The sequence below is a fragment of the Achroia grisella genome, unplaced genomic scaffold, assembly GCF_030625045.1.
Source record: "Achroia grisella isolate CSIRO2021 unplaced genomic scaffold, CSIRO_AGI_Agris_v1 utg241, whole genome shotgun sequence".
Taxonomy (NCBI): Eukaryota; Metazoa; Arthropoda; class Insecta; order Lepidoptera; family Pyralidae; genus Achroia; species Achroia grisella.
Window position 1 is genome coordinate 452,463 of NW_026712734.1, and position 118,844 is coordinate 571,306.

At 31.4% G+C, this 118,844-nt stretch overlaps 8 protein-coding genes and 1 pseudogene across 15 annotated transcripts; 3 read left to right on the forward strand and 6 right to left on the reverse strand.

Moving 5' to 3' along the window:
- Positions 1-6,693: 6,693 nt before the first annotated feature.
- LOC131842483 (sodium-dependent nutrient amino acid transporter 1-like) lies at positions 6,694-15,645 on the reverse strand. Its single transcript, XM_059191019.1, has 12 exons — positions 15,393-15,645; positions 14,631-14,853; positions 13,345-13,388; positions 12,864-13,011; positions 12,103-12,181; positions 11,214-11,317; positions 10,435-10,627; positions 9,573-9,749; positions 9,224-9,323; positions 8,396-8,575; positions 7,540-7,634; positions 6,694-6,875 (listed from the first exon to the last, which is right to left on the reverse strand). Exons 1-12 carry the CDS (start codon positions 15,610-15,612, stop codon positions 6,702-6,704), a joined length of 1,737 nt encoding a protein of 578 aa, XP_059047002.1. The 5' UTR covers positions 15,613-15,645; the 3' UTR covers positions 6,694-6,701.
- Positions 15,646-18,438: 2,793 nt separating this feature from the next.
- On the reverse strand, positions 18,439-35,308 carry LOC131842622 (sodium-dependent nutrient amino acid transporter 1-like). Its single transcript, XM_059191200.1, has 13 exons — positions 35,056-35,308; positions 33,631-33,847; positions 31,309-31,352; positions 30,780-30,927; positions 29,782-29,860; positions 29,539-29,642; positions 29,105-29,291; positions 28,511-28,687; positions 27,771-27,870; positions 26,966-27,142; positions 26,163-26,257; positions 22,066-22,251; positions 18,439-18,546 (listed from the first exon to the last, which is right to left on the reverse strand). Exons 1-13 carry the CDS (start codon positions 35,303-35,305, stop codon positions 18,439-18,441), a joined length of 1,872 nt encoding a protein of 623 aa, XP_059047183.1. The 5' UTR covers positions 35,306-35,308.
- Positions 35,309-49,847: 14,539 nt separating this feature from the next.
- LOC131842553 (uncharacterized) lies at positions 49,848-62,660 on the reverse strand. 2 transcript variants are annotated; one of them, XM_059191124.1, is made up of 12 exons: positions 62,538-62,660; positions 61,839-62,177; positions 61,230-61,402; positions 60,151-60,852; positions 59,041-59,209; positions 58,137-58,300; positions 57,197-57,350; positions 54,293-54,444; positions 53,309-53,365; positions 52,389-52,473; positions 51,577-51,692; positions 49,848-50,519 (listed from the first exon to the last, which is right to left on the reverse strand). In XM_059191124.1, exons 1-12 carry the CDS (start codon positions 62,647-62,649, stop codon positions 50,346-50,348), a joined length of 2,397 nt encoding a protein of 798 aa, XP_059047107.1. In that variant the 5' UTR covers positions 62,650-62,660; the 3' UTR covers positions 49,848-50,345. The 2 variants fall into 2 exon arrangements, with proteins under 2 accessions (XP_059047107.1, XP_059047108.1); XM_059191125.1 differs by lacking the exons at positions 49,848-50,519; positions 51,577-51,692; positions 52,389-52,473 and adding an exon at positions 52,480-52,595.
- A 1,863-nt stretch (positions 62,661-64,523) lies between these two features.
- LOC131842624 (uncharacterized) lies at positions 64,524-66,562 on the reverse strand (annotated as a pseudogene).
- A 9,280-nt stretch (positions 66,563-75,842) lies between these two features.
- LOC131842537 (carboxypeptidase B-like) lies at positions 75,843-83,698 on the forward strand. 4 transcript variants are annotated; one of them, XR_009357495.1, is made up of 9 exons: positions 75,843-76,017; positions 76,185-76,414; positions 77,512-77,617; positions 78,000-78,211; positions 80,117-80,274; positions 82,080-82,199; positions 83,036-83,174; positions 83,404-83,502; positions 83,586-83,668. XR_009357495.1 is itself a non-coding variant. In XM_059191106.1 (8 exons), the coding sequence occupies exons 1-8, from the start codon at positions 75,926-75,928 to the stop codon at positions 83,693-83,695; spliced, it is 1,167 nt and encodes a 388-aa protein (XP_059047089.1). In that variant the 5' UTR covers positions 75,843-75,925; the 3' UTR covers positions 83,696-83,698. The 4 variants fall into 4 exon arrangements, 3 of the variants coding, with proteins under 3 accessions (XP_059047089.1, XP_059047091.1, XP_059047090.1); XM_059191106.1 differs by lacking the exon at positions 83,404-83,502 and having other exon boundaries at positions 83,586-83,698; XM_059191108.1 differs by lacking the exon at positions 83,586-83,668 and having other exon boundaries at positions 83,392-83,477.
- A 171-nt stretch (positions 83,699-83,869) lies between these two features.
- LOC131842536 (thioredoxin domain-containing protein 11) lies at positions 83,870-94,344 on the reverse strand. The gene is made up of 12 exons (XM_059191104.1): positions 93,891-94,344; positions 93,120-93,330; positions 92,599-92,722; positions 92,273-92,379; positions 91,160-91,357; positions 90,573-90,779; positions 89,807-90,276; positions 89,196-89,508; positions 88,420-88,659; positions 87,780-87,970; positions 84,546-84,681; positions 83,870-84,160 (listed from the first exon to the last, which is right to left on the reverse strand). The coding sequence occupies exons 1-12, from the start codon at positions 94,094-94,096 to the stop codon at positions 83,870-83,872; spliced, it is 2,694 nt and encodes an 897-aa protein (XP_059047087.1). The 5' UTR covers positions 94,097-94,344.
- An 865-nt stretch (positions 94,345-95,209) lies between these two features.
- LOC131842500 (nuclear distribution protein nudE homolog 1) lies at positions 95,210-102,895 on the forward strand. 2 transcript variants are annotated; one of them, XM_059191037.1, is made up of 7 exons: positions 95,210-95,527; positions 95,611-95,764; positions 95,842-95,978; positions 96,371-96,507; positions 96,977-97,132; positions 97,260-97,342; positions 99,217-101,026. In XM_059191037.1, exons 1-7 carry the CDS (start codon positions 95,454-95,456, stop codon positions 99,598-99,600), a joined length of 1,125 nt encoding a protein of 374 aa, XP_059047020.1. In that variant the 5' UTR covers positions 95,210-95,453; the 3' UTR covers positions 99,601-101,026. The 2 variants fall into 2 exon arrangements, with proteins under 2 accessions (XP_059047020.1, XP_059047021.1); XM_059191038.1 differs by lacking the exon at positions 99,217-101,026 and adding an exon at positions 101,033-102,895 and having other exon boundaries at positions 95,213-95,527.
- Positions 102,896-103,045: 150 nt separating this feature from the next.
- On the reverse strand, positions 103,046-107,710 carry LOC131842498 (phosphatidylinositol N-acetylglucosaminyltransferase subunit Q). The gene is made up of 7 exons (XM_059191036.1): positions 107,031-107,710; positions 106,413-106,538; positions 105,979-106,114; positions 105,359-105,503; positions 104,555-104,747; positions 104,310-104,424; positions 103,046-103,704 (listed from the first exon to the last, which is right to left on the reverse strand). Exons 1-7 carry the CDS (start codon positions 107,586-107,588, stop codon positions 103,520-103,522), a joined length of 1,458 nt encoding a protein of 485 aa, XP_059047019.1. The 5' UTR covers positions 107,589-107,710; the 3' UTR covers positions 103,046-103,519.
- A 649-nt stretch (positions 107,711-108,359) lies between these two features.
- Positions 108,360-117,353, forward strand: LOC131842518 (putative RNA-binding protein Luc7-like 1). 3 transcript variants are annotated; one of them, XM_059191074.1, is made up of 7 exons: positions 108,360-108,654; positions 108,761-108,855; positions 110,571-110,669; positions 111,181-111,399; positions 111,478-111,690; positions 115,641-115,861; positions 116,555-117,353. In XM_059191074.1, exons 1-7 carry the CDS (start codon positions 108,594-108,596, stop codon positions 116,688-116,690), a joined length of 1,044 nt encoding a protein of 347 aa, XP_059047057.1. In that variant the 5' UTR covers positions 108,360-108,593; the 3' UTR covers positions 116,691-117,353. The 3 variants fall into 3 exon arrangements, with proteins under 3 accessions (XP_059047057.1, XP_059047058.1, XP_059047059.1); XM_059191075.1 differs by lacking the exon at positions 108,360-108,654 and adding an exon at positions 109,289-109,367 and having other exon boundaries at positions 108,764-108,855; XM_059191076.1 differs by lacking the exons at positions 108,360-108,654; positions 108,761-108,855 and adding an exon at positions 109,289-109,381.
- Positions 117,354-118,844: the final 1,491 nt, after the last annotated feature.

Sequence of the window (118,844 nt, forward strand, 5' to 3'; positions counted from 1 at the left end):
CTGATTTAAATGAAATTTGGTACACAGATAGTCTAGACCCCGAGATCTAGACTTGATTAAATATAAATAAATAAGATAATAGAAATTTTACCCTTTAGAGCTTAAAATAAAATAGGGGATGAAAGTTTTTATGGAAGTTTGTCATTTTTGAAACTAGAACGATGAAACCTTTTTCTTTGGCTTTTTTGAGTTAGTTTATTTGATATCTCAAAAAAGCTAAATAAAAAAGTCTCATTTCATTCGTTTCATTTATTTATATTTAATTAACAGTCTAAAAAAATCTTCGATTTTTTAATATTAAAATTAAAATTTTGTTAAATCTGTTATATTCGAAATTGCAAACTCTACTTGCGCGAACTAATAATATAAATGTGAAAGCAATTTTATTGAAATTTGGTACTGATACTTTTTAAATTGTAAAAGGGTTGTAAGGTGTTTGAGAAGGAGATGAAAGAATGTATGTACTGGAATATCGTCATTTTCAAAGCTTATTTTTTTATGGCTGTTGATTGAGTTGTATGGAAATTCATTTTTGAAGCTAGAGCGATGAATTTTTTTTATATTGCTATTACTGGGTCAGATTACTAAATATTTCTTCATTATTTCACGCGGACGAAGTCGCGGGTACAGCTAATGTATATCAATGTGACCAAATCATAAGAGGAATTTAGTAGGTACGTACTAAGTACTTTTACACTGTAGTGAATATATTAATAACTGTATTAGTAAGTTTATATAGTAAGAATATTTATTTAAGTATCTTGAGAGAGATTATAATGTACCTAGAGGAGTTCTTGAAAAAGAAAACATTCTATCAGTTTGAATTTTTATTCATATTAAAAATATATTGAATTAGAAGTAAGACATAAATCAATAGCTATATATTATATATTTTTTTATAGAAGTTCAACTTACCTAATGAAGAAATTCGCTCTCCTCGGCACTGCTCTTTACTACAATTAAATCAGCGTCTTAAAAACAAATTATTTATTTGTTCAAACACTGACGCTTTGGCAATTTAATAAATTGTCAATTTTGCTTGTATTATGTAGAAGTTTCAAATTCAAAATTCAAAATATCTTTATTCATGTAGGTCTTTTACAGACTCTTATGATATGTCAAATCTACCGTCAGTTCGTGATGATATCGAGATTAGAAGAACTGACAAGAAACTCAGCTCGTATTTTTTCAAATAATAGTGGAACATGTTTATGATAAATACAGTTATTAAAATTCAAATTTGGGAGAATAGAGTGACCACCAGCATATGCTATCGCAAAGAACAAAAAATTTAATCAGTGTTCACAACCTGAACAGACCAGTCCCCACAAGCAGCACCCGTTCACGAGTATGACGTATGAGCCAGCCATCATTGTACTCAACCATATTTGAGGGAGCACATCGACCCGGCCCACCACGCCGCCACAAGTTTGAACTTTATAGCGAGCATGACTGTTTCAGGTTACTCCACTACGTCAATTATTCATATTATTTACAGCATAGGCTGTACCGATCACAGTTTTCACCCATTACAATATTAAATTTACATTATTTAATTTACAATATGTCATTACAAAATTTATAATAAGTTTCTTTATTGTTATTACATTATCCATGTCAATGGGAAAAAGTCATATGCCTCATAACAAACGTTAAAATTGTAATTAAGTCCACACATTGTAGTCATTTAAGTAGTCGTTTATTTTATAATAAGCTTTAGAGCAAAGTGTTTTTTTTAAATGTATCTTAAATTTGGCTTCACTTAAATTTAAAACACTATATGGCAATTTATTATAAAAACGTATACAATGTCCCATGAAAGATGTACCTACTTACTTTTTTGAGACGATAACTAGGCATATTTAAATTTTTTTATTCCTTGTATTAAAAGCGTGTAAGTGACTATTTTTTGGAAATAAATTTTAAGTTTTTGCGTACATACATAATATTTTCATATATATATTGAGAGGGAACAGTAAGGATACCTGTTTCTTTAAAGCGTTCTCTAAGAGATTCGCGACACGGTAAATTATATATTGAACGAATTGCTCTTTTTTGTAATATAAAAATTGATTCTACATCAGCCGCTCTTCCCCACAATATAATACCATACGACATTATACTATGGAAGTAACTAAAATACACTAGTTTCGCTGTTGCAGTATCAGTCAACTGTCTAATTTTTCTGATAGCAAATGCAGCCGAGCTTAGTCTTTTGGCTAGTGTGAATATATGTGGACCCCACTGCAATTTATTATCTATTACAATACCAAGAAACGAAGTCTCATCAACAAAGTCCAAAACATGATGATTCATACTAACAGTTGTCGTTACTTGTTTTACATTTGGTAAAGAGAATTTAACACATTTTGTTTTCATTGAATTAAGCGCTAGATTATTTGATGTAAACCAGTTTAGAACATCCTAAGAGCAATATTTATATTATTAAAATTCTTTGTATTTCTTTTCACTTTGAAAATAAGTGATGTGTCATCAGCAAACAATACTAGGTCAAGTATGTTTTGAAACTGGTATGGTAAGTCATTTATATAAACAAGAAAAAGAAATGGGCCAAGTATGACCCCTTGGACTTGCTTCCTTTAATGTCTACCACTTGAATTCTATAGCTCAAATATGATCCAATGGGTTCTGAGGATTTTTCTCTAATTCCATAATGCTCTAGTTTGCGTAATAATATCCTATGGTCAACGCAATCAAACGCTTTAGAGAGATCACAGAAGACACCAATGGCATCCTTGAATCTTATACCGAAAATACTTTGTATTAAGTTAATGCCTGCATCAGTAGTAGACCGTCCACTCATAAATCCAAATTGCTGTTTATGAAATAAATCATGTGTATGAAAATGAGCAAACATTTGTGTAAGTAGTATCTTTTCAAAAATCTTACTAAATACTGGTAAAATTGAGATAGGGCTAAAATTTGATATATTGTCTTTGTCACCAGATTTAAATAGCGGTATTATTTTACTCACTTTCATTAGATCTGGAAAAATACCTTGATCAATGCTCATATTAAATATTTCAGTTAAATGTGAAGCAACTTCACTTATTACAGTTTTCATGACTCTAACTGACATACCCCAGATATCCTCAGTTCCTTTTAGATTGAGAGCGTTGAACGTTTTTATCACACAGGAGCAACTGATATGATGAAAAGTAAAGTCATGAACGCAAGGATTTATGGTATTTTTTAATAATGTTTCAGCTAAACTAGGTGATGAGTTTAAATTTTCCGTAGCTTTGAGAGGTATTGTTGAAAAGAAATTATCAAAAGTTTGAGCAACTAGTTCATTATTATCAATAATAACGCCATTTTCTGCTTTTAACTCATATTCTGACTGGCGCGACTTAATGTTACCTGTTTCTGTATTTATTATATTCCAGGTAGTTTTTATTTTATTTTTAGAAAACTTAATTTTATTCTTTAAATGAAGTGCCTTGGCGGCCTTACATACTTTTTTGAATAACTTTGAATAATTTTTGACATATTCATAGAATATAGGATCACGCAAATATGATCTAATATCATATAATTGATACATATTTTCCCTACTTATATTGATACCTAATGTTGACCATTCAGCGTACTTAGAATTATTGACTTTAAGTTTCTTTACTGTAAAATTTTTATCAAAATGATTTTTTATTATATTGAAAAAACGATTATATGATATATTTGGATCAATATTATCAAATATTCAAAAACGGTAAACTTCCATTTAATCTGTTTTTAAAATTCTGTAATTTAAATGCTGTTGTTGGTCTGTAGAACTTATACATAATCTCGTTTTTTTCATTACATGCGAATGTTGCTATTTGTCCACAATGGTCTGACGGCAATCTATTTATAATCGATTTATTTAAAATACTAAAATTACAATATATATTATCAATACATGTTGCCGTAGTGGATGTAATCCTAGTAGGTTCAAAGAAAATATGATCCAGATCAAAACTTTTAAAAAGGTTTCTAATTTTATTACTTATAGGACTATCAACAAGAAGATTTATATGGAAATCCCCACATACCAAAATAAATTTGTTACTTTTGAATGTTAACTTCAGTACATCTTCCATGGTAGACTCAAATTTTTCATAGTTTGAGTTAGGAGGCCTATACACACATATAATTATGTGTTTCTCTAGTTCTGCAAATGATAATTCTATAATGCATTCATTTGAAAGTGCTACAATATCTTTACGTTCTTTCCCTTTAATGTTATTTTCTAATAAAATAATTGAACCACCTCTAATTGAAATTTGCCGAGTAAATGTACTCAGTATTTCATAATTTGGTAACTGAAATACCATGTTGGACTGTTTTAACCAATGTTCTGAGGCATACAATGCCAATATTAAATTTACTTATAAATAATTCTATCTCTAATTCTTTGCCAAGAAAGCCTTGAATATTTTGATGTACTAAATTTAGTTGTGATGGCTTTCTCTTTGTCTGTAACTTAAGTTTAAAGATTCTTGCACAGAAACATTAGTAAAACTACTAAAAACTGTGCAGTCAGGATAAGTAGCTATATGTCTTTTATCAAAATATGACAAATACAAAGTATTTTTAGTCAATGTAAATTTTTTTACAAATTTATTTGATCAAAACAATGAATGTTGTCATTATAACAGCTCATGTTATATATATGAGTGTTAAGTTTAAAGATATAATTATTTCTATTCTTTGATAATGATTTTGAGTATGGAAATGTACATATTACAAATTTTTTAATTCTCATATTTGAGACAGATTCAAATAAGTTCATCAAATCATTTTGAGTAGATACCTAAACTATTTAATGAATAACACAATAGTTGTGTATTCAGTATAACTATTTTGATTTTTTAACATTCTATCAACTATATAATTAAATGGGGCATTCGGCTTACAATTGTTTTGGATATGTTCACTCAAACAGTTATTCATGAGTGATCCTAGATTTATTCATATACTATCTGAATATATTACAGTGTTATTCTTACATGTGTGGTGACTACTAACAACATTGGGTAGTATATTTGTTTGTTCCGGAGTGACAATGGATGTTGATGAAGGTGATGTGTAATTGCCCGACATAGTGTTGCAGTCTGCATGTTGCTGTGACAGTTGTTCTGATGTTCCACTTTCACTTTTTGAGTTAAATTCAAGCAATTCCTTCATCACAACATTATGTTTTGATATTTGAAACTGAGCATGTGAGTACTTGTCACTAATAGCATCATGATGTTTCCAGTTCTTTTATATGCAATAATAACCTTGTAGTATTTGTATCAAACTGTAATTTATGGGTCCAGAACTGATTTTCATAATATTCTAATTGTTTTTCAAAATTAAATTCTTTTTCTTTTACTAATTTTGATAAGGCAATTTGATTAATTTTGAAAGATTTTCTTTTAATTTGTCTGCTTATTTTTCTATAGTTCTTACTATTGTAATTAGTTAGAGGGTACTTTACTCGCTTCTGTTGTACAAAAGGCTTTTGTGTGTCGGAGATGGAGTGGACAGGGTCAGGCTCATCACATACACTTTGTTCGATCAACTCGGCATATAATGCCGATTTAAAACCATGCCGATTCAATTACTGTATTTGGTCTTGAGTTTTAAATACAGGATGTTCGGTAGATCGTTGAACATAAGAAAATGAGGGATAGATGAGATATTAATGCTGCATTTGAAACTATGTAGCAGAAGATGATATTGAGAACCACAACAGTGGAAATAAGACGGCGTTGCAGAACTTGAAGAACGGCAATTTGCAGCAGATCGGAGGTCGGTAAGTGGATGGAGACAAGGTTGAAAGGGTAAAAAACGGTTCATTTCTATTTCCGGCAAAACTACAAGTCCTGTAGGAAAAAAGATAAATGGCAAAGTTGTAGGTAATAAAAAATCTACTTTTGCATTTATACTTTTTTTCACATAACCTCAACATTTATGTCAATCAATCAATCAAGTATTGGGAAGTTTCAGAAATGATATGTCGATGCAGCTGTACTTTTATTTAATCCTTTTTCAAATTACACTCCACGTAAATTGCGTCGCTGTATATTTACGTCTGGTCGTCTCCGTCGCCTCGAACAAAGAGAGAGCAGCCCGCTCCCTCCTTACTCCTTGCCTCTTTATCTCTATTACTATTGGTGGCGGCATAATCGTAACGCCACCAACATCACGTGACTCGCTATGGTTTTAAATTTGAAATGTAAGTACCAAATTAGTCAACTGAGTGTTCTTTATGTATTGAAGCTAACACAAGTAACCAAGTTTTTATATATTACGTAATAACGAAGTCTATAAAATATATTAGTCTTGCTGGAAATCGAGATAAATCGTTTTTTACCTTGTATCTACAATACTTACAATATTTAGTTATACTGTATCAACGTTATGTACCTACTTTGAGCGATGAGCTTCTCGTCTTCAGAATGAACATTAGTATATTTGGTGTGTTAAGTCACTATAAACATTTTAAGCCCAAATTAACCATAACCGTAACATATAAATATTCTGCGGTTGTTTAAAAATGAAGGTCTTTAACGACCTTTCGAATTAGATTCGCATGCATTTCTTTGCGACTTAGGTTAGACTTATTATTAGGTAAATAAAAGAACATAAATGAATATTAGTTTATTGTTTTGAGATAAGTAGGTAGGTACACAGTTAATTGAAAGTAATATATCTCATGCGTTCCTTCGATACCCGCCAATTAAACTTAGTCCAATGTGGTGTAGCCAATTTTTACGTTTCAATTCGCGATCATATTTCACTTCCTCACGGAATTCACGCCATTGATCTCGGGTTTCGGTTTCTATTGGACCATAAGTGGGTTTCTTTCTAAAGGAAGTTTTTACGGTCTGGAAGGAATTGAAATGTTTCATTTAAATATATATTGCAATGATGTACTTCTTTATGGATGATGTGATTGTATTTTACTTTCAAGGTTTGTTATTATACGAGTAGATCATATACTAGATATACATATACTAGCTCATTACAGTTATCCGTTTCTATATTTTTTGGATTGTTGTTGTTATATTTAGTGAAATTATCTATATTATAATTAGGTGTTTCCACAACTACACAATTTATCCCATATATTTCAACCTTCCAGATTATTTTATATCTTTCGACGGCCTCGGTGGTCTAGCGGTTTAGCACACCGCTTACTTTGCGGGTTCGGTTCCTCGCATGGTGCAAACATTTGTATTCATGAGTATGATTGTGTCGGTCTGGGTGTATTCTATTTACATAATGAATGTATTTCCAAAAAAATCTAAGTATTTATATCAGTTGTCTAGTTCCCATAACACAAGATCTGCTTACCGTAGGATTAGATAATGCTGTGTAAATTGTTCAGGGTTATTTATTTCTTTATTATATTATTGGAGATATATTGGCGGCTTAGTCATGAAAAATTAACAACCAGATAGGCAGATATAGAGAAATAGAGAGGACAATAAAGAGACAAATAGACACAATTTTACATTTATCATATTAGTGTACTATGTGTGAACTTACCTCGGCGCAGTTGTCAGATCTGTATTTCCAAAATGCTATAAAAATAAATAGAGGAATCAAAGCCATCCCCACATATTGCATACTGTTACCGGCAACTGAAAAATACAATATATTTGTAACTTAACAATGGGAATATGAAGTACTAGCTACTATATGTATAAAGCTTCCTCTTGAATCACTCTGTTAAAAAACCGCTTTAAAATCCATTGCGTAGTTTTAAAGATTTAAGCATACATATTCGGTTATTTTTGTTAAAATTGTTTTTAGATCTAGAAGATCAAATTTCAGGGACTCTCAGAAGCGGGGGTCGTTCTTTAGAGTTTCATCGTCGTTATCATTATCAGGCAACTGCAGTCCACTGCTGGACTTAGTCCTATACCAAGGTATACCACTGGGCACGATCCTGATCCCCGATCAGTTGTAATCCGATTTTTGGATTATAACTGATCGGGCAAAAGTACATAAGCGCCGACTAACCATCTGTACATATGTTAAGTACATATGTACAGATGGTTAAGTTTGGAAATATAAAGGTTGATTCGAAAGGAGCAATCATTGAAGCAATCACAGACTATATATAGGTCTAATTGTAAGAATAAGAACAATGGCTAGTATAATATCCGACAAGTAGGTATATCTAACAATATCTAATGCATATATAGGTATTGTTAATATTATTTAAAAATATATTGTATTAGATACATTATTCTAACAGCACAAGGACAATATCTGATCATGATACGTAGGTATCTTCTGTTCTAAACAGGACACAATTGTTGAATTAATAAAAATAATTACATTTTGGAATTTTTGATTTTATATTTATTATTATAGTAGTGTATGAAGTAATACGTACTGTACGCTGCCCTTGGATATATATATTCACCACCAAACTTCAAAGCTTCCGTGGTGTACATGGCGTACGAAAACACAGCGATCATCATCAGTGGTGTCATGATGGCCCAACAAATTCGCCAATAAAAGGACGTTTTGATGCCAAGCATAAATTCTATATCTATACACAGATTCTCCAGACCTGTAAAAACGAATGGTTACATATAACATTTAGATTAGGTAGGCAATATAGTATTTTTCATATAACATAGAAACACATCATCTTGACTTAGAACATAACTGTTAAGTGACCAAAATAAATCGTAATGAATACAATATCTACATTTCATCACTCCTCCCTAATAATATAATTTACTTTTCTAATTAGTAACGTTTTATATGTAAAAAAATATCGATATAGGAATTGTTAAATAGTTGTTATTAGAATTTGCTTTAGTAACGGTAGATAAAGTTAAGTTTAATTTTTTTGTCACGGATAATTATTGTGGAGAAACATTCTGAATTACTTTACGGCCTTTAGTCATATAGAATTGAGGTGGTCCTCAACAGATAAGGTAACTCAAGATGTTTTACCATAGGCCATACCAACTTATGGTTTATTGTACCGAGAAATAGTATTGATAATAATGTCATTATGATAAAGTTTGCGTACATTAAATAGTTGCAATAGTTATCACTTTCTTTTGATGTCACATCAAATGGCGCATTTGGCAAATATAGAGTTAAATTATCCTATTATAATCATTATATAAGTAGTATAATTTTATACTAATTAAAATAATATTAAAAATATTCAATAGATACCTAATTATGAAACAATCGTACTAACCATAAATCCAGAAAACGCCAATAGTTTCCGCTATGGCTGCAAACAACCTCATAAACGTTCCTCCATAATAATCTACTAACTCTAATATGTACTGTCCACCCTGAAATGAACGTTACCTTTTCAAATTCAAATTCAAATTCAAAATATCTTTATTCATGTAGGTCTATTACAGACTCTTATGATATGTCAAATCTACCGTCAGTTCGGAATGATTTCGAGATGAGAAGAACTGACAATAAACTTAGCTCGTATTCTTTTCAAAATAATATTATACATGTTTACAATAATACATATTAATTAATATATCTGTTAGAAAGTAAAACTGAGAAAATTATAAAATATACTTTACCGGCGTTACATAAATTAGTCCCACTAAGAAGCCTACAGTGCATGTCATTGTAGACATATAAATTGTAGGAATTCTTGGAAAAGCATCCAGTAATATAGTATTAATAGTGGACAGTAACGCTACTCCTGACCCAACACCCAACACACCCATCATCAAGAAGAAGAGAACGGAGAAAAGCTGAAACAATTATTAGCAAATTAATTGCAAACTTGAGTGTAGTTCATTTGGATGAAAGGGCATAGACTGGTCGTGGAAATTCCCAAAAATCATCCATCCTCATTCGTGCATGTAATGTTATATGCAACCGCGGGAAATACGATATGGTGAGATTCCAGGATATCGCAGCATGGGATTTCTTCGAATAAATTGAGAAAAACTGGAATGTACAATTAGGGAAAAGAATAAAATAAATAAATATAAATTCTGAACTGTATTAAATCTCCTTTAGTTTACATTTATAGTTCTGTTATAGAATGATTATTTTCTTTTCGGTCGCCAGTAGTGTGTTACAAGTGATATTTCCCGGTTTGAGCGGCACGTACGTGCTGCATAACATGTGTTTGACAAAACAGCGTGTTCTACTACTTCATAATCATTCTAATATTTATTGAAATTATGTATTCAAAAATGCTATATATATATAGCGCAGAAACTGAAACGTTTCATAAAAACAACGCAATTATTATGAAGCAAGAGGCTTACGGCATAAGTTGTTAATGGGAGTAATTTATTTGGCTATTACTGTACTGCTAAACTATTATAGTCTCATTCTAATTATATAATGAAATCGCTAGGTTTTGGGATTAAAGTTACGAACCAATATGATGTAGGTATGCTCAGAGTGGTTTTTTATGTTTCTCACCTGCGGAACAAACGGAGATTTGGCTATCGCATCTGGGTAGGAAACAAAAGCTAAACTTGTCCCTCCGGAACCGACTACCTTACCAATATCAGGCTCCCCAAGCTGATGAGCCAAGTTGCCTAGTACGCCGAATATTGTAATACCAGATATTAAACTAGTAAAAGTATCCAGTGTGGTGACAATCATGGAGTCTCTGTAAGTAATGGATAGTAACGTTGACTTCGTAAGAATTACAATTTTTATCATCGATTTTAATGTGAGTGTTCTCTATGTATACTATATTTACATAAAAATGTATTTATTAAGTATGTCTATGTACTCATAGTCTAAGCTCTGTTTATTTTAGGACTAGTCGGTGCTGAGTAACTTGTCTAGGGAAAGCGAGAGAAATAACTTAAAACTTTAGTAGGTTATTTTAATTAAAAGTAAAGCTCATAGTCAAAATTTTTCATGTACTAGAACTAGTAACTACTAATATTTACTACTTACTAACTACTAATTTTACTAAAATTTACTACTAATAGTACTAATATTTTGATAATATACATTTATGTATAACTGATATGACACTATTTTCTGATTATTAGTAGTTTTAAAATTGGGTGCTCTACAGTCGTTAGAGGGCTTATACGTAATCTGCACCGCTCAATTTATATGTTTCGATCTACATATCTAGGTATTTGAATTATAGATTTGTGGGTATTGTACAAAATAAACATGTATCTACTAAATATAAATGTGTCTGAGATAAATAAATAAACCAATTATTTGATTATTACCTGTATACATTTTGTTTAAATCCATTATAGGAAGCAAACATGATAAGAGCGCCTGAGCATACGGAAAGAGAAAAGAATACTTGCGTCACCGCTGCGTACCATACCTGAAAAGAAATAAAGAAGTATAAATTATTTGTAAAATTTGAAAAAATCTGGCCTAGAGACATTCATTGGCTGCTATAATTATGGATATTTAACTATAATAAAATTACTAAAACTAATCTATGGTTTGTTATAAGTTAGGTACATAAATATTGAACCATATAAAGCAACTAACTGTTAAAACTATGTGTGTGTGTGTGTGCGTGTTGAAAGAGGACCATTATTTGATCTTGTTTTAAGCGACTAATATTTGTCACTATGTACAAGTACTGCAAGAGTTTAATGAGGAAGAATAACTTTTTTAAATTTCGGCTCTGTTATCTAAAAGGAAGCTACAGTTAATGATTTAGATTGCTTTTAGAATGCCCTCAGATTATTGTGTAACAACAATTTACTTAATGATTATTTTTCATTTGTCGTGTCTTCCACACGACAAATGAAAAAGAAAACATTCTACAAAACAGAGCTATATTGTTTTTAGTATTCCAAAATACGGAACGCACTTGGAGCCACTCCACTCGCCCGTCTCTCTGCTAAATATCAATTGCAAAATATATATCTATTTGCTTTCTTTGCACTGAGCTTCGAAGTTTAGGTTCGAATTTCTAAATGATTCCATAAAATAAATAAAAGAAAAAACAAGGATTCTTCTGTATCTATTTAGTCCTCATTGAATCAGTACAGTGAATGATAGTAATGAGAAAATTGGTTTTGCATAGCTAATTCATAACAAACGGGCTCATTATTATCATCAGAAACTTACATTTTAAAAAGAAAATCCACGAACCTTGATTTTTAAGATTTCATCCCAGTCAGGTGTTATAAAGAACAAAATGCCTTTTCCAGCCCCTTCAAGTGTGACGGCTCTGCAAAAAAATCATTACATTGTTTTCCTTCAATATTATAATATTACTGTTATTATTTATTAAGAGCACAAGGAAAAGTAACCAAAGCAAGCCTAAAGGCTTACTTTTGGTTATTAGCCTATTTAGAAACATTTTAGTTCCAGATTTAGTCTAATTAGTTCAGAGTTATTTTTTTATGTGCAAAATAAGTAATAAAATGTAAAGCAATAATCAGAAACTAAGTTAGTCCTATATTATTCTCACAGACTAGTATGTGAGAATAGCACATAGGCTATTTTTTAATATTTTTTTTTAACAATAATAGCCACATTAGTAAGTAATACTGTGTCGTGGCCGTCAACTAGTAAACATAGTGATAGGCCCACCTCCTTAAGACAGAGGCGTTAGCGTTCCGGAAATAGCAAATACAATAAGTTTATATAATAAAAAGCAAAGCAAAGGCATGCATGATTACGTTTATTAAAAATGTATTATGTAAATTGGGCGATATATAATAATATATGTAAGTGTGATGCAGACGAAGTTGCGAAGATGCGAACCTGCCGGCGTCTCTTGGATTAATTTTTGATTTAGGCAATATCGGTGTTGCCTGCACCGGAGAGTCGGTCATAACTATAAATCGACACGCAGAGTATTTTTTAATATTTGATTTTAATTGAATTTATGTTATTATAATACTAACCTTATTAATAATATGAAGAGGACAATGTACGGAAATATAGCAAGAAAATAAGCGGCTTTTCCAGAGCTTTTAACGCCGCGAGCTACTATGAAAAATATTATGAGCCAGGAAGCTAGTAAACATAGTGATAGGTCCCATAATGGCGCCCCTGAAAAGAAAAAAATACATTTAAGCTATGAAATGAGATTTACTTTCAGATTGTGGTCAATTTCATTGCCAAGCAGTTTAACTGCAGTCTTCAGAAATAGCAAGCACAGAGTTATATGAGATAAGCTTGTTGATTATTACAAGTCATAGAAAGTATCTAATACATGTATTTGAACAAAAAATAATCATAATTAACTATGTTGAATTCAATTTTGATAGTATAACCATATATTATGTATACTAATTACCAATCGACCGCTATATATGTTCTGATATGATATCACGATATGACGATTACAACGTGAATTAAATGAATTCCGGAGTAAATACATACCAATACCATCATGAATGCCATCCGACTGCCGTAGTACAACATGTCTGTAATAAAAACAGTTACAAAATGAGCATCACAAAAGTAGTAGGTAGAGGTACACTTTCTACAAAGGTTTGTGTGTGAATACCAGGGTATCTCACCCATTAGAGCCACTTGCAATTATAGGGTACGAATGTATAAAACATCAGCAGGTATTCAAGTCTAGTAAGAGTCAGAGTTATTGAATCTACTATTAAAACGGATTTAAAAATTTCATGCCCCACCACCTCCGGGTTAACAATATTTGTAATGAATATAATAAATGACTATATTGATTCTTGACACATAGAACAATATTGAAATAATAAAAAAAACAAAATTTATAAGACATTACTCAGAGTCAATGTGGTTTACAACTCATAGCATAATGCTGGAAATGGTTTAAATATAATAAAATATAATGATAATGCAATGGTACATACATGTGAAAAACACATTATGAAAGAATTTTAAAATGTATTAGTATATCGTAATTAAATAATAATCCAATAATCAGCCATTTCTATTAGATAGTATCATAGAATTAATAATAATTTACTTATGAATTTGCCTATTAACAGCAGTTTAAATAGAGATTACGGGTAGGTGTTATCTTATTAAAATAGATTACAGCGGCCATGTCTACGGCCTATCAATCAATATTCACTAGGTATTGGTTCTACATATGCCCATTACGTACTTAGGTACATATTTAAAAAAAATCATAAATTTAAAATAGGTACAGATAAGTAAAATGATGGTGAAACATGTTATGATAACCTCATTAATTTTCCTTATTGTTTTCAACATTAGCAAAATATACTCATTATTTTATATGTAGGTATGTATTTTTTGTGTTACAATAATTGTATTAAGAAATAATAACCGAAAAATATTTTCTTTTACAATTATATAGTAATTATAAAGTTTTCTGGGTGTTATTTTATATCCTATTCCCACCTACATTTATTTGTTAACCTTTTGAACCGACATCTATTAGTAGAAGAATTACATGAGGTATCACTATTAATTGCGAACTAATTGTAGTAATTAGTATGATTGGATTGATTTTAGTCATTATTTAATTACAAAGAAATTTTACATTATCGCTACTTCAAAGTCAATCGACGACAATCTGATCAACCACCTAATATTATTAGATTAAACATATTATTATTAACGAAAAATCTAAGCCTACTGAATACTGTAACTCTTGCTATTGCTCAATAACTGGATATTACAAAATGTTACTTGCTCTAAGTACTTACGTGAAATATAATTCGGCGCTGCTGGTTGCAGTTTCGTTTGAATCCGGATCTACCACATTGTCTACATCAATGCAATTGTACTCTGTTATCCACTCCTCCTGACATACAGACCATGGCAGTGTGGCTTGAAAGCTCATAGCCAGATAGAAGAGACACAGAGCAATAATGGAGACGTAATAAGACAACACGTAACCAGCACCTAAAGCCTGGGCGTATCCAGTACCTAAAAGTTTTTGAGAAAATTTTGTCATACATGTATGTATCCGAAACTTTATTATTATTATATAATACATATAAATAAAATTGTAGTGACTGTTCGTAATATTGAAATAACCGTTTTTTACTACATGCATATGAATATAAATATGGTACATACCCCAAAAATGTTTTTTACAATTTTTGTCTGTCTGTCTGTCAGTTTGTTCCGGCTAATATCTGAAAAGGCTGGACCGATTTTGACGGGACTTTATTTGGCAATGTAATAAGGAGTAACTTAGGCTACTTTTATTTTAGAAAAATAAAGTTAAATTCCACGCTGACAAAGTCGCGGTACAGCTAGTGTGAAATATATTTGTTTACATGTTCTTTACATTACCACGTTTAAATAATTGGATGGAATTACATGACATGGCATATAATTTATCTAGACTATACTACTGTACAGTATAGTAGATAAAATATAAATGATTGTATTAATGTTATATGTACAATGTTGCACTTATGTATATTTACGTTATAAGTTGTAATTTTTTTTGTAAGTACCTTTCATAGCTGGTGAAAGGCCCCAAATTTTCACACAATTACTGCTACTAAATTGACCCAGCACTGTTTCCAAGTAATACATAGGTTTGCCAATTAAAATCAGGACTATAATGTAGGGTATAAGGAAAGCGCCACCGCCATTCTGGTAAGCAACGAATGGAAACCGCCAAACGTTACCGAGGCCAACAGACGTGGCGATACAGGACATCAGGAATTCCATTTGATTGTCCCATTTTGGACGATCTTTCGAACGGTCTTCCACCTAAAAATATATATATATATATATAAGAAAGGAAATCTGTAACATAAGAAATAAAAAAATATTTTTGAAATGTACTGAACCAATGCTTATGATATCGTGTTTAAGTATACATTCTTTTGCAAAGAAAATAAACATTAATAACCACAAATAATTATAATCATAATCGTCTATCGGCTGGTTTAGTTATAAATACTTTTTTTTATTGGTAGGCAGGTTTTATAGTGATGCAAATAACTGGCATCATCAAGGGCAGTAAAACAATAATCGATATATTTATATTAGTGCACCTTCATTTATTATGTAGAATTTCTATATATAATAATAACAAAAAAGATGTGCATTTTATCTATTATCAAAAATTATGAAAGCCCGCAATAAAAATAGTAAAGATATAAAATAGGTGTAATAAACATGTAAAGATGTTTACATAACTTTAATTTAATTCAACACTTCCTATATGCGGAAATAAAATCACGATATTTTGTTTAGACAATAATTATTAAAAAGTATTTAGATAATCTGGACGTGGAAGAGAATGGAGAAAATAAGAATGTACTATGTAATAATCATATCATAAAAAGAACTCTAAAATATGGATTGACTGGAAGAGATCTCTTTTAGAGATAAGTCCTCCTTTGTTAACTTTGTATTACGAGTATATCAGGTTAATGTTAAGTAGGTGCACTTTATGGAAACCATAGTGATTAATTCCTGTGAATTTGTTACATCCTGCCGTTATCCTCATATTATCACCTTCCTCTGTTGCTCTTCCAGCGTATACCGTTAGTGCAGGTTTTTTTTTTTAAAAAATAGTGCAGGTTGGTGTACCATTTGATGTTCTCCCACCAAAACAAAATGCTCTGCCCCTCATCCATACGGCAAACTATGTAAACGATGTTGTAATTTGAATTAAATTATTATGATTATCTTTATGTGATAACCTCAATCTGATTCTTAGATAAGATTCGGTCGCTCAAACACCGTATTTGTGTGACTTGAATACCTAATGACCTTTAAATAATTAGCAAATTGTACACACTTTCTATATACTGATATGTATAATTGACTAATAGAAAAAAATATTATGTTATGATGTGCTTAGTTAAAATTTCATGTTTCAGCATAAAAATGATTCTGAATATAATATGGGTTACAATGACAACAATTGTGTACTTATTTGGTTGTTTACATTTCGTTGATGAAATTGTTAGCCCTTTAACTACGGGACTCGAAAAATATTTGTGATAAACAATGATTAAATTGTACTTAGTATTATCTTTGTTTGTGGCAATTACCTAATTCAATTAAATTTTTAATATAAGTAGGCGTAATCGAAGTGAATAATTTTGTTTTATTAAAAATATTAACGTAGATTTTAGTGTCAATATGATCAAATAGCTAATAGGGAACTTCGTGTACATTTTTTAAGATAATATGCCTACCTCTTTGGCAGGCTCAGCACTTGTCTCGTTGGATTCAAATATAACTACTCATCAAAATGTGGGCTGATCGAGTGTTGCGTTTTAGCATGACATGGACAATCGTCAATGCCTCTGACTATCCCATGCGGGATAAAAGCTATTGTTTAATTTAAACGGTAATATACCATTAAAATTGATAAATTTAAATACCTAGCTGTGACTAGCAACTTTGTCGGATTTTTGAAGATTAAAAAGAGGTGGTATAGATCCTCCTGCGAATTTATATAAGAATTACAGCTAATGCGGCCGAAATTTGTTTCTTGCTTATACTTTTATTGTCTTATTTATCAACGTGATTGTAATGAAATGAACACTAAAACTTTATTACTAAGTTATTACTAAACTTAATAACTAATTAGTATTATCTATGACTTAGGTTGTTTTTAAATTAGAAATTTTATTTATCTTAATCATCTGCGGATGATGTCGCTGGTAACAGCTAGTTATTTATATAGCAAGATTCTAGAACCGCCAGATTTACTTAACCATATTTTCTTTTGACTAAACTTGCTTGATTAAGTAGTGTTATTGTGTTATATTTATATTTCGAAAGCTAGTGCATCATAGAATGTTATTTGTGATCATAGTAATAGTACTATGATGTATGTCTACCTACTAGCTTTCGGAATATAGCTATGTACTTAGCTATAGTTTATATTCTTTTGGTGAAAATCTGTTAAATTTATTTAATTCTATAGATGATTGCATGTACGATGAAGTAAGTCAATATATGATGTTGAAAGGAACACAAAAAGTAAAAGGAAATAGGTACTATTGCTGCGGGAGTGGAAAAGTGTCACCGCAACACAAGTCCGTTCATGACCACGTGTAAGATAGCAATATGTAAATTATGAAATTATTACATTTCACTTACATTGGCAATCGTTCATTCTTAATCCATTTACAGTTATAGTAATTATTATGGTGTAGGTTCAATGTTACAACAGAAAATTATTGAGTAGTACATAGATTGTAGGTCGATTTCCAGAAGATGGAATTACGACATCAAAAATAGTACATCGAGATATACAGTAGATGGGTATTAGCACAGATTTAATGTATCTAGTAAAAACTCAGACCGTATTTTGAAGTGGATTAAGGAGAGATTTATCTTAGTTCCACTGTAGGCAATGGATAATTTGTAGTAATATTATATATCTATATATACACATAAAATACTTACCTAGATCCTTTACGTATTATTTTCTTAATGTCATAAGAGTTACAAATGAATAAAGACATTCAGAAAAATATCTTGATTTTCACATAAGAATAGTTAATTAATTTTGGAAATTATCGTATATCAACTTACTTGTGGTGTACCGAGTGTTTCCAAGTTTAACTTTTCTGGCGATTTATCAAATCCTTCATTGGTGTTCGGACCTGACTCCGCTTTCCCCGTATTTGTAGACTGTTAAAAAACATTGGATTTTCTATAAAATTATTCAAATAATTAAATAATCTAGCTTTTGTTATTTGGTTGCATAACTGTTATTTATTTACTTACCATATTATTTGTTTATCTACAAAGTAACTATATACACCTACATTCACTACGCTTTTACCCGGCCTACCACTTCGTGGCAAGTATCACAAGTAAAGGTTATTTTATTTCTTTTCTACCTATTTATTTCATATAATTGTATTGTCATCATAAAACATATATCTAGCGATAAATAATTTGATATGAACTTTTATCTCATTAATGCGCTTAGGTAATTATTATGCTTATATTATGAGTATTTCAACTGTGATAGATACCTAAAACTGGTGTGCGGGTTTAGGCTATTAAAGAAATATTGGTATTAATGAAATAATTATATTAATCTAGATTGCCTTTTTCTAAATATGTATCTATATTTAATTTATCGATTTTAAATTAGTGCCAATAACTACCTACTATGATTTGTATTAACTAACGCTGAAAATGTGTAATCATACTGAATGGACAATTAACAATATTGCAATCTTCAGTAATTAAAGAGAGTACAAATACTCTTGACTCCGGAACTACTACTACACTTATAAGAGATAATCCTCTTGACACCTTAATGATTCATTATTCTAAATGAGTACATACGAGTGGGGAAAAGGAGATTGTTTGTAATATTATGTTATCTGTGGTAATATGGACTAATAAACACATTACAGGCCATGTACCTCCACGCGGTTCCCCCAGGAAACCATTGTGATAAATTCATGTGAATTTACATACTACGATGGGATAACTGGCCTGATTTCATATTCATCTTATCATCCTCCACTAGTATCTTGCCAGTGTAAACCGTTAGCACAGGTGGATGCACCATTCAATTATCATCCATAAGAATAAAAGTACCTACATACGAGTAATACGTTCCCATAGGCCGTAGCGTGATTAGTACTTCGAGTTGCCTATTTTCTTTTCATAAGTCCCATCTACGTTTCTACCAAAATTCATCAAAATTTGTCTTGTGGTATAGTCGCGATGGCATAACACAGATTTACTTTGAGAGACCCTTTTTCTATATTGTGTAATGGACTCGTGTGTAAATTAAAACTAAGTATTTTTGATCATGTTCCCACTAATAGATATTATGAATGCTATAGTTTGTGAGGATAGATGTTCGGATGTACTTATATGATGATTGATGGTAATACAAAACTTTAGCTTTAGCTACTGAAATAATATACTGTATATAAACTATGTGAAACGATTTTTTTCATTCAGCAAGACTATTCAGGCTTTAAGATAGATATAGGAACGCGTAAGCAAGCTACGTAGAGCTGGTCGTGGGAAGAACATGGCCTACCCAAATGTATGTATACCTGCTACCTAAGGTTTGACTCTGCGACTTGTTGATAGCCATTGAAAATACAAATTTTTATGACAACTGCAGGCGTTTGAATTGACATTTACTGTTATATAACAATATATATTTCCAACTTCCTTAATAACATTATAACTTATATGTTATTCAGATGTGTGTGTTATTTGAAGGTTTGATTAAAATCTCTTAAGCAGTTTTTTATTCAAGAGTCACAAGCTCACAAACTTTGGCGTTTATAATATTAGCAAGCATATAATTGTAAGAATATTATAGAGAATTTGCTATAATTTTTTTATCAGGATTATTGGTGGTAGGAAATAATGCAATAAGTAAAAAAATATTTAATACAAATGTTTAATCAGTACTTTATATTAGGTAATAAATAAATTACATATTCATACTCTTAACTAGTAAAATACTAATTCTTTGATAGGAACTGGATAAAAAAATCCTTCTACCTGCTTTACATCGTTCTTAGCATAAATACCTACCTATAATCTGTTTTTTAATCCCAGAAATAAATTTGACGTTTCCAACGTTGCCACGTTTTTGTATTTTTTAAATACGGTTATGGCACTATCGGCAATTAATATTAATTACCCAGTGTTATGGAAAATAATGTGTGTGTGTTTAATTAAAACGCATTATTACAAAATTAATAAAGTATAGGTATTAATAAATATATGGTATTTGTATTAAACCATTTTTTGTTATTTTTCACTGAAATAAAGACTGACTGCTTTTTTTTATAAAACTAATGACCTTTTTATAGTGTCATATATCATAAAACAAACCTATTAAAATATTTTGCTGTTTGAAAGATAAAAATGTTGGGTTGTAGCTTAATACTGTAAAAAAAAACTATTTGTACGGAAACGACAAAAATGTATTTTTATGCTGTATAATATGACGACAGTAATGAAAACACTAGTATATGTACGTAAATTTTAAAATTCTGTTGTGAAAAGTCATTTACAGCTTTAAAACTAATCAAAATCAGTTAATGTAGTTTTAAACAAATCGGTATCGCAGGTACATCACTATTCCGCTATGGGTGGTAACATTATTTGAAAATTTGACATTTACACCTGTCAATTTAGTCTCCGGGATTAAAAAACAGACTATAAAAGAAATATTAATATGTCGATCACATTGATGTTCAGAATGGCAATATTTGATAGATATATAGAAATAGCTCTAGGATAAAGAATGAGTAAAATTTAGTTCTGTTTAGTTGCCCCAAAAGGAATAAAATTTAATTATGATAGAGCTCTAGAAACTAACGTACTTAAAAAATTACAATAAAATATATGCACTATTATCTGCTGTAACAAAATAAGTACTTGTTTAATGTCAAGCATAAAATTATTATTATATAAAAACTATTTTGGTAGAGTAAATTTTGCATACGGATTACCAACTTCGCTGTCAAGCTGTCATCGTAAACAAAGTATTATGTTAAATATGTTGTCTATGTTGAAAATACCAATTAACTAAAACTAAAAGAACTAAATAAATTGAAAAGAATACTGTTATATATTTCATTCACTCTATCTGTTATATATGGTACCTACTATGGTGGACGCAACGGACATACAAATCTATAGAACGCAATTTATGTACGACTGAAGACAGGGTTCACGAAAATAGTTCGTAGGGTAAAGTACACTTATGACTTATATTGTCTTCAGAGATTTTCCTAAAAATAATCTTTATAATTTAAAGTCATAATATTTAAGAAATTGAATGTCATTTTTTATATGTTGATTGCACGGTTTTATTCAGAGTTTTGGATAACTTTTTGTTGTATTTTGTAAGTACTCTAATTAACAGAATAACTATTTTTCATAAGATGAACTTCACTGTTTTATGTCGTTGTTTGTGAAAAGTATTCAGTTTTTAATAAATATTTGCAAATAAAACACGAAGTTTACATTTCATTTTCTATCAATAAATTCATTCGCACGTATAGGTAATGAAGTAAATGTGATTCCTAAAGTTATGTATGTTTTATGATTTAAATCTTTGGCCAACTCAAAGTTCGATAGCAATAAATTATTGATCTCTCTAATTACTATTATGTACTAACACTAAATAAGCTAGTTATTTACAAAGTTTACATTATTATTAATATTAATTATACTACTATATCCACCAGTGAGGCTGTACAATATGTGTTTGGCTCGAGAGAAGCTCAGTTGCTGACGCGCAATCAGTGCATTCAGTTTGAAGTCTTCCCATTTAGCCTTCAACTCCGGTATACGCGGGCCCCATGATTTTTTCGCTGTGAAAGATTTCTTTGCAGTCTGTGGAGAAAATAAAGACATTTAACAATTATTACAAGACTATAATCTATATCTTAATTACTATCTAATTTTAATATTAATTTTGAACAAGAGCACAGAAATTTAATATTTAATATTGTATTAAATTGTTTGTGTTAAATTTAATATCGTATAAACAAATAAATATATTTCACTTAAATGCTTATATTTATTTAAAAAGGGCTATGCTTGGAGATTCAGATTAATATAGCCTGAACGATCTACTTATGTACCTACTATCAGTAGATCTTTCAGGCTACATAGCAAGCTGAAATATTCGAGTGTTTGCTACATGGCTTGAGGAAGAGATACTGATAAGAAAGAAAGGTGAATTGACTACATCAAAAATGTTAAGGTTTATTTAACGGACGCTAGTTGTTCAGGACAGTATTTATGATTTAGCAGTTAGTTATTGTTGTTGTTTGTTGTTAATTATAATAACAAAAATGTTGTTAATTATACATTTCTCAAAGCACAAAAATGTCACTGTTATGACTGGCCTGTTCATTCATTCAGACTACCTTCCACGATCTTCTATCAGTCCCTTTAGCTGTTGATACGTACGACTCTAGCTTTTTCTTTAACTTGCTTGATATAGCTGTGTCTTGGTCTTCCCCTTCCTCTCTTTCCATCTATTTTTCCTTCTATAATGTTGTTAATTAGTTCGTCGTGTCGTATCAAGTGCCCCAACATTTTTCCCCGCCTATTCTCAATAATATCTATGATCTGTCTCTTTTCTTTAAACCTCTCAAGCACTTCTTCATTCCTTATTTTATCTTTCCAGCTAATTCTGTCCATTCTTCTCCAACACAACATTTCAAAGGCTTCTAGTTTGTCTCTTTCCTTTTGTGTCAATGTTCACGTCTCACAGGCATACAAGGCTATACTCCAGATGTAGGTCTTGATAAGTTGTTTCCGAGAGGACTTTGATATATTAGCTCTCAAAAGATGTTTTTTATCATTAAATGCTCTTTTCGCTATAGCTATTCTGATATTAATGTCCTTAGTACATCTGGAGTCACTGGTAATCAATACTAACTGGAGTCACTGGTAATCAAATACCTAAATATTTAAATGTATCTACATTTTCAAATTGTATTTCTTTTATTCTTGTAGTATTTCTGTTATGGGGTTTATGTTTTGCTACTGTCATTATTTTAGTTTTCTTGGTATTAATATTTAGTCCATATGTTTTAAAATTTTTATTCATTATGTCCAAAAGTGTATAAAGCTGTGTGTAGTCTTCTGCTAGGGCAGCTATGTCGTCAGCAAATCTTGTAAAATGTATCCTTTGTCCGTTTATTTGAATACCTCCCTGGTGTGATTCTATTATTTCTTTTACTGCAGCTTCTATAAAGATATTGAAAATAAGAGGTGAAAGTGGACATCCCTGTCGTACTCCCTGTTTAATTTTAGCTCTTTCCGTTACATTTCCTATCTCTATTGTAGTTTCTTGGTTTTTATAAAGTTGGTAAATTATTCTCCTATCTCTGTAATCTGTACCTACGTCTTTTAAAATTTGCATCATTTTTCTCCAATTTACTTTATCAAAGGCTTTCTCTAAGTCTACGAATGCAATACAAGTCTCCCTACCGAGTTCCATTCTTCTGTCCATTATTAAACGTAGTGCTAATATTGCTTCACGCGTTCCTTTATTTACTCTAAAACCGTATTGATCTGGTCCTATGAATCTCTCTGTGTGTGGTCTTATTCTGTTCTGGATTATTTTTAAGAGTATTTTGGATATATGTGACAGTAAACTTAATGTTCTATATTCTTCACATTTTAATGTATTTGCCTTCTTTGGGAGTGTTACTGTCTTACTTAATGAAAAATCATTTGGTATATTACCTGTTTCATATATTTCACAAATTATTTCGTATATTTTATCCTTTATTGTACTATTATCTATGTATTTAATCATTTCTATATAAATGTCATCGTTACCAACTGCTTTTCCACTTTGAATACTACTTACTGCTTTGTCAAATTCTTCTCTTAATATTGGAGGCCCAAGATTGTCTTTATCTATTATGTTTTCATCTTCTATATCCTTATCACTTAAGCCTTGACCATAGTAAAGATTTTCTATGTATCTTTTCCACCCATTTATTATGTCTTTATTGTTAAATAATATTCTGCTATTTTCGTCTAATATTGCAGTACTTTTTATTTTAGGCTTCTTGTGTATTTCCCTAATCATATTATATGCTCTACTCATTTTTCCTTTTTTCATATGGTCATCAATTTCATTACAAATCTTTTCTATGTCCTTCTCTTTACTTTCCCTACATTTTAGAGTAATTCTGTTAGTAATTCTTTTATATTCCTTTATACTATTTTCATCTCTTTTGTTTCTTAGTTTTCTTCTTTCTAACATAAGGTCTATTATTTCAGTAGTAAGCCATTTCTTTCTTGGTATTATTTTTTGTTTTTCTATGCTCTCCTCCGCCGATGTTTTAATAATATATTTTACTGTATTCCACCTATCCTCTATATCTATATTCTTATTATTTAATATACCCTTGTGGGTTTCTATTTTATCTTTTAACTTATTACTATATTGCACCCTATTATTGCTTTCTAACTTAAGTTTAGTGAGATCGATTTGCTTACGTCTATTTATTCTTTTGATTTTTTTGACTAGAAAATTATGTGTGCTAGTTAAAAGGTTGTGGTCAGTATTAAGGTCAGCCCCTGGAAGTGTTTTGCATGATGTTATTTGATTACGATGACTATTTCTTATTATTATAAAGTCAATTTGGTATCTTCCAATGTCTCCTGGCATTTTCCACGTATATAGACGTCTTTTATGGTGTTTAAAAAAGGTGTTTCCAATGAACATGTCATTTTCTTTACAGAATTGTATTAGTCTATCTCCTCTACCATTTTTTACTCCATGCCCAAATTTCCCTACCACATTTTCGACTTCTCCTTCCCCGACCACTGCGTTAAAATCACCCATTACTATTAAATTATCTTTTTTATTTACTGTATCTAGTATTTCATCAATGTGATTATACATCTCTTCTATTTCTTCATCTGGATATTTACTAGTAGGCATATAGACTTGTATGATTACTAAGTTAGTTGGTTCTGCTTCTATTTTAATTGCGGTTATTCTGTCACTATAATGTATCGTATTTTCTACCAGTCTACCCCATTTTTTATTTAGTATTATAGCTGTTCCATTTGCACCTTGCTTTTCTCCACCTGTATATATTATTCTATAATTCTCCTTCCAGTAATCTCCGCTGCCTTCCCATCTAACCTCACATAGTCCTAAAATGTCTATTTTTAATCTATTCATTTCATGAAGTACTTCATCTAGTTTCCCTGTAGTCAGCAACGTCTTTACGTTCCATGTGCTAATCTGGCAAGGATTTCGCATGATTGCCGGACTCAGACCGCCACGGCATGTTACATCGTGGAAGCCCGTTGTCAAGAACTTTACTTTTATCTTTATTCGTTCCATGCTCCATTTAATAGGGAATTCAGTGTGGTGGTTTCCCCATTTGCCTTCTACACCGTGGTTCAGCGGCCAGTGGGATCTGCCCGCTGATACCTGGTCAAAGGCCCTTCCAGAACTATTTCTTCGGCCCCTTGCCAGTACTAGCCCCGCCACTGCCCGACACTAGGGGAAGACCTTTTTGATGGCGGTCTTTTGTCGCCATGTCACAACGTCGTCATTAGACTTCTGTGGGTTTTCATAGAAAGGTTCACCCCCATGAACCTCCCACCACGTCCTGATAACGCTGCCGCTGTTTGGTCGGGGACTGCTTATCGACATATTCGCAGCTAACCATCATATCTGCCTTTCACTATCCGCCACCTGTGACCCCGTTGGTAGCCTACAGCTTAACTGGCCTGTATTATATGTAAATAGTACTTACTTTTGATAATACTCCAGTCCTATTCTTCCACATTGTCAGGAATATGAAGATAGGCACGAAGACAACACCGACCAGTAACATTAAGTATCCAGAGACTGTAACAGAAATAAAACATGAGTACCTATTTAGGTTGTCTAGAGTTACTATTTGAGAAATTCCTTCAAAGGATACGTCAACTAATGTAGGTTGGTGTAGTTGTTATGAGCCATTCCATTACCTCACAAATGATTCCTATGCTACCTACATAAAACGTGCAAAAGTTTTTCTGTAGTAATTTCAAATTGGTTTGGTCCCGGACTGGTCACTAGAATAGGAATTCTAGTGACCAGTCCGGCCCTACAATAAAGGTACATAACCTCGGCCTCTCAAGCTGCTGCAGTAGTTATCAGTATCCTCCCTAAAACAGTTTTTTATCTTTCTACAGCTTCTTAAATAGAGTATTTCCAAGGCGTGTTGATGTTAAGCAGGCTATTGGTGGACACTACAAGCTAAAACATTTTTGATACCGCTCATGGCAACACATGATTAGACGGACTAAGATGTTAAATGAACTGCCTTTTTAAATTTACATATGAACTGATTTTGTTTGTATTTTTATTTCAGCCGCCAACGTAGATAATTATTTAAAAATTTTACCTTACTGGTTAAATGAATAAATTAATATGAAGATTTGTTTGTATTTACTAAGTCGATAATATGGAAAAGAACGCATAAAGAAACTCAAAATTTCTTTGCATGAATGCATGCAAAATTTGCATGAATTTCTAACAACGTTTTCTATAAATTGTAATGAATAAAATTACCATATCCCATAGTAGGATACACGTAGTCGCCGAATGTGATTGCTTCGAATGATGTTAGGGCGTATATAAACACCACTAACATCATGCCTGGAGTGATGATTCCCCAGCAGAAACGCCAATAAACTGACGTAGTCACTCCCAGCATGAACTGAATATCAAGGCAGAAGCTCTCCAAACCTGAAATGATGATTTAGATATAATTAAAAAACTATATAATTACTTAAATGATAAACGGGCATGATGTTATTTTATTGACATATGAAATTTTCATTACATTGTAAGACAAACATATATACTCTTTTTTTTTCGAATTAATGCAAAAGCTTTAGACAAGCTTTTCACTTTACCACTAGGGGTTCAAACCCAAGCCGTCGTATTTCCGATCTCCATTACAATGGAACAGGGGATCGATTGGAGAGGATATACAGACCCCAATAAGTACATGTTAACAATTTGACTTTAAAAAGCACAACAGTTTCATTTCTTGCTAGTTCTCAACAGAATTGGATGGTAAGAATAAAATAATGATTGAAGTTGAAAATAATTTGAAATGAATAAGTATATCAAACGGGGAGTGAGATTCATCCAGAGAACAAAGAACGTTCAGTGGATATTTGTATGTTATATCACCTATATTTTGGGGAATATGTTAGGGATACTACTATATAAGGAAAAGCAATTAACTAGCATGATAGATACAAACTCATGAACTTATAAAATAGACCAAAGTGAATAAATATAATTATAAATAATAGTGAATAAATATAATCAATGAAACAGACTAAATAAAAAATCAATAACGTACCATAAATCCAGAACACGCCAATAATTTCGCAAATGGCAGAGAATAGTACAAGGAACGTTCCACCATAATAGTCGACTAGTTCCAGTATATATTGACCACCCTACAAAAGAAAAACCAAATGTTTTATATCACATTAAATGAGATGATTAATATGGGAACGAATGAAGGAATGATCTTTGACGATAGATTGATTTACGTTCTTTTATAATTTATTTATTAAAGCATTTTAGATATAGCAGTTTAAATATTTTGAACATATTAATAGTGGCGACAACATGTATACGTTAAATATATACGACTATGTTTCTACCATTATTTCCTTATATGGATTCTATATATAGATCTTCTTAGAAGTGTATATTCTTCTCTATACTAGCTAGCTCTGAGATTAGTGCACTCAAACTAATTCATACTCAATTATTAAAACTTAATTTCCTTTACACTTTTATAGCATTACTGTAGATTTAGTGGGGTTTATGAATATTTAAAGACAACAAATGCACATAATATTATTAGTATACCTATGTAGGTATGGATAGTTATAATTTTATCGTCCTTAGTTAAATAAATTTGTAAATTCACAATAGATAAAATTTCCTTATTAATTAATTTATAATATGAGTTCGTAATTTCACAAGTAAATGTGAATTTATTGTACCCACTGTCATTACGTTTTCAGCAAACGAATAGATATTTATTATAGCTAGATCAAGCATCTATAATATAATTATAATATTTACCGGGGTGACATAGATGAGACCGACACAAAATCCAACAGTGCAGGAGAACGCCGACATATATATAGTGGGAACTCTGGGAAAGGCATCCAACAAAACAGTATTGATGGTTGAGAGCAATGCCACTCCTGAGCCCACTCCCAGCACAGACATCATCAAAAAGAACAGAATTGAGAATAGCTGCAAGGTAAGCGTAGTTATTTTATATACTTATTTGAAAATAGGTACTTATTTACTACTAAAAGTCATGTTTTATCTAAACAGCTTAATAACATTTCATTTCGAAATTATTAATTTAAAATTAGATTTCTCTTCTATTTTATATTTTTATAATGTCATTCGACATTTCATTTCATTTTCTTAGACAAACACACATTATTTTTGAGAACATAATTGTACGTACTAAGTTTTCGTTAGATAAATACAGATATTTCTCTAACAATGACAATTTCTGCAAACATAACAAAAGACTAGTCTAGTTAGTATGTTGGTGTACAGTATCCTACAGGAAAATATAGTGGTTAAGAAACTAAATCAAATACTGTCTTATGCTGAATACATAATTGTTGTTAGCTACAGGTACTTTTTTGTACTTACTTGGGGCTGGAAAGTTTTGGCGATTGCGTCTGGATATGAAACGAAAGCTAACCCAGTACCACCAGTTCCAAGTACTTCCCCTACTCCTACACCCAACTCGTGTGCCAAGTTGCCTAAAATACCAAATATGGTAATGCCAGATAATAAACTTGTGAACGTATCCAATGTAGTTACAATCATGGCATCTCTGAAATAACAAGTATATGTATTTCACTTTAATGTCATAAAATAAGTTATATAACAATAAAACTTAATTTAACTGACATCAACCAAATTTCATTAACGTTATTTACTTTTATAATTTAAGTACAATTTTCTCCATCATTGACTAAATTGATTGACAAGAATAGAATTCTTATTATATTTGGTCGTAAAAATTATTTAATCTCACACTTAGGTCTACATATACTAATACTATATTATGATTGTCTAACCTGTAGATATTCTGATCGAATTTGTTGTAAGAGGAGAACATAATAATAGCTCCGGTACATACTGAGAGAGAGAAAAATACTTGTGTTACAGCCGCGTACCACACCTGAAATACACATTAAGATTTTTAACAAATTATCTACCAGATGCACTGATAACTGACAGATAGCTATAAAGAGAGAACAGAGAGTACTACGGTAATACTGATTTATTTCAATATGAATTGCGTTTTCAGTGTGACTTACATCAAGTTCGGCAAGTTTCTTCCACTCCGGTCTCAAAAAGAACTTAATGCCATTTCCAGCTCCATCCAGCAGACAAGTACTAAATCAGAATAGAAATTAGTCAGTTTGGATTTTAAAAAAAATAAAGCAAAAATAAAAATGAACAAATCTTTTTTTAATTTGCGTAGCTTATTAATTAGTAAATTGTATGGAAATATTATATACCTAGTAATAGAAATAGAATACTAGTATTGACTTTTGAATAGTCATATTTTTTATTCTATAACTCTTTTGGAACGCAGATTAATCACAAGAAGAATGAGGAAGAAACTTGTGTATTGCTCTTTGTATAGATGTTTTTTTATATTAATAATTACACAATAACAAGTAAGATGTATGCGTTAATTTATATAGAAACCGATACGCACGCCTTAGTGCAATGAGATAATATTATCAGCACTATGAATTTTAAGTTTTTCTACAAAAAACATTATTATCGTTAACGACCTCTTAAATTTTATGCTTAAATAATATGCTTTCTTTATAAAGGAAGGGTTTTATACGACATTTAAATATTTTTTCAGGCAGATTTAGAACAGACTCTGGTAGTTTGTTGTAAAATCTTATGCAATTACCATAAAAAGAACTAACTAAAAAAAAAGTAAAAGGACTAACTTTAGTTAAACAACATTTAAGTAAAATCAGTTTGTTATTGTTACGTAAGCTTTTATTAGACTAATTATAATTAATGTAAATATAAATATTACTAGGAAGGAATGGGCGGTGACCAAGTATTAATCGACCCCTATTTTAACTGATAGGTCGTGTGATAAATTTGGGGTGACACTAAAAAAATCTAGTCTAATGACAATATACCTGATATCACGGTTGTCACATACGTTCGTCATTCGTACGGTAAGCTTCACCGCTTACCGCTTTCCATCGGGTTGGCATTCACCTTGTCCGCGATTTATTTTATAAAATAAATATTATAATTTTCAGAGTTAATAAATACCAACCTAATCAGCAGCATTATCATGACGACGTAAGGGAACAGAGCAAGGAAATATGCAGCTTTGCCGGAACTTCTTACTCCTTGTGACACAATAATGAAGATGATTAGCCATGACACCAGCAGACTCAAGGTCAAATACCATATTGGAGCTCCTGTAAACATATAAAATATTGGATTTTAAACTCTATCCCCTGCACACTACAATGTTTAAATTGTCAGATTCTGTAATATGTTTAGCCTAGCTTAATATCTAAAAAATGTGTAAACTAAGATAATGTTGCTTTTATGATGTAGATTGAATAGAAATAATTAGAAAATTAAAGATGTTTTCAAAATTCAACAATTTTTGATAAAGCTTACACTAAGGCGACTTAATTTTATAGTTTTACCTCTATATAATACAAATATAATGATAAAAACTCTGCCATGAATATTAAAATCATTCATTAAGCATTTCGATGTTAGGATGTACCATTGGAAATAGCTATATAAATCCACGTTTGAAAACAATAATGTTATATTAAAATACTAACCTAGTCCACCTTCAATGCCATCACTCATCTGAAGGACTGTTTTCCTGTGAATAATCAAAATTTAAATTGTATGAACAATCAATCCTTACTAATATTATAAATGCAAAAGTAACTCTGTCTGTCTGGTTGTCTGTCTCGCTTTCACGCCAAAACTACTGAACCGATTTAAATGAAATTTGGTATATATTTAACACTCACACATGTTAATTGTAGCGGAATTAAACAAAATAATATAAATCCATCGAGAAGTGAAATTTGGTACACAGATAGTCTAGACCCTGAGAAAGCACATAGGATACTTTTGGATGCGAAAAAATGGTTGTAAGGGGGTTGAAATGGTAGATGCATGGTTCTACATAAGAATCATCATTTTTAAAGGTGGAAGCTTGAAACTTATATTTTAGGCTGGTAACTGAATGTGAATAAATACGATATAAAAGTTTTTAAAAATTTTATCCTTAAGGGGGTAAAATAAAATAGGGGATGAAAGATTTTAGGTAAATTCGTGATTATGAGGTTAGATCTATGAAACTTTTTCCATTGGCTTTTTTGGGTTAGTTTATATTTTATAACTAATATTCTAACTGTGAAAGTAACTCTGTCTGTCTGTCTGTCTGTCTCGCTTTCACGCCAAAACCACTGAACCTGAACTGATTTAAATGAAATTTGCTACACAGTTAGTCTAGACCCTGAGAAAGGACATAGGCTACTTTTGAATGCGATAGAAGGGTTATAAGGGGTTGAAAGAGTTATGTGTGGAAGTGTCGTCAATTTTGAAGATGAAACGATGAAACTTTTTCATTTGGCTTTTATTAGGTTAGGTCATGAATTTTTTTTTTCATTATTTGGTCAAGGTCACTATTTTCGCGGACGAAGTCACAGGTACAGCTAGTGTTTCATATTTGAATTGGGAAAATGATTTATAGTATCATGCATTATGAGAGTACCTACTCTTCGAAAGAACCCACCGAACAGTATTGATTGTTCTGTTTCCTATGAAAGATTAAGAAAGTAAGAAACAGAGGGTGCCTTAACATTTCAGTTAAAGCAAAATATATATAGGTACAGAAACCAATCCACGGGGTTCCCCTAAAAAACATCCCAATTAAGTGCTGCTTAATTTGTCACGATGGCCAAACTGATCTGTCCAACTTCATCGTGATTTGATCGTTTTACACTACACTTTTGCAGTACACTTTCGATATATTATATTGTTCGGTATTATATTGTAGACCTAGTATAAAAGACAGAAAGAAAGAGAAAGAGAAAATTTAGACAGTTTTGTTTTTAAACTGATATTGATAGGTATGCGTATGATCATTTGATAGGTATGCGCTTATTGGAATGTATCATCGCTTGTTCTGTTATATACTATATACAGGATTAGTAGAAAAGGTAAGTACATATTATAAGTATACATATATACTAATACGACTCATTCGGAAGGCAATACTCATCGCAAGCAGAATGACCAAGAAACTTGCTAAATAAATGTTATTTAAAATTATTTTTTTAAGAATGTTTAACTAAATAAAGTACTCATGAAAATCAACCACTTTCATCAAGAAACAGATTTTCATACTTAATTGTTTACGTGACCTCGCAATTTGTGTATGAAGGTTTTAAAAATTCTTTTCATATTTGGCCTTTACTCTTTATATTGAGAAATAATTGTACTGTTATCCATTTGGCAATTTTGTCGTTTTAATAACTGTGATGATTAAATGTGCGAGACTGATTTTTTAAGCTATCCTACACAATAGTACCATATTAATAGCAACCAATAAAATAATTTCATTTTATCATAGTGTAATTTTTCAGTTTATTTCATATTATCACTGGCCTTAGTCTTAGTATGTAATATTATCTTATCTGTACTCTTAGTACACCCTATAAGACTAATCCTGGTGATTAATTGGCCAATGTCCTTTCTTCTGGCGAACGTGAGAAATACATTATTAGGTACTTAGCATCATCAGTAATGAACTATATTATTAATTAGCAAGTAATTATTACAAATAGATACAAGGAACGAAGTAGTCTGTTAAAATTCATCTGCGTGGGTACCTGTCTCACTTATTCCACTTGCTTAGCACCTGGCTTCGTAAGCTGTGTTTCAATTGAAAGGTGACAAATAGTTATAAGTTAAGAATTATTATAAGATAAGATGTATGAGTTAGTCCTCCAGAGTGGCAATGCATGAGCGATATCACGGGTGGCTCATGTTAACTTGAATAAGCGAGAGTTACCACATACTATCAGGTGGGCCGTCAGCTTGTTGGTCATTCGAATTACCTAAGAAAAAACTATGTAATTACTTACGTAAAATATAGTTCAGCGCTGCTAGAGGCATTGGGGGGCCGTACGGAGCCGTCCGGCATCGATGGCACACATGATACATTGCCCCATGCCTCATCGCATACGGACCACGGTAGCGTTGATTGAAAACTCATCGACAGGTAAAACAGGCACAATGCTATTATAGACACGTAGTATGATAGAATGTAACCGCAACTCATAGCTTGCGCATATCCTGTACCTGCAAATTGTATAATAATTACAGGCAATTTTCATTACGATTTTTTTATTTTTATTACGAAATAGTGATGATAATGATAGAGTCACTTTTGTGTAGGTTTGGTGTATAAAATTATATATAAAAGTGAAAAGAGAGCGTCGTGACATAATGGTTTAATACCCGAAATTATACATAAGGGACCGTGAGTGCAAATCTCACCGACAGAAATAAAACTTTTTGCGTTAATTTATATTTCTAATTAGCTCTTGGATGAAGGAAACAGCGACATCAAACCAAAAATTAATATGACAAATATAGCCAGCAAAATGTGGGCTTATGTAGTGTTTGGCGTTCACTAATGCATCACCAATAACAATGTCTATGACTAAGGGATTATAGTTGTGACGGTTTGATTTGTCATAAAAATTATTATTATCACTTAAGAGGAGTGTGTCCACACAATAAAATTATAATGTACAAGTACATATATAGGTATTCTTCAATATTCGTTCTATCTCTATTCATAGATATTGCGTGTCCCCTCACCGAAGCGCGATAGCAATACTTCCAAACGAAATATTGCCGTAAATACGTAATACGTTCCGCTCTAGTCGGATTGCTTTATTATTACCCCTTTCTTTGTAATTCTGACTGTACTGTGTTAGATTGTCATAGGAAAGAGCTAAAGGTACATATTTTGATGAAATCGAGTTTTTCAATTACGTGTAATTTTAAAACAAACTTGTTTAAAGAGAATCTGACAGTTTTGATATTGTTTCATATTCCTATGGATAAAAGTTCATACATTTTATTTCATTATAGTAGACTATTTTCATAGTAGCACGTTTTGTATGGGAGAGGGATCGGGGATATGTAGCCTTAATAAATATATGTATGTCAGCCGAAATATCCAAATTACAGTTGCAGCAAATTTACAGAAAATGCGTCATACTTTATAATTTAAGTAAATTATATTATTGAGTCAAATAATGAAGACATCATTATTTACTTAATTAGAGCTACTTTAAATAATAAAAAAAACATAATTGATATTTATAAGATTATATAGAAAAATCTTCTAAATTTCTCTATCTAAAATAAGGTTCATCGTGTTTTAAATAGTAGGAATTATTATAACTGAGGCTCACAAATAAAAAAGGCGAAACCTTTGTGTTTGGCGAAGTTTGCTAGTTTCTAATATTACAACACGGGTACAAGATTATAAGTACCTTTCATTGCAGGTGACAATGACCAGACCTTCACCGAATTTCTTGAACTGAATTGTCCTAGTATACACTCCAAGTAGTACATAGGTTTTCCAATAAGAAACAAAACAATGAGGTAGGGTATAAGGAACGCTCCGCCTCCATTTGTATAAGCAATGAACGGAAACCGCCACACGTTGCCCAAGCCTACAGACGTTGCAATGCAGGACATCAAGAATTCGATTTGGTTGTCCCATGTTGCCCGTCCGTCCATGTTGTCATTTTCCTGAAAGTACAGAGTAATTGTTTTTAGATACATAAATTTCTGAATCTAAAAAAAGTCCAATGACAATAGTGACAATAAAGTCAGATGCAATCCAAAGACTTTTGAACACATTGATTTTATGGCAATAGCTTGGCCACACAATTCAAAGAAACTATAACCGATAAGTAAGAAAGGCTGGTGAAATAGTTAAATTTATTATTATTTATTGAATGGAATTGCAAAATTCAAAATTCCCGCGCCACCTGATAGTAAGTGGTAACCGTCGTCTATATAGATAAACAGCAACACTGCACCACGGACATCAAGTTACCGTCCATAGGCTACGGTGACCAATAACCGTCAGATGCTTCATTACCACCTTCGTAGTGTAAAAAAAGTTTTTATGTGACCCCCGTGATAATATTCATGGCACGCTATTCCATAGGACAAATCAAATATACTTGGCGGTTGAATAGGTGAGACAAAGAAGATTTTTTGTACAAGATTTATGTCCTACCTCAAAGGATATATAAATGTAAATTATGATGACCTGTAAATTTCAATTCTCTTTGTCTTTTAGATAAACATCAATAAAATTATAATGGAAGGAATTTAATGTTTATCACAGATATTTGAATAATCTAAAGGTAATATATCTGAACTTATTTACCATTGTCATCTGTCCGTATCTTATCCTTATCTAATTATTTAAATGTAAGAATAATATGATTGATAATTTACGTAGATCATATTGCTTCGCCATTATCTGTAACGTCCTGATAATGGCGACGCAATATTTAAATTCGTATCTTCCTGTATGTTACAGATGTGCGAGATAAGTGATTGATGATCGGTTGTACCCGCAAACCGGTTCTATACTCTAAGTAACTCGGAAGTTATGAGAGTTCATTTTCCGTCTTCTCCTTGTCCAAGTTTAAGAGGAGCAGGCACTCAGTCATCACTAAACCCTATAAAGTGGAGTAGCAGCACTGGTTCCTTGTTGATTTTGGTTGGAAATTATATATAGTTATATAATAATTGACATTTCCTTTAATCCACAGTGCGAATACGTAATTTTTAACTTTTCCTTACAAGATAGTTACGAGGGATAGTAGGATAAGGATTTTCTTATGAGAAACTTGGACATATGACTATTTCTGGGGTGTTTGACGGAGACACTATCGGTATCGTCAACATATTAGAAGTATCGTGAGCAGAGTGCCGATAATTATTTATTGGTGTAGTGTATCTCCCCATAACATGTTTTGCATTTCTATAAATATGGGTGTTTTATTACTAAACCGTCCAGTTCCATTTTCAGTTAATTTTATGCAATATATTTACATTATTTAAAATGTTGGTCGTATAGAATGTTAAGGAGGCTATATCATTTGGCTATAATCTCAAAGCACATCTTAAAGGTCTCTGCATAAAATTCAGGGTCCCAATTTCTTATCATACATGATATCTGGATTTTGTGGGAAAAAGGTTCCCAACTCTTGATTGACGTAAAGCTGTTCAAAGAGTTTAGTTGTGCTATAGCGACAATATTACAGTACCCGCTATACTCTTATGCGTGATCATTCCAGACGTTTGTATTTTGTTTTGGTGTATAAATTATTGTGGGTGTTTTAAATGATAGTTGATAGTAACTAATAAATCTCGGCATATTTATGACCTAAATAATAATTAAAACCACCATAACATACCGCTTTAACGTCTACTGACGCATCATCATTCATGAAATCTTTCCTTTTTCCCTGGGATGATCCTGGAACTTGGCCAGCACCATCATAATCATTTAAACTCTGAAAATTAAGAAATAGTTTATGTATTATTAAAAGGATCTGATTTTGGAATGTTTAGATTTTGTTATATCGACTTATTAATTAATTTAGTTAATAATAATGTTAATAACTAATTAATGCCCTTATGCTGTTATGTTATTTCTTTTAATTATTACATACTAACTGCAGTTTTATGTAATTACTAGCAGTACCCACTTCGTCCTCATATTATAGTAACCTTGATCAAATAAAAAAAATCAATAATGTAACCAAAAGAACTCAAAGAATAAACTTTCAAAAATTAGGAATTCAAACAAACTTTATTTTATCCCTTTAAGGGTAACATATTCACAAACTTTAAATGTCCCATTTATTTATATTTAAAAATGATGATATTTTCATCTTTTATCTCCCCTTTCAACCCTTTACAACCCTTTTGCTTTATTTATATTTAATCAACGGCCTAACAAATAAGTTTCAAACTGCTAGCTTAAAAAATTACGATACTTCAATAAAATCTTTCAATCCTTTTTTCTTTATTTATATTTAAATATCAGGTTAAAAAATAAATTTTATGTTTCTAGATTTAAAAATGCCAATACTTCCATACGGACTTACATCTTCTCTATCAACCCGTAACACCCCTTTTTATGACTATCTATGTACCAAATTTCATTTAAGGCGGTTTATTACTTTTGTCGTGAAAGCGCGACAGACAGACGGAATTACTTTCGCATTTAGAATATTAGTAAGGGCTATTTACTACTCTTTAGAGTAGTAATTACCTACGGTAGTACTCTATTAACGAAAAATATTTAATTTTCAACTGCTTTAACTTGATTACTAAGTAATAACGTAAAACTTTACCATTGCATAATAAATTAGGCATATGTCTATCTTAATCTTAATTAATTTTCACAAACCTCAACAAATTATTCACCTAAACCTTCAAAAATCAATCTGTTGATTATTTTTAATAGTGTGTTGTTTTATAATTAATGTGTCTGTAGATATCTTCTGTAACCTAGTTTAATTATTACATTGTTCTGTTAAGATTTCGCATTAGATAAAGATATTTATATGACTGAGTCAATGATCGTGTTCAAAAAAGATATCATTGAAAATACTGTCACCGTAATCCAAAACGCGATAACAGAATTTGTAGATGAGGTATTTAGGTAGGCACTGATATTGAACAATCAAATACCTAAAGGAGACAATAAAATAGGACACATAGCAAGGCAAACGTTATCTATGTGGGTTTTTTTAGTAATATCGCGTTTATATTTATTTTATATATACCAAATGTACCCGCGACTTTGGATACGTCGTTTCTGATGTAGCAAGTACCTTTTAAATTTAATAAACTTATTATTCGGTTCGTGTACCAATTGCACAGGAAAGAAACACTGAATATTATGGAAACCTTGTTAGTTGGTTATTACATCAGTGAAAACCGCATTTAAATCAATTAAGTGGTTTCTCAGATTAGCATGAACAGACATACCTACAGATAATATTTCTAACAACTGTTTTATGACCTTGGTAATGCAATACTATACAACATAATTTTTTTTTTTAAAATACTGTACTGACGTTATTCATTTACGATTTTATTATATGAAATGTGACAACAAAATAATACGAAACTTATAATTACGTATATAATACTATTTATGTTAGGATTTTGTAACATAGGGTTTTTAGATTATGACAGTAGGTACTATCAATATTATGTTATCTGTGGTACTACAAAAACCCATTTAATTTCTATATTTTGGTTACTTATTTTTTTTTTTTTGTTTAAGGTTTTATTGTTTAAGGACTTTAGTCTTTCAATTTTATACAAAACGTCTACAAAATTTGAGAGGTGACCAGTGTTGATACACAAACAACTTACACTAAAAAAGTAAACTATTGTATCAAAATACACATAAACGTATTGATAAAAATACCTGTATAGGCAATTAATATAAAACTGCTGTATTTCATTATGACGTAGGCGGCTAAGTTGATACTATTTTCTTTACTATACAGAAAGGAACAGATAATCAAGAAATATCTTATAGTAAGTTGGAACTATATATTCGTACATCAACAGCACCAATATAACATTATTATATCATAGCATATTTATATATAGCAGTGGTACTGCATTTGTGTTATCATTTCGAAGCACTAATTCTACTACTAGTAATAAACATCTAAACAGAGCTCACATAGCAAGCTGCTTGGCGGGTGAAATAGGTTAGAAGTATTTACAGGAACTCAGACGACTTTGTATGTATTTATAAAGTATTGCAGTGCAATTTCATAATTGCGTTTCGATGTATTTGGTGGACTGAAGTTTTTTTATTGTTGATATGTGGAACCCAAAAAATTATAATTTTGTACAATATTACAAAATTGAAATATCCGGAAGATACGAATGGCAAATTAACCATACATCGACTCACTCAGAACAGGACCTAGTTTGGTTCACAGTTCACATTCAAAATAGGAGATTGTAGATGTAAGACGTGGAATATGCGGGGTAAAACTATATAGGCTTAGGAAAATACGCCTCAATCTTTCAGGCTGAAACAATCGCCTTAATAAGATGCCTGGAAGTATTCCTAAACCAAAACTACATCAACCAGAACATATACGTTTATTTTGACAATCAAGCTGCTCTTCTAGCACTTCACTCGTACGAAATCCGATCTAAACTCATTAGAAGTTTCATTTACTCATTTAGTAGCAAGGCACAGTGTCTTGCTACTAAATGAAGTAGAAAGCAGAAACAATATTATACTAGGATGGGTGCCCCGGGAGCACTCAAACATTGAAGGCATCGAACGAAAGGCCCCCACTGGACACTGTGCTGAATAAGCACATGGCGAAATTATGCCTTAGCTTAACATCAATCTGCAGATTTTGCTAAGCAGAAGAGGAAACGCCACTGCACATCCTATGTAGCTGTAGCCCTCTTATGCATAAACGAAATATGTCCTTCGGAAAGTATACACTATATCCTGAGGAGATAAAAACCATCGCTCCTAAGAATATCCTACAATTCTTGTCCCTTACTAGGTAGCGAACTTTGAAAAAGGGCGAGCACAATAGATCTATACAGTCGCAGTGTTACAGGTGCATCTGGTAATAGCCCAAACCGGCCAATAAAAAAAAATAAAAACCCCAAAATTCCAAATCGCATATATAGGCAGTGATTTGTATTTTAGCTTGTTAGTAGTAGGTACATCTAATCGGGCTACGTATCCATATTAATCATTATTAATATTCACTACATATCCAATGCATATCATACAGTCCCGATAACAGTTAAGTACAATAACATAGCGACGCAAGATATACTAGTATATTATTGCTATTGTGTCGAGACTAGTACAAAAATTATACCTATAGATTATTCAAGTCTAAGTTTATTAGCTCACTAAGTAGATACAATTGTACATACAAACTGAATTAAATTTACACTTTTACACTTTTTTACACTTTTTTATGTAGTCTAGTATCTAATATCTTTAATCCTATATATCCTGAATATCCGTAGTGAATTCGCCATAAACAAAACGCAAAAGATAAATCCAAGAGCTTATAATAAAATATACAATAGAATTGTAATGCTTTAAAAGTCTGTAGATACCACTTAATGTTTTGAACCTAAATTAGACACAGAGTCTAGTTTACTTTCACTAAATTTAGTTTCGGAGTTTCTAGTCGAAACTTATATTAAAAAATGTAAAGGGGTTAATAAAAATAGTATTCTTATATTAACTCCAGAGGGACAAAAATTCAGTATGTCATGAGCTTGAATTTGCTTGAATCCACCAAAATTATTTTTTTATACATGATACTTGAAACTAGTTTCATAGACCATACATTTCTACATTTATTATTATAAGAACAATTTATCAATGTGTATACTTCGAAATTATACTAGTATTTATAGTTTAGTTTAGTTATAGTTTATAGCCTAATAATAATAATAAATTTATTTCATTAACCAAATAGTTTTACATTTCAACATTAGTATTAAATTCTTATTTATATATTTTCTAATCTAATTTATTATTGAGTAAAGCAGCTAATATCCAGAGTGTATTTATATTACAAAAACGTGCTGTTGGTGCAATTTACCTTATCGGAAGTCGAGAGTCAATTTAAAGAAGCTAATCTTCTCTATTTTGCTTCACAGTATATATTATGTACATATGCTTGATTTATTTTCCTTGATTTATTATGATTTATTTACTAAGTAATCTTAATAACCTTAACAATAGATACAAATATAAACTTGCAGTTTAAGTATTTTTTTTACGGGAATGGGCAGTAAATTATACAATATTACACCAAAGGATATTTTGGACCCACCCACCGCTTAAAGAATTAAAAAAAATATTAAGAAATATTTATTGAATAAACGTTTATATAGCAGACTTTATATTTTAAATATAAAAGACTATTTAAATATAATGTAATATTTAAAGATTGAAACTCTGTACAAAAATAACAATTGCATAAATACTAGTTGCCAGTTCTTCTCAACTGGAGTAACTAATCGAACAGTACTGTAGAAATAGTGATAAAAATTATAATGTGCACAAGAGGCCGAAAGGTCCAATGTGATTTTTTTTGTTGAAATTTTCAGTTTTATTTTGAACCTTACAATGTGGCTATAAATGCCAGCAATGCTACAATGTGCTAAAGCACGTTGTTGCTGACAATTATAGTTAAGTATCTATAATCGTCTATCACTAAAGTGTTTATAATAATCTTGGACATGACCGTAGTACAGTTGTCCTTTATCTTACTGTAACGATCCCCACCAAGATGGTTAGGGTTAGGACACATCAATCATTTGAATCACTGTGATCGGATTCCATACCTTCCGTTATATGTATACATAGTGTGATAGTATCATAATTATTAGGTATGTACTTAACACTATCTAAACATAGTTTCCATACTGGTTGACTCATATTCTGCAATGTAATGTTGATAGAGTACCTATCTAATTAGATAATAGTATTCCGAAAAAAATGTTTCATCCAAATAGTCTTATGTCAGCTTTTATAAGTATATAAACATTTCTTTTGTTTTTATATATTTATAATGGCGATGCCAGCCTATCTTTTTTATGCAATTTAAAAAAAGATCAGTGTTTTTTCTGAAGGTGGTCTAAAAACATGAACAGCTCTACGGATATCACGTCACCGTGTGATAGATAAAGATCAACATGCCCCTAAGACGCCATGTCCCATATCCTGGTATTTTCTCACCCTACAACTAAAACATTTATTACAAGCCACATAGCAATTTCCGTGTAAGCTATGCTTCTGTTACTGATTAATATCGGCATAATACAGGCAACTGTTGCTACTAGCTATCAGGTGGGCCACGAGTGTGATTGCCATTACACTTAAATAAAAATTAGTCTTTATGGGTGTGGACGCACACTATTTGACATGTCATTGTACATGTATATTGTAAAATTTTGAGGAAATAGCTAAAACTACAAAGAAAGCAATTCTTCGCAAGAGTGGTTAGAGCTATTATATACATTCCACATTGGGAGTCATGTTAAGGACATTTTAAAAGACTAAAATTCATTAATGGCACATTAATGAATGGCCTTTATATTCAAGTTCTATTGACTTGAACTTTTGAAAATAAAAAAATGGATTATATGTAATAATTCCTACACTTCTTCCTGTAGTTACAAACTGTCCAAGAAATCCAGCTGTAATGCTTTACAAGTTACCGAAAGAACAAGATTAATTATATAAATTAAGTTGTTTTTACAAGAAATTTAAGTCACTACTAATAGAAAAATTTCTGTACTCAATTGACGAATTTTAAATTATTATAATATTATTGACACCTAAACGATGCCGTAACTTTATGAAGGAAAACATGTACTTAATTTTAATAATTCAAACACAATAAAAATTGTTTATGAATAAATAAATAAAATGTCTAATTTACCATTAGTAGTATGCATTTAGTACAAGCTAGGTACTTATATGTATATCCAATAAAATTCATATCGGTCAAAGAATGATTGATTATGATTCACTATATGAAAGTGCGTATTAATAGTAATGTAGACACAGATAAAAAATAATTATTTCTTGTTCATCATAATGTACCTTTTCCTAAGTACAATAATATTAGTTTGTTAGGTGACATACCTATATTAAATTGTCTTATCATAAATTAGGTTATAACATTATTATTTTTACGTAGCTACCCTCTATTGAAAAGCTGTAATAAATTGTAGCTAGGAATCAAATCGATGACGTTAGCCGACGTCATCGATTTGACAAATTATATATTTGAAATTTCTATGCCATGTATATTTTCAGTTATATATTTTTCGTATTATATCCGTTTTATATTCTTGGAGTTGGAGAAAGCGGAGTTTTTCCGTACTGACAAATATTTTCTATTTATCAATATAACTTATAAATAGTTTAAAATTTGAACATAACACTGTATATTTATAATTAAACACAAAAATCTAAAAGCTTCCTCACCATTTTTGTCACTAATCACACATAAAATAATTAAAGAGACAGATCCATTTAACAATCACTACTCTTAGTTGGTACGAAACAAGCTACGCTTGCTACACGCGAGTGAGTATGCATGCGGAGCCTTCGCCAGTTTTATATAAAATATCTATCGCGTCGACCACAGCGCGCTTTCAAGGAAGATTTTTAATATCTAAAATACGTAAACACCTCTAATATCATTAAGTCTAATCATCCGCGATATGAAAGATACGTAGGTAGCCGGCTATGGTTACATTAATTGGCATGAAATATTGGACGCTACGAATATTTAGGCAACTATATAAGTAATTACGATTGGCAAACTATGAGTAACTTATATCTGTATTTGCTTTTTTGTTGAGATAGCAACTTTTTTGAACGATTCGAAAGTATAATTGTTGTTGTAGGTATATATTCTTAATACACTTTTAAATACGGTAATAAAAGAAATTAGATACAACTTGAGTAAAGGAGGACTTATCTCTAAAAGTCCTCCTCTAAAAGTATCCTCCAGTCCAACCAACACAGCGTGGCATATCTAATTGTGAGTGGACATCAATAGCACAACTGACAATTATGCAAACATATTAACTAGCTTAATAGTTAGTTAGTTACAATTAATTAAACGAATATTTATCATCTTAAGTTTATATATTGAAATTTATATGATTTCAGTCTTTATTTAGCTGAAAGAATGGAAACTTCTGATGTGAAATGAAGATTGTCCGTGTTGTTCATAAAGATCGAAAAAATATGAAACCTCATATCCCTTTAAAATATTCAGAGAATTGGGCGGGAAATATAATCAATATGTAGAATAAAAAGAGTGTCGCACACGAGTTTGTCCACCCATATCCAATGGAATATAAAGATCTTTAAAAATTCAATGAATTTACATATTTATAAGCACTATTATCTACCTCGTAAATTATTGTCGGTCAGAACATGTATATAATCCCGTTAGACAGTTTTATTGATAGGAATCACACTGTACTTACATAATGTCGTTTTTGACTGATATATTATAAAAACATCATTTAAAAACGACGTCGTAATATGAGATAAATTCAAGCCATTTTATACGTATATGTATAAATTCGAAATAATAAATAATACACAATTGTTTGAAAAATTTCTAGGAAGGGTTATAACCGCTGCGCCGACGTCTACAGGCTTTCTACAACATATTTGTTGCATTTTAGACAAACAATTGACACGATTACTATATAAAAACTTTTCTTATTTCTTATGGGTCACTTTTCACGTGGTATTGTAAGTGTGATGCCCTAAAATTAGAAAAGTGTGGCGGATTGATTACCATTTAAAGGTAAGTACTATCTTTGTCTATATCATATTATAATAAAACTTCAATAACATTATGACATCTATCATGTAACGGTATATAATACAGGCTCTACTTAGTAGTCAGTCCTAGACACCATATACTAGCTTTACCTCTAACTCAATAGAAAGAAAATTGGATTACCTCAAAATAATCATATTAAATATTATAATATGTGCAATTCATATTTAGGTATACCCTAACATTAGACAGACAAAGACATTATTTATTTTATATTTAATATCCTTTTCTTTGTTACTCAGTTATCGACAAAAATATAAATAAATGAATTTCCAATTTTTATCATTGACCATTACTCTATTATAAATATAAATCAATTATTATAATTATTTTATATAGTTCTTTAGAAAACAATTAGTATTCATTCAACAGAAATTATCTATAATTTCTTGCACTTTAAAATTTTACCTAAAAACGTATCGTCTTCTGTTGTTTCCTGAGGTTTGTAAAATATCATTTTTATCGCCACACACGGTAGCCCCGTAGTGCATAATACATGCAAAATGGTGTAAACAATTCTAATACGTTTGTTATGTGTATCATATATATGCTAAGAACATATGTATAATTGTGAATCAAGTATATAAGACACCTATTTAAAATATATATACAATATTAACATATTTTATAATTTATTAATAGATTACATATTATATTCTCTTCATATCTCTTGCTGAACAAGTAGGAAGACATAATTATTTTCATATTTAACACGAATTTATTTTTTATCTTGCACCCGAGCTGTAGAATCTTCCGCAATTTGAAGGTTTTTCCGTTTATAAAGCACATCCTTACAGAAATTTGGAAGGTCCATAAAAAAACATTCAGAATTACTCATTCATGTACGTTTGTATTAATTAGTTGTGATGATTGTTGAAATTATAATTTAGTTTACTACATAGTTTGTGTTGCATGTAATGTGTTGTGATAAATACTTAAATGAATTCAGTGAATATTAGTCTTGATGGTTCGACATTTTAATGTTACAACTTGTTTAGTTTAGTTCTGTATTGTTCTGTATTATTCTGTATTAAATCTGAATTTCTCTATATAATACCTAACTAACTTGACTGATTGGTTCCGTAATCTGATGTGTCATTATATATGATTTCATCCATATAAGTAAGTACTTATTCAGTGTAAGGAGGTAATAAGTCAGCTATTCTATGCGATTGGTTCTGCATTCGCTTAACAATACTATTTTGTAGTTTTGAATAGTTAATGAGAATTCAGCCTGTACCTATATCAACAATGTTGTTATGAATTACAGTTTTATCGCGGTTGCTATTTATTTTACATACAATGTTATAATGTATGATGATACTAGTTGAAACTATGAAATGCTTCCATATAAATAGTTCCAACTAATTTAATTTTGTAAATTACTAATAATATTAGTAGACAAAAACACCCAGCCTACTTTACTTTAAAGATTTTTCATATTAATTATTTCGAAGCTGGTTTGCTATGCAAGCTGTATTCTGATTTTAAAGGTCAGATATGAATCAGTAATGAAATTACATGTACTTAGAAATGTAACTTACCTCATTATTCATAGTAGCCATTATCTAATTTGCATTTTAATTACTTAAAAGACTACTTATCCACCTGTTGAACAGAGTTACTATTATTAAATAATAACAATTCAGTCATATCATACACAACATAACATTACATAGTCATATTATTCTATACCTACTATTATTAAAATTGTAGTTGTATTTATTAAAAGTGTACATATAAATCGTTTAACTTAATTAGTTTTTTAAAAAACACAGAAGTAAAATACTAAATATACCAGTGTCCACTTTTTTTAAAAAGATACAACATTATATTATAATCATAAAATTAAGCTCTACATCAATGTGACGAATAAAGACTCTACGTATCTATGTAAATATTTACGACTTATTGTTTTGTTATCATCAGTTGTAAAAGTAAAATATCAGTGAAATGAATGTAATAAAGAATAAAAATGTTAATTGATATGACTTATAATAAATAAATAAAGCGAAAGATACAAGAGATTATATATATATGTGTGTAGATATTAATAAGAAATACATACTAATATATTTCTTATACATACATAAATTTTTCCGAGGTGAAATCGGTATAAAGCAAAATGCTTAATCGTCATTCGAGGTGATTTACATCTCTTCTCACGAGACTACAGCATGGAGTTTTTCAATAAGGGTAAGGTTTCAGGCGTCCATAGGCCACGGTAACCATTTACCATCAGATGGACCGTATGCTTGTTTGCCATCATAGTAGTATAAAAAAAAAGGTGAACTGTGCAAATCGATAAAGTCAGATGAGTAAGTTGCTTCTTTAAGTTTTAAGTAACTTACTTCTTTTATGATTACGACCAGTATGTGTATTAGAATACAAACTCATTAATATAATTTTCATAGCCATAATTATGTTAAAATAATAACTGGTAGGAGTAACTATTTTCAAAAAAATATAATGATATTAATTATTATAGAATATACCTTAGATACAGTTTTCGATAGATTAATGTTACACTTATCTGTGTTATATTTAATTAAAATATATTATAATTCAAAAGTTATAAATAATAATAATTACAATCTTATTATTTTGTAATTAGTTACTACTATTACTAGACGTGTACTAAACATCCCTACACTTGTATCTACAAACTGACTGTGTTTGAAGGTCTCAACAACATATTTTGTAATGTGTATTTATTGCTGAAGCATTATATATTTGTATAATATAATGTGGTGCAATAAAATAGTGACTTTTGTATTATTATACCGACAGCGTACTCGAATCGCGCTCACTCTATTAAAGTTTATTTATTTATTTATTATATAAAAATTAAACTTTCCTATCTACCCACAAGGATAACAGTACTAGTTCTTCTCGACTGAAGTTAGGATAAAATAAAAAATATGACGTGCTCAAGAGGCCAATTCAGGCCAAAAGGTCCTGTATTTCTGTATTGTAAGTTTCAGTTTAAGTAGGAGCTTGATAATTTAAATCTGATGCTGACAAATATAGTTTAAAGTGTATTATAATTGACAGAATTATTTCAGATACAATTTGCATATGTGTATATTTGTATCTATAGATGTAGTTAAAATGTATATTAGTGTTAATTTAAATTAAAATTTATTATTTTAATTAAAGTTAATTAAAATGTACTATAGTGATATCAAGATGCATAATTTGAAAAGTAGTAATGCTTCATTTATATTTTAAAACAGCAGAAATATTAACGAGAAATATTAATTAGTAATAACTTAATGGCTATTAACAATATATTAATTATGTTGAAACACGAATGTTTATAGATAGTATAGGGTTTCCTACACTGTAATGATACGTTGATAAAATAAACGATATCGGGCTGATGGATGGTATTTCGAATGGGCAACGTGCATTGATTTATTTCTTTCATTCATAATTTAAGAGCTGTGCTCTTGTTAGTGGAGCTCCTGCTACCACGCTGCTACCACGATATGTTATCAGTCTTTTTAGCTATTAATACGACACCACTCCAATTTTTTTTTAACTTGCTTTATATAGCTATTGTACTTATAACAATGTCCATCGAACAGAGTTTAATAAAAAAGAGTTTCAGGTCTTAGAAACTGTCTGTTATTAAAAATAAATAAATATAAAACCATTATATATTGGTCTAGACATGTAGTTAATATAATAATATATAAATTTTAAATGAAAAATATTTCCGTAATATTAATATTTCGTAAATAAAAAATTAAATTAATGTTAAGCAAAGTTTTTTTAACTTAAATTTTCCGGTTAATTTAGACTATTGTTTTGTTATTACATTATTATGTACATGTGATAATGTCTTGATTCATAATGTCAACCTTCGTAAACTAAAAGACTAAATATTTCAAGTATATTTTATAGATTGATTAAAATCTATGTGGCGGCATAGATATCCTAATTGATATAACATTATTGAGATTACAAGTGCGTGTAATCATCATACTCAAATATCTACATTATGTATAGTTGCCAAGGTAATAGATATTAATATTGTCAGATTTAATACGTTATTCAAATATAATTTATATTTTAAATAAAAATTACACATAAAAATGTATTTTAGTAAGATTAGATTGGATTCAATATTGAATACGAGTATATGAGAGACTCATGGTGCATCATTGGTATAAATGTAAAATGCATAGAAAATAATAATCAAACTGAGTCAATTTGAAAAAGTTTTCCTTAAAGTAGTTTTGAGGGGAAGCTTAATATTTAGGCAAGAATTGTATAGTTGTCATGTTAACTAATTCTGTTATGAGCTATTTCATTAGCTGCTGTGTTTTTTTATTTTTAACAATGATTGATAATTACGACCATACCCTGTTTTGTCACCTCGGAGGTATTATACCCCAATGCTCAAGAATGTCCACGTTTTCACCAAATTTTGCACTCTTGAGTGCAAAATATGGTGAAAACGTGGAGGAACACTATACAGTATTGTATTTTATTAGATATTTAGTACTGTTATGATCGTTCACGATATAAAAAAATATTTTTTTTGTAATTATCGTAGGTGTAATATTTTTTTAAAGAAGACGAACTTGTAATGTTTAACTTAATAGAGACGAAAGCTGCGAACGCTTCGTTTCGTTCAAAATAAGGAATAAAAATATATGACTTAATTTAAAAATATGTTAAAAATTATAATAAAAATATAAGTAGATATTTGTAGGTATGATAACATACGCCGGTATGATAACATATGAATCAAAATACGAAGTGTGTTTTATAAATATTAACTCGGCCCAATTTTATATTCTTTATTTGATAGCTGTATAATTTAGTAGAAAATACATAATACATAATTTGATTCATGAAAGAAATGGGGATTTTAATTTGAATTGCATTTTAAGTACTTTAGTACTAAAGTAGTTAAAATACAAATAACAATCGTATTGTCATTCATAAATATAAAGATCTCATTTCTTTCATGAATCAAATGATGGTTTTTCCATTTCCATACAATTATTTTCCCAGGTACACATTTTTGATTAGATATAAATTGTTACATTATTCTAGTGATCTAAAAACCTATAGGAAATAGATTTTTTTTATTAATATTCACACACTGTCAGTTTTGTATTTTTTAGCTATATATAGGATAACATTATAAATTGTTAAATATATAGATAAAGAAATAAAATACATTTCTTTTCTAAGCTTATAATAAATGCCTATATAGCATTAATACACAGCTACATACGAATATTCATATACAGAATATACAAAATTATATTCACTTGCAAATGCATTTGATATGCATTTGCAGGAGAAGAAAACTGAACGAAATGTTAGGAAAGTGTTAAAACATATTCGATTATTATGATGAACAGTAGAAGCATGAAAGACGGAACTGCTGCTGCACTAGAGGCTGACCTCTTCATTGTGACCATAGGTGGACTGAATGACTCTACACTCTGGAGGAGCAGCGTATCCATTGCAGCGTAAGCCTCGTGAACAACACGCTGAAAATATAAATATAGTACATAACATTTATAGCAGCATGCTATGAATAGCGCCTTACTGGATTTAGAGTGCCGTCAATTTTTTATTTTATTTAGTAATCGTTTGATGCCAATATTTCGAAAGAACATAAATAATAATTAGTAAGTAATTAAAAATTCTTTCGCGGTCTACCGTATTAGGTTTATTATTGAAAATTGATGGATATAATTAAAGCAAACATGGAAGTGGTTAATCTTTTATGCACAATCATCAGTCAGAAGTATAAACTATTACATACAAAAATCTTTAATGTTGGGCTTAAATTAGATTCGAACTCCCAATCAACATCTTTTCGCTCTATGTTCGGGTAGTAAAGTTCACGATGCTCCCAATTATAGATATATTAAAATTCAATTGCAAAATTTAACTCAGGTTTGTTAAATAAAAGTTTATACCTAAAAAATAGTATTCATTAAAATTATTTACGTGGAATTATTTGTAGTCCTCGGTATAGTAGTCTTAAATTATCTCATAAATTAAACAGCCAAATACTACTCTATGAAGATATTTTATCTTTATGAAATATTTGTGGTGATGGCATTATTTTCATAATATGATAAGTGTAATATTAAGAATATATTTATTCATTTCTAATAGTCTATATATCAATTTGTCTTCTTATTCATATTAGCAGGGTAAGTTTTTCTTGGAATATAATATATATTATCAAGTTAAGTCAAGCGCAGGTAGATAATAGAATTACAAATGTCAGTCATCTGTCACAGTGCGTTCTATATATATATATATATATATATATATATATATATATCAATGTTGGCAGTGTACGGGATGACTAACTATAATCTTAACCTTAGAAGGTTGAGAAGAAAAGGAGTCGTGCTATTTGTCATTTATATTTTCTCAACTATAATTTTTAATATTGGTGCACAATTACCCACTCCCCCATATCAAAATACACGGCAGTAAATGATATATTTTATAGAAAGTAAAAAGTAAACTTCAAATTCCAAATTTATTTATGTATAAAAGAATGAGCAAAACCAGTTACATACTGACCTCTGTAATAAGTTTTGAATTATATGAATCTATTGGTCGAAACATCCTGATTGTGTATGTGTTGTCAATACCTAAATGTCCATCTACCCAGTCTTCTATACCACCAGCATATAACGCTGAAATTATACGAATACCCTTTTAATTAATACATTTTTTACTCTTTGATATACCTAATACAAAACTACTGATACTACTAAAACATTTAAGCATTCTAATTAATCATTTATAGCAAGCCTACCTAGCTATTATTTTATATATAAAAATATGTAGTTAATTAAATTAGCTAGAGCAGTCATGACAAAGATACAGCATGCGGGCCTCATCCGGCATCGCATATATATTTAAAAACCGTATATTATATACTATGTAATTAAATAAATAAAATGTTATAATAAATCAGTACATTTTTTATTTGAATATGGCCCTATTAAATTCTAAATTAATATATGGCACTCTGCAAAATTGAGTTTGTCACCTCTAATCTAGAGGATTTATTATCCTAAATTGTATATATCCGATTCTCATTTAACAGAAAAACCAACTTTCCTTTGAAAAAAATACGAAATGAGTCTTCGAAGTCAATAATATACAGGCTGGCAATGTATCAGCTCAGAATATATAAGAATCAGGCATAACTTAGCAGATTTATTATCAAAGATTGATTGGGGTAAGATACTATTAGATATGTGCTTTTAAGGTATATATAATAGTGTGTGACAATTTAGTGTGGTTTAGACATTCAAATGATATGTGAAGCAATTAAATTTTTAATTTAAAGTAAAGCTACTATATACTGTACTACTATATCTCACGTAAAAATTCTGATGTTTGCCCAGCTACATACGGTCGACCACTAATGCTGTATGCAGCGGCAGCTGCACGAGATGCTCGCTGTCTCTATCACATAGACAACGAAAAAGGAAATACTATTACAATTCCCGTCATTGTCGAACACCGGCTTGCAGAATAATTCTTAAGCATTAGAATTAAAACAAAACACGAAGGATTTAATACAAAGTCTGGGAAGTAAATGTACATTTTTAGACATATTCAATTCAATTCAATTCAATTTAATTTATTTACTGGAACATGTGTACATAATGGTCTTAAGATTATAATAGTTTCAAACATGCCCTGCCGTTTCCGGCGTGTAAAATCAAAAATCATATGCATACATATTAGACGCACAGACAACAAAGTGTATCCTATATGCCTATAAACATGAAATAAATGATAAGATAATTTAAGTATAGAAACTATCTTATATTCTATGATATGCTTACAATATAAATGAGTTTTATTAAAACTGATAAGAAAACATATTAACTATAAAACTACTTCGTTTATCTAATATAATTGGTTAATATATATTGTTATGTATTATATGTTACATCCTGTAAAATATAGACATTCCTTTTTTAGAACCAATGCCCCTGAAATTAATTCAGTACTTATACTTATTTTAATTCAATACTCAGTTAGTTGCATTAAAGACGTTTTTCCTATTATTATACAACAGCCTCGGTGGTTTAGTGGTTTAGCATATCGCTTTACTATCCGATAGTTGCGGGCTCGATTCCTCGCACAGTACAAATATTTCTTCATGAGTATAATTGTTTGTATCGGTGTGGGTGCTTTTTAACAAATAACAACTAATTCATCATTATTTTACTTTAATAATAGGCAGCAGACTAATTTCTAGATATTTTATACAACATCAATAAATACTTACATAAACGTGATCGAAAGCACGTTTTTTTCTTGTGTGTGAGTATGGATACATTACACCCTGTTTATGATAAAAAAAATAATTATTACTATCAAGTAAAGTATAATCGAACGAAACAAATTAAAATGGATTAACTATGAAAATTGGCATACGTCAACTAAACATTTCATAGAAATATGTAGATACGATCTTTTTGAGCAAGTACACAGAGGTAATAGGTTGATTACAAAGTGAGCCCCGCCTGCAGTTAATTAAAGTGTGTTAAACACATAACTCAAGAGATTAATCCACGCTACTGACACGATAATATTTTTTTATCTGGCAAAACAATAGATAATTTTAAAATAACATTCTTAACCCTTGAATATCAGATTAGAGAACTATGCAATAATGTGATATTATTACGAACGACTCCATAGTTATTTAGATTAGCTTTAGTAATTAATCATAGATATAATAGGTTTATAAAAAATATCAGTCAGTGTTATCCAGTTCCAAACTAAACAGATTTTGTACTACGAGTACTAGACAACGTTAAAAGACACAGTTAAATATTTTTATTACATAATGTATATATATGTAAAATTATTCAAATCAGTAACTACAAAATAAAGTCACATTCATAAATACTAACATTTGTAAATATTGAGCAAGAATGAAACCCGTGAATAAATGCAGCGGTATGTAATACCGCCAATAAATGTAGCACCAACTTCATATTTTTATATGAAGACTATATTTCTAATAAAAAATATTTTACTCTCAAAAATCATACTGTAAGCCTTCCATACTTTAAAAATAGAGTTATTAATAATACTACGATAACTATAAGATAGCTTTGGAATAAAATATCAAACATTCATCTATTCCTACAAAGCTTGTTAGAGTGTTTGTTGGTGTTCGATTGAATTTACTTCTTCCTCTGTGCTTTTTATTTTCTAGTCTAAATCTAGTTTCATAAATGTCTTAAATAGAATGCTAACTAACAAGAACTTCGCCTTCTTTGAATGCTAGGAAAGTGTAAAGTGGCGTTCGTTGCGTGTGAAGGAAATGCGTCAGTGCACGTGTTTCAGCTTCACTCAGCTGACGTGCGCCGGCATACAGTGCCCCGCAAGGATGCTCTGCTCGAAGTTCCTCAGCTGAATTATAAGTATAACATATATATAATAATAGTTAACATTATGTAAATATCCACTATTTATTTAGATATTAAAAATATTCATAATGACAAAATTTATCGTCATATATTTGGTTACAAAATTCATGTAAATACACTGTACTATTCAATGATGTATGTTGTTCGTATATTTAAAAAAAACACTGTTTATTTCTGAACGATAACTACAACATCTATTTATCCTCGGTTGAGTAATATCACAGATAACATAATATTACCTACATATTAATATCTTAACGAACAGGCAGGATTGTTTCTGAGGGAATATTACGTAATATTATGGACAAAAATAATGTTAATATTAGCAGTTATCCTTTCACAGTCTGTAAAAAATATTATATATCCTAGTTGCAGTCTAATGCAGCTATATAATATATTTATTATTTTATCTTTCTACCATAATCTAATCTTATATATACGCATACACATACGCATACTTAGTCAGCCATCAGTATTAGTCTTAATACTGATGGCTGACTAGGTATGCGTCAAGTAAAGACAAACTGTCTATCCGTAATCGGCTGTTAAATACCTCTAAATCCACTACACAAAGCTCTGCTGATAGTTGGCTTATATTTTTGCTAACATTTCCGATTTAGTATAAACATAGATATGGACATTAAACGTTTGTGAATATAAGGATATTTAATCAATATAATAAATGCTATAGTTGTAATATTTTTATGACCTTTATTTATATATTGCTCAGTTTGATTAGGTATATTTTTAAAAATAATTAATATTTCAGATAAGAAATTACCTGACGTAAGGGGCCAACAGCAGATAAACTCTAGCAAGTATTAGCTTATTGAATAAAAATTAATAAATACATATGGAATAAGAATAATATACCTTCACGGCTGTAATCCATATGGGGTAGTATCTTTAATTGAGTAATAAACACAAAGGTAATTTGTAGTTACGTTTGATATCTCTTGATGCCACATTGTCAAAGCAACCTATTGTTTGTGCCAATATTCTATATTTGAAATACCAAGAGATATAGAAGAGATATTTTCAATATTCTCAACGTCGTGGTGCACATAATAGCTAAGATGGTTCCTAAGAGAAATATACCCTTAGCTGTTATTTGATAATGACAACGGTTAAATCTTTTAATTACTCAAGTAATTTGCACATCACTATCGCTTACACACACATAATTAATTGTGTAAAAAATCATTAAACTTGATAGAAATGCGATATCAACTAAAAATTATTAATAGTCGAACAGACAAATATATTATATTAAGAATGCAGTAAAGCGAATTATTCCGTTTCAAAATTGTGACTTACTTAGGGATGTTAATGTAGATTCACAGACCAAGGTTACCTATATGATAAATATTTCGAATTGCGAATATATTTTTTTCAGAAATTAATAGTCAAAATATTTTTCGTTAAGCATTTTACATGCATTTAGTGCAAAGCTGGTAATTTGAAAATACAAACAGATATTTAAAACAGACAGTCAAATTTTATTTATTTGTATGTATAGATACTAATCATATACATTGTTGCGTTCAAGACATCTTTAATGCTTTTCTTTTTTAGAGATATAATCAGTAAATATTTATTAACCTATATTTCTCGATAAATAGGTACTTATATTATTATAATTATAATAAAATTGCGTCGCAAAATATGCATAAATGACTCACTATAATGACGTACTCTAGGTAATTTTTATAATCAAATATACTGATTAAGTATGTACAGTTTCCATTGTGCCGAAATAATGCAATCATTGATAACAACTTCAATTCATCAGGGAGACGACGGTACTCAACGAAATATAATAATCTAGCCAACCACCCCGGCTTCGCACGTGTGTACATGTGTTATACACACTCTTGAATCACTATCTATTAAAACCGCTTCAAAATTGGTTGCGTAGTTTTAGAGATTTAAGCATACATAGGGAAAGACAGCGACAGCGACTTTGTTTTATACTATGTAAAGATAAATAACCCTGGACAATAAACACAGCGCCATCTAGTCCCACGGTAAGCAGAAGCTGTGCTTGGGTACTACACAACGGATATAAATACTTACTTATAAATTAATTGCAAATAATTATTTTTTGTAAATACACATATAATATACTAATAAAACATCCAGACCAATACAAACAATCATACTCATTAATACAAAGATTGTACTGTGCTAGGAATCGAATTCGCGACCATCGGAAGTAAATCGGTGTGCTAAACAGCTTAGAAAGCAGTTGACAATGCCTCCGATATAGATATTTCATTAATAATAAATTTTATTTGTTTATTTAACAAAAGTTACATAGTTTTTGAACATGTACACTTATCAACAAACTGCTTGTCCGTTGGAGAGTACCTCATTTTTTAAAATTACTTTATCAGTCTAATACGTTTTACGAAAATTATACGGACGGAGGAGTAACTAAGGAGTAACGAAATATCGCACACTTATAGTTAATGTAGAGTAGTGCAACATGCTAACTAATACTTTACTAACGTTATATATAAAAAATTACAATATTCTTACTGATTGTTAAATTAATTATGGTCGAATTTCGACCACGGGGTAACCACTAGTAATTGTACATAGGCTATCTTTCATATAAAAACCGTAAACGCATTCGCAGGTAATGTCGACTTTGTCTGTCGTATATGAAATCTTGCTACTGTCGCTTCAAAACATTAGCTTACAGAACAAAAAAGGTTATAGTAGCAACTTACTAGGTATCCATTGGTACTCAAAATTCCTGTCGAGGTTAACCCCGTAACATGGCTGCGTAGTGCATCTTAGTCCGTAAGATTCACAAGCCCTACAGGACTCGCGGCCCGTGCATGTCTCCCAAGATTGACGTAAATTCTTCGACCACTCACGCCTCTGAAGTATATTTACAAAACATACTAAACAAATCTACCTAATAGCGAAGATAGCAAACATGACACAAATAAATCAATAATTGAATTTACAGGAAAAGGTAATTTTGCAGATTTTATTTAAATAAACAATCTAATTCCAACAAAAAATTGATTAGTGTGGATTTTTAATTTATCAATGAAAATACCTAATAATTTTATTAATACGAAAATGTGTCTGTCTGACTGTCTGTTATCTTTTCATGTCTAAACGGATGCACAGATCTCAATAAAATGTGGCATGCAGATAGAATCTATAGAGTATATAGCCTATTTTATCTCCGAAGAGCAGACGAAGCCATGACCAATAGATAGCAATTTATACAGATGATTAGAGAGATGTATATTAAAATATTAAATCATTACTTAATCTTGTACCGTTAACTTGTGCTGTTAGCTGGTTACAACAATATCTTGATGTAGTTTTTTTTAAAAAAGAATTCTAGTAATTTCTTATCTATTCTATTATTTGTAGTTAGATTTGGTTAATAATTCCTCAACCGACTTCAAAAAAGAAGGATAGTTCCAAATTTGGCTGCAATTTTTGTGTGTGTGTAACACACACAAAAATAAGATTTTTTATCTATGTCAACCGATTTTGAATTGTTTTTTGTTTGTGTGTACTGTCTGCTTTCATAATACTGATTGATCAAGTTGGTCAGTGGATTTTTAATACATGTGATTGAAATCGTTTTTTCGTGGCCTGAATGCGGTATTATGTACAGAAAAGTATCCGTATCAGAGTACATACTTGTGGAAAAGTAATAGAATAGTCATAACCATCTGGGTTAAAAACCGGTATAACCCAAAACCGATACATTGTAAGCAAATCGGTATGAGATTCACTGCGCTCTATGAGTTGGTACAGCGCGTACATAGCAGCCGCTACGGCATGGTGGTCCCGGCCCTGGATACCTATAACATAAAATAACTTAATATAATACAGATATTTATTTAAATAAATCGAATATTAACTATTTCCTGTGACTGCGTCTGCTTTTTATAAATAAATTAGTATACGACGGTACTAGTTATAAAATGGTAACAAACAGTCAGATATTAGCATTTTGTTGTTTACGAGTTGATACACATTATTTCGTTTACACAAACGTTCCCTGTGTTACCTGTCCATATTATTTTTTAGGATAAAAGATAGCCTATGTCCGTCCGTTTTGTAATAAAAAGGTACCAAACAAACAAACTCACACACACTCGCTGCAAGATGGCGCTGAAGTAGCAAATTGTCGTTAATTTTTTTTTATAAAAAATGTTTGTTTTTAAATAATAAATGTATCGTATGTCCTCGTTGTCGTATGTCGTATCTAATACCTTCAAGAATATGTGTACAAAATTTCATGCTGATCGGTTCAGTAGTTTTTGTGTGAAAGCGTAACAAACATCCCTATTTTCACATTTATGATATTAGTAAGTGTGCATGACGGGTTCGGGTGTATTGACTACGCAATATTCTAATAAAATATACTAACTTATTTTTAACTTTTTTATAATGCGAGTGACTGGGTGTAGAGGCGAGTGACATAGGTCATCTATCACTATTATAGTAATCACAAAAATGAAATTTTAATTTGAGGATTTCAAATACTAATAACAAAGTAATTATAATAGCGAAAATAAATAATTGAAACTAACAATACCTGCTACTATCATTACAGTTTGTTTAGCAGAAACAATCTGGCCACTACTAGGATCGTCGACCATCATCATATATATAGGATTTTCCATGGCGGTAAAATTTCCATCAGTAATATCAACCCATTTAGCTACCGGACTATTTTCAGCCCACTGTTTTAACTGTGATACTATCTATATAAGAATATAATCATGTCAATTATATCGGATATTTACATCGATAAATCTAATTGTAATCACATATTTATAACTGCTCAGATCCATGATTAGGTTTAGGTGGGCCAGGGGTACACACATAGGCGACTTTATACATTGTGTACCAATATAATACAGAGATAGTTTTGTATAAAACTGCCTGTCTCGCCTATTTCTGGCGCAGAACTGTCAAGCGGAAGTTGGCTTTCAACACCTGCGTAAGTCCTGCGGGTTAGGAGCGCCATCTGCACTGCATCTAGTTTTATTAATATTTCTGGCAAACAACTTGCTTAAGCTGTATAAATAAATTTATATGTACAATACTATTACATTATTATTACTCGTACCATAATCATATAGACTACATAAGATCTTTTCTTGTCGTATACCATATCCTCTACATTGTTAAATATTGTTAAATAGATATAGGTACTTATAGGTATCAGTAACAAATTTAGCATTATCGAAATCTTGATATCAAATATTGTTGTCAAAATAACAATTCTCGTAAACAAAATGAATAATCTAAATTTAGATCAATATATCGCATTGTTTACAATAATTACAGAAACCTTTTAACCCTTAATGGGATTTCGGATTATTAGGTTTGGTGTCATGATCCATATTACGAGCTATCTCAAATTATTATGTAGTGTATTAAATTACATCTTAGTATATGGAACACTTATATTATTATAGTCACATAATTATTCGTCTAGAAATTTATTATAACTTGAATTAAGAGAGAAAAAGGAAATTGATATTCTAAAAAGAATATTATATTATTCTGAATAGAAGATTAAATTCGTTTAAGACGTGTAGGTTCTAAACAATACGGAAAGTTTAATGTGTAGACATATTATACGATTTTATCATTATTATTAAAGTCTTTATAGAGAAATAAATATTACTATAGTTACCTCGGGTAACGTTCGAGGTGAATTAAAATTTAGCGGTCGTAATTTAATCATATTGCAAGTAGGTCGACGCTTATCCCTTAATTTATCTTTTAATGTTTTTACTGTAATAGATTCTACAGGTGTCATGACAGATAGCATATTTTTATTAATAATTGTTGAGTTGTCCATTTGTACTTCTTCATAAATATATGGATAGATTTCAGTCTCACCTTCTGTGAGGTTTTTAGAGTCAAGTACACTCTCGATCACGCCTAATCCTGTTGACATACGTTCTTTTTCAGATATAGAATCTCCTAAATTTTTCTCATCATAGTTATTTCCAGAATCTAGATAAAATTTTTTAATACTACTTTCTGTGTCATCTTCATTGTAAAACATCATATTGTAAGATGCATCGTAATATTTTTCTTGTGACTGAAGTTTTATGTTGTTATTTATTTCGTTTCTCTTCATGTCTTCAAAATATGTATTTATTTTTGTAGGCGTCTCAATATCTTCTGCGATTGCTACATCGATAGATGTTCGATGAGGGGCATATTCTTGCACAAACGAACTTCGAGTTAAAAAAGCGAGGTCAGTTTTTGAGTTAATCTCTTCTTTACGAAATCTGCTAAATTCTTCAGGATGTTTGCTTCTAGTCAGTAATGTCATGTCTGAGAGATGTGATGTCCGTGTTGGTATAAAGGCTGTATTATGAAGATTCTGTTGAAAATGTACAACATCGTATGAACATTGACTAAGTAAATATTTCAAATTGTTTTATGTACTAAACTACTTATTGTAGATTATGGTTCAAATCTGCTTTCAGGAGAAGGCTAAACTATGAGAAGTGGGATTGGACCGGTCATTAAACCAGGATACTCTCTCAGAGGTAGGTCAACTTGTCACATGTCGGACACCAAGTGATGGGTACCGACATCGGTGTAGGTTAAGGCGAAGGTGAGTCGTCAATTTTGACCACTTAACTGGTAAGGCATTGCCTAATCAGGATCAATATAGAGATTGGTTGAGGCCTGAGTGGAAGATCTTTGATCAACAGAGGAACACTAATTAGGCTATATAACAAAATAAGTACTTACATATCCATCGACTAGAGGAGGAGTTACAGGCATAACTGTAACTCGTCGTGTAAAAGCAACTGGTGCTATGGGAGCATATTGTCGAGCAACAAGTGTCTCAGTGCGAGTTAAAAATTGAGGGCTGGCCGGAGGACTCTCGTCACGAAGTGAATGCCGACCTGGGTTAGGCTTCACTAAAATACATATACATCAAATTTCGAATAAAAAATAGTATGTAACTTCGTCATATTTCTTACAGGGTAGGCAGAAAGAAGAGCCTACCAAAGGCCACTGTAATATAATAGTATACCTATATAATAGTAGACCTCTAATTTCATTAATTTTATTATATTTTATAGCCAGTCCCGAAGTATAAGCTGATCGTGTGACGTCTTGACTACACCCTTGGTTGATACAAGATCTATCCAATATTATGGATCGGGGGGAATTGTTAGTAACGTGAACTAACTACCCCATCCCTAGTAATGTACCAAGTTAGGTTGTCCTCCACGCCGTTACTCCTGGAAACGATCGTGTTCAATGCGTTGTACATATGTCACGATGGGCCAATCATAGCTAAAAAAATATATAATGGGTCATTCAGAGAGTGATTTATATCATGCTACGTACTTTTTGGCAATATTGGATGACCGATGATTGGAGCTGGTGCTAGAAATACTTCTCCGTCTACGCGCGACACGGGCAATGTCGTCGGTGGGACAAATCTAGTATAGTCTCGAGATGTTTCAACTACTATTGGTAATGATGTAGTTGGTGGTGGCAACATGGCCCCGCCAATTATTATTTTTTCTACACTCTTCGTTACTGGTTGAATGTTAATTGCTATAATTTGTTTTGTATTCGATGTAGTTAGATCGTCGTCTAAAACTTTCACAAGAAATTCTTGTGTATTTTCTTCATTTGCTCGCCAACGTGTATAATCCATGGGAGTCCTTTTTCGACGAAAAACTGGAACAAAAAATTAATCAGTAACAACAGCGTATACTACATATTTACGAACATCTGATATAATATATTACATTTACTATATAATAACGAATTTCTACTCTCTAAGTGTTCACTTAGTCTATGTGGTGACAGAGAATGTATGTAAATTAACACTACTTTCTTCAGTCGTTTCCAAAATCAAAACAAAATTCTAATTCAAAACATTGAAATGTAGGCTTGTACAGAGGTGACACTTTCAACAAATTCTGCATTTACCATATAATGTCCTCTTTGATAAATTATACTTGTGGGAATAGGAAATCATTGTCCACGCACAATTATTAAAAATGTAAAACACAATGATCATATACAATCACTTACATGAAACGGGACATATGGAATCCGAATCATATTCAGTAAAATTAATTGATTGTATACCAGTAACTAAATCTATAAAAAATAGTATTACGAAAATTATACAACTAATAGTCATGTTAACAAAACATTAATATTCTCACATTTTGACAACAGATGATAAGTGGGTTGACAATGAGAATATTTCTTTCAGTGCTTAGAGTATTTAACAACCAGTTATTATGGAAATATAAAGAAGTATAAATTTTATTGAATTAAGTGTTAGCAATATGGGTGACTACTCTATGGGTGTAACACAATGAATATTTGTGATCTCGCACATGCTAATTGTAGCAGAATTAAATAAAACAATATAAAGTAAAGAAGTATAAAATTAGGCTTTGTTTACATTTTGTTATATTTTTTTGTACGACCAAGTTATACTTATAGTGTTTTCTATCGATATTCAATAAAATTATATAGGTATATTTATAGCAGTAGGTTGCAAAGATTTTTAGGGATTGAACATGATTTAATAAGAAAAAGCTACCTTTTTTTTACGTGGGGAAAATCTTTCATGGCGACCCGGCCGTCGCAGGGGTTGGACTGTGAGACTCCTATTCACTAAAAACCCCACGATTTTCTCCTCGCCGCCATAGTGCCAGGGTCACGGGATCGAGCTGGCAATCAACCGCAACCCCAGCGGCGGTTGCCCGCAAGCGGGCCCTTTTCAACGCGTGGGGCCCTTTTCAACGCAACTCTTCCCAGTTGCCCCACCTCCGCCCACCGTGGGGAAGACGCACCTGAATACGGGATGTGCCTCCCCCCCATATCGGCTCCTATTGTGTGAGCGGCAGACTTGAACCCCTGAGACTGCCGCTCACACAGAGCCGCGCCCGCTCCGCACGTGTCTCTACAAGAGTAGAGTCATAGCAGGAGCGGGCCACCGACGCGACGCTTAACGGCCGGAATGGGCCCCACCTGGGCTCATTGTCCCAGCCTGCGCCGCCCCCCTTCGCCGAACTATCGGCCGACATCATCATCTGCTTCTTCCTTATCCCATTTACTTGGGGTCGGCGTAATATGTTTTACGCTTCCATTCATCCCTGTTCGCAGTCATCGCGTTATTTACTTCCTTTCTTACCATATCATCTTTCACACAGTCCATCCATCTCTTTTTCGGCCTTCCTCTGCCCATATAAACATCCACATTCATTTGTAACATCTTTCTTAAAATATTATCCTCGTTCCTACGCATTACATGTCCATACCATGATAGACGATTACTCTTCAACCTCTCTGATACCGGTGCCACTTTCATACTTCCTCTAATGTATTCATTCTTTATCTTATCCATTCTTGTCACACCACACATCCACCTCAACATTCTCATTTCAGTTGCATGCAGTCGTCTTTCATCCGTCGCCTTTACGGGCCAGCACTCTGATCCATACAAGACAGCAGGCCGGATCATGGTCTTGTAAATTTTCCCCTTAAGCTTAAGAGGAACACGCGAGTCACACGTCGTTGCCGTAACCTGCCGCCACTTCATCCATCCTGCGTTAATTCTATGCTTTATGGCCCTGTCTAATTCACCATTGCTTTGGAGGAGAGAACCTAGATACCGGAAATCGGAGCAAATCGGTAATGGAGCTCCATTTAGTGATATGGCTGCAGAGCCGGAAAGACCGCCAAAATCACAAAACATGTATTCCGTTTTGGAAACACTAATTTTTAAGCCCCCGCTTTCCAGCTTTTGCTGCCACATCGCCAATCTACTCTGTATCACAGCCCCTTCCTCACCAACGAGCACAATGTCATCTGCAAATAGCATGCACCAGGGTGCCTCTTCTTGTATCTCCGACGTCAAGGCATCCATTATCAACAAAAAGAGGTACGGGCTTAAAGCCGATCCCTGATGCAAGCCTACAGCCACACTGAACTCGCTGGTGTTTCCAGCGGCCGACCGCACATAGGTTGACTGTACATAGCACAAAATTAACTCCACATACTTCACTGGCACCCTCTATCTTTCAAGGCCCACCACAAAACCGGTTGGGGTACTTTATCGTACGCCTTTTCCAGGTCGACAAACACCATGTGCAAGTTCTTGTGAACGCAGTGACGCAGTGAAAATATGGCATCTGTGGTACTTCGGCCTGGCATAAATCCAAACTGGTTTTGGGTGATATCCGTCTCTTCACGCAATCGCTTCTCTATCACTTTCTCCCATACTTTCATACTGTGCGACATTAGCTTTATTCCCCGATAATTATTGCAATCCTGTACATCACCCTTATTCTTAAAAATGGGCACTAGTGAGCTATTGCACCATTCCTCAGGGATCGCCACTTCTTGCAATAATTTATTAAAGAATAAAGCCAGCCACCTGCAGCCATCATCTCCTAATAATTTCCATACTTCTACTGGTATACCATCTGGCCCGACTGCTTTCCCATTCTTCATACTTTTCACTGCTTTTCTTACTTCATCCATACTAATCTCATTCACTACACCAATGTTTACTGAGACATCTTTTAGAGCATCATCCCACACATTTTCTTCATTCATAAGTTTATTGAAATATCCCTTCCAACGTGCTTTTATGTCATCATCTTTCAACAAAATTTGTCCTGTATCATCTTTTATACATTTTACATGCTTCATATCTTTCGCTCTTTCTTCTCTCATTTTGGTTATCCGGTATAGTTCTTTTTGGCCACTAGGGTCATCAAGTGACCTATATATTTTATCTAGGGCTCTTGTTCTGGCTATTGCAACTACTTTTTTTGCTTCCTTTTTAAATTTTTTATACATTATCATTTTCTCTTCTTTCAGCCGTTCATTCTCTGTAGGTACCTTTTGCCAATCTTTGAAAGCATTATTCTTTTCTTTTAATATTTTTTGTACTTCTTCACTCCACCACCATGTATCCTTATCTATTATACACTTTCCCTTACTTTCTCCAAAGACCTGCTTTGCTACCATTCTTATACAATGTGCTATTTCATCCCAACATTCATTTACTGTTTTTCCTTTCATGTCTTTCATACTAATCATTTTATCTACAACTTCTTTCTTGAATCTGCTTGCATACTCGTTTTTTTCTATCATTCGCCATTTAGTTCTAGGTGGGGGGCATTTCCTATTTTTATTTATCTGTACTTTAATTTTTATTTCTATTAGTAATAGTCTGTGTTGTGTAACTAGATCTTCCCCCGGCAGCACTTTACAGTCTTTCACAGTCCATAACTTGTTTCTTCTCGTCAGGAAAAAGTCTATTTGTGTCGCATACTGGCCACTTTTATAGGTGATAAGGTGTTCCTCTTTCTTCTTAAACCAAGTGTTTATTATAGCTAGGTCAAATGCGGAAGCAGTTTCCAATAAAGTTTCGCTGTCCTCGTTTCGGTTGCCAATTGCCCTCCCCCATGAACCCTATCATAGTTTACATTTTGCACGCCTACATGTCCATTAAAATCACCCCCAACATATAGCTCTTCACTTTCTGGGTTACTTATCATCAAGCCATCAAAATCTTCCCAAAACTTTGCTTTTACATCGTCATCACTTCCTGTCTGAGGAGCATACACACTAATGACATTCAGAATCATGCTCTCGACTATCACTTTCACAGCTATTATTCTATCACTTATCCTTTTTATATCTGTCACACAATTTTTCAGTTCATTATCTAGCACTATTCCAACCCCATTCCGTTTTCCATCATTTCCTATGTAGTAAAACTTATATCCTTCCCCAATCTCTTTAGTTTTCGCTCCTTTCCATTTAGTCTCCTGTACACACGCCACATTTATTCTTCGCCTCTTTAATACCTCCGCTAGCTCTCTTCCTCTTCCAGTCATTGAACCTACATTCCAACTAACACACCTCATACATACTTCTATTATTTTTTGGACTTGCTTCTTACGTTGCACCCGCCCGTTGTGGTGCAACAACCCTTTTCCATTTCTCGCTGTGGCCGGGTGCTGCTCCTGCGCGTCGCCTCGGGGGTACGCCCTAGTCCGATCATCAATTCTTTCACTCAAATTCATATTACGAGAGAATGATTTTGGCTTCAGTTTTTTTTTTTTGACCGGCCGCCTGCCTGATGTCAACCCTCCTTGGGAATAGTAGGATGCAAGTTATTATACCTGCTATCTCGGGTTATTATTCTTTTCTTGATCTTCCCCGGTAGCCTCACCTCACAGTATTCTTCCAGGAGGGCTTATTTGGTTTAAAATCGGAGTTTTCCTTCTCCTATTTGAACTACCAACCAAGGTTGACGAGGTCCAACTCCCCGGGCATAAGAGCTTTGTTTATAGTGGCGGCCCTAATTCGCCACTGCCATCCGACATCATGGAGTTTTATTTTTCAAGTTTTAGTATTTATTTATCAAGGTATATCCCGCCATGGGCTCCCCAGCACCTCTCCGACAGACCGCTGCATTGTCCGCGACTGCTTATTTGTTATTCGCAGCTAACCTCCATATCTGAAGGCCGTTCGCTATCCGCAACCTGCGACGCGTGTGGTGGCAATGAGCTTTGCCCCTGGAAATCTTCCCCAGAACCACACTACTATCGGCTATCGGCGACTATCGGCCGACATAGTTGCAATATTCCGAAGGAACTACTACTATCCCGCCCAAGTCGTACCAGAACCATTATTATTCATTTATAGCACTAAATCATGCGGATTCAGCTGAATATGAAGTGAAATTATTCCTAATAATTATTTAAGAATTTAGTTTTTGCATTATATTTGGCATTGCATTTAAATGGTCGGGAGCCGAAGAACCAAACTAGTGTCGAGTCCATTTTCTAGAAATCTGTACAGGAACAATACAACACCTAATTGTGTAATTGGGTGTTGTATTATGGTATATCCATTACATCATCCAGAGCTATAATAACAAATCCCGAGATTCGGATGAAGAAAACAGCCTGTATTAACAGGAGGGAGTACAATAATTTAATCATATATTGAATAATAAATTTAAAACATGAAGCCTGTCCTCAGTTACAAATTATTTTGAATAGAACCAAAACATTATAAGTACGATTATTAATTCCAGTCAGTAAAATGACAAGTGCAACTGTCACTGATACAAAAAAGGGTGACCCGCTACAATAGTGATGTTCGGCAATCAATAGACTTAGACATTTAGTCACGCTTTATTTTATTAGGTATCAAAACCTTTTTTTTTATTTTTAATATTTAATACATATCGTATCAAACAATACGATTTTAGAAATATGGACTAAGGTCCATATATTATAATTTCTCACTATAACATTATTACAAAAGCTGGGAAAAAATGTAAAAAGAGATTCAGAGAAATTAATACTAGAATTTTTATTTACATAAAGGCAAATTGATATTGTATAAAAAAAATGTAATCTCGACTAAGATTTAATTGTAAAAACTCCATTCTACCACATCACTGTTTATATGGGACTAAAAACCTGCAACACTGGAAATGTCATTTTACTGACTGGAATTAATAATCTTACTTTAGTTCTTATCGTAACATACTGTCCACACATGGTAACACAGGTGAAGAGAGGAGTGAAGTGTAAGAAGATTCATTCATACTTAGAGATTTTTTTTTCTTCTTTATGGCTTGGCACGTCTGTGCATTTGCCAATATACAAAATTTGGGAAACAGTAGTTCAGGTAAAGGAAATTTTGGACGATAGGTTTAAAGGATCAGGTAAGTTGACAATAGGATTAATTATAAGGATTAGACTAAGGTACTACACTATACATATTAATTATATACAATATGTCATTATACTTATATAAGACCTTAATATATTAACAGACAACTATTTACATATGATATATTTATATATAGGCAGTCAGTTTTATATTTACAATTTTATATTATTACTACTTAGAAAAATCGAAATACTTTTATACACATCAATATCATTAAGATATAATAAAATTGGAATTGATGTAGGTAAAGGAATTCGGTGAGATAGGAGATCATTAAAAAGGTAGGAATGATCATACAGAGGACAACTGAAAATGATATGGTTCAAGTCACCCACTTCTGTACCACAGCTACATATATCATTATCTACAATTTTTAGCTTAGCTAGATGTGCAGGAGAGCATACATGCCCCAATCTCATTCTAATTATTGACGTAGTCTCGCTTTTGTTCAAATTAATTTTGAAGAACCAAGGTTTAAACTGAATAGTTGGTTGAATGTTAAAATAATGTCGCGCCTTATTCCGACAGCTATTAGACCAAAATTCACTCCAAGCATTATGTAGATATAATCCTGGGAGAGCAGCCAGATCATGACAATAATTTTTATATGGAACAATATCACCGCATCCAATTGCCTCGTTCGCTAAGCGATCTGCTATCTCATTCCCATGTATGCCAGTATGTCCTGGAATCCACGTAAGCGAGACAGAGAACCCCCTCGAGTTACATAACTGCAGCAATTTTCTGATTTCTATGATAATAGGATAATTAATATTTGATTTAAATGGAAATTTTTGAAGAGCCAACAGTGCACTTCTGGAATCAGTACACACTATTGTTTGCTGAAGTTTCATAATTAATATATATTCGAGAGCTTTGTAAATACCAAAACATTCACCAGTAAATACAGATGTTTCTGGAGGAAGTTTTATTTTTTGGACTATTTTATATTTTGAATGGTAAACTCCGATCCCAACACATCCAGTTGGATGATGTTTAGATGCATCACAAAAAATTCGGTGCTAATTCCGCCTTTTCTTGTCTACAGTTGAGTTAAATTCTATATTTGAGTCGTGATTTTTATGAATATTATGGTCAAAAATTATACTTGGTTCAAGAATTAATGATTCATAATTCGTACAGAAGATGGGAAAATATTGTGAACGATGAGTAGGAGATGTAAGAGATGAAAATTTCTGGAAGCTCTTTATAATACAAGGAATAGATTTATGGCGCCAGTATTCAGAATTATTAATATAATTAGATAATAATTTTAATTTACTAAATAGGGGATGAGTAGTACATTGTGTACTGCGAAATAAAAATTTATCAGAAAGATATTGACGTCTTAAATACAATGGCGGATCTGAGCATTCCACTTGCAATGCATTTATAGGGCTTGATCGCATAGCCCTAGTTACAATTCGTAAAGCCTTTGATTGTATGCCATCCAGTTTTTTAAGACCAGCTGAGCTACCCGGCTCTAGTAGAAATGTGCCGTAATCCAATATACTTCTAATAATGGCGTTATATAACAGTTTGAGTGAACACGGATGAGCGCCCCACCAAGTTCCAGACAAACATCGAAGAATATTTAATAATCGTTCACATCTTAAAGTAATGTATTCGCAATGGGGAAGTCCACTTAGTTTTGAATCTAGTATTACTCCTAAAAATTTGCTTTGACTTTTTACAGGTAAAAGACAATTATTATAATATATAGAAATAGGAGGAGGCATACGCATTCTGGAGAACAAAACTGCATTGCTTTTGTTAAGTGACAACTGCAATGCATTCTGATCAAACCAAAGCTTTAGATATTTTAATGCAGATGTCAAATTCAAACAGAATTTTTGAACAGATTTGTCTATGGCATAAAAAAGCAGATCGTCTGCATATTGTAAAATAAAAACATTATTATTCATATTACTTAAAACAGCCTTTTCTAAATCATAAGTGTATAGGTTGTATAATAAGGGGCTAAGAACTGAACCTTGTGGGAGTCCTTTCCATACTACTCTAGATGAGATTCCAGTGTCATCAGAATTTATAATAATAGTTCTTTCAGTAAGAATATTAATTATAAAAGTTGACAGTCTAACTGGAATATGTAATATATCAAGTTTCTGTTTAAGTATTGGCAAAGAAACATTATCATAAGCAGATTCTATGTCTAAAAAGGTTGCAAGTACAGAGTCATTTCTGGAAAAGGCTAAACGAATATCCGTTATAAACAAACTTAAACTATCAAGAGTACATTTCCCTCTTCTAAAGCCATATTGACTATCTGATAAATAGTGGTTACTTTCAATATACCATTCCAGACGGTTTTGATCAGATGTTCTGACAGTTTAAGCAGAACTGAAGATAGCGCTAAAGGACGGTAGGAAGCAATGTCAGATGGAGTTTTGTCAGGTTTTAGAATGGGGATTATATTTTGAGTCTTCCATAAAGCAGGAATATTACCAGATATCATAATTGAGTTAATGATATCTAAGAAATAGGAGAGAGATGTACTATCTAAGTGTGAAAAAAAAGAATATGGTATTCCATCTTCTCCAGGTGCAGAATCTTTAACTTTTGTAAGTACTCCCTTAAGCTCTGGTAACGAAAATGGAGCATTTAATTTAGAGAAATTATCTATATCAGAGGTAATTACAACTTTATCCAACAAAACTTTTTCAGGAACTGAGGGAGGGGCTAACTTGTCTAGGAAACATTCAACCATATGAGGAGGAAGTACATTTGATTTAGAATCGTGGAATGCACTTCTAAATCTTCTTATATTATTCCAGACTATAGATGCATTCACATTGGGAGAAATAGATGAACAGAATTTCTTCCAACCTGTTAATTTCTTATCCCTTAACAATTTACGGGTAGTTCTGGATATATTACAGAAGATTTCAAAGTTTTCCAATGTAGAGTGTAAATTGTATTGTTTTTCAGCATTTTTTCTTTTCCTAATAGCTTCAGTACATTCACTGTCCCACCATGGTGGTGAAGGTATTGTATTCTTAGAAGAAGATTTTTTAGGAAAAACTTCATTAGCAGCCTGTATTAATACTTCAGTGAATGCATTAGAGCAAATGGTTTCAGTGCCTTGAGTAATAATAGGCAGTGATGAGATTTTAGATGCAATGACGTTATTGAAAGTATCCCAATCAGCATTATTTAGCTTATATTTCATTCTTGGTTCATATTTTGGTAGTGGTTTATCAATAAAAGGAAAAGAAATAATAAGAGGAAAATGATCACTTCCAAATGACAGTGACAAGGGGCACCAAGTAAGGGATGTTGCAAGAGTAGGTGAACAGATGGAAAGATCAGGAACACTATTTCCTTCATTAGGTGGAGTACGACGTGTAGGTTGGCCAGTATTTAATACACACAGGTTAAGGGTATCTAATATTTCTAAAACTTGGTGGCCATATGAATTGTTTGTTGTACTACCCCAGGACTGATGTTGTGAATTTAAATCTCCTAGTATTAATAAAGGTTTGGGAAGGGCAGAAAGAATATTATTAAGTTCATTAAAAATAGAAGTTGATGGATGAGGTATATATAAAGATACATAACAAATGTTGTTAACTTGGACAGCTAATATGGAAAAATTACTGCTATGATCAATAGGTATATGTGAATAAGGAACTAAATGTCGGACGAGTATAGTAGATATGGGTTTCAGCCATGTCTCCTGAAGGGCACAAATAAAAGATTTATTTTTATTTAAAATATGAAATAATTCACTTTTTTTATTAATAATACTACGACAGTTCCACTGGAGAACTTTGGCCAATGGAGCCATTGTTGTTGAAGATTTGAAGAAGAGCACTAAATAGAGAAGCAGCGTTGGACGGTACAATAGAATTAGACTCAGTCAGTAATTTAATTAAAGCCATGATTAATTCTGTAAATTGATTTGGTAAATTCTGATCAGCTACAGATTTATAACCGCAGCCATCTGCAGGAGTAGGAGGATTATAATCTTTTATTAATTGCTTATGCATGTTTACATCATAACCATGTGATAATTTTGGAGATTGACGGGGTTTTTGTACAATGGTTTTTTTATATGATCTATTGATTATATTAGAAGATAGAGTATTTTGGGGTTTAGTATTATTTAAATGTTCCGCAGTTATGATAGAAGAATTAGTTTTAACTGTGTCAGCATATGATTTTGTTACAGGACCATGCAATTTGCTGGCTTCTGCATAAGATATACAGCTTTTAGCCATAGTTTCTTTTATTGCTTTTTGTCTCCATAGTTCCGGGCAGTTTTTACTGTTAGCTTGATGATCACCACGACATAGACAGCAGCAGAAGTCTTCTTGCTGCGTACAGTTTTCACCTGAATGTCCTTTACTACATTTATAGCACCGTGGTGTAGAACGGCATTGATCCTTAACATGACCATATCGACAACAGTTATAACATTGTATTGTTGGGTATATGTAAATATCTACAGGTAATGAGTTGTAACACATAAATACACGTTTAGGAAGTATTTGACCATCAAAAGTTATAATAACAGTTTCTGTGTCAACAAATATGGATTCACCATTAATAATATTCTTACGTCTAATCCTTCTAACTTTAAGTATTTCTCCACAGCCAAGTGGGACAGAAATGTTACTTATTATCTCTTCAGGGGACCAGTTTGAGGGAACACCCTTAATAATTCCTATTCTAGTAAGATTAAAAGAGGGGACAAATGCTTTATAGTTCTGTTGTTTTAAACGGTCGCAGTCAATGAAGGAATTGGCATCAATAAAATTAGAGAATGACAAAGCTAGTCTATTCCTACCAATTTTTTTCAAACTACCATTAATAACATTTTTATAAGCACAATTTTTTGAGAGGCGACCAAAGGCAATTGGGTGTACAGTAATTCTGTCATCCGGCGAAGACTGCTCCTTTTGGATATGGACTACATAAGGTGCCGCATCACCTGATTGATAATAAAGCCTAGCTACTGATGGTCGTAACTGACTTGAACCAGCATTATCCATTTTATCCTCATTATTTGCACATGTCACAGGAGGTTGCTCGACCTTATTCTCATTATCCTCTATATTTGTACATGTATTAGAAGAAGGTTGATCACCTTCATTTACAACAGCGCATTGACAAGTGTTCTCTTGATTTTTAGAGTTTCCTTTAGAACCGCGATTTCTTCTTCGCTTTTTGTTACAGTGTTTACACACACATGAGTAGCAGATATACGTTTTCGTTTAATTTTCAAATTCTCCACTAGGGTAAAAGAGCAATCAGTATCCATGGAATCATTTTCATTATTGCTAATAGTTACGTGGAGGCCCACCTGAGGGCCTGTGCCCCCAGGATCCTCAGGAGGGTCCATATATAAATTAAATAATTATGACTTACCTATGTTACAGCTACTATAATTACACTAATAAACAAATAAAATATATATAAAAGAGTGAAAATATCTACAATCTCTAACTTAACTGATCACTATTAAATTTTTATTTAAATCTTATCAAAAAAACACGACCACCAAATTCTATGTTTCCCGCCTTTTTTTCACTTAGAGATTTATACTTACCCTATGTACATTTTGTTATCATAGCTAATATTCACTTACTTTTCAAGAATGATTTACATCATATAGTAATAAGAAGACTTAAAAATTATTCAAACCATAAACAAGCATTTTAATATCAATACAACTATTTTAGGTAGTGCAAATATGTCCAGTCGATCAATCCCAAATTCAAGGAACCCGCTGTGGATTATCTAAAATTACTTCTATTATCTCGGTTTTATAAAATTAATAGTATAATACATAGATTCAAAATGTATTATCGTTTCCAATAAATGAATAAAAAGATAAATTATATTATGATTTGATATTTCCCCAAGATTAAACTAGATAATTATTTGCAATGTACCTACGTGGTTTCTGATATCTACCAATATTGTTATGTAATTAGAACATAGTTATGTATGTTATTAATTTATTTCAGATTATTATGAAAGGATATAATAAAATAAAATAATATACCTTTGTGTTAAAATCACAACTAAAATATTAATAAATAGAGATTGCTTAGCGTTTAGGCCAAATTTTGTACTTATGATTGTACCTATGTATATTTATATTAATTAATACTCTGTGTCTGGTGCAAATAAATGTATGAATAATAAAAAAAATAAATGTTTATTCTACATTTTTATACAATTCATTCACTACAGAAAAATAGGAAAGTGATAAAAATTCTTTGTCAGTAACGACTTTTCAATATATGAATATAGATTGAAGCATCCGTCTGCACTATCGGTTGCGGCGATACAAAGTAAGGAGATAGCTAAAGGGAGAAAATAGAACGATGTTCACAAGCTATATGAATACTTGGTACACTCCTTTAGTATAGTATATTCTATAATAATAGTGAACCAGGACAATTCACGTAGTCCTAAAATAAGCAGAGTTGTTGAGATGATTGAAGAGTGAAGATGTTGTACAACTAATAGAAATACATAAATATATGTTTTTTTATTATTACATACAAAATCTACATAGTAAATACTCAAATCAATATGTTTGTATAATGGGAGGATTTGAACCCGCGACTGTCATATAGATATGCGGTTTATGCGTAGGTACTAACTACCAAGACAAGATATAAAAGTCGCTTGAAAAGATACAGCTACCATATCTACCAACTGTCATACCTTCCCCGTTATCCCTTATGACATCCAACAGCTATAAGTCATGCTTTTCTTTGGGATGTGTACTACTATATAACAGTTACCTCGTCCCTTTTGTATGCAAGTAGTTTCTTAAGACCGACCGTGGTTTAGTTGGTAATCACGATAGTCGTGAAGGCTCAGACTCTCGTGTGAATAGATGGATGGATGTTTGTTACTACTGAACGGATTTTAATGAACCTTTACAACAATATAGCTTATACATCAGACTAACAAATAACTTATAAATTTTACACGGGTGAAGCCGCGGGCACAGCTAGTAGTAGTATAATATAATTAAGGCTATAGATTCAAAGAAATAGAAATTTACAAAATGTCGTTAAAGTCAACAACAGAAAGCGAATCATTGTATTTTTTACTCAAAATTTGTGTAAGAAGTAAAAATTAAGCGTATAGATTAGATATATGTATATTTTACTTATGGTTCTTTAACTAGGTAATACCAGTGGCGCTTAAACAATGACACATCATGGGGCTATGTAGTACTAACAGAAAATACACGTCATACTATAGAGGGGGCGAGTGATATTACCTATCATAGCTAGTGATATTCACGTGAATAGGCCGTGATTATGCCTTTATTCGAAATAGTTAATGTATACGTTGGTACAAGTTGAACGAACTACCTTTTACATGTTTATTTAAATATATAGAATGAAAAGTTCTTTTTCTTTAAAAGTGTGCGAATACACTAAGACGTAATATTAAACTATCAAGTAGATTATTATATAAGAACACGGAATATATCACTCCTGTACCGTTTCAATATCTGTGCTGTTAAGCAGATATAGAAAAAAAAATGATCAAATAGTAATATGGTTGATAAAGAAGTTTCTAATAAAAACAAACATTTCAGCGACAGTTGTTTACCGATACGCTAATATAATCATGTCACGCCTTAGTGTCATATATACACCATTTTGTTACTGTGTACATACAAACATTTTACTTTCCAAACAATGCTGTTGCAGATTAAAGTTTCTTTATTAACAGTATTGTATTTTTCTGGAATTTTATTCATGGTATTATTTCCGCCGAGAAATTTTGAACAGTAAGTTATTGCTCTGTACCTTCCAGTACCCAATATATTCTGGCTAAATTACATTGGTTTAATATATTAAATATAATATTATAATATTTGGCAATTTGGTAATTACTTCATTTATATGCATTTACTTCCAAGAGATTCTGTAGAAATATTTTATTCATTGTCTTAAGGTCTGGTGCGAGAAAAAGAACAATGAGAAGTATCGGAGATGAAATAAAATATAAACAATATATTAACTACGAGGCCTTGTTAACTGTAACTAAACGAATATCTTATAGTGACTCTGAAAGCGCCCGCTTGTTGTATTTAAAGCCAGTCACTTCTGAAAACAGAAGCATTATTGCTTTAGAATTACATAACGATCTACAAAGCAAGAAACCGGGAATACTCGTCATTGCAGGTAAATGATTAACTGAAAATAAAATTAAAATGTTTATATAGGAAAGACAGAAATTTTTTCTGGAGTCTAGTTGATTTTCGCACGCTACATAGTACATATGTTTTAAGGCTATGCAATGAAATAAATATTTTCTACAGGATTTCATAAAATCTCGGGGTGAACTATTGTCGTTCTGTTATCGTTGCATAGTTTTTCATAAATATAAACATGTATATAAAAATACGAAACCATTAATAACGTTTTGATCAGGTTGTGAATACTTAAATTAACAAAGAAATTACTACCCTCCGCTTTAACAATAAAAACCTGAACCGCTTACAAAACCTATTTTCATTATTAGAGTAATCAATAATTTTCTTTCTAATTAAAAAAGTAGCTTGATTGAAAAGGAGAAAACGTTTTAATACCTATCATCATAGAACATTCTTATAAATAAGAGGGGTTAACGTTTATCTATTGTTATCAAATTATCGATTCCCTGAATAATAGATATTAGTACTAAAGACGTAGTTCCTCTTTGTTTTGTTTATGTAGGTAACATAATGTTATTGTCATAAACTTTCATATCTTTGTGATTAAATAAATGATATGCACATTTTTTATTAAACCATATTTTACCTGTTATATATTTACGATTACCTATTAGGTATATCCTACTTGTAATGTATTACGTTGTAACGAATATATAATGATGTAATAGATAAATGTTTTCGTCTCCCTTTCGTATTTTATAGCTTTAGGTAAGACAGTATATAACGCTTGTTTGGACAGTATCAAACTTCCAATAAATTCGAAAACATTAATTGTATAAAAAGCTAAACAAAAATACCGTATATCGTCCATATGCGTTTGGGCTAAATATGTTATAATAAGTTATGATAGCTGTAAAGTACCGTAATAATTTGGAAACATTTGTTTTTGTTTAAATACTATAGTATACTTACTAATTGTAGGCATTTCAAGTGCTGCGTTCACCGGATTGTCGGCAATCGACAATAGCTCTGACTACCCACAAATGTTATATTAGATACATTTGTGACTGTATGTTGATGTAGAACAAGCACTAATAATTATATTCAGTCCTCAATTATTTGCAGCACTCAATGGCATGGCGTGGGGAGCTCCGAATGCAGTGATCGAATTGGCTGAAAAGTTACTTTATGATTCTAATTACCAAACTCCATTTTTTAATGATTACGATTGGTAAGTAGGTAAATGTAAATAATATAAACTCATACGTAGCTTATAAGTTTTCTTTTGTTAATAAAAATGTTCATAAAAGAAAAACGAAAAATAAATATTATTTTTGCAGCAATGCAACTTGTAATATATAGTATCATCAAAAACTCATTGATGTTAATTTATATATATTTTTGTCAACCAATATAGTGTACCTAGTATATACAGGCGGTATTATCAATAATAATTATGTTTCCATAGTTTCTTAATTATTTTTGTCCAGTAATACTCGTGACATACAGGCACTTATATATAGGTATTCACAACTTCTAACATAGTAAACTGAATATGTTAACTTTGTTATCTGTATTTTATGCATGTCTAAAACTTTGCCTATTTTTATCAGGTATTTGATTCCAATGGCGAACCCTGACGGTATAGATTTTACCCAAAATCTGCGTACACGCCCTTCATTTAGAGCTGACGAATGGTCTAAAAATGCGACAGTTAGGAACATCACACGTCCATCAATCTGGCATAAGAACATAGACAAGAACAATGAACAAGTAACATGTTTCGGCACCAACATTAACCGAAACTTCGCATATCACTGGCAAGGTTATTTACATTGATACGTACCTTATAGATTGTACGTAGGTACATATACCTATATATCTTTACGACATAGTAAACAGTGTGGAATATGCTGATTATCTTATGTATGCCGATGACAAAAAAATATTTTACAGGATCAATTCTGAATCGGACTGCCTTCGACTGCAATCGGACCTAAATAAACTATTTAAATATTATTTAGAGAATCAAATAACAGTAAATGTAAAAAAATGTCAATGTATTACTTACACGCGTAAAACGAATCCTATTGTATATACATATAATATTAATAACATAGCAATTGTCAGATCTGATGTAGTTCGTGATTTGGGAGTATTTTTTGATCACAAAATGTTACTTAATAGTCATATTGATAATATAGTAGACAAAGCATATAAAAATTTTGGATTTATAATTCGTGCTTGTAAAGATTTTACTGACGTACAGGCTATTAAAACCGTGTATTATGCCTATGTGCGTAGCATTTTGGAATACGCAAGCCAGGTATGGTCACCGCAATATTCAGTGTATAAAAACCGTATAGAGCGAATACAAAGGATATTTGTAAATCATCTCAATTATCGGCTTCGTGTGTCCTCTACCTCTTATAATGAGGACTGCCATCGGCATGGTCTTCTCACACTAGAAGATAGACGTAAAGTGTTGGATATGTGTCTACTTCACGATATCGTACGTGGTCGTTTTGACTGCGAGGAGCTGGTAGCTGCCGTGTCTTACCGTACACCGTCGCGCCGCACACGGCACACCCCGCTTTTGGCAGTACCTCGCCGTGCCTCAAACTATGCAACTAACTCACCCCTCGCTAGAATTCCTCGTGTATACAATAACGAATTTCATGACGTGGACTTGTTTTTTCACACAAAGGGCACATTTAAAAAGCACATTGTTAAATATATAAGTGACAGTTACGAAGCGATAGTCTAGTATCTATAATATGCACACTGCATACATTGTATGGACAAATTACCGGCATCAGTGTGTAGTATATATTATATGGAGATGTATAGCTTCCACACTCATTCATTCAATCATTTATTTAATTCATTTTTTTTTTATGTGTTCAGTTTATTTCTTTGATTTCCTATTTTGTTATTTTGTTTTAGCGCAAGCCAATACTACATACTTTGTGTTAATTAAGTGAAACCTATAGTAGCTTTAATTTTACAACATAAGTTAATGTAAATGAAATTGTAACGCTGTTGGTTTCTAATAAATAAATAAAAAAAAAAATATACTTTTTTATCAAAATATCATTTTTGACCAATGTGTAAGCGGAATACTCATTTACCGATAGATAACTAGTTTCTATTTGCGACCGGCCGCGTGTCCACATACTCGTAAGCAAGACGATAAAAAGCAGACTATGTATGTATCCTTCCTAAATACTACGTGTAATGCTAAATTCCGTGAAGGTTGGTCGAGCCATTGAGGCGCCTAAAGATCCACTATCACATGATATCTGTCTATACCTACCTAAAAGTACCTAAGTATTGCAATATATATATAAGTAACTGTAGGTATTGGCTATGTCGTTATTATTAGTAAGCAGAAATGGTCGAACAGTGTTTCGCAATCGATCAGTCGCTGATACTTACACAACCTTGAGTGAAAGAACTTCAAAATATATAGTCTATGTAGCTCTACCTAAATTTGAATTTTGAAAATAGATATAATTAAACGAATATAATGGTTAATAAACAAGGTTACAAATTAGAAACGGCATGTAGATATTTATTGTTTATGTGTTTTTTACGTCATTAAATCGTTAAATGTTTAAGTTAAAAGTTTTAATGAATGCTTAATATTTCGGTCAAAGTATCTACATATGTTATTAATTTGACCATTTAATTATGATATTAATGAATTCCTCGTTTGTTTATATTATAGACGATGTGAACAAAACTCCAAATGAATGCTCACAGTATTATCCTGGGCATAAGCCGTTTTCTTCAGTCGAAGCGCAGGCGATTCGCAACTACGTCCATAGTCTTGGAGACCTAATACATTTAACAATACATTTACATGCCAGTTTTGTTCCTAAAAAGGCAAGTTGTTATTTTATTTTGTTTGCTCTCCTTTCTCATATCTAAGAATTACACAAAACATGGCATATTATCTGTTTAAAAATAGTGGGTATAAAATAACTTTATACTTATTAAAGTACTTATGTCATATAGAAACATACCCTACGTACCTATTCTCATTACTTCTATAATAATATAGATTATACCTACATCAAAATAACACATAGGGTATACATTTCATGCGGGTGAAACCACGGGCACAACTAGCATGTTACACCTATATTATAAATATCTTAAGTAGGTACATACTTATAAGTAATTGAAGTCTAACAATAAACTTTTGATGCAGGATATTATGCATAAAATTTTCAATAATAATATGTGGAAGTGCGTCATAAATCGATAATTTAATAAATCGATAGATGAGCCAGATAAGAGTATGATAAATATATTAAAATGTATTAACCCCTACTTACGATATTCAGTTTGTAGTTTGTGTAGATACTACGGGTCCGGGCACCTATGGAGAATGACAGATTAGCTGAAGTCTAGTTAGTTAGACAATGTATGCATTACATGTTTCATCAGATATTAACCACGATTAATTCAGAGAGTACTGCGCTGATAATGACCTAACATTACATTTCTAACAATAGGGCTACTAGTCCCCAAATAAAATTATTCAGGAATGTGACGTTTTAAAATAATATATGTAGTATTTGAAACGCAAAATACAAAATATCTATTTCAATTTTGAAATTCAGTAGGTACCGTTTAAATTCAAAATGGAAATAGATATTTTGTATAAAAATTCAATTTATTTTTTAAGATACACTTTAGGATATTTTACGTATTTGTGAAATGCAAATAGGTAGATACCGTCGTCGTTTGGACGAAGTATTATCATATTTTTATATACGAATCCGCCCTATTCCCATAGGGCAAAATCGCCCTATAAGAACGACCAGGGCGAGCCAACGCCACCCGAGTCGCGTTAGAATACAAATGCGACATCGTAACTCCGCTAATTGCGATAGTAGTACACCGTGTGGTTTTTTAAGTAATAATCCCACACACACCCCCACGTGCGTAGCCCTTTTTTTGGTTTTTTGAAGATTTTCGAAACGATAAAAAGGGATCTATTGCCAGCTTTAAATTAGATACGGCTCATTTTATATCTCCTAAGGCTTATCTTCAATTATATACAAAAATCTTGCCAAAATCGGGGTTCTTAATTTAATAGGTAATATTCACTAATATTGGACCACGCTTGTCACCTCTTATTGTTAGTATAAAAAATATGCTTTGTTTTAAAAAAATAAAGGCAGTTATGCACAACGAAATTTTAATTTAATAATAAAAAAAAATCGTATTTCCCATGTTAAATACAAAATAAAAACTCACAAGTAGTTTTTCAAAATTTTTACTAAAGTATTCGCATTTTTTTGCTCTTTACCTACTATTTAAAATACTTCATGTCCTTTCTATTGTATTCCACGATTACCTCGCTGCCGTATTTTGATATTGCAATCGGGTGTACCATTCCATATTTATCCAACAAGCAGTTCCCATTCCTAATAAGCATATCCAGCATTTCTGCGGTATATAGTACATAGCTATGTACATACGGTCTCAGATGTATTGGTATATGAAGCTTGACTTGACTATATGAAGCTATAAATATAGGAACTTATTTACTAGATATATGTACAGCTCAAATTAAATACCTATAAATTAGGTACCTGTTTAACAGTTATATCAGTAACATCTGTTTAACAGTTATATGCAATATTCCACAATATTTATATAAAAAAATATTATTTTAGGAATTTATTTTGTATCCTTGGCGTTACTCTCTTCGCCACCCGAGCAACTACCGCACTTTACAAGATATCGGCGAGTATGCTGCGAGACAATCACGTTTGCCCGACGGACGACTGTTTGAGGTAAAAATAAAAATAGTAAGTTAATAAACAATTAAAGGAAAGTAAAATGAATCTTTGATCTTTAATATCTAGACTTGGGGAATGAGAATTGGTAAGGTACAGCTTTAATTTTAATAATTTTATAGTTTCTGTAACACACAACCACTCTCATTATTAGCCCCTGTAACGTAAGTAATTCGAGAATCATAGCAAACAACGAAGACCGTCTGTCCATTGATATAATAATGAATAATTATTTCGTTATATCAGTCCTAATTGCGGTTTCCGGGCCCCCTGACACGTTGATTCATCCCATCGTTGGGTATACCGTTATACCCAGCGAAATATTGATATATCAAATATTGTGTTCACCATGACTTCGATAATTGACTAATATATAAATAATTGATTAATGCGTCTGACTACCCCATGTATTATTACCAACAACGACAAGCATTTGCTAGCGTGCTAAAGCAAATTTCAGTGACTACAACGCCATCTAGTTTGAGTGAGGTAACCACCACAATATATTTTTAATTAATTAATATGATTCATGCTTATAAACTTAAAGTAAATATATAAATAGTAAAGATTAAATCTAATAATAATTATGATACAAAATTTATGTTCTAGAAGTTCGATATAATCATGTTTATTTTTAAGTTTTGATTTGACCTGCCTACTAACTTTGAAAACAGAACCACCATATTGTGTAGATAGCCCTGTTCGATTTAAACGTTCGAAGTGAAAAATAAGTGAAAGAAGAAATGATTAGTCTTTGTGTATCGTTGGTGCTGCCGCCCCGTAACAGATAACACTCGTAATTAATATATAATGTATTAAGATTCTAATTACAGGTACATCAAAGTAGTAGTGACGAGCGCGTGGCTGGCACACTTAGCGACTATATCACCGGTGTGGTTGGGATTGATCTAGTATTTTTAATAAAACCGTATCATCAGATTTATCCTAACTATACAGATCATACCATTCTTGGTTAGTTGACAAAATTAAGTAACTACCTACAGACATTATACCTATATTATTACATTGTAGGTGCTTTATTTAATAATATTATATTTAACAAAATTTGACTTAGAAACATAAACTTATGCCATAATATACCGGGAACATAAATACACTCAACAGATAATTCAATTTATTTAACCTAGGGAGATTAAAAATTCATCCGCAGGTACCTCTTTCTTAACAGATGGTTTGTAAGCTGTTTCAGTTGATGAGTAAGAATAGGCAGTGAAATTACAACAATATATGTGTAACAACTTGGAATTTGAACGCTCAAATGCTCAAATTTGAGATAGAGGTACTCTCGTTGACTTATATCGTCATCAAATCGCAATAACGGGATGTCTATATATTAAATATGTTGTCTCGTTATGTTTCCAGAGGTATACGAAACGAAAGCAATATCAGCAATTCTGAGCTTAGTTCGCGGTTGGAGAAGCAGCACTAAGCAAAATACACTTTCATTCTTTGGAAAGGACGTCGAATTCTAGATTATAAACAAACTACAAAAATGACCATGTTTCTAAAATAACATATGGTAAATAAAGTAATAAAATTCATGACTTTGTCAACATATTTATAAGTCTGTATTTTCTAAAAATAAATAACATAGGTACTTTACAAACTGAGCAATGTACACTATTTACAAATTAAAATATTCATTATCAACTTCTTGTTTTTTTATCTCTTACATTAGACATATCGATTTTCCAAGTTTTTGATAATAAATTAAGGTTGCTTAAAAGAGTCTCATATCTCTTATTATCACTATTAAGGTCGCTAGTGTGAAGAACGCTGAGATCGAGTGAAACTTGATGTAAATATTGCAATCGCTTGAGAAGGGCATCTTTTAGCTCCCTATGTTCATTCCACCGCCAATATTTCAGGCTTCTGTCGATGACTGTTGTAACATGCTCCCTCGTGTATTTTAGACATATTTTCTTTTCCTCATTCGCCTGAAAAATATTATTTTATTTTAATATAATCGATACCTACATACTAACGGTTTCCCAAGGCTTTGCTTATGCCAAACTGTTCACTTCACTTTCGTCACATTTAAATTTTTGTTCAATCGTTTTCCGAATTCCGAACGTTAACTGTAACCGATTTCATATGTCTAAATACGGCAAGAAATCACGTGCGCGTTGTCAACCCTTAATAAATCTTATACCCTGGTTGTTTTATCTTAACCCTATACTGTAGTCTCTAGGGAAAACCTCGGCAAGTAGTTCATCCTACAATCATCATATATATCCTTAGAAATTTTAAAAAAACTTCGCTACATCCTGATTTATTTTCCATCTATATTTATGTAGTGTTTAGCGGGTACACAGTACGTACATGTGCACGTTGGCAGATGTGCAGTCGCACACGCAGTTGTTCCGGCGGCGCGAGCGAGCGCAGCGCCAGCGCCACCAGACCACTCGACGTGATGCGCTCCATCGACGGGTACGACCGACTCTCTGCTTCCTTATCCCTGCAACACACACCGAGTAAAATAAAATAAACCCTCTACAAAGTCAAATATAACAGTAATTACAAATTGTTGCTAGATCAGTTCTTTTTTTAAATCTATTTTTGACTTTACATCTTCATCATCCATTAACACGTAATGTATATGCCGTGTATGTGACGGCATAGTGAGGCGACTGAGTAAGTAGTTATTACGAGTGAGAAATTACTACTTACTATTAGTCAAGCTAAATATACAGTCAGTGATCCACTTGACACAAATAAGAGAACCCTGGAATATTTGACGACCTCGGTGGTCTAGCGGTCTAGCACACCGCTTTACGACCGATGGTCGCGGGTTCGATTTCTCGCACGGCACAAACATTTGTATTCATGAGTATGATTGTTTGTATCGGTCTGGTTGTTTTCTATGTATAATATGTATGTATTTACAAAAAAATATATCTATGTATATTATTGTATATGTATCAGTTATCTAGTATTCATACCACAAGCTTTAGCTAGCTTAACTTGGGTCTAGATGGCGTTGTGTTAATTGTCCTGAGATTATTATTATTATTTGTTGAAACGAGCATCCCTTGTGGTCACGACCTTGGCCTTGAGCAGTCGAAGAGAAGAAAAAGACTATAGGTCTTCTTCTTAGTAAACTCAATCATCAGATATTCAGAGAGTAATGGAAGTGGTGCAATTATAAAATACATTTCTTTGGCTTCAATAGAACACAATAAGGTTGCTGTTTATGTCTTTCTGTTTATCTACTTACTGCTTATAAATCGAGCAACGGATTTTGATAGTTTTCGGCGACATTTTTTTTGTAGGTTTATTATATTGTATAATACTTACATATATTCCATCTCCATCACATATACGCTCGCTTACCTTTATATATAATACATACATACATATATATGTAATATTATATTATACAAGTTATGTACCTTTAGACTATGATACCAAATGTGCAATGATTAATAAATTGGATAATTAAAACAGCTATTTCTCATTAAGAGACAAAAAATAGATAATTAATATTGGATTATGCAAACACCGTGTCATTTAAATTAAGTCATTGTTATAATTATGTACCTATGTGTAATTTATCACAATCGGCTACATAAATTTGATAAAAAAAATGCTTTATACTTGTAATTAATAATAACTATAATTCGCTACATTTGTATGTAATGAGACAACAATGGATTTTTGAAACGTTTGTGACGATAAAACCGTTCAGTGCGTATTGATTTATAATTTAGTAAGTTGGCGTGACATTGCTTACTTACTTAACTCTATTGGAATAATGGCAATAGCAAACGACCTGAAAACCTAAATTATGGAAAATACTAAACATCTCATAAAATAATTTGATTCCTTCAAACAATTGGCAACGGTTGCCTTTGCGCAAAGTTGTCTGTGTGTATCTTTGTCTAACCCAATTCAGGTCATGGTATGTTGATGTGATATCTGTGGCGCTCTTTTTGTATATTGGCACTTTTTTATGTAAACGGAATGCAAGCATGTTAAGCGACGGGAAGTGGTATACAGAATTCGGGACTTGATCCTTCCCAAAGGACCAAATTATTCATCGATACTCTGTAATTAGATTCTAGGATTTTGAAACCGATTACTGGATACGATGCACACGAAACCATTATTGCGGGAGTATGTGTACGACGCTTCACTTATATTTCCAATTAAAAAAAGTGCGAGAGTTAAGATTTGCGTATACAATTATACTATACCTACACGGCTATACAATCGTCTCAACACTTACGTAAGTATATAATATAATCTACATAATAGAAAAAAAGAAATAAATATACACACAGGAATAAAACATATAGGCCAAAAAGTTGTCGCCTTAAAGAGAGCGACAGATATAACTTTACAATAAAATATACATAGTCTGGACATAAATACTATTACACTTAAAAAAAACTTAGATTTGAATTTGGAATCTGTCATTCTTTTACGAATGATCACTACGTTTTCTCAATTTCGCGCCAATCGATTGTCAACTATTTTTGTCATATTAAAATGGAGTGGGGTTGTAAAGAAAACCGAAACGCTGTGATTGCATTACACAAAGCATCTTTGTTACACAAAGATGCTTTGTGTGCAATACAAAAATTGTATTTGACTTAACTTACCCTTCTTAACCTTCAATGAAACCTCCTCTGTTTGTGATAAAAAAAGATCTGGCCGTCCACGCAATGTGGCAATCAATAAAAGCAGTAAGGGAAAGATTTGGAAGAAATTCTGTCAGAAAGTAAAAGATTCTATCACGCGAGATGAAGATAGATCCTAGAACTATATTGCGTATTTTAAAAGATGACTACGTACCTACTTGCAGCCTATAGCACTGTCTTTACTTAACTAATAATTTAAAAAAGATATGATGCTACAATCAAAACTACGCTAAAGTGGTAGGCAAAGGGAAGTCACAGATTTTTTTTACGGATGAGTTAATTTTTATAATTGAGGAATATTTTAACAAGGACAATGACCGTGTTTATGCTCAAAGCGGTAAAAAAGCTACCCAATTAATGAGCAGAATACAATATGGAAACTATTCCCACCTCAGTGATGGTTTAGTAGGGTGTTAGTTATGACGAAGTGACTAAGCCATATTTTTGTATAAAGGTATCAAAACAACGGCACAAGTGTATTAAGACACCATTCTTGAGAAGGTGGTTGAAAACACTATGTTCCATAATCAAGAATGGGCCTTTAAGTAAGACTCAGCGACAGGTCATAAAATACGATCCACCCAAACTTGGTTGGAAACGAATGTTCCGGACTTCATCAAAGTGGAAGACTGGCCGTCATCTACTCCCGATCTTAATCTAATGGATTATGGTTTATGGTCAGTTATAGAGAGCATGATTTGCTCTAAACGCTAAGATAATTGGAGTCCCTATAGCATCGATAAAATTGCAGCTAATGGAGATCATTTTGAATAAGCTTATATATATTTTAATTAATGTATTTATATTAATGTTTACACTAACACACATTACAGTAATAAATTTTATATGCAATAGAAAAACAATATTTATGGCAAGACTAAGTATGGTAGATATATATAATAGTCATACATACATGTCGGCGGGAAATACGAAGACGGTGGGGTGAACGTGTCCGGAGTACTGCCACGGCAGGTCGTGCCGGAGCGCGTCGAGCCGCGCGGCGCGCGCCGGCACGCTCGCCGCCCGCAGCCGCCGCGCCGCCGCCGCCAGCGCCCGCGCCCGCGCCGCGCCGCACGACCCGCCGCACACCATCACCAGCCGCACCTGCCCGCCCCACGCGTACCACTGCACGTCACTACCACCGCCACCACACCGCCCGCACGTGGCATACTACTACCATCAGCACGCCGGCCGTACGAGACTTACTACTACCGCTACCATACCTGCCGCACGGGACATACCTACTACTAGCACTAGCACACCGGCTGCGGACTGATAACCTCGATCAAAATATCGAATTTTGATTCGGTCTATCGGTATGAATAGAGAGTTTATGACCGGATTAGTGACCTCTTTGTTTACCTTTTTTCTATTATATAATTCTATAAAACTACTTTTTAATTTAGGCCCTTTTGGTAACAGTGACACTTTACTCTTTAAGCACAGTGCTCGCAAATATTATTTACTAATTGTGGACAACAATAATAACTTACAATTTTTAAATATTAATAATCTATATTTAGGTATAAATAGATAACTACAACATTACTTACCGTGCCTGGTGTATTTATGAGTTTTTTAAAACTGCGTGTTGTCAAGTCTATTACTTCAATACTGCTATTATTGGTCCCTTTACTTGTTGTCTTCCCTTCCGATCCATAGTAATGAGTATGGGCTGCGTCCTCTACATGTGTGCGTAAAGAACGTTTTAGCGATTTATACGTAAAATTATAAATGAAATCTCGAATTGATTTGGCACTATATTCCTCAGAGAGAACATACTGACTTTCATGCTGCAAATAAACAACAAAATATTATTATTATATAAGAGATTGTGTATTTCATGTAGCAATAAACTATATATTTAACCGGGTCCTAAAAATAATTTTATGACAAATAAAAATATTTGACTTTCAATGTGTCGTTTAGGTTGCACTAGCCTTGGTCAAGAGCTGACTGGAGTAACAGCAATGGCAATGTTGGTGTTAGCAGTTTTTTCAACTACCGTCACTGGGTTGTCCAACGAAAGATCGCGACAAACAGCACTCACGGTAACCATACACTTACTGACTGATGCTACTGAAATTATTCGTAAATATAACATAAAATTATTCCTGTTAAGACCCGGTTAAGAGTATAAATAAAGTATACAAAACACTAACGTTTAAAATTAACTATTGACTAAAAGTTCTAGGTAACTTTTCCACAAATACACATTGTCAAAAATTAAGACATGTGTAATTAAATATAACCAAAAACCTCCTAATTATCAATGTTTTTTAGGCTAGAAAGAATGAAACTAGACAAATGAATAATATATCCATCCTACCTTACTATTCAATATCACAGCAATAGTTTTGTCTTTTCGTTTAGATATATCAATACCTAAAAATTCTGCGAAATGGTGGTTGGCAACACTGTCAACAGCTAACATATGAAGACTAAAGTTTTTAGCACAAGCTAATCCATGCACGTTTGTCATATTTTGCTTCTCCTCCTTGGTAGGAATCCTGGTCGGAGCTGCAGGAGGGTTAGTCTCGTAGGCAAACTTCATTAATTTACAAAAATGTTTTACGTTCTCTTGTACCAAATTATCCGGTGAAAGTGGATCATCTTCAAAAGGTAACATTGTTGTTTCCAAGCTGCAAATAAATGTTCATTTTTAATGCATTAAATACAATCTATTTACTACATTGTTGACTTCACACACCATAATATGCAATAGAGGGGGAATATATTGTAATTATAAGCTCCTTTTTAAATACCTATTAATTTCTCCATACTGATTTTGTATTATTATTTCAATATAATAGAAAGAGATTTTTCTTTCAATATTTTTTATATAAAGAGTAAATAACACAAATTAATATTACTAGAAGTAATCTCTTAATATTTTTAGAATAAAATTTCCAAAATTCAAGAATAATAAATGTTTCTCACTTAGTTAGATGTTCTTCTGAATTTTCTTCAATATTGACATTTCTGTCGTGGTTTTGTGATTGACACTGTTCATAGTTATCATAAAAACTTTTTTCAGCTGGTAGTTCTGTAGAAATGCATTCTTGCAATAGAGCTAAAGAAGATAACACTTGAGATTCGTCATAAGAGCCGTCTGCAAGTTTCGGGATAGGAAGGCCCCTTTTTATAAGAATATTTACAGATCCAGTCTTCTGACTTTTTTGAGTTACATTGCTCCATGGATATTTATTGTTTTGTGAAACAATCTCCTTCTTGTAATAGAGATTATGTTTACTTACAGATTTCTTGAATTTATACTGTTGGCAAAATTTTACAAAATCCTTCTGCTGATATAAAAGTCTTTGGACTTGTTGCAATTTTATTAGTTCAGATGTCCATTGTGTGCTCTCATTATTATTACAATTGTAATATTCCATGGCCACTTCGCGTAACTAAAAATGTAAATAATTTCACATACTACCCATAAACAGATGCTATTTGCAGGGACAGGTCTGCTGTAGATAACTATTACTAACATTGTTACTTTACTAGCCATATTTATTTAGCTACTTTAGATTAAATTAAGTTCTTATTAATCATGTAGCAGATAACAAATTTCAATAATTAATAATAATTACAACAGTATTTAAATTGCACTTTTAAATTCCTTGAGCTACAGGTTCTTCAATAATTTATCACAAATTTCCAATTCCAAAGCAAATTATAAGTATAAGTTATGTTTACTTACCAAATCATAAGAAGGCAATTGCTCATATAAAGGATTAAGTGGTGTGAATAATATTAATATAGGATTTCCATCAACATATCTTTCAAAACTGAATGCTTTCTTCCACATGGGTATCACACGTGCAACCGGTTGCGAGAAGTTCTCCAAAACCCAATGTAGAAGTGATGACTCGTTCCAGGATTGTATATCACCATTATTCAAAAATTCCTGTTTATTAACATATTTAGTCACATTACTCTATGCAATTTAGTGAATGTAGAAAAAAGTAACTGAATTGGTGATACTACTGTCTCTATATATAGAAATGAGTCCCTATTTCCCTTGATAATTACTTAAGCAATTTCATTCTTTTTAATTGTTTTCTAATAGTTTGTAGAAAGTTCTTACTGAACAAAAATTAAGAAAACTGTGCAGAAAATTTCAATATTTCAGTATACTTAATGACTATTTGACTTCAAGCATTTGCTGACATATAATGAATTTTCTAAGACAGGACAAAATCTGTTGGCTCAGCTGGTATTCAATATTAATAATAAAAATCATCTGAAAATGAAATCTTAATACATATTACTATAATTTTAATGTACCTTTGTATCATTCCATAGCATCATTCTTGCATTTGGCATTACCTCAACACCAAGATCTATTGCAAGTTCTTCTGAGGTAACCACTGCAAAACATATTTCTCCAACGGTATCAAACTCGCGTGCTTTCATAGCAGCATAATACCAAATATTATAATATCGTGAGGTATCTGTTAGTGGAGTGTATCCAACAGCTACAGCCTGCAGTTGTAGAATTATTCCAAATATATTAAATAAAAAAAAGGGTCTATGTCTATGATAGACTATTTAGAAAATACTAGTTCGAATTCAATAGAGATGGATATCACTGAAGGGTATATAAGGTAATGATATGACCAGTAAGAGCAGAGCTGCAATGAAAAATGTTGCAAAAACAAGGGAACTTCAGATAATTGAGCGAGTTAGCTAGTTATACATAAATAGAAACAGTTCTTGAGTTGTAAAAAGCATTACTATTACTCAGAATGGGCTGAGCACAAGAGGTTTTATTATCATTCAGACACAGATGATATATCATACATAAAGTATGTTTCAACTAAAATTCAATATGGAGAATCAGGTCTAATTATCTGATTCTCCATATTGAATATTGATTTTGAATTTTAAATGCAACAAAAGCATTAGGAATATAATATCACATGTACAATATTTATATATAATATATAGTAAGGTATACAACATTATTTATTATAATAATGTTAGTATGTGCAGCGACCAGCACAGATTACATTACATTTACAGATGTATAGACTAGCTTCCACCCTCTTGTTATAGCCTATGTTCAGTCTAATATTTCTGTATCTATAGAAATAGTTCTATATGTAGTTAAAATTAGGCTATAGGTGTAGTTTGACATTTATAAGTTAGAATTTATAAATTTTATATTTAAGATTGTGGTATAAAACTGAGTATTTCAAAGTATATTGGAAAAATATTAAATATAGAATTAACTTTTACTGAGTCAATATTTTTGGCATTTTCACATGTTGCTAGTTCTTTTTTATATTGTATATATATGTAATAAACTAGAGCTATAAAAAATATCTCAATAATAACTATAAACAAATTTATAAATTACATAAAATAAATACTAAAAAACTAATATTATGAACTCACATCACAGATAGATAATAAATGTACAAGATGTTCTGTAGTTGACACTCGCTCTAATGGCTTCATTATCATTTGAAGAAAATTTACCATACTGTGAGCATCTCTAGGACCTGGTTTAGGTAAAAAAGAATTATTATTGAAAGGCATATTCAAGAATGGTGCATACAGTGACTCCCTCCTCTTTAAAACATAGTGAGAAATGTTGGATGTTGTGTTATACTCTGAGATAATTTTGTGATTATCAAAATGTTATTTTCTTATTGTTACTCTATTTAAAGTGTTATATTTGTGGATCCGTGATATAAATTTGTGGAAAGGTTAGCTTATACCTTTGTATAGGACTCCTCTGGAGTTTACAGTATAAGCCATTAAAATTGGCCATGAAGGTATCTTACTATGATGTAGACGACATTCACTGCCTGGATTCCAACAATTTATAGCAGAAAAATGGACCTGAAATATAAAAATCCAATTATATCTTTTACCAGTATTATATTTTCTACTAGATGTGCCTGAGGTTTCATCCGCATTAAATTTCAATATAAAATTTAGCCTATGTGTTATTCTGATACATAAGCTATATTACTGTAAAGTTTCTTTAAAATTCGTTGAATAGTTTTTGTGAGAAAGAGTAACAAACATCCATACTTAATCTTAATAATATTATAAATGTTTTACAAACATTTATAATATTATTAAGATTAAGTTTAGAGTATTCTGGATACTCTACAAACGGTTTTTACAATAATTGTGTCTCTTTTGATAATGTTTCATTTCCATAACTATTGTAGCAATATAATTAATATTAAGAATATTATATAAGAATATAAAACACAGATAAAATACTGACATAATCTCTTAAGATTAAAGCAGCCTTCTCAAACTCTCCTCGTACATACTGTGACTCAGCATCCCAAGGAGCATAATACATAACAAATGAAACGTCAACACTATTTATGGCTGACAGAGCATTACTCAGCTGACCCCTGTACCAATCTTTCACTATTGAGTCTGTACTAAAAAATCTCACAGCTTGTGGGTATTTTGATACTTTTGTTGATCTGGAAAATTATTAACACAAATTATATACAGATTGTATACAGAATACAGATGTACAAAACTTTGCAGTCATTGCAGTATATAAATTAAAAGCAGGAGTTAGAACAAGTCATCAGAACTATAAAAAAAATCTTGACACTAATTATGTACTACTTTTTTTTTAATCTAAATGTATTTAAAAAAAAGCTATAAAATCAACAGCCTGTGATGATCATTTCAACCCTGTTGATACAAATTAAATAAGTATTTAAATTGTTGAAACAAGGTTGGTTTACTGAAAATTCTGAAATACTAATAACATATTGTTTTACCTATACACAACGTCAATTAGCAGGACACAAATATAGATACTGTATTTATTGCTTACAAGAAATAATTAACTGTTTTGTTATTCTTTAAAGCTGGTCTTATCCAAAAAATAAATGCAATCATGGATACAAAAGGTACAATAGGTGTAATGTGAGGGTGACAGGGCTAATTAGTCACATGTATACTGCTTGTAGGCATTGTATACAGGTAAGTCAGCATATGTTGAGGATGATAAAATATGTTAAGTACTCACGTATTGTGTAGAGCCCCATAGGTTGTTAAAGCCAATGCTACGCAAAACACCATTTCTTTTATCAACATATTGAGCGTTATGTCCCTGTTTTGTTGTTTGGCGACTTGTGTACTGGAAAGGGGATCTCGTTCATTGCTAGAACCACCTGAGTTTGTTTTAAATGACGTGACCTGTACGATGTCTTCAGTGTTCGCCGTTGGAAACATTACACGTCATTAGAAAACAAATGTAAATTAAATTTCAATCTCCTGTTATGTTATGTGGCATTGCAAAATATATTTCCCAAGGAATGTTCGTATACTAATAACGTAAACAAAATATAAAGTCACATACATAGTAAAATTTGTTATTATTATTCTATTATAACTTTAAATGATTCATATTTTAAATATTAATATAACCACCACACAAATAATTATTTTTATTTCATTTGACGTGAGACGTGTTGACCACAGATCAGACAGGCAGACATAGAGAACAAATACTGCCAATACTGTCAAACACAGATCAGAAAGACTTAGAACTGACGTCCAGATGATCCTATTATTTGTACATTTTTAGCTGAATTTATACATTTAAATAATATTAAAATTTAATTCAATGTGGTCCGTATCATATACAATTTTAGTCGTAAATATCATATCCTATATTATTATGTATATATAATTTCCTAACCTAATCATTAACCCTATATATAGCGTTATTAGTTATAATTAATGATATTTCCCAGTTTTGTTTTTGGCGAAATACCTAAAATCGGAGTCAAACACGATATAGAAAAGAAAGGTGATTTCAACTATTATTACGCCATTTAAATGACGCTTAGTATCTTTAAATAAATAAAGCATAAAAACGCTACCGATTATTTTTATCATCGCTTATTGAACGTAATAAAAACGGTATTAAGTTTAAAAATATTAGTATGTGAGGAATCTACGGATAGCGTGCGGGAACATTATTGTCTAGCGATGCTGTCATTGGCGGACCGAATCCCTTCTTATCTCATATAAGTAATATTGTGGTACATATTATTAATATTATTCAACCTCTGTAATAACTCAAGAATACACATTTATAAAAGCCATAACTGGAGTCATCCTTTCACCGCCCTTTCCTTGCTTGTACCAGACGAACACTCAATATACTCAATATGCCGCTAAAAATATATAAAAACTATACTTACATAAGCAAAATATATTACATAAATTAATGTTTTTTTATTTGAATTTATATTCAACCATCAACATTAACAGATAATTACATACAATATGTTTTATTCCTTCGTCACCCTGGTAACACTTATTTCGCGGCCATTTTAGTTTATTTGGCATAAAAAAAATTACTTGTTTTGAGAATACAAATTGTGTCATAATTTGCGTTCTAACGGCCCATTTCTACTAAAATAACGAAAGTATTTCTTAAAAATTTGTCTTGATATTTACCTAAAAATACATATTATCTATTTCTAGATGTTTTAGTAATTTTTTTGTTATGATTCAATAGTGTGAACGTATCCTTGAGATATTTGTTGGAACTTAAAATTTATTGTTTTACCTTATTAACATGGAATCTCCGAGGCAGTCCGAATCTGAGTCGTCGGACTATTGGAGAAAACAGGCTAAACATTATGAACAAAAGTAATGATTTAATGTTATTATAATTTTTGTAGTTCTACTATCAGATTATACCATACTAAAATTATTATTTTTTTAAAATTTAGAGCCATCGAATTTCAGCAGGAGTTAGATGAATATACTGAAAACTCGGCACAACTCGAAAAAGAGTTAGAAGCATCATTGGTACAAGTTGAAAAACAGAACAGAGATTTAGAAAATCAAAATCAACGACTTAAAAATGAAATTGAAATGCTAAAAGTAAGTATTTTTTAAATTCTTTGAGTAATATTTAAAACCATACAGTAAATATAAACAATCCTTGCTCAATGTTTTAGAATAAATTAGAGAGGAGTCAACATGAAACTAATGCTTTGGAGAGTGAACTACAGGCATTAAAAATAGAAAAGAACAAGCAATCTGTTTATGTAAGAGAATTAGAACAAAAAAATGATGACTTAGAAAGAGGTCAAAGGTAAAAAAATATTTATTTACTTATAACTTAGTGACATTTATTTCCTATACATTATTTAAATTAATAACTGGGTCCTAACACAACTAAGTTGCATTAGACATGGTCATGAGGTGCTAGTGCAATCAAGTTGAAACATCGAGAGAGTTTGTTTATTTGCCATAAAATTATTCATGTTAATACCTGGTTAATAATTTAAATAATGTATGTTAAAGTACGAAAGTTTCAAAATTACTTACTTCTTTACTTCCTATGATCAGGTTAGTGAACTCTTATTTTATTGTTTATGTAATTTTTTTGGAATAATATTTATAATATTTAAGTATAATATCCATATATTTTTATTACTATTTATTCTACAGAAATCCCCGTAAATCTAAATTATTATTTTTCAGGGTAATATCTGAATCTGTGTCATGTATTGAGACCTTGTTAAACCAGGCATACGAAAGGAATGCAGTTTTAGAGAGTGAAGTTGATGAAATAGAAAATTTAAGAGTTAAATTGCAAAGAGCAACAGATGAAGCCAGAGGTAAATTACACACATTGTACATGCAGAATTTATTGTATTTCATATAAAACATATCATTGTTATTTATTTCATATATTCAATCATGACAATAGTATGAAAAGGCAAAACATTTTGGAAGTAAACCCTTACAACTAAAAAATTATTGTAAAAATCAGTTTAGTATTAAGTATCAATGTTTCAGGCAAATAATCACTTTCACTTAAAAACTTTTGGATAAGAAATTTAATAAGATGACTTAAAAAAACTTTCATGTTTCGAAACATATTAAAGATATAATATTCCTTTTTGAAGTCAGTGAATATATCAATTTATACATATTATTGTTTCTCTAACTTCATTCTGTCTGTCCCAAAAGAGAAAAATCGTAAGGGAAAGAAAAAATATTAAAAACATTCTGCATATATATACTATCATAATTAACTAAATAAAAGTACTTTGAGAAAAGTACAGTTAATGTTTATGTTTATAGATCTGAAACAAGAGTTAAAAGTAGTAGAAAGAATTCCACCGCACAAGAAAGAAGATGGTATTCCTAATGAGAATACAGTAGTTAATGGCCACATTACAAATTCTAACCGGACACAGGTTGAAATAGAACCACAAAGCCTCTCATCACCACAAAAAAGTAAGTAGCTTAATATAATTCATTTTGAATTCATTATTTTAAACAGAACACAATTTATATTTTATAATCAGCCCAGTCTGTTTTTATTGTAATCAGTTCTATTTCTCAATTAATTTTTTCTCAATAGGAGAGATAAATGGAAATGCAATGACTCCCTCAGCTCGAGTATCAGCCATAAATATAGTAGGCGATCTTCTAAGGAAAGTAGGGGTGAGTTATAATATTTATGCAATATTAAAAGTTATATTAGTACTTATTGTAGTATATCTTTCTTTACAGTGTTTAAGTTATAGTTAATAATCAAAAATATTTAGATTAGCCTAATTTAATATTGCTTAATTTGTATTGGAATTAATTACTTAGAATATTCATGTAAATTTTATCTATTTAATTAATATTATCATATCCTAACCAGAAAATACGCGTAGGGTTAGTAATAAGTATTTATATTAATAATGCTTTTTAAAATATCTATGTCTCCTTTTTTATATTTTTGGATAATAGCGATACACATTACTGCTAAAAATATTACGCAGTATATTGAGAAATTATATAAAGTGTACTGTAGAATTAAAAGATGTTTTTTATAAATTAATGTGAAAATAAAAAATGTGTAGTACCTAATACTTTACGAATTAACTGTGGTCCTTGACAGTATGTATCATATTATAATATTAATAATCATTAAGTTCTATCTGATTCATAATTTACTTTAAATCGATAAACTTGTCTAGTTATCGGTTAAATCACTATCTTGGTTTTTTTAATTACGATTTATTATGCGCTATCTTTCTCAGAATCTATTTTTTATTTAGTTTAAGAGTTCGTTTTTTATGTATAGATGTAGTTACTTCTATGTTGTATATTTTCACCGCTTATAATTAGTAGTACGTAATTTGTATTGTATCTGCTTAATTCAGCACGTATATGTTTAGTTATACATATATATTTATTAATGTATAATACGTATATTTCTACAACTTTTCTCAAGGAAATAAAATAGAAGTGAACTACACACACAAATGCATAGTATTATATTATACACGCACAGAAATAAAATATCGAAGTGTTACTTTATTCTGTTTTGGAGTCGTTTGCTCGTTTTCACATGTCAACAAAATTAAAATCCACACTACTTTATTTTCGTATATTCGCGCATTCGATTGCATAATACAAACATTTATACATTTGGTTATTTCCTCGAAGTCCATTTCATTATTTAATGGGTATATATTATGTTGTATTACAACATAATATAAATCCATTAAATTCCACTATCATTAACATTTGTGAGACCACAAATATTCAGTGCAGAAACCATACCACTGCTATTGGAAGCGTTTCGACCTTTTCTATTGTTGATCAAATTCCTACCGTTATTGAGTCATCACCCACATTGCGAATGTTTCGCCTCTGAACTAGGCACCGTCAGGCATCAAATAGAAGTCGGATATAGCTTGTAAACCTCCTAGTGTTGACTGTTCGGCAGTCGCTATTTAGTCGCCGATTAGTCAACTTTGGTAGTGCAATTAAACAAAATACTATAAATCCATTAAATAAGAAACATTTATGTTTACAAACAAACTGTCTGTATTTGTCTCTGTGTCCGATTACAAGCTCTGTGTCGTGTACTGTTCTTTTTTAGTTATTTATTACATTTCTACCAATATTCCTTGGAGAAAGTTATTGAACTCATTCAAATCAATGAATATTACGAATGAGTTTAAGCTTACATTCGAAAAGTGTAAGCAATTATTTTTTTGCACTAAACCGACATCACAACGTTATAGTTGTAGTTATTAGGTTTCGATTTCAAATTTCGGATTATACTAATTATTATATCGTGTGTACACTGTTACGAAGGTATTGGTAGGGTGATAAGATATTGCCAATGTTTGGTAATGTGTGGCAACACCACTATACTATGGAGAGTTAGTACTTTTCATTCTTATGTAATTATGGTATGACATGAAATGTGATAACTGACCATTCTATTATTTCATCAGTAGATAGTATGTAGATAGTAGTAGTTTTTACTCCGCATGGTTGTTTTTGTGTAGTATGCATGTCTTTATTGCTTGCAGCTTGAAAGGTTTCTTTGCCGTGATTGTGGTAAGGTCAAATGCTCATGCGATGCACCTTCTACGGCTGAAAGCGACCACTTATCGCCAACTTGTGAAGCCAGCATCAAGAATAACAATGAATTAAAAGATGATTCGATAGAGTACCGGAAACATGTTAAACAAAATACTGATTCAAGGAAATCAGATAGTGTATCAGAAAAGTCGCCTTACATGATGGAAAAGTCAACCACTGAACCTTTCACGAGATCTGTGACAGGAGAAAATGGAAAATTAAGAAGATCGTTCGCTGTACGATCCAGAGAAGGAATTGAAAATCTACTAAATTTTACTTCAATAAGAAAAGGTTCAGAGCAAGGAAAATCCAAACAATCTATTAGACAATGACCTATATTAAATATGTCACGAAGTTTATTTTATTTTTTGTACATACATAATTAATACGTATTCATTACTGATGTTTAAAAGAGGAAATAGTTAATTTTTTGTATGATCGTTTAATGGATTAACTCCAAAAATATTAGTCCCATTTTTAAATTCCTTTTTCTATTTATTATTAGCTACTTCTGCAAGTAAATGCAGGCAGAGCCGTGAGTTGCTTTAGTACAAAATAATTAAATATTTATGTAGTAGCTAACATCGTATCTAATATCCATGCATATTATAATTTTATGAACTTATTACAAAAGATTTAGGTATCTATTAATAATTTTGATAGATGAGAACACAATAGGTGTGTATACAAAAACAAAATGGAGTAAATAAATAAGTATAGAAAAAATATACACTAAAAAATCTTGGAATACAGAAGTAAAACGTCATAATATAATCGTAGATTTACTATTTAAGATTTAGCCAAAAGTTTGCTATTCGGCAATTATTTTTACACAACTATGAATTTAACTATATATGTAAATAAAAGTACTTAGAAAAGTATAATGTGGATTATAGTCACATTCCATAAGTTGTTATATTTATATACATTGTCATTGTACATTGCAATCATATTCAGCAGAATGCAGATAAATAAGCAGTAGACTTTAATCTATAAAGTGATAATTCACTAATTTCTTCGATATTTAAACTAATTAGTAATAGTATTATTATTGTTGCATAATCGTGGGAGGCCTCTGTTTATGAAATTATACTTTTTCATAAACACTACATCCATTTTAGTATTGCGCTAATATTCTATACTAGATGACGAAATTTATTTGTTAGAATCATCAATTGGCATGTACAGTTTCTATTTGATATCATTAGTATTTTGAAAACTCACTAACACAAGTACTTATTACTTGTACTAGTGAGTTTTTCAAAATACTAATGATATTAGATTGTAAGTAATTTAATTTGGTTTACGAACCGAAGCCTGGTTCTTAATTTGACTAGAATATATTTTAGTTTTAATAAGCGCCATTTGAGAACCGATTTTAATGATACTTTTTAGTCGACAGGATTTTATGATAATATAAATATTGCATATTTTGAAATTGTTTCTTTTGTCTACAGTATTTATAAATGTTATTTTTGTAAGGTAACTATAAATAGTTACTACTATTGCTAAAAATGGTATGGTGCCATACATTTGAACAAGAAATAAATGTATATATTTTTTCATATGATTAGTTTTAGTACACCCACACATAAATAAACTAACTTTTCAAATATCGCGGGTCATCTTTATACTTTATACATTTGTAATTATTTTACTCATGTGGCTGCCTTTAGTCGAGGTGATGGTGGTAACCGCACATTAATTTCCTGTCACTTACTAATATTAACATCATTCATACCATGTACTTTTTCTTCATTGTAGGCTTTGGAATCAAAATTAGCATCGTGTCGTGGTACAGTTAGACCTAAAGAACACTCACCAAATTCAAGTTCGGATGTCAATAAGGACTACAGGTGTGTACTGAAGAACTAAGCATGGCGATTATCATCTCTCCACTGCAAAGTGCAGACTAGCTTGTTTAGCGTAAAGCTTTGTCAGAAAATAAATAGCTTCACGTTATGGTCTTGCTGATTGTAAACCTTATGTACTGTGATCGAAAACACATTTTCCTAACTTAAAAATGTCTGTGATCGTAATAAAACAATTAAGATGTTGTAATAGTGACTTTTGGCCTACCCACCGGAGATCACCATAAGTTGCAAAAATATATAGCTGATTACATACATACCTATTCATTTTATTTAAAATTATAGAATACAACGTCCAAATATTTTACGTATATAGGAATAAGAGTTTCAGGAGCTTATCTGCACTCTTATACTTAAGAATTTGGAAAGGAGATTGCGATAACAATTTGCAATGCCTATTAATTCTTAGTATTTCATATATGCATCGCTGGAATGTGGCAAATGAATTTAATACAATGATTTTTGTGTCGCCAGTAGAGCACATGCATAGTAGATATATAACGTGAACTAATCTCTACATTTTACATATTGTGTGTTTTTATTACACATTTGATTTTAATTTCATGCATTCCAGGAGTTTATCAATATACCATTAGATTTATATGCAACATTGGTATGCACCTGGTCATGTCTATTGGTGGATATAAATATTTTGGAGTGTACTTTTGTAAATAATTAGTATAAATGTGTATAAATCGTTGATAATACAAAAATTTTATGAAATATCAATAATATAATATGTAATATTTAGATATGGTTATTTTTTGTAATTTGCAATAATGTAATCTTTTAGAAAATCATATTGAATAATTTCGATATGGTGGTTTATATATTCTTGTATAGTGTTCTAGTAAATGTGTTGGGGTGTGACTCCATTAATTCTGCGCATAACACGTTAATATTTGCCTCATTAATTTTGGTTATATAATTACATAACAGGCCTATACATATGTTACAACTTTTCATCAAATTATTCCTCAATTTGTATCTAACTCTTGTATAATAACAACTGTTTTGTGTATGGTATTTGGCATGTCATTACTAATTTTGTGTTAAAAACACGCAATACTTTGGTACCCCGCAATACATCCAGTGACCAGTTTTTCTAGTTAATAGAGTATTGTTATTAAACATCACAATATACAAATATTTATCTTGCCCTGTAAGCTAAGTACTAGCACTATATCAATGTTTAGGTATTATTTTATATAATTTGACAAGAGGGTTATATCTCTATTAAATTAGTTTAAATAGCATAATTTCTTACGTGTCGCCCGTACCTAGAGGTATAAAGTTTAATGTAGCACTCTGAGGACTTTAAAATCGATCACACGCGCACCGACCTATTCACTGAGCTCAGAAAAGATTTTATGAATACATGTTTGTCAGTTACTTGTACACTGTGATTCAATTAATTAAATACCATTAAAATAAAATTGGTAAAATACTATTTCATAAAAGCAATGTAATATAAGTGCAGGTTTTTTATTTACAATTGACCTCCACAAACATTTGAATTGTATTTGGTAATGAATTTGTGTAGGTTTAGTACTTCTCTGAGTTTCATTATCCTTTTTTTCTATGTATATAATGTATAATTTCGCAGATTACAGTAAAATATATTTGTTTTATATAACGTATAAATAAATATGCTAAATATTATTCTATGCGTTTATGCAATAACGTGTGTGGTGACCAAACTTTTAATTTTGTGCCCAATAAATGATAACGACATAAAATGTATTTTATTATCTCGACAACGATTTGTTACGAACCTTGCCACTTCACCTGAGTTTCCTGGCAACCACCAAATGTTGTATGAATTTTAAATCTCAACGCGGAGCGATGGCGGTGTTCTTATATCAATTTTAATTTGTATGAAACTATTCAATTATATATGGGGTAGGAGATACTCTATTAAGCACTATACTAAAGGTAGACAGCCTAACGACCGGCCCCGTCAATTAAACAAAAACTTTCGCAGAGCGTGAATCCGTTGTGCGACAAATTTCGTTCGTGATTTTTTTAAATATGTTTAACTAGATATTATTTTATATCTAACGCTGTATTGACGCTAACTGATCAGATGATTCATTTGCAATCTATAGTGTTTAGTCCCGTATTAGGCCTGTAGGTATATAGTGTTCAAACTGCGACCTAGTGCCTATTTTTGTTCATGTGGGTAATAAGCCATTATTTTTGGCCTCGTACTACCTACTACCTCGTACTTGTACCCTGAAGTTAATCCTATAGAAAAATATGTTAGTAGTATTTAAATAAATAAAATTAGCTAGTTGTCGATTAATAGCATTCTAATATATTAAACAATTAGGTAGGAGTCTAATTCAAACACAAAATAATAATAAATAATTTACTACAGTTACACAATTTGTTTCCCCACACACACATTGGATAACATATTAGTCCATTCAAATTTTTTTGGTACATTGAATGGAGCTCTGAAATCTGTTATTAACTCTGAAATTGATTTGCTAAATAGCTTTAGCCTTATAATCAAATATGATGATTCTTTTCCATTGTTCATTACCTGCAAGGAGATTTTTCCTGTAAGCAATAAAAGGATTTAAACAAAAACACGTGTATACAAGAGTTTTTATAAACTTTATGCTTTATTCCACATACGGTACAAACATTCGAATTCATGAATACGATCGTTTGTATTGGTTTGTATGTATTCACAAAAAAAAATGTATTTGTGTATTTTTATTTGCTGTCTAGTATCTCTATAAGCTCTGCTTAGATTGGGACTAGATCGTTGTGTGAATTGTCCTGGATTGTTACTATTATTATTATTATATATTGTATTTTTCACTATATGATAATCCATAATATATAAAACAACTGTAGTTATTAAAACTAGTTTATATATATGAACTATTTCATATTTGGAAATGTAAACTAAGTGGTTCGTCTACAATCCGCGATGGATGATGGAGTAAAATTGTGTCAGTAACACAATTTTACTTCATCATCATATAGATTCTATAGAAAAGGTATAAATAAATTTCAAATAATATTTCTAACTAATTGACCGATTGTTTTTTTTTCAATATAAAAACAGAATAATGCTAAAAAGCTTTATAAGAATAGATATATATTCAATCGTATCGCCAGAATATGTAGAGTGTAATGAGGCTAGCTACACTTACCTGCTACTTTAGGAGAGTGCATTAGCCACAGGCTTACCACATACAGTGGTAGAGTTTGTATTGTGTAAATCAATTCAGCTAGTATATACTGTATTATAAGTACTAATAGCCTAAACTGAAAAATAAAATATTACGTTTCAATTTAATTGTACACAGAGTACATATTACAAAATCTGCAATGATATACAAAGCATAATTTCTACTAAGATACTAGATAATATTGACCGTTGTAAATTATAACTTACCAATGTAAATACAATATAATACATAGTTGTGGTTGGTAATAGAAGCAGAAGTATTGTAAATGCCACAGTACCAACAAATAATTCCTGATTACTGTATTCACATGAATCAATGCTACCTTTCAATGGATTGTATTTTCTTCCAACAAAAAATCTTAGTAAAGCAATTATTCCAGATATTTGAAGATTGAATAGCCTGCAACACAAACATAATATAGTAGGTATACAATAATGTGATTTAACACTGATATCAGAAATTGTCCACAACTAAGACCCAACCTGTCTTATAGTTATTTATTATTTATCAATTATAATTAATGAACAGTATTGTTATCAATGATTTCCTCTTATTAATTGTTTAACCAGTTGTGTATTCAATATTTTTTCATATTTGATTATTTAATTGAATTAGTGCTAATCGGTAGTTTGTATTCACACACTTAAAGTAAGGATAAATTTTATAAAAGAGCAACATGCAAGTTTCTTGCTCGTTCTTCTTGTGATGGGACAGCTTTCCAAAAGAGTGGTAGATTAAAAAAAATGTGATAATATTCAAAAGTGCTTCAATGTAAGTTTATTTGAATAAATGATTTTCTATTCTATTCTATTCTTAAAGTAAGGTTGCTTAGAAAATAATTTGTCATTAAAACATTTTTTTTTTTAATTTAAGTCTTAGTTTTATTGAGTCTTAAAAGACTGTGCAATTTGATATACATATTAAACTACTTCCTCCTCAGAGAGTGTATATTTGTAAATGGTCTGTAACTGCAGTATGTAAATTTCACTGAAAATGTTGATTTAGTTTACCTTGCAGCATATACATATATGCAGTAGGAATGGAATGTGGCTATTGATATCATATCAGATATAACAGCAGCCTGAAATGTAAATCCAAAATAACCCAAATAATGGTATATCTGTAATGCTGTGTCTAGTTTTTCACCAGAAACATCTGCAAAAAATGAGATGTCAAGTTATTACTACTAACAATTATAATTAAACACAATTGTGAGCAAATCTTTGTAACATTGATATGGCAAATATAGTGCTGGAACCATTAGAATAATAAATTCAATATAAACATATATTTATTTTATTACAGATTTAAGAAGTTATTATTTAAAAAATATTTAGTATTTTATGATTTTCCTCTTTTTATTTTTATAAATCAAGATCTAAGGATCAACATAACGATCAACAACAGCAAGCTGTAGTGTTATAGATAGTGTGTAGATGTGTGATGAGGTGTCATGTCCAATACTCATAGTAATAAATATTAAAACTAAAATATTTATTACTATGAGTATTGGACATGACACCTTATTATACTACTAATATTATATTACATATATATATATATATATATATATATATATATATAATATTTATATATATCTATATATAAATATTATATAATAATTACTTACCTAAAAACTGCCACCAAAGTTGAACGTGATAGGAAAAATATTTTCCAAGCATTTTATTGAATGCATTGTTAAGTTTGAGTCCGGCTGGTGCACCCATTAGCCATTTTAATAGTATGTATAGAAAATGTATGAGTTTCTAGAAACATTAATTACAGTTAATATGTATAATACTCATAATATCTTTTATAATTCTTGTATAATATAACATTTTAAAAAAATGAAATATATTGATTATATAAATCTTTCAAATTGATCACATTCGGATATCAAGTTACAATAGTCCATTCCATATGGCCATTTATTCCAATCATGTTTTAAAAATATTTCTGACAATTTTTTAATTATATTATATTTATCGACCCATTGATCTCTTATTTACAAAATATAATGACTTAATAGAATTTATAGTAAGGTTATAGGATTATAATGTGTACCTCCAACATTCCCATTAATATTGAACTCAATTCTTTTTTATCCTGTGTTATTAGTTCCATAGCAGTCCATCCTAAAATGAGATCTGTTATAATTGCCAAAATTAAATTACCTTGCCTTATGGACATCTATAAAAAACAACAGGAATTAATGGTAAACAATTTTGTATAAAGTATACATATTAGATATTTTATTTATAAAGTTATGTAAGTCAATTATTTATTTCAGTGTATGAATTTTCAAAAATATTGAGCAACATTTTGTTATCACCAAAAATTATACAATATTTTGTATACTTCTTATGATTTGTTATAGCTATAAGTAATTTATGCTTAATTTTTAATAATTTTCAAAATAAAATTCCAGTAAGGATTGTTGGTTCAATATATACATATGTAAGAATGTGTTATCATTGTGAATTGAACACATAGAAAGAATTTGTGAGACTCAGCATACTAAAGTATAATATCTTTATACTATACATATATTTTTAATACAATATGTGTTACCATTGAGTATAAGATTAAATACGATAAGAAAAATAATATATGTCATTAAATGTGCATTGTTTATTCATTCATAAGGAATAAAATGATATATGATAATATACCATAACTTACTTTCTTATCTCCTTTTATTGAATAAAATAGCCATTTTGTTACATTGATATAATTTAAAATATGCTGAATAAACATAGAGGATGATAACCAGTGTGGCATCTCAAAAACTGGTTCATACCTAACTGTACATGGAAATTCTTTACATTCATTTCTAACAAAATTTTGTAAATCCAAAAACTCTCCAGTATCACAGATCATTTCGGAATTAAGAATGGCCTCATGTTCATATATAATTACTACACAATTTTGTGTATCATATATTTTACTACCATTGATTATTAATTCACTTATTTGAATATTTGTCCTTACGAAATCTAGCAGTAACCAGTTCCGAATTTTGCTTCTGCACTTTTTCATTTTGTTTTGCAAATCGCTGCATTTACCATAAATATTTTTTTCATTTTCACTATTCTCTTTTAATAAGGTTTGAATATTACTTGAATATTTAGTTATGAAAATTGAATATGTAAAGTTGCTTGTTATTCTAACATAGCCTTTGAAATATAAATCTTTGGTAATATTTGGAAGCACTGGAAGTATTATCTTAATGGATAACATCGCAGAAATAATTAATTAATTAATTTTAATATTTGAATGTGGCAAATTCAGTAAAAATCATTTAATAATATTTATTATTTATTAGAACAGGAAAAAGAAAATATGACTATGACTGTTATCAGTGTTGATCTCATACAGAGTAGTTTTCAATTGTTATTTTATCTGTATCGATATTTCGACAGACACCTGGCTATCCGTCAAATAACAGTGTATGAGTTGAGTCTTTTTGTTTTTCCCCGAGAAAAGAAATACCAAATAAAAAAATATCAGGAAACAGTTTTTACCATCATTTATATTTTGACTTTTAGTAAAGTTATAACTAAGTTATTTAAAAAGCAACTTGCAACAAGCAAGTTTCTTATTCATTCTTCTTGCAATGAGACAATTTTCCGAATGAACTGAAGATAAAAAAAATGTTAAACTATTCAATAAAAGTGCTTCAAGAATTATTTAAATTAATTATTTTCTATTCTATTCTTTGTCTATTTCTGTTAGTACCAACAAGTCCGTGGAAGACATCCTTTTCATCTCATTTAAGAGTATTTTGAGTGTTATGTGTTCTCTAGATAGATTATTCTAGATATTTAGTTCTGTTTTAGTCAAGAAGTCGTAATTATTACATATATGTATTTATAGCAGTTAGTACATTATGTTATTAAAACCACAGAATTCATTTATGATTTCTAACGCAATGGCGCCGTCTTTGCATTATATTATAGTTCATAAATATTAGGCTAGACGCCAGTGGCAACATTGAAGTGATAATTTATTATTTATCCAAAGTCTCAAAGCGATAAAAAAAATAAAAGTCGCCATTTTTGATTGTATTTCGTCTTTTAATCGTTTCTCCAATTTAATGTAAAAATTTCAAATAATATTACGCCTAGTTATATTGAGTAGAACAATTAACTCGTTATATTACAATGCCAGGTGCTAATTGAAAGTTTGCAACAGATTTTCTACCTTCTTTTCGTAGTAGTCTCACTGCCATTACAAACGAACACCATGTCGGCACACGAGCAAATGAGGGCAATGTTGGATCAATTAATGGGTACAGCAAGAAATGGTAATCATTTGTTTTGATATTATTTTACCTATATTAACACTAGTTAAAGTGCTAATGGTTTTTTTTTTGGGTAAATCAGAATTAACCATTTTTATCATAATTTCAGGTGAAAGTGATAGACGTGGAGTTAAATTTTATGATGACGCTGTTTGCAAATCCTTTTTATTACAATGTTGTCCCCATGAAATCCTATCTTCTACGGTGAGTACTTTAACTTCAATCAAATAGTGGTCTCAACGGCAATAATAAGTTTCTGAGGTTTCATTATAACTAAATCCTTGATTTTACAGTAGTAGTATCTAAATATGGTTACTATTTTTATACATTATTGTATAAATTGAATATGAAGTTGCATTGAAATATTTAATGTGATTGTTTAACTTCTAATTAGGTATTAATTATATCTATGCAACTAAATATGTAATGACATCTCTGAAACATGGGATTTGTATTTTTTTTTATATTCTCTAATCCACATTAGGAGTTTGATTCTATCAAATGAAACAATTTATATTTTATTTTCATGCTCATGTTTTTCTTCCAACTGTTTAAATGTATGTTGCTATCTACTGTAGAATTGTTCGAAATCCCCTACATCGAAGTGGCATTAACTGTGGTGAAATATGCTTTTCAGAAAATGCCCAACACTAGTCTTTATTGCTCATCACAATACTTAACAGATGAGGGATAGATTGTATGAGTTAGGCTGTTCTGTAAGTACCAAGATGTACGTATAAAACATTTATAGTTAGCTGATTGTATTCTTAATACTAAGCAGGTTTTAAATTATTAAGGCACTTAAAATATATAAAATTACCCATCGGTAACTAATGCTGCTTTGGTGAGTACAGATAAATTTTAGGAACGGGAAAATACTTAGTCGGGTGTGCAATTCGGTGGTTCATTTAACTACATTGGGTACGTACTGTGCTATTTACATGGCTAGAATACAAAAGACAATAGAATTTGCATGTATTGCATATACCTTGTGTTAATTTTTTTTCTAAAAATGATGATGTGGTATTTACATAATTTCTAAATTACTTGTGTCAAAACAATTTAGTTTCTGAACTGTTATGGATATAAATAAGATAGTGAAATATAGTCAAACAGATATTTTAATTATGTTACTTAGTTGTAGTGAATATTTTATTAAATTCTTCAATGTCTATGTATTCCTTAAATGCTCTTGATTGGGATGTTGGTCTCTATTTTTCTTGTATTTAACTATTGCAATTACACAGACATGTATTTATTCTGAACACTCATTAAATGGAAAATAAAATTTATTATATTTGATATTTTTCTTTACTTTCATTAATTGTCTATACAATAATACAATATATATAATTCTACTAGTTTGTTTCCTCAATAGAGTGAGAATAATAAAAGAGAGTATTATGGTCATATTTTAGAGCATAAACTTCGTAGGTCTGTTTCAAATAGTAAATATTTTATACAATACTTATATACTTGTGTCACTTCACTTATATCTTATTAACATGGCTTTGTTTTGTCTTCATATGAAACCCAGCTAGTTAGGGTAATCAGGAGGGGTTTCCTCTATAAATTTGTAAGTATTTACTATAATTATCTTTATGGCCGATATCCAGGACTTCGTGTGCAGTTGGTGCTATTGTATGTATTTTGAAATAACAATATTAAATTGGATTATTATATTCAAGAGACTGTAAACTTCTTTCTATGTGTAAATTTGTTAAATATACCTATTATTATATGCACTATTTTTATTCTTATCAATTTTTGAAAATTGAATACAAATGTGGGGGAAGCAGAATATTTGTTATAATTCACAAGGGTCCAATTAATCATTGTATATTGATGACCTCTTGTTGTTGTACCAGTTTAGTAGTTTAGGACACATACTTTTCATGTGGTTTTTACTTCTATTGCAGCGAATGGATTTAGGTGAGTGTCCAAAAATACATGATCTGGCTCTTCGTGCTGATTATGAGTTAGCCTCCAAAACCAAAGACTATTTCTATGATATTGATGTAAGTATGGCATTAATTTCTTTTTTTACTAAATTTAGAATCTTTTGCCCCTTTTTGGTATGTCAGCCCCATTATATCTTGATCTTGAATATAAATTATATTTATATATATATATATAATAAAAGAAATATAACTAGATAATAAAAAAACAGTGACATTAAAAGCTTAACTATTATCTACATCATAAACCGACCTTTTTAAACTAATTTTCTTTGCACATATACGTCTTTTCTTTAGGCCAGGAAGTAGTTATAAAAAACTGATAAGACAGTCAATAGTTACTGATTAAGAAAAAAATAGTTCCACTCTTAAATTTTTTTTTCTATCTCTTGGTTAAATTACCAAGAGATAGAAAATAAAAAATTAATTCTGTCAAGATTCTACTAAATTAATTATCTGGTACCCACATAAAATGACATTATTTTTGCATTTATTTCTTAAATACGATCAGTAAAACATATTAAATATATTTTTTAATAGTTAATTCAATCATTGTTGTGGTGTTATAAAGGCTACAGAACACTTAGAGGCATTTATAGCTGACTGTGATCGTCGCACAACTGCTGCCAAACAACGTCTGGCCGAAACTCAAGAGGAACTTTCCGCCGAAGTAACTGAAAAAGCTAATGCAGTGCATGAATTGGCTGAGCAAATTGGTCAGAAGTTGGCGCGCGCTGAAGCTCTCGGCGAAGAGGGTATGGTTGAAGAAAGTTTTAAACTTATGGGAGAGGTATAATCCTGCAATAACATACAATACTCAGATTTTATTGTAATAGTAACTATAACAATGTCTATTAATATTTTCTAGGTTGAAGAGTTACGTAAAAAGAAAATGGTAGCAGAACAGGATTATAGAAATTCAATGCCCGCTTCATCATATCAACAACAGAAATTACGCGTATGCGAAGTATGCTCTGCGTATTTGGGCATTCATGACAACGACAGACGACTCGCTGATCATTTTGGAGGAAAACTTCATCTCGGTTTTATTACTATTCGAGAGAAATTAGCAGGCTTGAAGGTACATATAAATAGGTAGAAGGGTTGTAGTGAAAAAGGATATAAAATTGTATAATTGTAATTTTCCTTTTTAACAATAATATATACAGCAACATTATATCAAGGAATCCATGGTAACATGTGCATATACAGTGGGTTGCCAAATTAATAGGGACAGTCACGAAATATTCGTTTTTTGTAAAACATTGGTCTATAATTAATTAAAAACGTCACTTTAGGCTATAATTATATTTAATAATATCAGGCACATATCTTATAATGAATTTAGACTATAATAATTTAATATTTGAACAACTAGAAAATATAAACAAGTATAATAAAAATGATGATGGGAAATTATTAGTATTTTGTCACATTTCCTTTTGCTTCTATCAGTGCTTGAATCCGCCTCGGCATACTTTCAATACACTGTTTAGCACTTTCTTTTATTTTGGGATTGTGAAACCATACATTTATTAATTTTTCAATTAGTTTTACTTTGGTAGTTATGATTTCCTTAGCAATTTCCGCCTTGGTAATTTCCCACAAGTTTTCTATGGGATTCATATCAGGAGAATTGCCAGGCCAAGGTAAAACTGGAATGTTGTGGTCTTCCAAAAATTTGGTTACACTCCTCGCTTTATGACATGGAGCTGAATCGTGCATAAACACGAATTCCTCCCCATTCGGGAACCATTCCTGAAGTTGCGGCAACAGGCGAGTTTCTAATACTTGCTTGTATTGGTCCTGTCTAGGGTTCATGATTTCTCGAGCTTTTCAATTTCTCGGGTCTCGAGAATTCTCGAGGTCAATTTCTCGGGTCTTCTCGGGTTGTCGAGAAATTTACATTTATGTACGTTTTCTCATATTATTTGGTTCCAATAACGTCAAAAAATTCAGTGGTTTTCCTCTCAAATAAAAGTATCAAATTAAACTTTTATTGAGTATATTTAAAAACATTAATATTACATATGAATAATTTTTTTTTTTTAGATAGAGAAATAATATTAGAACCTTACATATGAAATTGGCGTTTTGTCGTACTGGTCACTTTGATCTCAAATATCTCTTCTTTGGTTAGGAATTCCATTTCCAAATTTATACAGCTATTCACTTTGGGTCACTCACAGCATACAAAATGAAAAAACTTAAAATATCGCGTTATTTACGAGTACGAGTTTCGCTGTGGCACCAGTGCTACACGGTGCTAAACGGCTCGAAGTATTAATGATGTGTATGGCAGTGGTCTCGCAAAAGAAAACACGTGCATTTTTGGTTCCAACGTTTTCGTTCTGGAAATTTCGACGAACCAACCAAATCCTGCCCCAAGCGAAATATGGCTAAAAAAATGTTACTTGTGAACGTTTGGTGGACTATTTCCGGTGTTGTTCACTTCGGCTTTCTTATCTTTATTCTTAAATCTGGCCAGACGATTACGGCAAATGTGTATTGTCAGCAATTGAGAAACCATGATGGAAAAGCTAGCTGCTAAACAACCGAGCTGGCCAAGAACGCTTAACCACATAGTGCACAACAGACAGTTACCAAATTAAAAGAGCTTCAATTGGAATGTCTAAGACAACCACCGTACTTCCCGGACCTTGCACCAACAGATTACCATTTTTTTTCGAAATTTGGATAACTTCTTGCAAGGGAAAAAATTACATTCCGATGGGACAGTCCAAAGTGCAAAAACAAAAGGCAAAAGTGCATAAATAGAAATGGTACATACTTTGATTAAATAAATATATATTATATATTATTTACTTTGATATATTTTGAAAAAAAAAAATTGTTTACTTTTATTCCCTTACAAAACGCCAATTTCAATTTTTTAGGACCTAATTATTCAGACTTATATTTATAATGATAGCACCATTTTTGGCTGCTTATTTAGATAAAAAAAAAACAATGTAAACAAAAATAGTTTCTACAACATAAAAAAATAATACGAAAGAAAACAAAAACGTTAATATCTTAAATTATTGCGCCGCCACGCAACAAAACAAAGGGCAATTTAATTTCTATTTAGGTACATGATTTCTCGAGTTCTCGACTTTTCTCGAGCTTGATTTCCCGGGAACAAAACCCATGAATTTCCCGGGAATTCTCGAACCGAGAATTCCCGGGAATGAACCCTAGTCCTGTCTCATGGTTCCCTGGACGATATAGAGGCGCCCAACTCCTTTTGCGCTGATGACAGACCATACCATTATTTTTACAGGGTGTTTAATTCGTTCCACTATGCAATCAGGATGAAATTTCTCGCCTGGGCGCCGCCTCACGAAGTTACTTTTGTTGGCCAGAATTTCAAAAGTTGACTCGTCTGAGAAACATACCTAAAAAAATATAGAAACTATTTATAATTTTTGTAAATATGATTTTATATAACACAAATAAAATTAACCATAGAACTGACCTTATTCCAGTCTTCAACAGTTTTCAGGCGGTGCTCACGAGCCCAAGCAAGCCTTTTCTTTTTCATCGCCTCTGTTAATCAGGGTTTCTTAACTGGACGATGACCTGTCAGGCCTTCCTCTGCCAACCTTCGCTGTACAGTTCTTTTTGAAACACGTAGTCCAGATTCCTGTACTATCTGAGTTAAAAATCCAGCACTTTTCTTTCTGTTTTGCAAGCAGATATCTCGAATTTTCCTATCGGAACGTGTTGTTGTGATACGTTTTCTGCCACATTTGCCTTTTCTTTTGGGCGAAAGTGGCTGATTTTGATCTAAATTTATTTTTATTTTATTGACGGCAGATTTCGATATCCCGGCCAGTTGTGCTATCATCCTCTGAGAGTGATTTGTGTGTAGGAGAAGGGTTTTAACCTCGGATTTTTTTCTCGGAGTCAAATCTACCCCTCGACCCATAGCCAAAGCTGAAAATATAAAAATAAATTAAAATTGTTCTAAAATCCGCTCCAAAATACTTTAATTTTAATTATAGTAAAATATTACTTACTTGCAGGTATTGATTATTTCACAAAACCACTAAAGAACTGTTTAAAAGAATAATTTACGTGTTTCACTTTTACACGTGTGAACGACTGTGTGTCTCTCCCGTCATTAAAATATATTTCCAAAATAAACAAATCTCTCAGCACTTGAAATTCACTTTGAATTTGAGTTATAGAGACAAGGTGAACATAAAAACATATCAGCAAAAAACTTTTACCACTTAAAAACGTAGTCAAGACCACTTGAAGAACAAAAATTATAAAAAATGTGACTGTCCCTATTAATTTGGCAACCCACTGTACATATATATATATATACAGTAGAATCCCGATTATCCTGACTCGTATATAAAGTAATTTTTTTTCTATTCTGATATCAAAACTAACACGAAATTCTATGATATGTTATCATATAATAAGGTGACACATATAGAATTTTGTGTTACAACTTTCTACAGCTACCATTTAAAATATTTATCCAATTATAAATTGTTTTACAACGTATTTCTACTACACTTAAATGTGAACGTAAGAACTAAGATAAGATAGCAATATTATAGTATACAGAAATCTTCCCTATCTTATCCTTGAACTGAAAGCTCATTTGCAAAGCAACCTATTTGGCGGCAAAAATGGGTGAGACCAGAGCCACGCAGTCTATCTCAGCGAAATTTAGTTGGCAGATGTTAGAATAGAAAATAATTTATTCAAATAGACTTACATTGAATCGCTTTTGAATAGTCATCATATTTTTTTTTATCTACTGCTCATTCGGAAAGCTGTCTCATCACAAGAAGAACGAGCAAGAAACTTGCGTGTTGCTCTTTTAAATAATTTTATTGTTAAATTACATTTTAAGTTGAAGTTTGTGAATACAAACTACCAATTAGCACTGATTCAATTAAATACTCAAATTCAATTAATAAAATCAATTTCAACTCAATAAAATGTTCATTATTATGTGGATACAATTATCGTATTTCTATTTATTATATTTAAATAACTATTCTATAGAAAACAGTAGATAAGAGACGCGATGAACGAGGAGCGTCGGAGCGTGAGCGAAGCGGGGGTGGTGGCGGGGGGCGTCGCCACTACGTGGGCGGGCGGGAACTAGACCGCCGCGCCCGCCGCCATCGCGAGACGGCGCGAGATCGCGATCGCAATAAAGACTCCGATCGTGACCAGCGGGGCAAGGAGAGGGAACGTGACCGTGATCGCGAGCGCGATAGGAGGTGAGCATACATTATTTTAGTAGTCGGCAGATTGATAGCCGTGCCATTTTTATTTAGTACCAAAGACGTGTTACGCTTTGGATGGCGAGACAATATTTCGCATTAATATATATATATATATTCATATATAATTATTAATGCGAAATATTGTCATTTATTAAATACATATTGATTATATAGTAGTATATATGAAACTAAATGTCACCTGCGACTTGGTCTGATTTATTGAAATGAAAATAGTCATGTCTGTTTTTGTGTTACTGCTAAGACAGTAGTGAACACTTGAAAATTCAATTTTTGTATGAATTTAGAATGGCACACAGGATGTTTACCCATCTGATGGTAAGTGGTAACAGTCGTTCATATATACGAACAGCGCTACGTTCTCGTATTACGCCCGTGATTAAGATGTCACAACTCTTATTCTGCAATCTTACTGCCTTATCTCACCCTTCAACCGAAACAACGTACAAAGCAAGCTTATTGGCAGTTGTAATAGGTGCGACAAGGGTACCCATTCAAACGTCTTTTAACAAAGTCAATCTCGGTTAGAATCGATAAAATCCACTGTCATGTAGTCGTGAAAGGTAACGAAAGTGAATAGTATCAATGGCAACACACATTGCCGGTAGTTCCGTCTTTCAGTTAGAACTGAATGTAATCTCACTGTATTTAATAAATAAATATGTACAGGCGCAGTAGGTCGCGGAGCAGAAGTAAACGTGAAGGGTCCCGAGAGCGGTCCCGAGGCCGTGACCGTGACCGCGAGCGGGAATCGCGCCGCAGTCGTTCTCACCGCTCGGGATCACGTGAACGACGCAGGGATTGAACGCTTCATAACATATACTACTCTGTTTTCATTTAAAATCATCATAACATTTGATGCTTGAAATTCGTATACCGAATACATAGATATAAACTTATGATGTCAAACTGAATTGTAACAATTAAATTTATCCATCCATCGTCTTGAATAGTGTATAAATTAGAAAAAGTCTAAATGTTTGGTTATTACAATGTATGATCTGTTTTTTCTGGATATATTTAGTGAACAATTTTGGCATATTTTTTACTAAAATATGAAGAAAAGTATAGCATATTATAGTCTGAATTTTATTTGTACGTAGAGATAGCTATTGTTCAATCCGAGCAAAGTTAGAATCGGGGCGCTAACAATAAATTAAACGTATTATTTTATTAATATGCAATGTCTCATCTTAATTAACTCAACATTTATTTTTGTAGTTATTTCAATGTACCTTACATTCCAAAATTGTTTATTACTTATGTCAGGTAACATAAACGTAATTAAATGCAATTGATAAAGCAGTTTCGAAGTAAGAGCCGCCTCGAATATAGGCATTATTTGCTTTTGATGATTTTATTGACTAGTTGGTATTGTAATTCTTAGTACCTACGTGATATGTGAACGACCACTAAAGGCCGCTTTTTTTGTAAAGGTTCATTGAAAATAGGCAGAATCATTTAAAAATACATACAGCCATATAAAATGTGTTTCTGCACACTTTTGTCGTTATAACTAACTTCAAAAAAGAAGTTTCCGAATTTAAATATACGTTTAATTTGTAGGTTCGCCAGAAGTGCTGTTATGTGCCTTTGCCAATTCTGAATTAATTTATACATTTCTATTAATTAAAGTCTCGTTCTAATTTTGTCGCTGTTAGAGGGTATTTTATGTAAACAAAAATTGATTTATAAATATAGGTTTTTGGTTTACTTAAGGTGTTGATTTTCTTTATTTTTTAGCGACTGAACTGTTATAAGTAATCTTTGAACAATTTCCTGGTGAAATAAAATGACTATTCTTGCGTATGTATTTAATTGTCTTGTGGGCTTAATTAGATTTTCATCACATTTCAAAAGTCTAGGGCTTCAGTCCTATACTTATAATTTCGAAATAGTATTTCGCTGCAGAAATTAAAAATAAAAAATGATAAATTAACCCAAAAGAGTGAAAATATTTTATTAATGTGGAGTAGTATATCATTATCATATGTCTTTTTGTTTACTAGATTCTAAACAGTAGTATAACGTTAATACATACCCAAAATTAGGGAATCTTTTTCATTTATAAGCAGGTTTAATTAGGATAGTTATGTTTTTTAATAACTTGTCTCTTGTAACTTTGAATTATTAATTTTGAACCTAGAACGGGGTATATAAACAGGGCTTTAGAAGAGAATGTAAGTTCAACTCGTTCCAATAAAAGATTGAAGTGATGAAATAGGTACCTAGGTAGTTTTTAAAAGAATTATTTAAATAAAAACGATTCTGAATGTAAGCCATTATCAGTATAAGCAGACATTTTAGGACATTATCATTTATAAATCACCAATATTGTCCTAAGTTATTTCAATGTTTACTTTCATCTTAGATATTATGTTTGTTATTTGAATAAAATTAATATAGTAAGCTGAAAATTGTTTTTAATTTGTTTTCCCTAGAAATTTACCCATTTGATTAGTTGAATGGAGCATTTGAGTCATCAGTTCCATTTCCAAGAGTTGGCTGTATGAAGCCTGTCGCCCTCGACGCCATTAAGTTTTGGAAAATTATAGTCGATTTTTTGATCTCGGAACCTAACACCAAAATAATGCATTAAATATATATAATATATAAAAATTAAAATGACCTGGTTTGTGCAGATATCTTTCCTCTACAACTTTTATTTAAAACATTTTGTCAAATTTCTTATCGATAACGAATTGTATTGAAGAAAGGGTTTGCAGCCCTTTTTTAATTTTTTAAATCTTTTTTCCCGTCATATAAATCAAAATTTCTTTCTGAATATTATTATTCATGTATTTGCGGACTTTTTTTTTATATATTGTGCCAAAACTGGTCACCTTTGGTTTTAGTGAAATAAATGTAATTAAAAAAAGTAATTTCGTACAATAACCCTATATTCATTAATATGTACACTTTATTAATTTTGTGTTAATGATTATTAAATAAACACCTA

Excerpts from the sequence above, each read along its gene's own strand:
- LOC131842483 (XM_059191019.1), bottom strand. The coding sequence starts at position 15,612 with ATGGAATTCCTGATGTCCTGTATCGCCACGTCTGTTGGCCTCGGTAAC. Across the intron at positions 9,750-10,434 it reads AATCTCCGTTTGTTCCGCAG|CTTTTCTCCGTTCTCTTCTT; the intron begins GTGAGAAACATA and ends TAATTGTTTCAG. Across the intron at positions 8,576-9,223 it reads TGGCGTTTTCTGGATTTATG|GTCTGGAGAATCTGTGTATA; the intron begins GTTAGTACGATT and ends TCGTTTTTACAG.
- LOC131842622 (XM_059191200.1), bottom strand. The coding sequence starts at position 35,305 with ATGGACGGACGGGCAACATGGGACAACCAAATCGAATTCTTGATGTCC. Across the intron at positions 27,143-27,770 it reads TGGCGTGTTCTGGATTTATG|GTTTGGAGAGCTTCTGCCTT; the intron begins GTACGTTATTGA and ends TCATCATTTCAG. Across the intron at positions 18,547-22,065 it reads TAATTAATATTAATAATAAT|TCTACAAATACGGGGAAAGC; the intron begins GTAAACTTTGTA and ends GTTTTTTAACAG.
- LOC131842553 (XM_059191124.1), bottom strand. The coding sequence starts at position 62,649 with ATGACTATTAGTTGTATAATTTTCGTAATACTATTTTTTATAGATTTA. Across the intron at positions 58,301-59,040 it reads AACTGTAATGATAGTAGCAG|GTATCCAGGGCCGGGACCAC; the intron begins GTATTGTTAGTT and ends TTTATGTTATAG. Across the intron at positions 52,474-53,308 it reads GTGCTTTCGATCACGTTTAT|AGACAGCGAGCATCTCGTGC; the intron begins GTAAGTATTTAT and ends TCTATGTGATAG.
- LOC131842537 (XM_059191106.1), top strand. The coding sequence starts at position 75,926 with ATGCTGTTGCAGATTAAAGTTTCTTTATTAACAGTATTGTATTTTTCT. Across the intron at positions 77,618-77,999 it reads TTTTTTAATGATTACGATTG|GTATTTGATTCCAATGGCGA; the intron begins GTAAGTAGGTAA and ends TATTTTTATCAG. Across the intron at positions 83,175-83,585 it reads TACAGATCATACCATTCTTG|AGGTATACGAAACGAAAGCA; the intron begins GTTAGTTGACAA and ends TTATGTTTCCAG.
- LOC131842536 (XM_059191104.1), bottom strand. The coding sequence starts at position 94,096 with ATGTTTCCAACGGCGAACACTGAAGACATCGTACAGGTCACGTCATTT. Across the intron at positions 92,380-92,598 it reads CAGAGGAGTCCTATACAAAG|GTCCTAGAGATGCTCACAGT; the intron begins GTATAAGCTAAC and ends TACCTAAACCAG. Across the intron at positions 84,682-87,779 it reads TTCGTATTTCCCGCCGACAT|GGATAAGGAAGCAGAGAGTC; the intron begins GTATGTATGACT and ends TGTGTGTTGCAG.
- LOC131842500 (XM_059191037.1), top strand. The coding sequence starts at position 95,454 with ATGGAATCTCCGAGGCAGTCCGAATCTGAGTCGTCGGACTATTGGAGA. Across the intron at positions 95,765-95,841 it reads ATGAAATTGAAATGCTAAAA|AATAAATTAGAGAGGAGTCA; the intron begins GTAAGTATTTTT and ends TCAATGTTTTAG. Across the intron at positions 97,343-99,216 it reads ATCTTCTAAGGAAAGTAGGG|CTTGAAAGGTTTCTTTGCCG; the intron begins GTGAGTTATAAT and ends TATTGCTTGCAG.
- LOC131842498 (XM_059191036.1), bottom strand. The coding sequence starts at position 107,588 with ATGTTATCCATTAAGATAATACTTCCAGTGCTTCCAAATATTACCAAA. Across the intron at positions 106,539-107,030 it reads CAATAAAAGGAGATAAGAAA|ATGTCCATAAGGCAAGGTAA; the intron begins GTAAGTTATGGT and ends TGTTTTTTATAG. Across the intron at positions 106,115-106,412 it reads TATTAATGGGAATGTTGGAG|AAACTCATACATTTTCTATA; the intron begins GTACACATTATA and ends TAATGTTTCTAG.
- LOC131842518 (XM_059191074.1), top strand. The coding sequence starts at position 108,594 with ATGTCGGCACACGAGCAAATGAGGGCAATGTTGGATCAATTAATGGGT. Across the intron at positions 108,655-108,760 it reads AATGGGTACAGCAAGAAATG|GTGAAAGTGATAGACGTGGA; the intron begins GTAATCATTTGT and ends TCATAATTTCAG. Across the intron at positions 110,670-111,180 it reads ACTATTTCTATGATATTGAT|GCTACAGAACACTTAGAGGC; the intron begins GTAAGTATGGCA and ends GGTGTTATAAAG.